The 143134-nt window shown below is 44.1% G+C and overlaps 4 protein-coding genes across 6 annotated transcripts in view; 2 read left to right on the forward strand and 2 right to left on the reverse strand.

The window, feature by feature from the left end:
- Positions 1–2518: 2518 nt before the first annotated feature.
- Positions 2519–37628, reverse strand: TECPR1 (tectonin beta-propeller repeat containing 1). The gene is given in 26 exon segments (XM_087942193.1): positions 2519–4964; positions 5322–5441; positions 5810–5916; positions 7129–7221; positions 8813–8948; positions 10358–10532; positions 11800–11856; positions 13357–13436; positions 14999–15095; positions 15546–15648; positions 16051–16178; positions 17853–17872; positions 17874–18011; positions 18957–19106; positions 22318–22473; positions 24008–24153; positions 25717–26186; positions 26564–26709; positions 27479–27580; positions 28231–28331; positions 28423–28597; positions 30072–30197; positions 31218–31340; positions 34041–34223; positions 34660–34892; positions 37548–37628. Coding segments are annotated over 25 exon segments (3549 nt in total). The 5' UTR covers positions 34891–34892; positions 37548–37628; the 3' UTR covers positions 2519–4778.
- Positions 37629–39845: 2217 nt separating this feature from the next.
- On the forward strand, positions 39846–46826 carry BRI3 (brain protein I3). The gene is made up of 3 exons (XM_087942196.1): positions 39846–40292; positions 43739–43853; positions 46542–46826. Exons 1-3 carry the CDS (start codon positions 40151–40153, stop codon positions 46672–46674), a joined length of 390 nt encoding a protein of 129 aa, XP_087798322.1. The 5' UTR covers positions 39846–40150; the 3' UTR covers positions 46675–46826.
- Positions 46827–48524: 1698 nt separating this feature from the next.
- Positions 48525–95446, reverse strand: BAIAP2L1 (BAR/IMD domain containing adaptor protein 2 like 1). Of its 3 annotated transcripts, none has more exons than XM_026687366.2 (14): positions 94986–95446; positions 79520–79595; positions 72383–72469; positions 61642–61703; positions 61469–61540; positions 60460–60597; positions 58561–58713; positions 57396–57563; positions 56450–56603; positions 55376–55574; positions 53972–54049; positions 53231–53387; positions 50687–50727; positions 48525–49306 (listed from the first exon to the last, which is right to left on the reverse strand). In XM_026687366.2, the coding sequence occupies exons 1-14, from the start codon at positions 95034–95036 to the stop codon at positions 49231–49233; spliced, it is 1512 nt and encodes a 503-aa protein (XP_026543151.1). In that variant the 5' UTR covers positions 95037–95446; the 3' UTR covers positions 48525–49230. The 3 variants fall into 3 exon arrangements, with proteins under 3 accessions (XP_026543151.1, XP_087798320.1, XP_087798321.1); XM_087942194.1 differs by lacking the exon at positions 94986–95446 and adding an exon at positions 81703–81831; XM_087942195.1 differs by lacking the exon at positions 94986–95446 and adding an exon at positions 81174–81683.
- A 37723-nt stretch (positions 95447–133169) lies between these two features.
- Positions 133170–143134, forward strand: part of NPTX2 (neuronal pentraxin 2) — an 18446-nt gene continuing 8481 nt past the window's right edge. Inside the window, exon 1 of the mRNA XM_026689599.2 lies at positions 133170–133813. Within this exon, the coding sequence (XP_026545384.1) occupies positions 133367–133813 (447 nt within the window). The 5' untranslated portion in view covers positions 133170–133366. The remainder of the gene's footprint in view (positions 133814–143134) is intronic.

Genomic DNA, 143134 nt, shown 5'->3' on the forward strand with positions numbered 1-143134 from the left:
CATCTCAGATAGGTTCCTCTTCTCTGTTCCAAAGTTGGAGGTTGGACACAGAACGTAACATGGAGATTCTAATCTCATTTCCTCTACTGCTTCCAACACTGATTCTTATATAGGTTCTCCTGCTTGAGCAGGGGCTGGACTAGAAGACCTCCAAGGTCCCTTCCAGCTCAATTCTAATTCTAAATTCTAATTAATTCTAATTCTAATTAATTCTAATTCTAATAATTCTAATAATTCTTATTCTACTCTACTCTACTCTATACTCTACTCTACTCTACTCTACTCTACTCTACTCTACTCTACTCTATTCTTTTGAATCCTATTCCATTCCATTCTAAAATTGTTCTATTCTTCTGACCCTGGAAAATATCAACTTCAGAATGTGGTCAAGAGGGTTGGTCTGTTTCAAAGGGAAGATCTAATCCAAGGGTCTTCAAACTTGGCGAGTTTAAGACTTGCGGACTTCAACTCCCAGAATTCCCGAGCTGACATGACTGGAGGAGAGATTCTGGGAGTTGAAGTCCACAAGTCTTAAAAGCTGTCAAGTTTGAAGACCCCCTGATCTAAGTTCTACCACATCTCATCAGCCAGCAGCTCTCAGGTAAACCTCGCCTAAGGTTGCTCGAACCGAAGAAGGAAAAGAAACCAGGTTGGTCATTGGGTGAAAGAGGAACAAGGAGACCCACAACTTAGACTGGGAAGTGGGGGGCGATCTCTCAGAAGATGGCGACCAATTGCCTTGCCCAATAACCCTTCAGTCCGTGGAGCCCCCAAACTGAAATGGAAGGTGGTGTGTAACTTTTTAGAAGTTCTACAGTTCCTCTAAGTTAGAGAGAAGGTCCAACATGTTGGAAGGAAGGAACTCAAGAAAACTGCAAAGCACCAGAAGGCAGGACAAGAAGCAACGGGTGGAAACTAACCAAAGAGAGAACCAACTTAGAACGAAGCAGCTATTTCCTGACAGCGAGAACAATTAATCGAGGAAGTTTTCAAGAAGCGATTGGACCGTCATTTGTCTCAATGAGCGACTTCTGACACTTTTGACCTGCAAGCAGTTAAAAAAGAGTCCACTTGTACCAACCCAGGAACAATCGCAAACCCCTTTGCACAAATTAAGCAGGTAAAGATATTACAGGATCCACTTTCCACCTTGGTGCCAACCCAAACATCGCTCTTCTTAATCTCTGTAGAAGACACTTATAGGGCAGAGCAGAAAAACCAGTTTGGGAAAAAGAAGAAAAAACAACAACAATCCACCCCTTTCTCTCGATTCTCTTCGGTGCATCTGCTCACGTCTCTTCCGGCTTGAAAGCATCCGCTGAGATTTGGCAGAGGAACACCTCAACGCTCCAAAACCCTGCTTGTAAAATCAGGTTCATGGTGGTTGGGTTCACCCGCTCATTTGCAAAAACCAGGAATCCCAAAGGGTTGTTGGTTGCGCGTGTGTGTGTGTGTGTGTGTGGGAAAAGGGTGAAAAGGAATCGTGGCTGACACCTTCTCATAGAGAGCAATTTAACTCGAGAGAGAAATACTACCTCCCCATCCCTTCTGTGTAGAAAATATTGCCATATGATTTATATCCAGTTCCTTCTATATATTTTTTTTGTGGGGCGGGGGGGAGGACAAATTTTATCATTATTTTAATTTGCAAGCCGCTTTTATTATTTTTTACAATTCAAGGCAGCCAATATATCTGGACCCAGCTTCCTCCTATTTTGCTCACAACCCTGTGAGGATTGGAACAAGAGTAATTGGTCCAAATCATCCAAGCTGCCTTTCCTGCCTAAGGCAGGATTCGAACTCATGGGTCTCCTGAGGATTGGTTCCAAGTCATCCAGCCGCCTTTCCTGTCTTAAGGCGGGACTAGAACTCACAGTCTCCTGGTAGACTGGGATCAAACTGGCTCTGCCTTGATCACACTGGCTCTGTCTTGTAGTGTGAGTCTATTTGAGGGGGAAAGCAAAGCAGGGAAGAAACAGCACAGGGATAACTTGCTGAAAAGTTGCATGCTGGCAATAGAATTACTAACCCAGATTATTGCGATTAAATAACTCCCCTTTGGTCTTCTTTGGATTCAGCTCAAGTCCCGGTGTCTACATGCACCCATCATTATTCTGGAAACCCAACAGAAAGGATCTTTTATGGTTGCATCCTGCAATCTATTTTTTTTTTTAAATTAAATCCCTAGTCAACTAGTTTAAAAAAAAAAAAAAGAAACCAGTCAAAGATGGCTTAGGGTGACCCTCAACCAGGTTCATATTTTGCATGTGGGATTTATATCCCCCCCCCCCAAAAGCTCAGTGCTTGCAAAAAAAAATCTGGCCATTTGATTAGATAATGCGAACTTTTGGCTTTTCAGATATTTTGGGATGTTGGACTATTTTAAGGGAATAATAGTCTGCTCCTCGCGGCAGCTTTTCCTATTCCGAGAGGGATGCCTCCTTCCCAAAACTGCTGTTTTCCCAATTTCATTTTAAAAGAAATGAAACGTTCAAATGAAGAAATGAAATGTGCGCGGTTCAACATCCGATTTGATTTTATTGTCCATTTCTACATTTCGTTGGGTTTCGATTCTTGGCGTGGGTGAATTTTGATTTAGGTAGACACGTACAATTCTTTACTTCTCGGTCCTCAGGCAGAGAGACAAAAAAAAAAACCCCAACTGTGTCCTTCAGTGTTGGGAAGGGAAAATAGGTCCCGCTTTTGCTTGAATATTGAATAAAATGTGAATATTTCATAAACAAGTGTCCACGTATCAAGAGCCACAATTTTTTTCTCTTCCCCCACCTCACCCCCAACAGCAATAAATACAAAAATATCACTCTGAAAAACCGGACGCCAGTGCAAAAGGAAGCGTCCTGCTTTTAAAACAGAACAGTTATTCCCTCCCCCCCATTTTTTTTTGAGAACATGATGCTTAAAACACATTCATCCCTCCTGTATTTCTTCCCTCCATTTACTTGGCGTCAGAGCTACCCAGGCGCTAAAAGGGAAAGAAATGTAAATATACTGATTTCAAATACAAAACGGCTCACTTTACTGTCTTTCTCTCTCTCTCAAGAAGCAGCACAAGAGAAAATGCACAACTGGAGACCTATCTCCATGTTTTGATTAAGTCAATGGGACCAAACAAGGAGACAGGAGTGTCCTTCACTTAGCTATTTTAGTGTACAAAGAAGAAAGAAAGAAAGAAAGAAAGAAAGAAAGAAAGAAAGAAAGAAAGAAAGAAAGAAAGAAAGAAAGAAGGAAAGAAAGAAAGAAAGAAAGGAAGGAAGGAAGGAAGGAAGGAAGGAAGGAAGGAAGGAAGGAAGGAAGGAAGGAAGAAGGGGAGGGGAAAAAGAAGAAAGAGGGAGGGAGGGAGGAAAAGAAAGAAAAAAGAAAAGAAAAGAAAGAGGGAGGGAGAGAAAGGAAAAAGGAAGAAAGGGGAAGGAAGAAAGCAAGAAAGAGAGAGGGAGGGGAAAAAGAAAATGAAAGAAAGAAGGGGAAGGGGGGAGAGGGAAAGAAAAAAAGCAGGGAAGGAAGAAAAAAGAGGAAGGGCAAAAGAAAGAAAAAAGAAAAGAAAATGAAATGAAAGAAAGAGGGGAAGGAAGAAAGCAAGAGGGAGGGAGGAAGGGGAAAAAGGAAGAAAAAAGACAACAAAAGAAAGAAGGGGAAGGAGGGAGAAAGGGAAAGAAAAAAAGAACAAGGGAGAAAGAAGGGAAGGGAGAAAGAAAGAGGGAGGGAGGAAGGAAGGGGGAAAAGAAAGAAAAAAGGAAAAGGGGAAGGAGGAAGAGAGGAAAAGAAAAAGAAAGACAGAAAGAAAGAAAGGTCAATCTCTCTATCTTTGAGTTGCAGAGATTCAGAAACCTAAATCAACAGGCAATTGACCATTTTCACAGCTGTTTTTCCCCCAGGAGTGGCCAATCTTGGCTTCCAATCACCCCCATCTTCTTCTCTGCTAATTGTCAGCATTGGGTGACAAATGTAAGGACCCCTGGGGCCTTTGGAGAAATTAAAAAAAAAAAATAGAAGTGCTTGCTATAGAATTAACTAAACTGGCTTAGTTTATTTATGTCAACCCTGTCGGGGAGGCTGGCTCAGCCTAGATCAGGTCCGGCCTGTGGAACATCTAAGAAAAGCCAGGGTTGGGGTGGGGGTCAAAGATACTCTTGAGTGGGGGCTTATAATAGAAAGGATTAATCGACCCTGGTCGAGCTACATGTTGGGTCATGTACTGGCCAGCATAAACCATGGCTTAGTGGATGGGAACGAATCCAGAGCTACTGGAGAACATCCTATTCCACCAGGCCTAAGGAACACCACAATAAATTAAGGGGTTAAAACAACAACACAAGCAGAATTCACACACAGCATATACACAAACATCCAGTTCTCCCACTGGGGTGATGGACATGCAGTGTTTCCATTCAACCATCTCCAAACCAGATCTTCTCCCTCTTGCATCTTCTCCTCTCTCTCTCTCTCTCTCTCTCTGTGTGTGTGTTGAATCTTAACTCCCAGAAGGCTCATTGAGAAGTGGGGAATTCTGGGAGATCACAACCGCACAACACCTGGCAGACACCCAGGGTGGAGCATCCCTTGGAGGAGGATGGGGTCAACACTCCCGCTCTCTCACCAAAGGGACACAAGATGGAAGGGTTCAGTAGTACGGCATGCTTGGGAGTTGACTTGGCCTCTTGGCACACTCAGAACGAGCGTTCAAACACCAGCCTAGTCTTCAGGGTAGCTTCCGTGATCCAGAATGAGCGGAAGGTGGAAACTTCAAGAGACCAGACCAGTCAACACTGGACAGCGTTTCGGTCCAAGCCTTGGACGCCGTCTACAAAAATGGTGGTTCGCGGCTCGTAGCTTCCGGGAACTTCTAAGCTACTAAGGTCCCGAGGAGAGCTGCTTGGACCATCCTGAGCTGCCATCTTGGTCCTTTCGGTGGCGTTTCCTCGTACGGTGATGTGTTCCCAGCCTCCCTGCAAAGTCAGGAAGGGGAGGGAATAGGTTAGAAAGGGGCGTTGGGAAAACCTCACTTTTTGGAGTGTCAGCCTTGGAAGCCATTTTATACTTGGAAGCTTCCAGGCTGCCACATTCGGTGCCTGGGAATTTGGGAGGGGGGATTTCATAGCGAGTTAGGAGACTAGACACAACAACATTCCTTTCTCAGAGAGTCAAGGACAAGTGGCCCTGTACCTGGGAGTGACTCAGTGGTGGGATTCAATTTTTTTTTTTTACTACCAGTTCCGTGGACGTGGCTTGGTGGGCGTGGCAGGGAAGGATACTGCAGGGAAGGATGATGGAGAGAAGCCAGGTTTGGTGTTTCTGAGGCTCACCCCAATGCCGTAGTCCCAAGAGGCGCCCTTGGGTTCCAACGGTTGGACGCCGGTCCGACGGCAGACAGTTCCACAGCTCAGGCTGTGACTCCCTTGGACTTTGTCAGCTATCACCCAGATCTAAAAAAACAAAAACAAAATATCACCTGACAGGCATTACAAGCCACCCTTCATTAACACACAATGCCCACGTCAAAGATGGCTGCCCTTTTGGAGCTAATGGGGGAATTTTTTGAACTGGGAGAAGAAGATGGCTGAGGTGTTTTCACAAAATGGCAGCCTGGTGGAGTATTTTTCTAGTCATAACATGGCAGGTATCACCAATCACAAAGTGCCCGTTTCCTAGAATTTCCTCCAGCTTCTAGAGAACTGGAAAAGCTTCTTGGAAATCTGGGAGTTGAAGTCCACTCACCTTAAAGTGGCTAAGGTTAAAAAAAAAAACACTGGCTTAAATTCTTAAAATATATACTTTTCTACTACGGCCACACCTGATCCAAGGGTCCCACAGAAACTTTCCGGACGTTGTTTGAAATATGTTCCCAACTAGATCCTTGAGGGTAACTCGGTGTGATTCCGGCACGAAACCACAGATTACCTATAAAAGACAAGAGGGGATTGAGAAATTTCAGACCAAGCAGAAATAAACTCATATACTTGTTTGTCATCTTATTCCTCGTATGTCTTGTCGACAAGTGTTGATTAATCCAATACAGGTAGTCTCAGCTTATGACCACAATTAATTTTCATAGCCAAGCAAGGCAGTTGTTAAGGGATTCATGTTATGACCTTTTTGTGCCATCATTAAGTGAATCGCAGCAGTTATTAAGTTAATTGTGCGATCATTAAGCGAATCCATTCTTTCTCCATTGACTCTGCTTGTCGGAAGTCAGCTAGGAAGATGACAAGCGGGGATCATGGTGATCCTGGGACATTGCAACCATCGCAAATACGTGCCAATTGCAAAGCGCCAGAATTTCAACCACATGATTGTGAGGATGCGGTGTTGGTCATAAGTATGAGGACTGGTCCATAAGTCATTTTTTTCAGTGCTATTATAACCTACTAACAATCTCTATATATAAAAGCAAAATACCCCTTATGCTTCATTACAAAATCTCCAGAACTGTAAAGCCTACAAACTTGACATTTGGCCCGTCTGTTCCTCTTGGCTTCTAGGTGCTCACTAAGAAAGGATTTTTCGAAATGACCATCAGAGCGTTTAGAATATTTCCTATATTATTATTATTATTATTATTAACATGCTCTGATGCTAAGGAGTTCTACTCCCCTTCCCCACCTGAAATCTGTTCCAAATGGAAAACACAAGCAGAGGAGTTTCAGTTTCACAGCACCAAGCAGCTTTAGTACACAAGTTGAGCTAAGCCACGCCCAGGCTCCTTGCTGTCTCCTTCTTGCTCACACAGCAAATACTCTTTTAGTTTCCAAACAGCCCTCAACTCTCTCACACACTGACAGGAAGCTAGCCAGATGAATACCGATGGATGCTGGTAGGCAGAGGCACAATTCCCACCCTCTTATTTTCCTCCCCCAAAACTAATCCTGACCACATAGTTTGTAGAGAAGCACGGGTATTGAGCTAGTAGCTAATGAATGAATGGTTAACAATTCAATTGCTAACCACAAACTATTATGGACTGTTCAGTGATTTTATAATTGCACTTCCTTTCCAATGGAGCATTTACACAATTGACCAGCAACTCAAAGAAACCAGAATTTTTCCCCCCAAAAAAACCAACATTAAAACAAAAACAAAAACCCAACCAGGAACGCAGGATTCTCTTCTCACCATTTTTATCCACCGCCAGCACAGCCGTTCGTCCCACGGACACTTGCTTTAACTTCTGCTTCAGAGGAGAAGGAACGTGGTACCAGCATTCGCCTGGATATTCCCAGAAAACCAGCAATAAGTAAAATAAACAAGAATCATTTCCTTACTTATTTGAATTCATCGAATTAAGGCAGCCACCGAAATACAAACTTGACTTGTTTTAACAATCGGTAGCTTCTTGGATTAGGTTCAACGATCGCAACGTTGTGTGAAGCCAACGTTTTTGATTTGGTTGGGGGGGATTAACGGGCAAAGGCTGAAAAATCCTGATTTTGGGTTTTAAACCTTTGGGTAAGGGGGGAAAAAAAATCATCCTTTCCCCACGTTTAACTGGTGGGAAACTTAAAAGGCATTTACTTTGTTCCTTTCAAAATATCAGCAACACAACTTCTGCCTTCTAACCTGAATGGGACCGTTTCAAAACACAGCAGGAACTGTGGGTTGTGTCAGTTTGGTGTTGTGGTTTAAGAGGCTGGATTAAAAAAACCAGGAGACCTATGAAAACCGGCTGGGTGACTTTGGGCCTGGCAGAGCATTAGATGTGCAGGAAACCAGAGTTGGCTTTATCTTTTTAGGATAGGATGGGATGGGATGGAATGGAATGGAATAGAATAGGATAGAAGAATAAGAGTAGAGTAGAATAGAATAGAATAGAAGAGTAGAATAAGAGTAGACTAGAATATAGAATAAGAAATTGAATATCTCATGATACACATTCTAACAGCAGCAAGAATAACCTTTGCCCAAAGTTGGAAACCAGATAGTAACCCCACAGACAGTGTGATCATAAACAAAATTATGGAGTGTGCACAAATAGCAAAACTCACGTTGGAATTACAAGAGAGGGAAGAGAAGGAATATTATACAGTCTGGAAAAAAAATGGTATAATTGGTTGGATGATAGGACAGCAAGAATAAAAAATAATATAAACAAATCAATGTATATATAAATATACAGGAACTGGGAAAGTAGATGTCACAACATTGTAAAAATGGTATTTGTGTTGTTGTGCTGTTTTGTATATTGGTGTTGTTTTTAATTGTGTAAAATGTAATAAAAATTTATTTTTAAAAAAAGAGTAGAGTAGAATAGAATAGAATAGTTGAGTAGAATAAGAGTAGAGTAGACTAGAATAGTAGGGTAGAATAAAGTAGAGAATAGAATAAGAATAGTAGACTAGAATAGTATGATAAGGTAGAGTAGAATAATAAACTAGAATAAGAGTAAAGTAGAATAGAATAGTAGAGTAGAATAATAGTAGACTAGAATAGTAGGGTAGAATAAGAGTAGAGTAAAATAGAATAGACTAGAATAAGAGTAAAGTAGAATAGAATACAATAGCAGAGTAGAATAAGAGTAGAGAGTAGAGTAGAATAGAATAACAGAGTTGGAAGGGACCTTGGAGGTCTTCTAGTCCAACCCCTTGCTCAAGCAGGAAACCCTACACCACTTCAGACAAGTGGTTATCCAACATCTTCTTAAAATCTTCCAGTGTTGGAGCATTCACAACTTCTGGAGGCCAGTTGTTCCACTGATTAATTGCTCTAACTGTCAGGAAATTCCTCCTTAGTTCTAGGCTGCTTCTCTCCTTGATTCGTTTCCTTCCCTTCCATCTTCACTCTCGACTGGCTAAAAACTCACCTTCTGGTTTCTTTGATGACACTGAACCGCGACAGAATGCCGAGCCATCTTGGGCGACAGCCCAGACTTGGTAAAACATTCCTATGGTGACTGAAACAAAGGGTTGGTCTGTTCCCACATGCAGCCAAGAGGTGCCCTGTTGGGAGGAGACAGCAAGGATGACAAAACCTTTGTGAGTCTTGGGAGACCTTAAAGAGATGAACTTCTATCTCCATCCCTTCCCATCCCTTCTTTGGGCTGTGCAACCTGTGCCCAAGTAGATCTCCCAAAGTTTGAACCACTCTGAAGTTGAAGACTCTGGTGAGATAGCAAGTTTTGCAGCGTTTAATTCAGTGCCGGAAAAATAAACACAAATGGCTGATGCTTCATTTAACATCTTTATAAACACAATAAGTAAAATTTACACACCAGTTGTAGATTTCTCCAATATGGAGCAAACTCAGACAGAAACATGTTACAAGTTCAAAGCAGAGCTCCAGTCTTCAGCAAGCTTGCATTTGCGCCAAGACAAATTCCTTGTCTGTCCAATCACACTTGGCCAATAAAGAATTCAATTCAATTTAATTCAATTCAATTCTATATTCTCTTCTATCTATTCTATTCTATATTCTATTCTAATTTCTATTTATATTCTATTCTATATTCTATTCTATTCTATATTCTATTCTATTCTATTCTACTCTTCTACTTTCTATTCTATTCTATTCTATATTCTACTCTACTCTACTTTACTCTACTTCTATTCTATTCTATTTTCTATTCTATTCTATATTCTATTCTATTCTATATTCTACTCTATATTCTATTCTATTCATATTCTATTCTATTCTATTCTACTCTACTCTACTCTTCTATTCTATTCTATTCTATTCTATATTCTATACTCTACTTTACTCTACTTTCTCTATTCTATTTTCTATTCTATTCTATATTCTATTCTATTCTATATTCTATTCTATTCTATATTCTATATTCTATTCTATTTTCTATTCATTCTATTTTCTATTCTATTCTATATTCTATTCTATTCTATATTCTATTCTATTCTATTCTATATTCTATTCTATTCTATATTCTATTCTACTCTATTCTATTCTATTCTATATTCTATATTCTACTCTACTCTACTCTACTCTACTCTACCTCTATTCTATTCTATTCTATTCTATTCTATTCTATTCTATTCTATTCTATTCTATTCTATATTCTATTCTATATTCTACTCTACTCTACTTTCTATTCTATTTTCTATATTCTATATTCTATTCTGTTATATTCTATATTCTATTCTATATTCTACTCTACTCTATACAAGAGTGCAGTACTGCAAGCTACTCCTACTGCAATTTGGCAGTTTGAATCCCACCAGGTTCAAGGTTGGCTCAGCCTTCCTTCCTTCCAAAGTGGGTAAAATGAAGAGCCAGATTGTTGGGGGCTGACTCTGCAAACCGCTTAGAGCGGGCTGGAAAGCTCTGTGAAGCGGTATATAAATCTAAGTGCCCTGCCTAGTGCTGAGATCCAAGAGGAGGGAAGGTTTATTTTTACCGCTGGGTTTTGGGGTGTGACTTGCAGCCGGCACAGCACGTCTCCCTTGTCGCTGATGGCCCAAAGGGGAACAAAATCTTCCGTCGACCCAGGAGGCTGCGACATGATAGAAACATCTCGCAGAGCGATGGGAGGTCCTTCCAGCCAGGGCCCACTGGTGACAATCTTACATTTCCTGGAGAGAAAAGAAAAAAGACAAAAAGGAGAGGATGTCAGGCACATTTTCAGCCCTGAGGCTGTTACCTAGTTGGGTCATGAGACGTCTGTCAGAAAATCACCAAGCTCAGAGAGCAACAAGGGCCCCAAAGTTGTTGTTGTTTTCTTCCTCCTCTTCCTCCTCCTCTCCGCAAACCCCACTCCCTTCTGGCACTGACGATGTTACCTAGTTGGGTCATGAGACGTCTGCCAGAAAATCACCAAGCTCAGAGATCAATGAAGATCCTGTAGTCCTCCTCCTTTCTACTTCTGTCCTTTTTCCTTCTCTCTCCTCCTCCTCCTCCTGTCTCTTTCTCTCCTCTTCCTCCTCCTCCTTTCTTTCTTCCCCTCTTCCTTCTTTTTCCTCCTCCTCCATCTTTTCTTCCTCCTTTCTACTTCTTCCCCTCTTCATTCTCTCCTCCTCCTCCTGTCTTCTCCTCTTCCTCCTCCTTTCTTCTTCCCCTCTTCCTTCTTTTTCCTCCTCCTCCTCCTCTCCGCAAGCCCCACTCCCTTCTAGCCCTGATGATGTTACCTAGTTGGGTCATGAAATGTCTGCAAGAAAACAACCCAGCTCAGAGAGCACCAAGGACCCCACAGTCCTCCTCCTCTTCCTCCTTCCCACTCCCTCTCCACTTAACACCTCTCCTCTCCAGCCCTGATGATGTTATCTAGTTGGGTCATGAAACGTCTACAAGGAAAACCACCAAGCCCAGAGAGAGCACCCCGTACCTTTCCCCACGTCACATCTACAAAAATAGTCTCTTCTATCGAAACTTAAGGAATGGCCCTCAGCCAATCGCACCCTGGCTGAAACCATTCACTGGCTTCTTTGAGAAAAACATTCTCATAAATGGCCTTTAGAGAACGAAAGAACAAACGAGCGACGATGTAGGCCTTGCTGTCCCCTTGCCATTTATTCAGCAAGGCCCCTGATCCAAACAAAATACAACTTTGTGCGGAGGCTTTTTAATTCCAGGCCCTTCTTTCCCCGGCGTTCCCTGAGGTAAAATTTTGCTTTCCAATTGAGGCGTAAAAGGCCCAGCGAGGAAAAAGCAGGTTTGGAGATTCCATCGGGCTTATTTTTTTTTTTATCAGAGGCCAACACCTTCCTCCTTGATCGGCCAAAGCAAACGTTGTGTTTGGAATGGCACCCGATGTTTAAAAGAAACAACCACCACCAAGAGGAGAAACAAAGGAGTTCGGGGACATGCTTTAAATGGACTTTTGCAAGAGGTGACAGGGATTACCTGGCCCAGCGTCTCCGGCGCACAAAGTCCCTCATTGTTTTGTAGCTGTGATAAGACCTGTTGGAACAGAGAAGAACACAATAACAAACGTTGGAAGGGACCCTAGAGGTCTTCTAGCCCAACCCCCTTCTCCGGCAGGGAAACCCTACCATGTCCAAGAAATGGCTGCCCATTTCTTAAACACCTCCAGTGTTGGAGCACCCACAATTTCTTCCAGTGATTAATTATCAGAATAACAGAGTTGGAAGGGACCTTAGAGATCATCTAGTCCAACCCCCTGCTTAGGCAGGAAGCCCTATATACCATTTCAGACAAACGGTTGTCCAAACTCTTCTTAAAAACCCCCCAGTGTTGGAGAACCCACCATTTCTGGTGGCAAGCTGTTCCCCTGGTTAATTATCCTGTCAGGAAATGCCTCCCTAGTTCCAGGTTGCTTCTCCATTGCTTCTTGTCCTGCCTTCAGGTGCTTTGAAGAATAGCTTGACTCCCTCTTTCTTTGGGGCAGCCCCTGAGATATTGGAAGGCTGCTATCCTGTCTCCCCTGGTCCTTCTTTTCATCAAACTAGACATGCAACCATTCATTGCAGCACCTGTTTGAAGTTGCAAGGCCCCCCCGAAACATTTGACTTTCAACCCGTCCTCACACTTACGACAGCATCCAGCATCCTCTTGGACGCGTGATCAGAATTTGGGTGTTTGGCAACCAATGTGTATTTACAACGGGTGCAGTATCCCGTGGTCCTGAGATGCCCATGTGCCCAGCCGGCTTCCAACAAGCAAAGTCAGTGTGTGTGTGTGTGTGTGTGTGTGTGAGCTGGATTCACTTTAACGACCGTGAGACTTATCACTTCACTGCAGTGATTCGCTTAACCATCACGGCAAAAAGGCCATAAAATGGGGCGCCACCCTTTTAACACCCGCCTTGCTTAACAGCAAAAATTCTGGCCTCGATTTAAGTCGAGGACTATCTATAGTTTTGCGCACGCTGTCAGGGTTCCGGCAGTTACCCCTCAATTAAATCATGAGTCTCGAGCCAAACTTCCAAAACTTCAAAAGGATTTATTGGGAGTGAACATGCCGGCGCTGCCTGTGTGCAGCTGACTCTGAGACACCTCATTCATTGTCACCTTTGACCCTGGTTTTCCCCCCAACCCTGGGTGTATCATAATTCATATTCTCCAATGGGACACATCCATAGCCAAGAGTCATCAATCATGTTCTCCAGTTAGATATTTGCATGGCAGAAACTTCAGTCACCTAGTTACAATCTCTGAAAAACTATTTATGGAATGCAGTTTCGGTTTGCAAGCTGCCACACTGCTCTTTCAAACCCCTTTCCCCCCTCCCTTTCTGTTGGCAACTCTAAAAAGACCATAAAAATATTTTATGAGTTGACACACACCTGCTTCCAAATGCTTCTTTTGAAAACTACCACACTCCCCCCCAAAAAAAATTGCTATTCCATTTGTACCCTCATCAGCTAAGGCCTTCTAATTCGGTCCCATGATCTAACCCAGTTACTTGGAGGTGGGAGGGGGAGCAGACCAACATCCTTACGCGGGAAAGTCTGCTGCGTACTGCCAACCTTCTCGGTCGGTCCCACCCGAAATACTGAAATCGATGGCCCAGTCAGACACCTGCGTGGCGGAGAGAAAAGGAAAAAAATAACAAAATGAAATTTTGTTCCTCTGCTTCACTCTGGAATCCCTAACAAAATCATCATCATCATCATCTGTTGACATCCCAGAATGCTCCCCCCCAATGATGCTGGTGTTAGGAATATGAGTCACCTAACAGCTATTTGGGTTAGAAATATATAAACCAGGATAAACATTTTAAAACTGTCTCTTTAAGAAAATGCAAAACTGTAGTTGGGTGTGGTTTCTCAAACGGCCATAAGATGGAGCCAGAAACCTGGGTTGTCTTAGTCTTAGTCTCAGAAGAGAGTGTAAGTGTATCTCTGTTTCCTTCTGTTGGAAAGTATTGCCCTTGCTCCATTTCTTCTAATTGACTGATATTACTGGATTTGATGTAAGTCTGATACTGAACTGTTTTTTTGACACTGGAATTTGATATTTGGATTATCCCTGGATTGAAAACTGACTGATTTTACCTGTGAATGATTTTGGACTGCTTATCTTGAACTTTGCTTAAACTGTCTGGGAGTAAAAACCTACATTTACTGTACAGTGTATCTGTGTGCTGCGTGTGTATTATTCAAACACTCCTGTCAAATACGTCTCCCTGTATGCGCTCATTCTCCTAACGGGGAATTACCTCAACAGAGGGGATTGTGGGAATTTGAATAAGACAAGAGTCCTTTCCAGGCTGTGAGGCAACATTGACAGGGCAAGCCACTAGAATATAAACGGAGAGCAAACCCTTCTAACACTGATGATGTTACCTAGTTGGGTCATGAAATGTCTGCTTAAATATAACCAAGCTCAGGGTCCCCACAAGCATCGGGATCTCCTCTCGAGCACTGATGGTGTTACCTAGTTGGATCATGAAACGTCTGCAAGGAAAACCACCAATCCCAGAGAGCACCAAGGACCCCACAGTCCTCTTCTCTTCCTCCCCACTCCCTTCTCCACTAACACCTCTCCTCTCTAGCACTGATGATGTTCCCTAGTTGGGTCATGCAACGTCTGCTTAAATACAACCAAGCTCAGAGAGCATCATGGACCCCACAAGTCCCCTCCCTTCTAACACTGATGATGTTCCCTAGTTGGGTCATGAAACATCTTCCCAAGAGCACCAAGGATTCCACAGTACTCCCCCTCCCCTTTTCTTTCCTCCCCCTCCCCCTCCTCTTCTTCTCCTTCTCCTTCTTTCCTCCTCCTCTTCCTCCTCCTTTCCACAATCCCCACTCCTTTCTAGCACTGATGAGGTTCCCTATTTGGGTCATGAGACGTCGACCCAAATGCAACCAAGCTACCACAGTCATTGTCCTCTCCTCCTCCTCCTCCTCCCTCCACAAGCTCAGAAAGCACCCAGGACCCCACAAGTTCTCTCTCTCTCCTCTCCACAAGTCTCCACAAGTTCCTTCTAGCACTGATGATGTTAGCTAGTTGGGTCACGAAACGTCTGCAAGGAAACAACCAAGCTCAGAGGGCAACCAAGGGCCTCTCATTTCAACCCCGAGTTAACAGACTTTCTTCTTTATCGGTACCAGGGGCCAGAGAGCAAGTTCACTTACCCAAGACCACAGCGGGGATGGGGGCTTGGTGTTAGCTTTGGTACACTCGCATAAACCAGAGGCGTCGCTCCACATATACCGGTCGGTGGGCAGGCCTCTGTTAAGGCAAACAGGAACAAGGTTCAGCAAATCTGCCTTGTTAGGTCAAGGACATTTGCAAGGGGAAAAAAAAATGCGAATTGACAGCTGTTCATTTTGTTTTTAGGACATGAAAATGACCAGGTAGAGTAGCGCACAGTGGCCTAGAGGCGGCGCTCTCGCCTCGCAATCAGGAGGCTGTGAGTTCCATCCTAAGTAGAGGCAGATTTATTTCTCTCTCTGGGCACACTGAGAATATATCTGCCGAACAAAACTCCTCATTGGTGACAGGAAGGGCATCCGGCCAGTAAACACTCAGCTCCATTCAGTTGCTAAGACTCCACCCCGCAAGGTATTATGGAGTCATTAAAAGATGTTGATGATGATGATGATGAAAATGATCAGGTAGCATAATTCTTGTTGCAACAGGCTGGCAAAAACTGAATTTTTACCTGTCCGCTTTGCCTACCTGTTACTGTAGCCCGTGACGGGATTCCACCGTTGATTTTCGTAAATATAGACGCCCTTCACATCAGTCTGGGGGTGAATATTCTCAGGGCTGCCTGCCAAACCTGTTTAAGGCCAAACCATGAAAATTATCCCTCTGTTTCATTTTCCTTCCTTGTTTTTTTTTTTGATTTAGGATTGAATGATCCTCTTCCACCTCAAGACTCAAAATATTAATGTAATGAATATGAATTATAGCAAACGTACAGGAGGGTTGAAGTACAGCACCCTCATAAATTAATCCAGGGTATTAGTCAGCCACGCAAAACTCTAGGAGGACTTCAACTCCCAGAATTTCCCAGCCAACATGAATTCTGGGAGTTGAAGTCCACATATCTTAAAACAACCAAGGTTGAAAAAACACTGTTCCAGATGAGAGAGAGAGAGACAGAAGTTCTTGTAAAATTGGCAGAGACTCATTCCCCAAGTTCAGCTAAATAAGGATGACTGGAAGAGGCATTTCTTACCTGACAAAAAACTTCCTCCATAACCCCCTGTGTAAATCCAGGCGGTGTGGTCATAACCGACTCCCCACACAATGCCATCGCTGTTGCATTCAATCAGGCGCAGATGTCCCCCGACTTGGCGCCAAAACCTGCAAGGAGAATGGTCCACTCAGTCTAATAATCCCTTGTGGTGGCGGAGCTGGTAGCCGATTCGGACAGTGAGGAGGTTGGGGAGGAACATGAGCCTGGAGTCTGGGGAAGGCTCTGCGTCGGAGGCAGAGATGGAGCCAGGGCCGTCTGACAGCTATCAGCTGCCTTCGGAGTCGGAGATCGGTGAGGCAGAAGAACAGCGGGAGCCTGTTCCCAGGGCGTGCATGCACAGAGCTGCCAGGTGAAGGGAATAGCTAAGGAACAAAGGTCGACTCGGGAGTAAGGGCACAAGCGGACGTTGAATGAATGGCCTCTCCTATAGGGAATAAAGAGGAGTGAAAGGGGAGGCGTGTTTGCAGGAGACAGTTAGTTCAATTCATTCGGGTGAAGATCTGACTTCTTGCCATGTATCTGCTACAGCAGGGGTCCCCAACCACCGGTCCGTGGACCGGTACCGGTCCACGGAACAAGTCCTACCGGGCCGCTGGCTTGCTGGGCGCCGCCATCTTTTTTTGATGAAAAAGTGCTTCCGGTGAGCTTTTCCGGGTAGAAAGCTCACCGGAAGCACGTTTTCATCAAAAAAAGATGGCGGCGCCAGCGCTTCCGTGAGCTTTTCCGGTAGAGAGCTCACCGGAAGCACGTTTTCATCAAAAAGATGGCGGCGCTAGCGCTTCGGTGAGCTTTTCGGGTAGAAAGCCATTCACCGGAAGCACGTCATCAAAAGAGATGGTGGCGCCAGCGCTTCCGGTGAGCTTGCTTCCGGTGAGAGGTCACCGGAAGCACTTTTCATCAAAAAGATGGCGGCGCACAGCTGATGCCGTCGGCGCGGCCAGCTGATGCCAGTACGGGCCGGCGTAAAAAGGTTGGGGATCACTGTGCTACAGAGCAGCATTTGGAAGATATCGGCCTGGCAGCTCTCCAAGCCTAATAAAGGTCTGTAATGGAGGAATCTCTTGAAAGACTGTTGGCCGGGACTTTGCTGGAGAGGAACTCACTTTAAATTAAATAAAAGGGGGTTTTATTGGGACGAGGAGTCAGCTTCGTGCTTTTGGGAAGCCTAGGTCGGAACATCCCTTGCTGGATCTCCATCTCTTCATGCTAGAGCTGCGATGGTGAACCTAGGGCAAGCGTGCCACAGGTGGCACATAGAGCCATTGGTGCCGGTATGCGAGCCCCAGGGAAACTTACATTACTGCACGTGTGCGTGGCTCCCAGCTGATTTTGGGGCCTTTTTCGGCCTCCCAGAGGCTCGAGGGAAGCTTCTGTAGCCTTTGGAGGCTGAAAAAACAGGCCTGTTTCATCACTTCCGGTATTTCTGGAAATACCGGAAGTGAAGAAACGGGCCCATTTTTCGGCCTCCAAAGGCTGCAGAAGCTTCCCTTGAGCCTCTGGGAGGCAGAAAAAGGCCCGAAAATCAGCTGGGAGGCACACACAGGCAAGGGGGGTGGGGTGGGGATTGTGAAGGCATGCGCAGGGGGCATGGAGGGGGGGGGCGCACGCATCGCTTTCTGGGTGCTGGCATGGAAGTGAGTGCGCGCAAGCAATTTTCAGCACAGGAGCTCAAAAAGGTTAGCCGCCACTGTGCTAGAGTTCTTCAAAAGAGAGATATTATTCTCGGTTCCAAAATCATTTTATTTGAGCAAGGGAGAGATTTTGAGGTCAAGGTTACTTACATCTGATCACAAGGCATTGGGATGCGTTAGGGCCTCCAGGTCGGGGCTGGGCTCGCTCACAAAGATGTCACCTTTGCAGGTCAGTGACCAGATGGCTTCAGGAGAAGGAGGGCCCTGCAGCTGCCGGCCCTCACAACAAGACATGTTCAGTAGTGCCAGCTGGGAGACCCAAAAGGGATTGGGAAAGAGATACGACAGGGTTCAAACACTTCCTAACCTTAGAAGAGGATATTTGTAGCTCAAGACTGAATTGTGGGGTCCTTGGAGCTCTCTGAGTTTGGTGGCTTTCTTGCAGACGTTTCATTACCCAACTAGGCAACAACATCAGTGCTAGTAGGGGTTTGCTCTGTGTTTACATATAAGTGTCAGTGTTGGTGGGAACGTTCTTGGTGGTTCCTGGACTAGGCTGTTGTTTACTACAAGGGTGTTTGTCTGAGTTGGTGGTTCCTTGATTGGGGCATGGCTTACTTCTTGATTGCTAATCTAGTGTTAATCCTGGTGCTAACCTCTACTCATCTGGATGTTGCGTGCTGGAGAGGAGATGCTTTAGTCTTTTTGTTTCTTTATTTTTTGGCTTTGTGATTGTCTCTTTTGAATGGTGTGTAGATGTTATTTATCTCTGTGTGCCTGTTGATAGCTAATTTATCTGAGTGTCAAGAGCAAATCCCTTCTACCACTGATGATGTTACCTTGTCTGATAAAGAAAGGTCTGTAAGAAAACAACCAAGCTCAGAGACTAACACGTACTCTACACTTCCTACTCTTTCTGGAAAACCAAACCAGTCCCACCAACTTTCCATCTTTCTATCGGATGGTTGTTGACCCAGGGCCCCACTTTTAGAACTGCCTTCCCAAAACGACTGGAGGACGATCCCATTTCAAGTGCAAATTTATCTCCTTCTAAACCATCGTTTGAAAAAATAACCCATCGCCATGTGACTCTACAACTTGAGGTAAGCCACCAATCATGGTTTACCGAGGCCAGGTCTGGGCTCAGCCAACAAATTCAGTCCAAAATCAACAACTTGCATTGTTTTGGGCCAGTACGTCAATCGTACTAGAATTAAGTATTTGGCCAGATTTGGAAAACACCTCTAAACATACCCAGTCGTGCATTTCTTGCTCGGTGCTCGTAGCTAGACGGACGGGCCATCGTTGCTTAGTCCTCTCCGGTGTATAGAGAGCGAAAGAATGTTTGGCCTCGTTCAGAATCTCAACCAGAATGGTGACTTCATTGAGAAACATGTGGATGTACTGGGGAACACAAAAAAATATGTGAACTCAGATGTTCAAGTTAAGGAGTGCAGTTAAAAAAAAAAGGAAGTTGAGGAAAGTATAAGAAGTGTTCCCATAAAGGTATGATAATTAATTGAAATGTGTGAAATGTCTAAAGATATAAATGATTGTTAATACCAATGATTAGGCTATGTTATAATAGTGAAACTATTTGTGAAATGAGGTTTGAAGAAGGAGAGGGGAACATGTAATGTAATAATGATTTATAATATGTGATGTGGGGGATGGAACTAATATGGCAAATAGATGCTCCCATAGAAATATGTGATTTAATTGATAAGAAATGTGCTAGATGTTTAAGATATGAATGAATATTAATATTAATGAATAGATTTGTATTGGTTTTGATGATATTGTATAATGTTAGAATGTACCAGACAGAATCCCAACGTAAGTTATGTACTTTAAATTAAGTATTATAAATATAGGGAAAGAGACATAGGCATCATACTCCAATCAGTGTACAGGAGAAGGTTTTACTTTTTTTCTTTTAAGAAGAAAGATAAAACGGATAGTTGGAAATAGAACAGACAAAGAATAAATATTATGATTTGAATTGAGAGGAGATAAATAAAATAAAATTGAGAAAATTTAAAAGAAAGGAGAAGCTATATAGAAAAATGAAAATGTAATAAGATATGGAATGATATGTAAAATGAATATGAATTTGAATGTGTGTCTGTACCAAGAGTTTTGACCGGATTAAGCAACTTTCAGAAAAGAGATTTTTATGTTTTTATGTCTTGAATTTTTGTATGTTTTGTATGTCTTTAAAAGTTAATAAAAATTTGTTTTTTGTTTTTTTTTTAAAAAGGAAGTTGAGAAGCATTAAGCAACAGTTTAGCTAACATTTCAAACAACGTCCAGAAAGTTTCTGTGGGACCCTTGGATCAGGTGTGGCCATAGCAGAAAAGTATTCTCTTTTAAGAATTTAAGCCAGTGTATCTTAACCTTAGCCACTTTAAGATGGGTGGACTTCAACTCCCAGAATTCCCCAGCCCACTGGCTGGGGAATTCTGGGAGTTAAAGTCCATGCATCTTAAAGCTAACAGATAACAGATAATCAGAGTTGTCCAAACCCTGCCCAAGCAAGAGACCCTACACCATTTCTGACAGATGGCAGTCCAGTCTCTTCTTGAAAGCCTCCAGGGATGAAGCTCCCACAAACTTCTGAAGGCAACTTCTGTTCCATGGGTTGATTGTTCTCACTGTCAGAAAGTTTCTCCTTATTTCCAGGTTGAATCTCTCCTTGATTAGTTTCCATCCATTATTCCTTGTCTGGCCTTCGGATGCTTTAGAAAATAGCTTGAATCACTTCCTCCTCTCTGGGGCAGCCCCTCAAATATTGGAAGGCTGCTATCCTGTCTCCCCTGGTCCTTCCTTTCACTAGACTAGCCAGGCCCAATTCCTGCAACCATTCTTCTTACGTTTTAGCCTCCAGTCCCCTAACCATCTTGGTTAGGTTGCTCTTCTCTGCATTCTTTCTAGAGTCTCAACATCTTTTATTGCCATGGTTGAAAAATGCTACTTTAGGTCTGAAAGCAAAAAAAAAGTTTCACACTTCACCAGGGTTCCCAAATGGTCTTTCTCTAGCGGCTAAGTAGAATTTAACTTGGCTAAAGATTGGATGGGGGAACTATCCAAGCCGTAGGCTAGAAGTGAGAAAGAAAGATACCTGAGAAAATGCAGGGAGAAAAACCCTTTCCTGTGGTTGCCGTAGGAACAACATGGATGTGTTCTTTGGTACCCGATGAAGAATAAACGAAGGGGCTAAAATGGTGTCACATGCCTCATTTTGCAGATTGCAAGGTTTCTGCTTGGTAATATTGCTCTCCAGTGGATTCTTTTTGAAATTACATTTGAGAAGTGATTTATCTTCTGAAATGTGCACGTTTCAAGAGTGCTGGCTGTTTGTTTCTGAGACATTTTTCACACATTTTTATTAGTTTATCAATATATAAACTTACGAAATTTTAAAAAGAAATAGAAAACTAGGAAGGGGGAGGGAAAAAGAGAAAACATGGAGTAAAGAGGGAAAAGGAAAGAAAAAGGCACCGACTTCCAACTCTCTTTAGCACAGTAGAAGGTAACAACATCCCATTCTCAAACTTTTCACTTTTGCACCACCATTTCTATAGCAATAAACTTATCTAATCAGCAAAAACAGAATCAAAGTTTCCTTTTTCTTTTCATTTGCAAAATTTCGGAGACCGTTTTAATTCGCCGTTGACCCCTAGTCCCATTGCTTCGGGATCTTCTTCATTCCATCCCTACTTAATTTTTCAGAACAGAAATAGGAAAATTTACAAGCAGGGGAAACGATAAAAATGTTCTGCTCCTATTAACATGAATTTTCAACCGTTGCAGCATGCCTGGTGTGTGTGTGTGTGTGTGTGTGTGTGTGACAGGATCACCCTCTGCAACCTTGGATGGGGAGGGGGTTGGACTAGATGACCTACACCCATGATGGCGAACCTTTGGCACAAGTGCCACCGGTGGCACGCAGAGCCATTTGTGCGGGCACGTGAGCCCTAGGCAAACTTACCTCACTGCGCATGCGCGCGGTCTCCCAGCTGATTTTCGGGCCTTGAGGGAAGCCTCTGCAGGTTTTGCAGGCCGAAAAATAGGCCCGTTTCGTCACTTCCTGTATTTCCGGAAATACTGGAAGTGACAACGGCCCATTTTTCGGCCTGCAAAGGCTTCCCTCAAACCTCTGGCAGGCTGAAAAAGGCTGGGAGGCGCAGTGCAGGTAAGGTGGTGGTGTGTGCATTGCCTTCTGGGTGCTGGCATGCGAGCGTGCAAGCACACACATAATTTTTGGCACAGGAGCCCAAAAAGGTTAGCCACCACTGACCTTACAAGGTCCCTTCCAAACCCTGTGAATCTCTTAAACCTTCCCAGCTAGCTTCCAACCAGCCAAGTCCATGGAAGAAGCTGAATGACAGCACGATTCATTTAACAACGGAAGCGATTCTCTTAACAACAATGTCCAAACAGCCCATCAAATAAGCGAGCTCATGTGCCAACTCACTCAATGGCCGCTTGGCTTTGCCGTGGCAGTTCTGCTCCCAACTGGGATTGTAAGTCGACGACCACCTGCATTTTTTGTGTCAAATTGGAGTCAGGAACTGGGTGCGAATTCAACCCCCCGCGGCTCGGACACTCCTACCTTCTTTTCCTCATTGTGCGTGTAGTAGACAAAGAGAATGCTGTCCCGCGTCCCGTCGTTCGCAGTGAATTGTTCCAGGGCCACCTGCACGTCCACCCAACGGTAGGGCTTCCAACTCCTCCACCACTGTAAACTTCCGGTTTTCACCCAGACGGACTGGAAGAGGCAAAATTCCATCATTCCATCAGAATCAGCTATGACAAAACAACATATTGATTCAAAACCAGAAATATTTCTATTGGGGAGACTACCCGAAAAATAGAGTAAGGAAAATGCCTATTTAGTTATTCATATTTGAACCGCTGCCAGAATGGTATTTGCACAAAAATTGGAAGAGTGAAGAAATAACCTACACATAAGAATGTGATTAGGAAAATATTAGAATGTGCAGAAAGGAATATATTAACGCTAGCAATTAAGGAGAAAGAGCAAACTGAATACTATATGGTATGGGTTCTATTTTATCAATGGTTAAACAATAAAAATGGAAGTTAGAAACAGGGAAACAAAATAAAGAAGATATGTTAAAAGAAATAAGTGAATATTATGACTGGTATGTTGTATTATTATTATGTCAACATTGGAGAATGAATAGGTGGAACATTACTATGTTAAATATTACAGAAATAATATGAATGATCACTATTCAATCTAGTTTCTTGGATTAATTCTATATAGGAGGAGGAAGCATTTTAAAGATCCAAGACAAAATGATGGGGTGGGGGAGGGGGGAAGGAACACGGGACTCTCGTTTATTGATTTATTTTTATTGGTATCCCACCTTTATTATTTTTACAAATAACTCAAAGTAATGAATGTATTCAAAACATTTTCCTCCTTCTATTTTCTCCACAACAACCCTGCAAGGTGGGTCAGGCTGAGAAACAAGAGGGACTGGCCCAAAGTCACCCCATTGGCCTTCATACTTAAGGTGCAACTAGAACTCTCCGTCTCCTGGCGATTTGCCCAAAATCGCCTAGTTGATTTTTGGGCCTAAGGCAGGACTAGAACTCACAGTCTCCTGGTGATTGGCCCAAAATCACCCAGCTGGCTTTCATGCCTAAAGTAAGACTAGAACTCACAGTCTCCTAGCGATTGGCCCAAAGTCCTCCAGCTGGCTTTCATGCCTAAGGTAAGACTAGAACTCACAGTCTCCTAGTGATTGGCCCAAAGTCCTCCAGCTGGCTTTCATGCCTAAGGTAAGACTAGAACTCACAGTCTCCTAGTGATTGGCCCAAAGTCCTCCAGCTGGCTTTCATGCCTAAGGTAAGACTAGAACTCACAGTCTCCTAGTGATTGGCCCAAAGTCCTCCAGCTGGCTTTCATGCCTAAAGTAAGACTAGAACTCACAGTCTCCTAGTGATTGGCCCAAAGTCCTCCAGCTGGCTTTCATGCCTAAGGTAAGACTAGAACTCACAGTCTCCTAGTGATTGGCCCAAAGTCCTCCAGCTGGCTTTCATGCCTAAGGTAAGACTAGAACTCACAGTCTCCTAGTGATTGGCCCAAAGTCCTCCAGCTGGCTTTCATGCCTAAAGTAAGACTAGAACTCACCATCTCCCAGTTTCTAGCTTGGTGCCTTAACCACTAGCCCAAATCTGATTCTCTCCTTTGAAGACTTTTTGGTTCCAAACTTTTGATGGTAGAATCGCCACAAAACCCCATCACACCCTCTCCCTTTTCCCCACTTTACTTGCTCCACCGCTTGTTCATAATGTCTGAAGTTGTCCAACTCTCGGTGGGTCCTTTCCGACAGCTGGCGGACGATCTGCTTCCTCCATTGGGCAGTATGGCTGGGGCTGAGGGAAAGTGCCAAGGAATGAGCGCAGGAGGTTAAAGCTATAAAAAAAAAAAAAGAGAATTCCCCATCAAGCATTTCCTTTCGATTCTTCCCTTCCACACAGTTTTTAAAGCATTGTTGGCATTTCTATCCTGCTCCACTCCAAACAATTCTTGAGTGGCAGAGGGTAACAAGGATTTAAAAAAAAAACAAGCAAAAAAATAAATAAAAATAAAATAGTTCTCAACTTTCAACCATTTATGAAGGTCCTGGAAAAAACTGATTGACGACGGGTACATTACAATTACATTAGTGGTTAGAATGCAGTATTGCAGGCTGACTCTGCTCGTTGCCAGGAGTTCGATCGTGACCGGCTCAAGGTTGACTCAGCCTTCTGTGCTTCCGAGGTCAGTAAAACGAGAGCGTTGGGGGCAAAAGGCTGACACTCTAAATCTCTTAGAGAAGGCTGTAAAAAAGTGTATATAAGTCTATTGCTCTTCCTTTCCTTCCTTCCTTCCTTTCCTTCCTTCCTTCCTTCCTTCCATCCATCCATCCATCCATCCATGGTGCAGTGGTTAGAATGCAGTAAGTAAAGGTCAAAGTTCCCCTTGCACATCCGTGCTAGTCGTTTCCAGCTCTAGGGGGCGCCAGTGCTCATCTCCATTACAAAACCAAAGAAGAGCCAGCGCTGTCCGAAAACGTCTCCGTGGTCATGTGGCCGGCATGGCTAAACGCCGAAGGCGCCTGGAGGAACGCTGTTCCCTTCCCATCAAAGGGGCCCCTATTTTCCTACTTGCATTTTTTTACATGCTTTCGAACTGCTAGGTTGGCAGAAACTGGAACAAGTAACAGGAGCTCGCTCCGTTCCGTGGCGCTAGGGATTCGAACTGCCGACCTTTCTGATCGACAAGCTCAGCGTCTTGGCCCCTGAGCTACCGCGTCCCTTTTAATGCAGAACTGCAGTACTGCAGGCTAATTCTACCCACTGTCAAAGAGTTCGATCCTGACCAGCTCAAGGTTCACTCAGCCTTCCATCCTTCCGAGGTCAGCGAAACGAGGACCCGGATTATTGGGGGTGTCCATAGGCTGACTCTTTAAACCACTTAGGGCTGTAAAAGCGCTACGAAGTCTAATGGCTAAGGCTACTGTTCTGAGCAAACACAGTAACTCAAACTGTCACAGCTTTAATCTACAAATAAACTTCTTTGTAGATAAAAGGGGGCTTGTAGCCAATTAGTCTAACTAGAAAAACTTTGACAGAATTCTTCAGATAAACCTTCGTCTCTAATCACAAAGCTGAGTCCTTCGAACGTTTTTGTCTTTTGCAAAGGTAAAAAACCTTTTGAAACCAGGCTTATATTCCCTAGAGGGAGGGGCCATTACATTGTATCCTTACTCCCGAGTCGCCTGTGCTGCTCCAGCTATTCTCTTCTACGAATCATCCTGCGCTCACAAGCACTTGGCACAGGCTCCTCGGGAACCTCCTCATCGCTGCTGCCAGCCCCCACAATCCCTGAAGGCAACAATCCACTCCCTGATGGTCCCGGCCCCTCATCTGAGTCCTCGCTCTCCTCCACCATCCTCACCTGCTGCCGGCTAACCACAACAGCTACACCACCCACCTGACTGAGCCGTGAACCATTTCAGCGGGCTCTGGGAATCCACAAGGCAGCCTCTGCTGGAGACCCAAATCCAGAGTGGGAGATCGTCGGTCACAAAATGATCTTCGACCGCAGCCGGTAAGAAGGAAGACAAACTGGGGGTCTTGGCTTGGAGCACAGTCGCTTTGGACATCCTGCTGGCTTCTTTCAGGTCGATGTTGGTCCACTGAGGCTTGGGAGGAAGCGAGTCCAGATTGGAAGGAGGCTTATCTGGACCAGCTTGGTGGTCTCTATCTGACCCGGCAGCGGCTTCCTCCAGAACGGTGGCTAATGGGTCCATATCCAGCTCCGGGACCGGATGGGGACTGTCAGGGGCCTCTGGATCCAGTCCAGGAAGAGGAGCATCGTTCAGATGGGATTCTGACTCTCCATCACTCTGAAAGACGGAGGCGTTTTGTTCTTTGATGTCGTCCGTAAAGAAGCATCCAGCACTGGAGATGCAAGAGGGAAAAACAGATCTTACTCTCCCCATTATGAGCCTCGGTGGTGCAGTGGTGAGAGTGCGGTACTGCAGGCTCCTTCTGCTGACTGCCAGCTGCCTGCAATTTGGCAGTTCGAATCTCACCAGGCTCAAGGTTGACTCAGCCTTCCATCCTTTCCAGGGTGGGTAAAATGAGGAGCCAGATTGTTGGGGGCAAGAGGCTGACTCTGTAAACCGCTTAGAGAGGGCTGGAAAGTACTGGGAAGCGGTATATAAATCTAAGGGCTATTGCCCTTCCTTCCTTCCTTCCTTCCCCTTCCTTCTTTCCTTCCTTTCCTTCCTTCCTTCCTTCCTTCCTTCCTTCCGCTTTGGATAACGGTTACTTACCTAAGGAGGCTGGTAGAGCTGCCGGTTTGAGATCGGTCGCTCTCTCGGTTGCAGGCAATGGCTTTCCACATTTTCCCGCTCAGCTCGCTTGGTGTGACGCCTTGACGGAAGTAGATTGCTCGGTCCTCACAGCTGATCCCCCAAACCTGTGTCGGAAGGGAAGGGGAGGCATGGATATGAAAGGAAGGGGAGGGAAGATAAAAGGGGGAGAAAGGAGAGGGAGATAAAAGGAGGGGAGGAGAAGGAAATATAAAACAAGAAGGAAGGAGGAGAGGAGAAAGAGATATAAAACAAGAAGGAAGGAGGAGAGGAGAGAGAAAGAGATATAAAACAAGGAGGAGAGAAGGAAATATAAAATGAGGAGGGGAGGAGAGAAGGAAATATAAAACAAGAAGGAGGAGAGGAGAGAAGGAAATATAAAACAAGAAGGAGGAGAGGAGAGAAGGAAATATAAAATAAGGAGGAGAGGAGAGAAGGAAATATAAAACAAGAAGGAGGAGAGGAGAGAAGGAAATATAAAACAAGAAGGAGGAGAGGAGAGAGAAGGAAATATAAAATAGGAAGGAGAAGAGAGAGAAGGAAATATAAAATAGGAAGCAGGGGAGGAGAGGGACGAGATAAACAGGAAGAATCACATCTGCCCTCTAGAAGGAGCTGGGATATCCAACCATGACATTGTCCACCCTTTGCTTTCTCCTGGAAGATGCTGTTGGGATGCAGACATGACCAGAGTGTGGAAACTGCAAAAATGCTTAGCTTAACTACCAGTATGTACAAATGAAGCAACACGCAGTTGAGTTTTCAGTTACTTCTTTGCCAAATTTCTCTCTCCCCATCCCTTGACTTGTAATCTCTTCCGTTCTTTTCTCTCTTTCCACCCAATGGCCTCAACCAAGTTTTTCCCAAGAGACTCACCTGGTCATTTAAGCCCACGTCCACCATCTGCATTTCACCAATCATCTCGATCCAGCTGGTGCCACAAGGATTGTAGGAGTTCACGCCACGCCTGAACCAGACCTAGATGAGAAAAAGCCTCAGGCAATTACTTGCCTTATATTTGATATATTTTGCACCAAAAAGCGTCAGGGACAGAGGTTTGGGGTTACTCTCCACCTGCCACCCAAATGAGCTCCTTAAAATCCTGATATCGGGATAATGTTATAAGGAACAGCAATAGTCTCATTTTTCTTCTTCTTTCTTCTTCTTCTTCTTCTTCTTCTTCTTCTTCTTCTTCTTCTTCTTCTTCTTCTTCTTCTTCTTCTTCTTCTTCTTCTTCTTCTTCTTCTTCTTCTTCCTTCCTCCTCCTTCCTTCTTCTTCCCTTCTCCTTCTTCCTCCTCTTCTTCTCCCTTCCTCCTCCTCCTTTCTTCTTCCCCTCCTCCACCTCCTCTTCTTCTTCCTCCTCCTTCCTCTTCTTTTTCTTCTTCATCATTTAACGACCCCATAATCCCTTACGGGGTGGTCCGGGCAACTGAATAGAGCTAAGCAGAGTGTTTGGATGGCCAGATGCCCTTCCTGTCACCAATGTGGAGTTTTGTTCAGCAGATAACGGGCCGTCTTTATTCAGGTAAACCTTTGTAGCTGATAAAACATCGGCCTTTTAAAATTCTCCTACAATCAACAGGACGAGCAACTTAAGTCAACCCATACAGCTCCAAAGGCCACTCACTTTTCTGTCTTTCGTGACCGCCCAGACCACATTCACCCCGACAGACACGTGGGAGATCCCATTCTCGGCAACCGGTGGATCCACAATTGTCCATGACGTTCCTGCCCAGAGAGAAGAGACAGAAATCAGTAGAAGGAATGGCCCAAACTCCACAGCGGAGAAGCAACTTCCTTGGGCCACCAATGAACCTACCCTGGGGGTTGTTTCGGTCGATCCCTTCTCTCACGATCGCCTGCCCTTCCCAGCAGGTGGCCCAGAGGAGATCGTACGGTCCACAGCTGATCTGTATGGCTTCGCCCGGAGCAGGGATTAAGGTCCAGGAAGATCCTTCAGGATTGTGATGAGTGACATCGCTCCGATACCAGATCTAGGAAGACAAAAGCCGTTTTTCAGGCACGGTTGCTCAGAAGGAAGCAAACATTTATGTACACTTAAGAGAGAGAGAGAGAGAGAGGATTTAAGTGACTTCTTATCTTGCACCAGGGATCAAAAACTGCAGGCCCTTCTTGATATTACTGTCCTAAAGTTCATTTAGTAAATTTCATTACGTTGATGGTTCTCAGATGGCCTTCATTTCCTCCGTGTGATGACCCAGGGCGTGGCACAAAGGCAACCCAGTCAGATAAGCAATTACCGTATTTATCGGCGTATAACACGCACAGGCGTATAACACGCATCTTCATTTTAAGAGGGAAATTTCAGGAAAAAAAATTAAATTTCTAAATAAAAACTTTGAAGCAAAATAAGGGTAGCTCAGAACTTTTTTTTTATTAATATTATTACCACTTATAAGGTAAATCAGTGGTCCCCAACCTTTTTTGTACCAGGGACCGGTTTCAAGCAGAAAATTTTTGCAAGGACGGGGAAAGAGAAGAGAAGGAGAGTTCGCTCTCTCGCTGCTCCACCATCCAAGGAAGAAACTGCTTCAAAGAAGGGGGGCTTTTCCTGTCGCCGCAGCTATTCCAGCGCCCGTTTCACCCCCACTCCCACCCGCGCGCTTCAATCCACAGTGTCCCATTCTGCCTGCCTGCCTGCCTGCCTTAGTTTCTGGTTGTTTGGGAGCAGCTTCGGCTGAGAATAATAACTATTTGCCTCTTTTACTCAGCCGAAGCTGTTCCGATTCAACCATTAACGAAGGCAGGCAGGCAGGCAGAACGGAGCACTGCGGGCGGGCGGGCGGACGGGGTGGGGTGGGGAGAAACGGACGCTTCAGGGAAGCTGCGGCGACAGGAAAAGCCCCCCGCTTCTTTGAAGCAGTTTCTTCCTGTGCTGGTGGAGGAGCGAGAGAGCGACTGAGAGAGCTGACCCAGAGAGAAGGACAGGCTTCGGTTGCTTCCTCCCTCCCCTTCTTTCATTTGTGTCCTTGATCCCCGATCCCAGCAGCATTCACCGAAGGCTTCTTAACATTATATCGGCGTATAACACGCATACATCATTTGCCCCCTATTTTCAGGGGGAAAAAAGTGCGTGTTATACGCCGATAAATACGGTAATAGTCCCTTTATTATCTCCAACTTTGCCCCCAATGTCCAGGTTACCTTCTGGCTGGAGCAAAATCTAGAAGTTTAGAGCTCCTTCTGAACTCCCTTTGCCTGCCTTTCATTCTTATTTATTTATTTTATTTATTTATTTTATTTATCTTGCCGCCTAATTCCCCCGTGGCGACTCGAGGTGGCTTACACAAGGTAAAACCATATTTAAAACAAAAAATAAAAACAATAAAAAAATAAGAGAAAAATAAATAAGAGAAAATAAATAGTTATATAAGAGGAAAGGGGGGGGAGGGGAGGAATTTCCACATAGCGCGTAGACATAATTAAGGAGCGATGAGGGGACATTACTTTGCCTTGCAGAGTGACCGTCCAGACTGAGAGTCGGCCCGGAGGTTCATCGGTGATCTCCCAGCCTCCCACGGAGATGTCATTAAAAGGATCGGGTAACTGCTTTAGGTCTTGATGGGGCGGAATCTACCTCAAAAAAGAAAGAAAGGAAAGAGACTTGGGAGTTACTCTGCTACTTCTGAAGGCCAGAAGTAACAACACATTCAGGCTTCACATCCTTGCTCTCAACTCCACCTGATGGGACAGCCTCTACTCTGGAAACCTCACAGTCAGGGGTGCGCTACCACAGCTTCGGGCGATCTTTTAGCTAGGAGGCTGCGCAGTTTGGCGAACCAGGAAATCCCACCCGCTGGCTGGCCCCGCCCACCCCACCCGCTGGCCCCGCCCACCCCACCCGCTGGCCCCGCCCACCCCACCCCGCCCCTCCCAGGAGTCCCCACACGGCCAGGTAGGTACAGGGCCTGCGCAGAGTCTCAGGGAGGGTGAAAACGAGCCGCCCAGAAACTCCCGAAGGCCTCCAAAGGGTCTCCGGAACCCAGGGGAGGACATCTTGGCCCTCCCGGAGGCTCGAGAAAAACCTCCGGAGCCCGGGGAGGGAGAAAACACCCCCCCCCCCCAGTGCCATGGTGCAGGAGGCCGACTAGGCCACGCCCACCATGGCCACGCCCACCCAGCAACCAGGCACAGAACCCTTTGCTAAAATTTTTGAAGCCCACAGTACCTTCTAAAATGAGAGGGGGGGAGAGAGAGAGAGAGAGGGAGAGAGAGAGAGAGAGAGAGAGAGAGGAGAGAGAGAGAGAGAGAGAGAGAAAGAGAGAGGAGAGAGAGGAGAGAGAGGAGAGAGGAGAGAGAGAGAGAGAGAGAGGAGAGAGAGAGAGGGAGAGAGAGAGAGAGAGAGGGAGAGAGAGAGGAGAGAGAGAAGAGAGGGAGAGAGAGAGAGAGAGGAGAGAGAGAGAGAGGAGAGGAGAGAAGAGGAGAGAGAGGAGAGAGAGGAGAGGGAGAGAGAGGAGAGGGAGAGAGAGGGAGAGAGGAGAGGGAGAGGGGAGGAAGAGAGAGAGAGAGAGAGAGAGAGAGAGAAGAAAGAGGAAGAGGAGAGAGAGGAGAGAGAGGAGAGGAGAGGAGAGAGAGAGAGAGAGAAGCACACACCTTTGCCCAGGTGTCCCGTGCTTTGTACCTTCTGTACCGAATCCACCTTCTTCGTCGGACACAGGAATTCCATCGCTTGTCCTTGGTGTACGTAGCCGGGAAGTCAATGGCGTAAGTCCAGCCCTTCAAAAGAAGAACAAAGTGACCGAGGTAGAACATGATGAACCTGTGTGTGTATGTGTCAAGGCTGCAAAGAGCTCAAAGTACAGGCAGTCCTTGGCTTACAACCACAATCGAGCTCAAATTCCCAGAATTCCTCCTCCAGTCATGTTAGCTCAGGAATTCGGGGAGTTGAAGTTCACAAGTCTTAAATTTGCCCAGTGTGAAGACCCTTGATGTAGACAATAAGGACTTCCTTTCCTTCCCCCAAGGATTAGAAAAACTGAACCAGAGAGAGTTGTGCGTCTTCTGCCAAAAATGAGAAATCTTGGTACGCAGCTGGACTTCGGGGGTGGGGGGCTGGGTGGCAACTTGAAGACAGATTCTCAAAAAACAAACCAACCAACCAACCAACCAACAAACAAACAAACCCAGAGCAAAAAGGAAAGGAAGAACCAATGAGTAGTCTGGTTCTTTATAATTCCTCTCCGGACAAGTAGAGGACATGAGATTGCCCACAACTGCTCCAGACAGCGGCTCCTTGTCAGGAGACAATCAGACAGCAGCCTGCAGCAATTTTTTGAGCTCTGAAAGAGGAGCGAAAAGCCTCTTTGATCAAACCATAGTCAGCAAAAAAAAGGATGTCTTAAAAGGGATATACAAATAACAAATTAAGACAATAACCCATGTCATTTTTCTAAATTGGATTTACAAAATAGGCTTGTTAAAGCTTTGGATAATTTTGTGAGAAGGGACAAGGGCACTTTCCCAGAAATTTATTATTAAATGTCTTATTAGTACAGGGAACAAAAAGAAACACCTGCATTTCCCAGCAATTGACATGATCAGTGAGATGAGCATAGAAAATAGCATTTCCCCCCAGCAATTCTTGATTAATATATGTAGTTCTTGACTTACAACCACAACTGAGCCCAAAATTTTGAGCCCAACGTTTCTGTTGATAAGTGAGACAGTTGTTAAGCGAATTTTGCTCCATTTTACAACCTTTCTTGCCACAGTTGTTAAGGGAATCCTTGCAGTTGTTAAAAGTTAGTGACCCGGTTGTTAAGTGACTCTGGCTCCCCCATTGACTTCGCTTGTGGGTAGGTCGCAAAAGGGGATCAACACATGACCCTGGGATGTTGCAACCATCACAAATACAAGTCAGCTGCCAAGCACCTGAATTTTGATTATGGGACCATGGGAATGCTCCAAAGGTGGTAAATATGAAAAAAACGGTCCTAAGTTAGCTTTTTTCAGTTCGAATGGTCACTAAATGAACAGTTGGCTGTAAGTCGAGGACTACCTGTGTACTGGGAAATGAAAAAGGAGTCACATTTTCCCCACAATTCACATTATCAGCGGTATTTAGACCCTGATCTAATTTTCAATCAATCAGAATAGAGCTGGAAGGGGTCTTGAAGGTCTTCTAGTCCAACCCCCAGCTTAAGCAGGAGACCCTAAGACCTGTGATGGCGAACCTATGGCACGCGTGCCACAGGTAGCACGCAGTGCCATTTGTGCCGGCACGCGAGCTGCAGGCAAACTTACCTTACTGGGCATGCGCTTGCTTCACAGCGGATTTTCGGCCGGTTTGAAGCCTTTGTCGGCCCTCTCAAAGACTTGAGGAAGGCTTCTGCAGGCCGAAAACTAGGCCCGTTTCATCACTTCCTGTTTTTCTGAAAATACCGGAAGTGACAAAACGGGCCTAGTTTTCGGCCTGCAAAGCCCACAGAAGCCTTCCTCAAGCCTTTGGGAGGCCAAAAGGCCTCAAACCGGCTGAAAATCAGCTGTGAGGTGCAGTGCAGGTAAGGGAGTGGTGGGGTGGGGATTATGTGTGCATGCATAGGGGGTGGGGGGGCACGCATTGCTTTCTGGGTGCTGGCACGTGAGCCCAAAAAAGGTTAGCCACCACTGCCCTAGACCATTTCAGACAAGGGACTTCTTCTTAAAAACCTCCAGTGACGGAGCATCCCCAATTTCTGGAGGCAAGTTGATTTACTTTTCTAACTGTCATGAATTTTTTTCCCCTTTATTTCTAGGTTGCTTCTCTCCTTGGTTAGTTCCCATCCATTGTTTCTTGTCCTGCCCACAGGTGCTTTGGAAAATAGGTTAACCCCCCCACCCACCTTTGGAAAATTGGAAGTATAATTTAACAGTAATGTTATGTTATAATTGACTATTACAGAATGACTTTTAATATAAATTAAAATTGGTTAAGAACTGAGATTTGCTCTAAAGGATAATGTGGATTTGAAACTAAGATCTAATGATGGTGTAATAATTATGTAAGATGATATGGACAGTTGATTAATGGGTTTTATATATATATAAAATTTTATATAAATATAAATAATTTACATTATTTATAATGTAAATTTAAATTGAAGGAAAGACTATATTGCGCACAAGAATTATGTACCAACTGACACACTGTACAATTGAAAGGTGGTTTTGTTTTGTTGTTTTATGTTTGTATTTGTCTATGTTTGTTGTTAAAACAGTCTTCCAGTATTTGAGGGGCTGCCCCAAAGAAGTGGGAGTCAAGCTATTCTCCAAAGCACCTGAAGGCAGGAACAAGAAGCAGTGGGTGGAAGCAACCTGGAACTAAGGAGAAGTTAGTGTGGACAATCAACCAGTGGAACAGATCTAACTTTCTCAGGCCCACATTCCCTTTTAACGCGGCTTTCCCCCGAGACGGCGGATCCCATACGGTTCACCTACCCCTTTCTCTGTGGCTTCCCCTCCAAAATTTTCATCCACGTACCAGTCAGACTCCCACTCCCAGTGAGGAGAGGGCAGCGCAAAGCTTTCCAGCTGCTGGTGCTTCAGCCCACTCACGTCACTCCATGGCCAGCGGTCGCTGGGCAGCAGACTGTTGCAAAAGCCCACCACCGGGTTCCAGCGCTGGCAGGGAAGGGGAGGGGGGCAAAAGAAGAAACAGTCACGCATCCCAAATGACCTCATCCTTTTCCCCCCACGCCCCCACCCTCACCCCGGATGTACTCAGGACGCTATTCCCAGGCTGGGGGCGATGGGCTCTGCTGGGTGTTGGCAACCCACGGCTCTAGAGCCACGTGCGGCTGGAGAATTCTGGGAGTTGAAGTCCACAAGTCTTAAAAGTTGTCAAGTTTGGGGGACCTCCGATTTAGAGGCTACTTTCTGACTCTACGAGCCATCAACCAGGGGAACAGGCTGCCACTTGAAGTGGAAATTCTCCTAAACAGAGGAGATCTTCCAGCCGGAGGCTCGAAAATCCTTTAGCAGAGTCTGCACTGAGCACAAAAAAGGGTTGGGTTGGATGACCCCTGAGAACCCTTCTGGGTCTCTGTGCTCTCCGTACCTGATTCTCATAGGTTTCCTCTTTGAATCGGATGGGGACGTCGCTGGAGTGGACGTAAACGTAGATCTGATGATCGCAAGCGAGCCCCCAACAGCATTGTTTGACGGCCGAAACTCGCTTCACTTCCAGTTCTCCATCCTTGCACAGCTCCCAGTACTGGCCGGTGGTGGATAAGGTGTACACTCTTCCAAAAATATCCACAGCCCACAGGAGCGACTGGGAGCCGCTCATGGCTGCAAAATACAAGGGGCAGAGGTGGGTAAGGGGGATTTACCCTTTAATTGCATGACACGTAGAAAGACTTCACTCTCATTTCAGCCAAGAAACTGTGAACATTGCAGACGAAGTCAAGTCCAAAAAAAAAGCTAGCAGATTCTTGGAAACCTCAGACAAATCAGCCATCAACAGGTACAGAGAGTTAAATGATGTTTACACACTGTTAAAAAAAGCAAAAAAGCAAATAAAAAAGGCCAAAAGGCCTCCTTTCCAGCACTCAGCACCCACATAAACAGAGATTAACATCAAGGTTAATACCTGACCAACAATCAAGACTCCAACCAGGGAACCACGGACTCAGATAAATACTACACAACATTAAAATGGATGCTACCTAGTATGGGTAGTGAAACATCTGCAAGAAAACCCTAGACCCTCTTTCAACCCCGAGTTACAAATATTCTCCTTTATTGAAATAATAAACAATAATATAATCAAGCAACCAGCACGAACACGCGTGCAGATACTGACAAGGCAAGCTTTGTATATAAACAGAGAATAACCTCACTTCCTTGAAGCACTGATGATGTTACTTAATTGGGTCATGAAACGTCTGCAAGAAAACCACCAAGCCCAGAGAGCACCAAGGACCTCATAGTCTTCCTCCTCCTCCTCCTCCTCCTCCTCCTCGCACTCCTTTCTAGTACTGATGATGTTATCTAGTTGGGTCGCGAAAGGTCTGCAAGAAAACCACCAAGCTCAGAGAGCACCAAGGACCTCATGGTTCAACCTTATGCTACTGTAGGAAGTTAGCACCCACCCCTCTCCTAGAAAATTGAAATATCCTAGGAAATATTAAAAAGGCAGAATATTTCCCCTAAAAAGAGTAGAAACTCAAGAGCAGAAACTCACCCCCACCTTTGTTAATGGGTGGGCCATTAAGGCCTGGGCCAGAATACTTTACATAACAAAGATCTCCATGGGAGTTAAATAGCAGGGCTTTCCACCAAGTCAGCTTGTACAGGTCAACAGAATGGAACACAATGAAAGCCCTCCGCGATTTCTTAAGTAACACTCATTTATTATCTGTTAAAACATTGTTTTATCACCTTGGCAACCCTCTCTCTCTCTCTATTCAGGATCCAAGCTGCACTCTGGATTAGATTCTTTTTTTTTTTTAATCGCATTTACAGGAAAGCCGGATCTAGGGCCCCGCCCATCCCTTCCTTCCCCTTGAATGCAACTGGACTGACTCCAGAATAAACCAAAGCCAGGATGGCACTCCCAGAGAAGCAGCTGGAGCCTTTTCAACGAAAGCCAGTCATTGTAAAGGGGTTTTGGGGGTTCAGATGAGGGTGGGTGGGAGGCAAGGAGGGAGAGGCATATTTTTCTTTTATGGACAGGGAGAGCATTTGCACCGAAGACAAATTCCTTGTGTGTCCAATCACACTTGGCCAATAAAAGAATTCTATCCTCTTCCATTCCATTCCCTATTTTATTCCCTATTCTATTCTACTCCATTCCATTCCCTATTTTATTCCCTTATTCCCTATTCTCTTCCATTCCATTCCCTATTTTATTCCCTTATTCTATTCTATTCCATTCCCTATTTTATTCCCTAATCTCTTCTATTCCATTCCTTATTTTATTCCCTATTCTATTCTATTCCATTCCACTCCATTCCCTATTTTATTCCATTCCACTCCATTCCCTATTTTATTCCCTATTCTCTTCTATTCCATTCCTTATTTTATTCCCTATTCCATCCCATTCCATTCCATAACTGATTCTCAGACCATTATCAATTCTGTTAATATTTTAAGAGAAGAGGTCCTGTCCAAAAATATAACCTAATAAACCATTTATAAAAAATTTCTACCATATGATTTGCATTTTATTTTCTTCTGAGCTGATCTTTTTTACAACTACTTATTCGTTATTAACCCAACCGATATTCAATGATCACAAAAACCCACCTTTTGAAGAACTTCCTTTAAATGGAATAGAGTTATAGGAAGCCAAAGCAAATGGCATGGCCTATGTCCTAGATAGAAGTAAATACGTTCACTTATATGATTTGATTTAACGGTTACTCATTTCACATCTGCGATTGTACCATTGTCAGAAAAGGGTCGGGAAATGAAGAGGGAAAGTGGTGGGAGGAGAGCAAAATGACAAAGGCGGAATAAAATACAATGAAATACAAAATAATCTTAAGGTCAACCACCTGTCCCTACTCTTTTATAACACGCCCTGCAAAAACCGAGGCAGCCTTGGGGAGGGGAAGGCAACGTCCATTGCAAAGCGGCCCAAAGAGACCCTGATTTTTGAAAAAAATAATAATAATTTAGATTTAGTTTAGATTTACTTTATTGTCATTGCACCTCGTACAAACACCATCTTCAGCGCACATCATGACCATGAAAATACACGCAACGCACATCCTTCACACTCCACTTCAAAAAAACCCCACACCGCACCAACACTGCACTATACAGTAATTTAATTTAATTTAATTGCCTATCTGAGCCAAGGAGGGGTTTTTTTGGGGGGGGGGGAAGGAGGGAATCTTTTCAAGGATCAAAGGCTGCATTTCCGTCCCTCTTTTTTTTTTTTCCTTCTAGAGCCCGGCCGTCTCTCTTTCTCTCTCTCTCTCTTTTTTTGGGGTCTACCTGAGCCTCCGATTTGCTTTAGCTTCGCCTCTTCCGCAACCGGCACTGCAACGGCGCCCGGAGGAGAAGCGCGCAGCAAAAGCAACAACACATAAGGAAATATAACTCCTCCTCTTCCCACCCCCCCCGCCCCGCGCTTGAAGTGGCGGCCTGCCCTATTGGCTGGCAGCACGGAGGCCTCGGCTCCGATTGGCCGGCGGGAGAATCAGATGGTTACACGGCGTTCTATTCGCCCCGCCCTCTTCTTTGCGGGCGGATGGAAGCGAGTTGCTCGCTTGGCCGTGACGTCACGCCTCGCGGAAGAGCCCTGGCAAGACGCGGGTCGGCTGGTCGTGGGGAAGGAGGGTCCGTGGCAGGTTCTTCTGCAATTTGGGTTTTTTGTGGTTTTTTTGGTGGGGGGTCCCCTCCCCTTCTTTGGAACAGGAAGATTCAAGCCTTAATGAAACAGCATTCTTCTTCTGTTTGCTCCTGGGATAAATACAGAGTTTATGGCTTCACCAGGGATACCAAACCCCGGTTTGTTCAAGGGTGGTCTACTTCCATAAGTTAAAACTGGCTGGGGTTGCGCCAACGTGCTAAATCACAGGCCGCGGATTACCCATAATTTTTTATTTATTTATTTTTCCAGATTTTGTTCTATTGTACTTGATTCATTTATTTGATTCTTTTTGTTAGTTTTTATTGTTTTTTTATTTTATTTTAAATATGGCTTTACATTCTGTAAGCCGCCTCCAGTCGCCATGGCTGAATAGGCGGCAATATAAATTCAATAAAATAAATAAATAAACTAATTAATTAATTAATTAATTAATAAGCTCAGCATAAGTGCACAATCGTGCCTACCATCCCTGTCTTATTGTCCCCAATTATTCGTACCCATTTCCTGTATTTATCCTTATGTTTATTATCTTGTAAGCTATTGACAAATAAATAAAATAAATAAATAAACTGCATTCACACATTGCCCTGAAACCAGAGGTCTTCAAACTTGACAGCTTTAAAAAAAGACTTGTGGACTTCCAACTCCCAGAACTCCTCCTCCAGTCATGTGAGCTCGGGGAGTTGAAGTCCACAAAGTCTTTTTTTTTTTTTAAACAAAGTTTTTATTTTTTACAACAAACATACAAACAAAACATAAAAACATAAAACCCTCTTTCAATTATATACACACAGTGTGTCAGTTGGTTACAATCTTTTGTGCAATCCTTTTTTTACCATTACTCACAAGTTATATAAATTCTCACCTTATCAATCTAGCTTGTGCTTATGCAATATCAATGATTAAACATTCATTTGACTATTTTTCCATCATTTTATATGAGATATTCTAATTTTCATTATGATTTCATCTTATACATTCATCCAATATTTTATATTGTATTCTATATCAATCTATTAACTTTTATTGTAAAGCTTACTAATCTATTTCTTTACCATGTCTTTTTATCTAACCATTGATAAAATAAATCCCATATCCTATAAAATTGAAGTCCACAAAGTCTTAAACTTGCCAAGTATGAAGATCCCTTGCACTAAACTGGGGTGTCGGCAACCCCGCGGCTCTGGAGCCGCATGCGGCTCTTTGGGCCCCTCTGCTGTGGCTCCCTGTTGGGTGATCCTACTGGGGTGGGATTCAAATTTTTTAACAGCTGGTTCTGTGGGCGTGGCCACATGAATGGGTGGGCTTGGCTTTTTTTTTTGCAGCAAACCCCCCCCCCCATTTTTGGGCCTTTTGGGCCTTAGGGAAGCCTCCCTGGGGGGGCATTTTTGACTGGGCAGGGAAGAACACAGTCATAATAATATAATATAATAATATAATAATAAAATAAAATAAAATAAAATAAAATAAAATAAAATAAAATAAAATAAAATAAAATAAAATAAAATAAAATAATAATAAAAATAAAATAAAATAAAATAAAATAATAAAATAAATAAAATAAAATAAAATAAAATAAAATAAAATAAAATAATAAAATAAAATAAAATAAAATAAAAAATAAATAATAAAATAAAATAAAATAAATAATAAAATAAAATAAAATAAAATAAAATAAAATAAAAAAAAAAAAAAAAAAATAAAAATAAAATAAAAATAAAATAAAATAAAATAAAAATAAAAAATCAAATAAATCAAATCAAATCAAATCGTATTTCATGTCGCGTCCCCTTTAAGAGAGGGTTTCCCCCCCCTCCGTCCCTCCCCTCTCCTTCACCGGCGGGGCGGGGCGGGGCAAGAGGAGGAGGAGAGAGAGAAACGGGGGGGGGAGACGGAGTGTTGCAATCAGGCCGAAGTCACGTGACCCGCCAGTCTTGTGACCGGGCTGAGTCGCCGCCGCCGCCCTCAGGCACGAAGCGTTTGCGTTGCTGCTGCTCCTGCTGCGGGGACTCTCCGCGCGGAGCTTCCTCCGGGGCGACCCCGGGTTGCCCCCCACGTCTTCTCCCCCCTCCCTCCGCCCCATATGCCCCGCCGGCTCTGGGCGCAATTGCTGCTGCCTTCTCCTTGAAGGAGCCGAGCGAGCCTCCTTCCCCCGCCCCCCCAGCACCCCCAAAAAGGAATCCCCGCTCCAGGCTTCTCTCCGGTCCGACGACCCCCCACCGCCATGGACGGCAAGCCGCTGCTGCAGGACCGGCCGCCGCCTTACAGCCCTTACGGGCCGGTGCCGGGCAACTATGCACCCCATACCTACGGGACCATCCCGCCGGCGCCGCCCTACCCGTTCCCCCCGGGGACCACCGGGCCAGGTGAGGCTATAGGGGGGCGAAGGTGGGAGGGGAGGTGGGTTTTCCCGGGCGGGATCCCCCTCCCCCTTGGAAGAAGAGAAGGGGCTGCCTGGGGAAAAGAGTGCCTCTGAGCGCGGGCAGAGCGCCTCCCCGGGCGTGGGGAGGGGAGGCTTACCTGGGGTTTCTCACCTTTGGGGGACGGGGGGGAGAGAGAGTGGCTTTCCGGGCTTGCCAGCTGGAGGAGGGGAAGCCCAACTGGGGTGAAGGCCACCGCCCTCCTCCTCCTCCTCTTCTCCAAGCCTGGACTTGCCTTGGCCGGCTTCAGCGGCCCGCCCGATGGGGTTGGGGATTAGGGTCAGGATATATACCTGGGGAGGGGGCGCCCTGTTGGTGAAGAGGGGTGGAGAAGGGGGGCGAAGGAAGGAAGGAGTTGGTTAGGAGGGAGGGAGGGAGGAGTTAGAAAGGGGGAAGGAAGGGAAGGAAGGAAAAATGGGAAGGAAGGAAAAATGGGAAGGAAGGAATTGGTTAGGAAGGAAGGAAAGAAGGAAGGAGGGAGGGAGGTGGAAGGGAAGGAAGGAGGGAATTAGGAATGTTAGGAAGGAAGGAAGGAAGGAAGGAGGGAAGGAGGGAGGTGGAAGGGAAGGAAGGAAGGAGGGAGGTGGAAGGAAGGAATTAGGAAGGAAGGAAGGAGTTTGTTAGGAAGGAAAGAAGGAGGGAGGGAGGGAGGGAGGAAGGAATTAGGAACAAAGGAAGGAGTTTGTTAGGGAGGGAGGGAGGAAAAATTGGAAGGAAGGAATTTGTTACGAAGTTGGGAGGGAGGTGGGAAGGAATGAAGGAAAGAAGGAGCTAGGGAGGGAGGAGGAAGGAAAGAAGGAAGGAAGGAATTTGTTAGGAAGGAAGGAATGAGTTGGGAGGGAGGAAGGTGGGAAGGAAAGAAGGAAGGAAGGAAGGAGTTTGTTAGGGAGGGAGGGACGGAAGGAAGGAATTTGTTAGGAAGGAAGGAGTTTGTTAGGGAGGGAGGGACGGAAGGAAGGAGTTTGTTAGGGGAGGAAGGAAGGAAGGAAGGAGTTGGGAGGGAGGGAGGTGGAAGGGAAGGAAGGACAGAGTTTGTTGGGAAGGAAGGAAGGAAGGAAGGAAGGAAGGAAGGAAGGAAGGACTCAGATGGAAAGCAGCTGGCTGGTTTGGGAGGAGGAATTTTTTTTTCTCCAAAAACTTCTACCAAAGTTTTTTTTGGTTTTCTTCCTTCCTCACCAAGGAACCCATTGTTATTGTTTTGTTTCGTCTAAGAATTGGGGAACCTGAGTTCTGCTGACCAGGCAGAAGTGATTTCAGAGGCCTTTTGGATTTGCACATTTGAAAAGAAAAGAAAAAACCTTGGGTGACATGGTTGAATCTGTGATGATTCATTTGAAACTTTCAAGGGCCTCTCTTTTTTTTTGTTTTGTAATCACTTCCTTCGGTAAAAACCAGCCTTTGAATTCAGTTTTCGCTTTTGAAAATGAGAACAAAAATTACTTTTTTTTTTCATTAGGAGCCATAATGGTGATGCAGGAAGAGGAAGGTTTAGAATATCTTGCAATTTGCTCCTGGTTTAGTGTAAGGTTTGAATTCGGCCAGTGTAGCGTGCAAAGACTGGTGATCATCTGTATTTTTTACATCGCCTGGCTGGCAAAGATACATGGAGCCTTAAAAGGAAAAATCCTGGCCTCTCCATAAGGCAGAAATTATTAATAAATCATCATTATTACCAGAGAACCAATATGTAATCAGGGTTATGGTTTGAAAACTTGTGCAAGCCAGCCAGTAGTGACTGATGGAGTGTTTCTCAACCTTGGCAATTTTTAAGATGGGTGGACTTCAACTCCCAGAATCCCCCAGCCAGGCATAATTACTATTATTACTACTACTAATAATATTAAGGCATAATAATAAATATGAAAAGGATTTACCAGACTTCTGATTGTGGGGCTATTTGTTAACTTCTCTATCCGGCGCAGAAATGTTTGGTCCGTCAACCACACTGGCTTTGCTTTATTATGGTTTGTGGATTAAACCCCCAACAAACTGGGTTTGTGCCTCCCTTTAGAGTGGAAACCATGATTTGCACATTTGAGGGCTGGTCTGTTGCATTTAAAGCCCTACCAAGAAAATTGCATCGGAGCTTATAAGGATAGATGGATGTAATGAACGGGAGAACACTTAACTTGAGTGCATCTGAAAAGATGTGGCTTTTTCCTTGGTTGAAAGCTTTGTCTGGTTTTGAAAAATACCAATAAAGGAGAATATATGTAGCTCAGGGTTGAAATGAGGGGCCCTTGGTGCTCTTTGATCTGGCTTGGGACAAGTGACCAGCATGTTACCTAGTTTGTGTAATGAAATATCTGCCAGAAACAAAGCTCAGAGAGCCCCAAGGTTTTGGAAAAGGCTGGTCTATTTTTCCCCCCTGCTCTGGTTCTGCCAAGGATCTGTTTGGAGAAGTTAATCATTAACCCCAGAAGGCTGTCATTAGGCCTTGACTCATAGAAGAGCAGAAGGACCGGGTTACTAGGGTGAGTAACAATGATTTATGGGGCATTGAGAAGAATTTCTCTGAGCTCCATTTGAGTGGATACCGTTGACACGTGGAGATGGAGCCAACCGAGAACATCTCAGAGGGCCTTCAGCTTTAAAAGGGTTGGAGATTCTTTGAGGATTCTTTTTGTGGTGTTGAGTGGAGTTGTGGTCTTGGTTAAGGGGGCTCGCTTAAGCTCCAAAAGGACTCTGGTGGTCAATTATTTTACGTTTGGTGGGAGATCTTTCACACCAGTGGTGACGTTCTCCCAAGCTTTGGACCTCAGCTCTTCTCGGTGGCTTCTTCTGGCCATCAGGTGTTCCTGATCCTCTTTGGACCAAGTCCACCTGTGAAATGAAGACTTGACCGTTGACTGACCAGAGGAGGAGATGTCCCTACTTCTAACAGGAGAATGAGCTCGCTAGTTACCTAGTACAGATAGTCCTTGACTTACGATCACAGACCCAAAATTTATGTTGCTAAGCGAGACATTGGTTAAGTGAGTTTGGCCCCATTTTACGGCTTTTCTTGCCACAGTCGTTAAGTAGATCACTGCAGTTGTTCAGTTAGTAACAGGGTTGTTACACAAGTCTAACTCAATTTCCCCATTGAGTTTGTTTATCAGAAGGTCGCCAAATGTGATCCCGGCCGGGACGGTGGCCGAATTTGGATCCCATAACCATGAGGATGCTGCAGTGGTCCTAAAAATCGGTCATAAGTCATTTTTCCCAGTGCCGTTGTAACTTGGAACGGTTGCGAGTTGAGGATTACCTGTAGTGCCGTTGGTGTACATGGGCAAACTTTACACCAGGGGTGAAATAGGCAGTGGAGGCTCACTGGAGATTTTCCATGGTCCTGTTAATTGGAAGCCACAAACATTGTTTTATTTATCTCTCCGTTTTGTTTCTCTGTCCAGGATATACCGCTCCGGCTAGTTCACAGCCGCACAACTATCCCAATACTACGTATACAATAATCCAGCAGCCCCCTACCACATCTGTCATAGTTGTGGGTGGCTGCCCGGCTTGCAGGTAATTTTCCTTTTTGGGTGGGTGGGAGGAAACGAGACGGTTGGGACCAAAATTTCCGATGCTAAGGGTGATGACCCAAAGGGGCGTGGCACAAAGGCAACACAGTCAGATAATCAGTAGGCATCCCTTTATTAGCTCCAACTTTGCTCCCAATGTCCTGGTTACCTTCTGGGCTGGAGAAAAACTCTCCTAGGAACAGCCTTTAGCTGCAGAGAATCAAGTCCAAAACGTGGTCAACACAAACTGTAACTATAAGTCCAATCAAGGCAAAATGAGATAATTAGTCCGGCAGGCCAGGAGTAAGAATTCCAGACGTGAAGGCATGGCAGTGATTTAACACGGTTGGGAAGACACCAGGAATGCACATAACCAAAGTCAACTCAAGATAAACTCACATTTGTTCCCAGCAGCTGTCGCACTCAGCTTGCATCTCTTTTAAACTATCATTCCCAGCTGTGGCTAATGAAGGGAATCAGGGCCCTTTCCTCCCCTGTAAGCCACACAACCCATGTTGCTCCTTTCTCCGTTCCTCCTTGCGTGCCCTAGGATGAAGAGGGGGGGGGGGCTGGGTCTTCCTCCGAACTCCCTCTCCCTTGTTCTACCTCCCCCTGCTCTGCCCAGCTGGACTTTGCCCTTCCCCAGTTTTCTCCACAGCCAGTGGAGCCACACTCTGTCAGCTGTTCATTTTCCTCCTCGGATTCAAACTATGACGGAGCATGACACTAAGCTTCCCTTCCCTTGTGAAGCAAATGGAGTCCAATTTTACGGGCCTTTATTATTTTTTTGGCCAGGGTGATGAAGTGAATAGCTGCAGTTAAGTGGGAAACCCACAGTCGTTAAATGAATCCAGCTCTCGCCCCCATTGGCTTTGCTTTCCAGAAGCCAGCTGGGAAGGCCACAAATGACCACCACGTGACCACAGGATGTTGCAACCATCGTGAATACATGATGGTTTGCAGAGAGCCAAATTTTTGTCACGTGTCTGGGGGGAGGGAATGCAGCGGTCATGTGTGTAGGCCATAGGTCACTATTTTTGGTGCAAATAAATACAAGGTAGTCCTGGACTTACAACTTCTCATTTAGTTGCTAAATGAGAAGTTGTAAGTCCAGGACTACCTTGTATTTATTTGCTAAATGGAGCAACTTATCTGGATAGTGTCACAAAATGGCTGGATTTGGTTTGACTTCCAAACCTCACAAATTCACCTTGTCCCTAAAGACTTAAACTCTCCCCCCCTACAAAAACAAACAAACCCTGGAGTTTTAATTGCTTTCTGGAATCCTAGCAAGGGAATTCCGGAAAACAATTCAATTTTAAATTAAATGAATGTTTAGGGAGGTCCAGAGAAGGCATATGAAGGAGGTCCAGAGAAGGCAAAATCATTAAATCGTGGTGCACGAGGGACGAACTCAACCCCAAAGAAGGGATTTCCTTGCAGATTTGCAATGTCTGTGACTCTGAGCAGGGAGGTCAAGCCTAGCTTCAAACCTGAATGTAAACATTCATTCTCTATTTTTAGATGGCCTCGGGAGCAGCAACTGTAAACCACGGGGAAAGTCATTTGGGTTATCCCCTCCCTCCCTGGCTAATTCTTACTGTATTAGCTAAGATTAGCCTTTCTCTCATTGGAAAGTTTTATGGTGCTCCCCGTTAGCCGACCGACGGAAGAAGCTGTGATCTTTTGTCAAGAAAATGTCTGCAAGACGAAATGGGTAGATTGACATTAACAATTAGAGAGCAGGAAGAAAAAGAATGTTATAAAATATGGGATTTATTTTATCAATAGCTAGACAGGAAAATAGAGAAATGAAACCTATCACAATGTAAATATAATAGTAAAGATAATACAATGAAATGATATGTTATAACTGATTACTATGGAAAGAATTATAATTTGCTGGAAAAGGATGAAGTAAATTTGTAATTAAAGTTTAATGATGATTTAACAATGAGATAGCATGATATGGATAGGTTTTTTACAATATGAATTTTAATCTAAACTTTAGAGGGAAAGACTGTTGATATTATGCACAAAAGATATGTACCAACCGACACACTGTACAATGGAAAGAAGGTTTTATTTATTATTTTATGTTTGTGTTGTTTGTTGTAAAAAAAAAAATTCTGCAAGACTTAAAATGCAGAGAGATTATGGCTAGTTGTCCAGTTACGACTGGAACCTCTGGGCCGTTGTTAAGTCGGTTGCCCCAATTTTGAGATCTTTTGCCGTGGTCGCTAAGCAAATCACACAGTCTTTAAGTGAACCCAGCTTTGCCCACTGACTTTGATTATGGGAACTTCCCCTTCAGTTCTGCCCCCATTTTATGACCTTTAGCGTCCCAGTTGTTAAGTGTAAGAATCACCGCAGTTGATTAAATTAACCCGGTCGTTAAGTGAATCTGGCTTCCGCTTGGACTTTGTCAGAAGGTCCCGTGATGATCTGGGACACCGTGATGGTCGTAAGTATGAGTCCATTGTCAAGGATCTGAGCATAAATCAGTGGTAGGTGTGAAAAACTATCTTAAATCCCAGTTTTTGGTGCCGTTCTAACTTTGAACCTAAATGGAACTGTTGTAAGTCGAGGACTGCCTGTTAAATGTGCGCCACTCCTGGGTTTCATTCGCCTTTGGTTTAACCACAGTGTGCAGTAACTTACTTACTTCCTGTTGTGTGATTTCCTTTCGCAGGGTTGGCGTGCTGGAAGACACCTTCACTTGCCTTGGCATCCTGTGCGCCATCGTTTTTTTCCCTGTGGGGATCATCTTTTGCCTCGCCTTGAGACAACGGACGTGTCCTAACTGCGGGGCGACGTTTGGTTAAGAGATCGGAGCGCCTACAACCCCACAACCCGACCACAACCCAGAGGCTTTGAGCAGCTGTACCCCCCTTTTTTTTTCTAATGTAAATGTCATGTACAATCACGTTTATGCATCGGAGCTGATTTTGTAAAGAAATACAATTATTATCAAGCACTGGCGGTCTCTTCTCTCTTTCACGTGCGAAATTGATATTCATCTGTTAACGAAGCCCCCAGTTTTGGTTTTCGTGTTTTAAAATGCACCTTTTTTCTTTTGGTGGGGAGGAAATTTCAATAAAAGCACTTTTGCAAACTTCGCCCAGCCTTTCCACCCACCCTCCGAATGAAGAGAAAAATCTCTTGCTGTAGAAGCCATATTGATGTTCATAGATGCTGGGTCAGCCTTGAAACCCAGAGAGTGTGAAATTAAGAAAGAAAGAAAAAAGGGCTGATCTGAATTGTGTACCAAATGTTAATGCTTCTTTTGACAATGTATGGACTAAATGTCAATCATTCTTCTCCAACCAGGCTATGATTCAAATGCTGTTTCCAATAGTTTCAAGAAAAATATGGGGTGAATATGGCAAGTTCATGCAATAATAAAAGAACCAGGCAAGGTTGGTGTCCAGCTAAGGCATCAGGCTAGACCAGAGGCTGCCAACCTTTTGGACCTCAGGGACCACCAAACTCATAATTTTAAATCCTGCGGACCAGACACCCTGGGAAAATCCCCCAAAAAGTCTGCAGGAAAATTGCCCATTCTGTTTTCCTACTGATCGATCATTCTTTATTTGGGGTTGCAGGATACCGTCTCCAGCTCCATTCTCAGGGGGGGAGAGAGAGACTTTTGGCTTCATGCAAGGAAAGCAGCAGAAGCAGCAGAAGTCTCTTTCTCTCCCCCAAACTCTGCCAGAAATGAGTCTTTGTGAGACTTGTTGTGCTGGCGCAGCCTCTTGGAGCAAGAGGCCTTGCAAGGTCCCAAAGACTCATTTCTGGCGGAGTTTGGGGGAGAGAAAGACTTTGGCTGCTTTTCTTGCGTGCAGCCCAAAAGCAGAAGAAAGAAGCAGCCCAGTGGTCAGGCTGGGCGCGTGGGTTAAGTTCCCCTCCTCCGCCCTTTCCCTCCTCCCCTCACTACCTTGTGTTCGCGATGCAAGCCTTGTGCTCCCGCAGGCCATATGGGCGGCGCAGCCTTGTGTTCCCGCGCAGCCTGGGTTAATTGCTTTGGGGGTGACATTTCTCTGCAGACCGCCAGAATTTTCTCACGTACCACCAGTGGTCCCCGGCCCGCTGGTTGGCGACCACTGGGCTAGAAATTGGGAGATGGTGAGTTCTAGTCCCACCTTAAGTATGAAAGTCAGCTGGATGACTTTGGGCCAACCACCAAGAGGCGGTGAGTTCTAGCCCCATCTTATCTACAAAGCCAGCTGGGTAAACTTGGGCCAATTACTTTCTCTCAGCCCCTAGAAATCACTTCTGAAAAACCTTGCCAAGTAAAGTGAAGGGACTTTTCCAGGCAGTGTCTGAAAATGAGACCCAAGTGAACAGAAAAAAAAAAAAATCCCATTTAATGTTTCCTTTCCAATGATCCATGATAAAAAAAACTGCTTTCAGACAATCCTGTTAAACAGGATCCAATAAAGGAAAATATTTGTAGCTCAGGGTTGAAATAAAGATCCTTGGTGCTCTTTGAGCATGGTGGTTTTCTTTTGTTTACCCATCAGGGTTAGCACGGATGATGTTACTAGTTTGGGTCATGAAACGTCTGCAAGAGAATAACCAAGCTCAGAGAGTACCAGGAACCCCTCAAAATAAAATCCTACTTGAAGAGAAGATTCAGCTTTTACGTACTGCAAACCAATGAAAGAATGTCCCGTTGTTCTGATCAGAGCATTTTATTATTACTGTATCCCTAAGACATTTTATCTTAGCTTATGTAATGAAAATATTATTTGGCATGATATTCTGTTAGGTCATCCTTAAGTGTTTAAAAAGCAGCGACTCTCGTATCCATCTAAGTAAATTGTACAAGCAAAACTAAACGGAACTGATCCCTAGGATTAAACCACACCATTGGCACAGAAGTCTAAGCAGCAATGCTGGTAATAGAAGACTAAAGAGGATCAGTTCTGCTGGTTTCCCTATTTGGTTTATTTCTGCTTTCCTAAATATAGTTGTCTTCCTAAACAAGGCACGCTTCTAAACTCAAAGCAAATCTGCAGGCGTCTCAGCCATCGATAATTAGCAGAAACGAGAAGCCAGCAAAAACAAAAAACAAAAATCATGTTTAAAAAGTCAGAAACTTTGGCAATTTGCAGCTGCTGTACACATTAATTAACATTTAAATAAAAGTTTAAAAACAACTTCAGACAGTATTTGGAAATCATATCGCCGAAGACAGTTATGGCCACCGCCAACCAGGGGAGCCTCCAGTTGCCGCGTAGTCAGCCAATTTGGAAACCATCCCAAGGCAACACCTGAAGGGACCTGCAGGCTGGGGCAGGCTGTGCAATGTTGACAAGGTAGTAGGATTAAACAACAACAACAACAAAAAATAGATCAGGTTTTTTTTCCAATGCCACTCATCGAAGGATTGGCGCCGATCTGTCGTTTGTGACGGTCGGTCGGAGTTTGACGGTTGCAAAGGGATTCTCGCCACTGTAATAAAGCAGACATGCAAATTGAAGCACAGCGAGATGGGACGATAAGCTACGTTTTAATTTTTACGAAGGTGGTTTCAACCCATTTCCAGGAATGTGATTAAGGCTTTGTGTACCTATTCTTGGCATCACCTGGCGTAACAAAAGTTCCAAGTGTTGTGGTTCGTCGGCAGCCTGTGCAGACGGCAGTGGAATTGGACCGTGGGGAAGAACAGGGACCAGTCCGGGAGTCTGGGGAGGACTCAGATGAGGGTCCTGCATCCGATGCAGAGATGGGGCCAGGACCATCTGGGAGTGGGGTGCTGACTCTGGAGTCTGGCAGCAGTGAGGCAGAGGAACAAGGGGAGCCTGTTCCTAGTGTGCGTGTGTGCAGGGCTGCTAGAAGGCAAGAGCAGTTGAAACAAAAGGGGCGACTCGGGCTGGGAGGTGATTGCCCTTCCCATAAAGTATAAAGGACAGGCCAAGGTGACGAAACCTTTGCAGGAAGCAAAGTCGTTCATTCTGTTCAGATTAATCCTTGAAGCTGTGGGTGGACTTTGTACGTCAGTGGCATTTTTATAGTTCATTTGGCACTTTTGTTGTTGGCAGCAATTCAAAGGAAAGAAAGGTGAGTGCTTATCTCGAGGGACTGTTTGGGACTCATTACTGCCTGGGAATGAACTTAATTCCCAGCATTGAAATAAAACAGGAATTGATTTAACTGAGCGTGTGCTTAATTACGGTCTCGGAAGCTTTGGTCAGAACACCAAATAGCGCAGTCTTGGAGCGTGCTGGAATTCCTAGCGTGTATATACTATGGAAACAGTGACATCTATGCTGGCTTGGGCATGTCGTGAGGATGGCCGATGGGTGGGTTCCAAAAGACCTCCGGTATGGAGAATTAGTGCATGGAAAGCGCCCGAGAGGGAGACCAGGATATCTGCAAGAGGGATCTAAAGGCCTTGGGAATGGACATCAACAGCTGGGAAACCTTGACCTCTGATCATTCAGCTTGGAGGCTAAAGACGCAGCATGGCCTTCTCCAATTCGAAGAAGGGACACTCATTCGGCAGGCTGAGGCAAAGAGGAACCAGAGAAATCCGGGGGCTGGATGGGACAGACTGTATCTGTCCTCAGCGTGGAAATCCTTGCCCCTCTCAAATTGGCCTTTTTAGCCACACTAGATGCTGTTTTAGGACCTCTTTTCAGATCACGATACCATAGTCTCTTGAGACCGAAGGTGTGATGGGCATGACAGAAGGACGCCAAGACAGGATTAAGGCCACCTGAATGGTTCTCCAAGATGACCTCATAGAAAGATAAACCAAGGCTGGATTTTTTTTTTGTTTTTTTTGAGTTTGTTGCATGTTGTCAATGATATTGCATGATTCCAACTTACCTTAGGAAAGGTGGCTTCATAATGCCGTTCATGTTAGGTTTCTGAGGAAGGAAAGAAAAGTCATCATCGCTGAGTACGGAAGAAAAGGAAGGCCGTTCGAAGGAAAGGAATAAGCAGGAAAGGGACTTTAAACGTCTGATTAAGCACGTTGGGGAATCGGGAAATGTATGGACTTCAACTCCCAGAATTCCCCAGCCGGCATGTCGGGGAGCCTCAAGCAGAGGTGGTATTCAGCCGGTTCTGACCGGTGGAAATTTTGAGTAGTTCAGAGAACCGGCAAATGCCGCCTCTGACTGGCCCCGCTGACCCCATCTCTTCTCTGCCTCCCATTGAGTCCCAGCTGATTGGCTGGCTCTTCTTTGGTTGCCCTGCGCAGGAGAACAGAGCTGGAAAGCAGGTTAGTGGGGTGGGGAGGGAAGGGGGATTTTGCAGTATATCCTTCCCTGCCACGCCCACCAAGCCACACCAACAGAACCGGTAGTAAAAAAAAATTTGAATCCCACCACTGTGTCAGTTTTCCAGCATACTTTAAGTAGTATGGACTTCAACTCCCAGAATTCCCCAGCCAGCATGTTGGGGAGCTGAAAGAAGTGTAGATTTCAACTCCCAGAATTCATGGCTGGTTGGGGAATTCTGGGAGTTGGAAGTCCACACATTATGAAGTTGCCAAGGTTGGAAAACCTTGACTTAAAACAGCCACACTCTCAACCACAGTTTTCTAGGCCTCTCCTGGTTGTAATCCCTTCACTTGGTCATTCTACGCTAAAAACTTCGTAGTTTTACTTTATTTTGGTCTATCAATGCAGTATTTTTTTTTTAACTTCTAGTTTAGACTGATCGTTTTAGGAGCAAAGAAAGCAATAACTGGAACAAACTTTGCAGGATGATCTCTTGTAATCATTTCTGACGCCTCCTGCATAAGTAATCCCTGTTTTGAATAACGAGGGTGTGATTCAGGGAAATTGACTCATCACAATGGCTTATGAATTCAAAGAGAGTCAATTTCCTCTTGCTAATTTCATATATTCCACTTTCACTGACGCCTGAACTGCAATGGCTCCTCGAGACCAGAAGGTGGCACTCCAGCTTCCCTGTAAGACCTAAGCATTGTTGCTGGAGTTTTCCTTTGGATTCCTATTTTTCAGACCGAAGTGATAATGAATTAACTCTATGAATCAAGGCCTAAAATGCTTTCAGTACCTTTCAACTGCAAAACAACCTCATTGTTTGAAAAGGGGCAAAACTGCTGAAAGAATCCAGATGTTTACAAGTGCCGTTATTTAGTGCCTGCTTTCCAGTCTGACTTACAGCGGCTTCCCTGGCTGGTTAACATCACGTAACTCTTGAGCAAGCAGGAATTACAATATCTGAACTTACAAGCCTTTCCTCGGACACTGATAGGTCTCCTGTGTTCAAAACCCTGAAATATCATTTGAAATGTTTAAAACTGAATCTGAGCCAAATGCCTGCGCTTTGCTGTGTGCAACACAAAAGTTTAAAGCAACTTTTTAGCTCTCCACGGTGAGGTCTGATTATACCAACACTGGACCAGTATAATTGACACAGCGATGGTGAGCTTGTGAAATGCCACTGAAACGAGGAATGGATTCCCCTCCCGCCAATTACAAGTAGTCCTTGGCTTACAACCACAAATGAGCCCAGAATTTATGTTGCTAAGTGAGAAATGTGTTAAGTGAGTTGTGCTCCATTTTACGACTATTCTTGCTGCATTCGTTAAAACTGAATTTCATCATCATCATTTAACGATCCCGTAATTCCTTGTCTGGGCAACTGAATGGAGCTAGCAGAGAGTTTTCATGGCTGGATGCCTTTCCTGTCACCAATGCTGAGTTTTGTTCAGCAGATTATATTCTCATTTTGCCCCGAGAGAGAAATATCTGCCTTAAACTGAATTGCAGTTGTTAAATTAGGAATTTAATTGTGAAGTGAATCTGGCTTCCCCATGGACTTTGCTTGTCAGAAGGTCGCAAAAGATGATCACATGACCCCACAGGACATTGTAACTGTCATAAATGTGAGTCAGTTGCCAAGCATCTGAATGTAAATCATGTGACCATGGAGTTGCTGCAACGGTCATAAGTGCGAAAAATGGTCCTAAGTCACCTTTTTTCAGTCCTGTTTTAACTTGAAACGATCACTAAAGAACTGTTCTAAGTCAAGGATTACTTGTAATTGCTGAAATTTAAAAGAATGATGTAACTAGCAAGTTCAAAAAGTTTTAAGTTCAGCCTGGCATTACTCAGATAGCTGGATAAAACCAGTGGTGGGATTCAATTTTTTTTACTACCAGTTCTGAGGGCGTGGCTTGGTGGGCGTGGCAGGGGAAGACACTGTAAAATCTCTAGTCAGAGGTGGGATTTTCCGGTTTTCTGAGCTACTAAAAATTTCACAGCTACTGGTTCTCCAGAACTGGTCAGAACCTGCTGAATACCACCTCTGGATTAAACCCGTCAGCAAAAGTATTTTCAAAAGCTGAGGTTTTTGTTTTTTTATATATATAACAAAACTGGTCGGTCTACTCACAAGAGATATGCTTTGAGCTGCTGTAGTTTTAGAAGTTTCAAGTTTTGGTTCTGAAGCTGGTTTGGTCGGCCCAGATATGACATAATCTGGTGGGGGGAGGATGGGGCTTTCTCTGTTGGTCAAGTTGACTGAGCTGACACTACGGATGGGCGCAGGGCTAAAGAAAAGAAAACCACTGTTAATAACAATAGCACTTAAGACTGATATACCACTTCATAGTGCTTGATAGCCCTCTCTAAGCGGTTTACAAAGTCAGCCTATTTCCCCCCAACAATCTGCCTCATTTTACCCACCTCGGAAGGATGGAAGGCTGAGTCACCCGTGATCGAACTCCTGCCAGTGGGCAGAGTTAGCTTGAAACACTGCATTCTAACCACTCTGCCACTATGCCTGCCTCCTCCTTCCTTCCTCCTCTTCCTTCCTTCCTTCCTTCCTTCCTTCCTTCCTTCCTTCCAAGCAATAGCATATACCGCTTCACAGTGCTTTGCAGCCCTCTCTAAACTGTTTACAGAGTCAGCCTATTTTCCCCCAACAATCTGGCTCCTCATTTTACCGACCTGGAAGGCTGGAAGGCTGAGTCAACCTTGAGCCGGTCAGGATCGAACTGCTGGCGGTTGGTAGAGTCAGCCTGCAATACTGTCCACCTTTAACCACTGCGCCCCAGGACAACCACTGCGCCACCAGAAGCAACAGATTCTTCAGCTCGGTTCTCAAAGAGCTTCTACGCCAACCCACCATTACCTTGGCACCGGAATGCGCACGGTCTCTTCTGATGGGCCTTCGAAGGGCGTTGTGTAAGAGGATGGGAACCAGCCTTTCCTAGAAGATAACGTTGTAATAAATTACTGCTTTGTACAAACCTGGCTGTATACCACAAGAGAAGACATTTGTGGGGGTCCTTGGTGCTCTCTGAGCTTGGTTCTCCTGCTCCTCCTCCCAATCCCCACCCCATTGTTTTCATGATATGAGTAGTCCTCAAGTTACTACTGGTCGTTCAGTGATCGTTCGAAGTTACAATGGCGCTGAAGGAACAGACATATGAGCAGTGGTGGGGGGTGTGTGATTCATCCGGTTTGTACCGGTTCACACGAGCCGGTTGTTAAGTTACCCAAGCCCCCATGATCAAAGGGGATGCTGGTTGCCGCGCTGCAATGCAGAAACGGGCAACAGAACGGCTGGTGCGAGGGAAGGAGAAGGCCGCTTTCCCTCTCTCTTCTTCCTGCTCCTCCTTCCCTCTGTTTCCCGTTTCTCCATTGAGGCATAACGCCCAGGATCCACTTTGATAGTGTGTGTGTGGGGAGGGTGTAATTTAACAACCGGTTTGCCCATGTTCAGGTTGGCCATCGCGAGAGGCTTGTCCCACCTGTGTTGTGGTTCACCGGCAGCCTGTGCAGACGACAGTGGAGTTGGACAGTGGGGAAGAACGAAGACCAGTCCGGAAGTCTGGAGAGGACTCGGATGAGGATCCTGCATCCGATGTAGAGATGGGGCCAGGGCCATCTGGGAGTGGGGTGCTGACTCCGGAGCCTCCAGAGTCTGGCAGCAGCGAGGCAGAGGAACAAAGGGAGCCTGTTCCCAGTGCGCGTGTTTGCAGAGCTGCCAGAAGGCAAGAGCAGCTGAGACAAAAGGGGCGATTCGGGAGTAAGGCAGGGAGGTGATTGCCCCTCCCATAAGGTATAAAAGACAAGCCAAGATGATGAAACCTTTGCAGGAAGCAAAGTCGTTCATACTGTTCGGATTAATCCTTGAAGCTGTGTGTGGAATTTGTACTTCAGTTGGCTTTTTACAGTTAATTTGGCACTTTAATTGTCAGCAATTCAAAGGAGAGAAAGGTGGGTGCTTATCTCGAGGAACTGTTTGGGACTCATTACTGCCTGGGAATGAACATAATTCCCAGCGTTGAAATAAAACAAGAGTTGTTTTAACTAAGCATGTGCTTAATTATGGCCTCAGGACGCTTTGGTCAGAACAATGTGTGGCGGAACTGGTAGTGGGGACAGGCCACGTCTCCCATGATAGCCAACCTGACCCTGGGAGAACCGGTTGTTAAATTATTTGAATCCCACCACTGCTTATGAGCAGATAAGACGTTCTGAAAAGTGGTTTGGGGTAATTAATGCAAAATTTTGGGAAGCCCTGACATACACTTTGGTGACATCATGTTCTCCGTACAGCCAGCCGTCTCTTTCTTCTGATACGAACAGCGTGATAAGGTCGCCCTGGGCGAAACTAAGGAGAGTCTCGTTATTTCCAGCGGTGTGCGGGAAGATAGTCTTCACTTTCTGACGCTTCATTATGTTCAGTCCAGTGGCCACAGAGGTAGATCGCAATAAACTGGAATCGTCTGCATAATATCACCAAAAAAAAAAGGAAAAGCAGACAGAAAGAGGCAGGGGAAATAAAGCATCATTAATCATGGAATTGTCCAGCAGAGAGCATCAAGCTAACAATGTGCTCCTCCGAGCTTAGTGGCCACAAAACAGAGCTCAAGATGGTTGGCCTAGCTTGTGTCTGGATTCTGGCCCCTGCAGACAGGGCTCACTCCGATGTGTTGCTTGTCAATGCAGTCCATGCTCTTCTGGGTGAAAGTCTAGTTCCATGATGGCAAACCTATGGCAATGAGTGCCACAGGTGGCACACAGAGCCATTTGTGCTGGCATGCGAGCTGCAGGCAAACTTACCTCACTGCACATGTGCGTGCCTCACAGCTAATTTTTGGCCTTTTTGAGGCCTTTTTTGGCCTCCCAAAGGCTTGAGGAAGGCTTCTGCAGGCTTTGCAGGCGAAAACTAGCCCTTTCATCACTTCCGGTATTTTCAGAAAACCAGGAAGTGACGAAACGGGGCTAGTTTTTGGCCTGCAGAAGCCTTCCTCAAGCCTTTGGGAGGCTGAAAAAGGCCTCAAACCGGCTGAAAATCAGCTGTGAGGCACAGTTCAGGTAAGGGGGCGGCGGGGGATGAGGGGGACTGTGCGCGCATGCGTAGGGGGCGTGATGGGGTGGATTGCCTTCTGGTGCTGGCACGCGAGCACGAGTGTGCAAGCGCATGCACAATTTTTGGCACAGGAGCCCAAAAGGTTAGCCACTACTAGTCTAGTTTAAATTCCGCACTTCTTCCCCAAATCTAATTTATCTACCTACCTACCTACCTACCATCCACCCATCATCTCTTGCTCTCCCTCCCTCCCTCCCTCCCTCCCTCTCTTTCTCTGTCTCCCCTTACCTGTTGCATTGCTTAATTTCTCGGAAGAGGTCTTTGGTATGACAGGTGTTGGGTTGTTGAACATATCAACTAAAGGGCTGGTGTAAGCTCTCCCCGGAGGGGCTGGGGGCACCTTAGGAGAATGCCTTCGGAGGGAATCATAATTATTTCCAACCTGCCGACCAAAAGGCAAAGCGTCAATATTGTGAAACAGCGCACAAAGGCATGAATAAATACTAGCGATTTTATTGGCTTATCCAAACTGAATTCTTTCCTTTGAAAAGTTTTTTCCTTAATTAGATTCACTTGCCGGTTTTCCAGGTTGATTCTATCCCAGAATATATGGAAGCTCAGCTCGGGAACGAATGCAAACTAGATTATATTTGTAGGGTAAAAATTAGGGGCGCCGGTGCAATTTGAGACATTCATAAAGTAACAGGTGTGTTTCTGTGGGGAATTTAAGGTGCCTGACTAGAGACCAGGAGACGGTGAGTTCTAGTCCTGCCTCAGGCATGAAGGCCGGCTCAATGACTTTGGGCCAATCACCAGGAGACGGTGAGTTCTAGTCCTGCCTCAGGCATGGAAGCTGGCTCAATGACTTTGGGCCAATCACCAGGAGATGGTGAGTTCTAGTCCCGCTTTAGGCCTTCTGGGTGAGTTTGGGTCAATTGCCAGGAGAGTGGGAGTTCTAGTCCCACCTTAGGCATGAAAGCCAGCAGGGTGACCTTGGACAGCCCCTCTCTCTCAGCCCAACCCACCTCACCAAGTTGCTGTGGGGAAAATAGGAGGAGGAAGGACTATTGTGTCTATTATGTTTACTGATCATAAAAGTAATAAAGTTGGGATAAGCATCTAATGAATAAATATGGGTGGCGTTTGAATTGTACACCTGTGTCCACCATGTTGGACTGCCTGTCTCTCTCTCTCTCTTCTCTACTCAGCTCCCAAGGTGAAATGGGAATCTCACCAGGTTGTTCCTCTCTATCATTGGGGAAGGCAAGGGAGTCCCTGATATCGAAACGGATCCGGTTGACTTGATCTCATCGATCATATTCATGACGGTCGCTGGAACCTTGGTGGCATCGCTGCAGGTTTCCAACCACGCTGGCAACTTGGCGGTAAGTATCTCTGAGCACTACAGGGAATCCGAGGAAAATATAAATTTAAGAACAGAATAACAGAGTTGGAAGGGACCTTGGAGGTCTTCTAGTCCAACCCCCTGCCTAGGCAGGAAACCCTACACCACTTCAGACAAATAGTTATCCAATCTCTTTATTAAAACTTCCAATGTTGGAGCATTCACAGCGTCTGAAGGCTGTTCCATTGATTAATTGTTCTCACTATCAGGCAATTTCTCCTTAATTCCAGGTTGCTTCTCTCCTTGATTATCCACCCGTCGCTTCTTGTCCTGCCTTCAGGTGCTTTGGAGAATAGCTTGACTTCCTCTTCTTTGGGGCAGCCCCTGAGATATTGGAAGACTGCTATCCTATCTCCCCTAATTTCATAGAGAACCAGAAAAAGAAGATGCTTCTCTCAAGCAAATCTAGGAATTGGCTACAGTTTGGATTACCATTTTGTTTCGTGGCGGCAAATGTTTAGAGATGCCTGTTTTGGGTGTACTTGGGATACAGCATTCACATGACCAAAAAAAAAAAAAAGATGTTGAGACTTTGGGAAAAAAGGCAGAGAAGATGATTAAATGCCTGGAGACTAAAACCTATGAAGAATGGTTGTTGGATTTGGGTATGGATACTGTAGAGAAAAGAAGGACCAGGGAGCACATGAGAGCAGTCTTCCAGTATTTGAGGGGATGCCACAAAGAAAAGGGGGTCAATTTATTCTCCAAAGCACCAGAAGGCAAGATGAGAAGCAAAGGATGGAAACTAAGCAAGGAGAAAAACAACCTGGGACTAAGGAGAAATTTCTTGACAGTGAAAACAATGAAACGGTGGAACAACTTGCCTCCAGAAGTTGTGAGTGCTTCATCCCTTGTGGTTTTTAAGAAGAGACTGGACAGCTACTTGTCTGAAAAAGGGTCTCCTGTTTGAGAAAGGGGTTGGACTAGAAGACCTCCAAGGTCCCTTCCAGCTCTATTTTGATTGATGGATACAGGTCCTTCTTCCACAGCTCACCTCCACATGGTAATGGAACAGGCGTTGAGCAAAATTGCAGTGCTTGTCAACCAGGAAGCAAAACCTTTTCTTCTCTTCAAGCAAGGCCTCTCTGCAACCCTCCGCAATAAATCTTTGGATATCGCTCTGTCGGGAGCTTACGGTTTCCAAATACTAGATAAAGCATGAAAATACCAGATTCAGACAATCACACACACCAATCTTGTGCTATTTAAAATATTTCCAGCCCATTTTCTAGGAAGTCCCATCTCAAGTCAACAGTCCAATAATGAAACTCTCATTCTCATTCTCTCTCTTTCTCGTCTGTCTGTCTGTCTGTCTGTCTGTCTGTCTGTCTCTTCATTATTTCATTTTATTTCATTTCATTTATATGCCATCCCTCTCGTCCAGCTGTAGAAAGTGTGGAAACAATTAAAATCACAATTGTGCAACGCTAAATAAAAACTAGAACCAATGAAACGGACGGCATGTTACATGTATTAAAATAGTAAGGAGTAGCAAAATAAAAACTCAGTATTCTTCCAATATTCAGGCCTGGGAAAGAGGGATTCTTGTACAACTTAAGTTTAATGGCAGCTTCAAACTTTAATTTTTTTCTCAAATAGAACTGCGCAGTCTAGTCACATTCTGCCACTCTGTATCAACACGCAAAAATATCATTTATCTTCCAACGTATATATTCCCTTGATAAGGCTGCCAACCTACACAATAGCCAATTAATTTTTCCAGGACAGGAAGATTATCTGTTGACATGAAGAAAGGCGATAAATATACTTGCTACATCATGTCAAGAGACTAACTTTATTCCCCAACAAGTTTTTTAAAAAAATCTTTCTTAAGGCACTTTGGGATACTCCAAGGAGAAGAAAACAGGTTTGAATCCAGGTTATATGTGAATGGATGTCAAGAATTCACTTCTCGTTCCCACTTTGGTTGAGCTTAGTATAACGGAAGGTGAAGGTGAAGGTGAATGTTAATTGTTGGTCATCTGTGTAAATGAAGAGCAGAAGTCAAAATACTTGTGCTGTGCATGTTCAAAGAATCCTTTGCTTTCCTGAAAATAATCTCAATATCAATTCATAGTGTTACAGGTAATCCTCAATTTACGACAGTTCGTTCAAAGTTACAGCGGCACTGGAAAAAGTGACTTATGACCATTTTTCACACTTACGACTGTTGCGGTGTCCCCATGGTCACGTGATCAAAATTCAGAGGCTTGGCAACTGACTCATATTTATGATGATTGCCGTATCCCTGGGTCACGTCTCTTTTGTGACCTCCTGACAAGCAAAGTCAATGGGGCAGCCAGATTTATTTCACCATCGAGTTATTCACTTCACAAAGGTGGCAAGAAAAGTCGTAAAATGGGGCAAAGCTCACTTATCAAATGTGTCACTTAGCAACATATATTCTGGGCTCAATTGTGGCCGTAAGTCAAGGACTACCTGTATTAACACTGAAGAGGAACATTAATACTTCTAATACCTAGTGGTAGAGGGAGGAGACCAGAAAGGTTCTTGACGTAAGTAACAGCATAAATAACACTCAATTGTGGTGTGGTGGCCTAGAGGTGGAGCTCCCGGCTCACAATCAGGAGGCTGTGAGTTCGATCCCAGGTAGAGGCAGATATGTCTCTCTCTCTGGGCGCACTGAGAATATATCAACAAAACTCCGCATCGGTGACAGGAAGGGCATCCGGCCAAGTAAACACTCAGCGCCCTTCAGACTTCATCTCGTAAGGGATTATGGGGTCATTAAAAGGAGATGATGATGATGATGACTACATTACAAAAGGCTCGGCCTCTTTAAAAGTTAAAGGGTTTGAATTTTAACCAACATGAAGTAAGCTTGACTTAACTTTCAAACTAAGGAAACTTGAGTCAAGGTGAAGGTACCAACCTCGGATTCTCTGTGTTCATATTTAATGGCGTTCCGTCCTCCTTGGCTTTTCCGCCTGATTTTTTTCAGTTCGGCCTGAGATTTTTCCAAAGAATCTAATTTGCTTCGGTGTTCGTTTTGGTACCTCTTCAGAGTAGCCTGTAAGGAGAAAGTTCACAGAGGTATTTTTGGAAAGAAGTCCGTCGGGAGGTTGGGAGACTGGTATCCACGGGTTCCTACTTAGGGGAGGAAAGCTGACAACGTCATGCTAAAAAAAAATATAGGAGCTTGTTCCCTACTGTTCTGCAACTGTAGGGAATAACAGTATTATTATAGTTATTATCGTTTATTAGGACATGCTTCAACCCGTTGAAAAATTACGAGAGGAACATGCATGAGAAAACAGAAAAATAGAAGTCAAGAAATTATTCACAGAAAACTGGAGGTTCTTCATATCTCTTGCTGCCTTCCTTCATTTTATTTTATTTTATTTTTATGCATGGTGATATTCTCTCACCTTTTAGATCGAGGGTCTTCAAACTTGGCAAGTTTAAGACTTGTGGACTTCAACTCCCAGAATTCCTGAGCTAACAGGACTGGAGGAGGAATATTGGGAGTTGAAGCCCACAAGTCTTAAAGCTGTCAAGTTTGAAGACCCCTGTTTTAGATGATTTCTAACTGGAAAAAAGGGTTTGGTTGACATCAAAGCAGGAGAAGGTTTGGCAGAAGGAACCAGCGAATGAATCCACAGCTTCTCCCAAGTTAAAACTATATTAGGGGGGTCCTTGGAGCTCTCTGAATTGGGTTGTTTTCTTGCAGAGGTTTCATGACTCAACAAGGTGACATCATCAGTGCTAGCATAAAACTATGTTACTCACGACAGACTAAATTCCTAGATTTTACAGAGGTTGAGGAAGGAAGGTTGATGGTCATCTCAGAGACATGACTGATTTGTGGCTGCTACCAAGAAACTAGCAAATTCTTACATTTAATCTTCTCCGGCACTAAAATAAATAAATAATACACTTACATTCATATATTTTACATCTAATTCGGTTTTCTTCTCCAGCTCCGATATAATTTCTTTATGGAATTTCTTGAACTGTAGTCATGAAAAATTGACAGAAGGGTGAGAAGGTTAGCATATCTTCATAGGAAAATATGCGTATAATATTTTAAAGCACTGCGGGCAGATTTACTTACGTTTTCTTCTAGCTTGTCGTTGAGTTTCTTTTGAGCGATAGAAATCTCGATGAGAACGTGGCCTGTTGATAAACAAGATTAAATTTTATTTCTGGCTCCTTGGGCCCTTCAAACAAAGGGAGAAAGGGCAGCACAAGTCAAATATCTTGATTTCTTTTTCAAATTCCTTGCCAAAAGCAATGGAAGAAACTTTGTAGGAATCCGGCTTTGGTTATAAGGAACTGGTTTTTTTTGTTTTGTTTTGGACAATACATTTTTATAGAGATAATCGTTCTTTATATACATTTAAAATATACACCAAAACTTCCAACTTAAAAAGACCCTATATATCTGCTTTCTTACAGCTCTTTATTTTATTTAAAAAAAGCTAAAATGCAAAATCCCTCCAATTTTTTTTAAAGCAAAGAAAAACCATGAGATATTAAAAAGTGCATTAAAAAACTACCACATATACACATATTATCTCCCCTAGTTGAATACTAATATATTACAACAATATTAGATTCCACCTCTTGTGAAACAGCCCCCCCCCCCAATTTTTAAACTTTTAAATCATTTGCAAATTACTAACCTTTCTATATCTCTATATAATATTAATGATGAAATAGTTAACAAGCAGAACAATCATAGTAGAAAAAGGCAAGATTGTTTTCTCAAAACCCTCTGTTAACCAACTGTTACTGTAATCCACACATAGAAAATTTACCACGGCATCTTATCTATCTCAAATCATCACAATAATTAACGATTCGTAGTGGATCGAATATCCATGGACTTTTTCATGAGTTTGTAGAATTATAGAATAGAGCTGAAAGGGACCATGGAGGTCTTTTAGTCCAGCCCCCTGATCAAACAGGAGAATCTAATCAATTTCAGATAAGTGACAGTCCAGTCTCTTCTTGAAAACCTCCAGTGATGGCGCATCCACAACTTCTAGAGGCCAGCTGTTCCACTGGTTAATTGTCCTCTCTGTTAGGAAGTTCCTGCTAAATTCCAAGTTGCTTCTCTCCTTGATGAGTTTCCATTCTTTGTTTCTTGTCTTGCTTTCTGGAAAATAAGTTGACCCCCCTCTTCTTTGGGGCAGCCCCTCAAGTATTCAAAGACTGCTATCATGTCTCCCCTGGTCCTTCTTTTCATCAGACTAGACATAACCCAGTTCCTGCAACCGTTCTTCATATGTTTTAGCCTCCAGTCCCCGAATCCTCTTTGTTCCTCTTCTCTGCACCCTTTCCAGAGTCTCAACATCTTTTTGTACATCTTGGCGACCCAAACTGGATGCAGCATTCCAAGGGTGGCTTTACCAGGGCCTTTTATAAAATGCTATCAACACTTTGCCTGATCTTGGCCCAGTGCCTCTGCCTCTTCCAATTTGGGTCTAACTGGGGCACAAAGCCACCTGGCCAATGTTTTTCACTCCGTGAGGCTGCCTTCAACTCAACCCATGAATCAGGACAGTTAAGCTACCCTTAGCTCGACCACTATTAAAGTTGTCCTGATTTGACACCCTCTGACGCCAACTCAGAGAGAAAGGACGTTCTTGGCATGCTGAAGACCTTTGGCTTCGATCCCCGACAGTCGTGGGAAAGGTCAGGAGCTGCCTAACCTCTGGGAAAAGGGTGGCCACCCAGGGTAGACCATCCAGAGCTTAAGGAGGCCATGCCCCATCTGATTTGTTAATATACAGGCATTTTTCTCATCAATCAATCTTCCTGTGCTTTGGTAGTATTTCAAGGGACAGTAATGAGAGAGTTTCGGTCTGTTAGCATTTCAGATGACACCAGAGCCTACAAAAATACAATGCTCTCAAAACTTGGTTGTTTCTTGCAAATGTTTCATTTCCCAGCTAGGTAATGTCTGGAAGAAAACCACCAAGCTCAGAAAGCATCAAGGACCCCACAGTCCTCCTCCTCCTCCTCCTCCTCGCACTGATGATATTACCTAGTTTGGTAATGAAACATGCAAGAAAACCACCAAGCTCAGAGAGCATCAAGGACTCCATAGTCGTCGTTCTCCTCCTCCTCCTCCTCCTCCTCCTCCTCCTCCTCCTCCTCTTCGCACTGATATTACTTAGCTGGATAATGAAACGTATGCAAGAAAACCACCAAACTCAGAGAGCATCAAGGACTCTACAGTCCTCCTCCTCCTCCTCCTCCTCCTCCTCCTCCTCCTCCTCGCACTGATGATATTACTTAGCTGGGTAATGAAACGTATGCAAGAAAACCACCAAAGAGAGTACCAAAGGATCCCACAGTTCAGCCCTGAGCTGCAGATATTGTCTTCTATTGATAGTCACAGATCTGCCGCCTTTTCCCCTCCCCCTTCCTGGAGAATTCAACACAAGACCTAACAAGTACGATTTTGTCTTTCTTCTGCTGATAACAATTCAAGAATGAGGTGAGAATGGAGATGGCATTACTTAGGTAGCTGCGGGGAAAAAAGAAAAACCTTCAGCAAAAGTATTTTCAAAAGCAATGTTGTTTTTTTTTAATGACCCAACCTGGTAGCTCTAACTCACAAGAGATACGCTAATCGAACTGTCGTAACTCAAGGACTACCTGAGCTCTTCAACTCTCTTAAAACAGGACTAGCTCAACCCCTCAAGCTGCAAATGGAAACAGGAAAACAGGAGTGGCCCTGGCTTACGGTTATGCATGGAGAGGCCCCACCTATTTAAATGGGGCTTACACATCGGTTAACTACTACGGGAAGGATTGGACGTGCGGTCGTCACCCCTTTCACCATCCCTTTCACACCTATCTGTAGACAGAACAACGCAACGGGGACACCCTTCCCCTTTGCCGTGGAGGAGCTTAACTGAAGCCCCAGTTCCCACGGAGAGCAAAGTTTGTGGAAAGTGCGTGGGTTTTAAGAGCTTGTTTTTAACCTTTCCGATTACCGGTCGGGCAGTAAATGCTTTGCAGAATGTGCTGCTACAGCAACGCAACCAGCCTGGCGGTTCCCTGTTTGCAAAGATTAACGTGTCAGAATCGGGGATTTAAGCAACGTTCTGGTGGTTTTTAAAAGGGCTTTGCTGTCCTCACCGCTTGTGGACGGATATGGATACGTTCGGGAAATGAACAATTAATTTACCTGGCAGATCAAGGTGCGGGGAAAATCCTGTCTATATACTGTTGTTTTGCTTCTCGGTAACATAGCAATAGCACTTAGACTTACGGTATATACCACTTCACAGAACTTCCCAGCCCTCTCTAAGTGGTTTACAGAGTCAGCCTCTTGCCCCCCAATAATCTGGGTCCTCATTTTACCCACCTCAGGAGGAGGGAAGGCTGAGTCAACCTTGATACAAACTGATTATTGCTTTCAGAACGGCCAGTCCTCCTGAAAAATATTTTTTTTTAGAAAAACACACTCGTAACACAATAACAGGCGGCGGGGACCTTGGAGGTCGTCTAGTCCAACCCATTGCCCAAGCAGGAGATCCTACACAGGTAGTCCTCAGCTTACGGCCACAATTGAGCCCCACATTTCTGTTGGCTAAGCGAGAGGTTTGTTAAGTGAATTTTGCCCCATTGTATGACCTTTCTTTGCCACAGCTGTTAAGTGAACCACTGGAGTTGTTAAGTTAGTCTCACAGTTTTTAAGTGAATTTGTCTTTGATTGTTAGAAGGTTGCAAAAGATGACCCCATGACCCCTAGACACTGCAACCGTCATAAATATGAACCAGTTGCCAAGCATTTGAATTTTGATCACGTGACCACGGGGGACGCTGCAATGGTCCCTAAGCGGACTGTTGCAAGTCGAGGATTAGGATATAACATTTCGTAAAGTCCACATCCTTCCACGTGAATGCATGAATTTATTAAAATTATACCAAAGGCCCCCGGGGGGAAACCTTCTAGACTTTCTATGTAACATGCAAAGCAGGATTAAACCAATCCTGCTCAACGTGTGAAATGAAACTTGACGTATTAGCGATTATTAGACTATTAGAGAGCGTTCGATTTTTAAGCCAGTGTTTTGACTAACAAATGAATTCGAGGAGTTTTGAGTGTAGGGGGATGCCTTTTCTTCCCCGCTGTGATTCAGGCCTTTATCCTTTTTTTTTTTCTGTGTTGCAAGCCAAGAGGTTCAGATATTGCTCAAGGCTGCCTCGGATGAGCTGGCCCTGCGTTGAGAAACTGCTGAGCAGGTTAGAGCTGTCTTCTCCTACCATGCATCCAAGAGGTAAGCTCTTAAGCACCATGGCTTAGAGTCTATTGCCCTTGAAAAAAACAAACTCAGTCCAAAAAAACCGATTTCCTGACTTACTGGCAATGCCTATAAATGGACCAGAAATGGATCAAGCCCCTTGATTGATCAAAGGAACGGACTCAACAGCTGGCTTGTTATCTCAACTTTGTTTTAATATTCCTATGAAAATGTGAGATTTTACTCTCAATGGAAAAAATAGTCTATTTTGTATTGGAACAATGCTCCTGTGCTCTCTCTCTCTCTCTCTCTCCCCGCTTGTCCCCTCTCTTTCGCCTTCTGTCTCTTTTTCTCTCCTCTTTCTCTCTCCTTCTCTTTCTCTCCTTCTCTCTTTCCCCTTCTGTCTCTCTCCTTCTCCTTCTCTTTCTCCATTTTTGCCTTCTTTCCCCCCCTACATTGGGAATGTAAAGCTCTCTGCAGCTGACCAACTTCATCTCTTCCACACCACTATTAGGGAAAGAATCTCAGCAAATATGTGGAGGTTAAAAAGACACATTGAAGAACGTGGAATCCCAGTTGTAGGAGGAGAAAGATTTGGGAGCGCTGGGAAAAGGACAGCACAAATGTGATAGATATAGACAGATAGATAGGCAGATAGATTGGTATATGATAAATAGATAGATAGAAAATAGAGATAAAAGATAAATATATAGAAAAGCAGATTTATATATGTGAAATGAGATAGATAGATAGATAGATAGATAGATAGATAGATAAATAGATAGACAGGATAAAAGATAGATGATAGATAATAGATGGATGGAGATTTTTGTTGTTAGTTGTGAAGTCATGTCTAACCCATCGCAACCCCATGGACAACGTTCCTCCAGGCCTTCCTGTCCTCTACCATCTTCTGGAGTTAGATAATATATAAATGATGGATGATATAAATAATAAATGATAGATATACAGATGATAGATAAATGATAGTCTATAGATAGAGAGTCACTCTCCAAACAACCATGACCACCTTCCTAAAACAAAGGCTCACTCAACACAACTTCAACACAACGCAACACCTACAGGGCAAAAAGGCACCCACTGAGTTGATAATAAGCCAAATCATGTCTGCAGGTGCTGAACAGGTTTTTTTCCCCCCTTCCTTCTTGCCAGAGGGTGTGCCATTTTGCACAACACTGCCGATGCATTCTAAGGTGGTGAGTGTGCATCCTTGAGCAAAATTATCAAACCCATCGCCGTGGCTTTTTGTGGGGCGTGGCGGTTTGAAAAATGAAGCGGAAGGCCGAAATATTCACCGGGGCCGTTCCCGTAATTCTTATCCCGAACATCGTTTTGCACTGTTTCTTCGAACAAAAAATAAATAAAACCTTGACTGGGCTGTTCTTAACCACATTAGGGCCCTCCAGAGTCATCAACCATGTTCATGGCCACCTTTGAACCCTGGTTCTCTCTCGCAGTTCTCCCTTATTCCTCCTCGGTTGAGTGTGGAGGTTCTCAAAAGGAAGAAAAGTGACCTTTGATTAGCTGATAATTAGAAACAGGATGTGGTTAAAATCCTGGAATTCCTGGCTGATGAATCTTCAGGGGAAACCAACCGAAGATAAGCCCTCAATCTCCAGGGTGTCACAACAGACAGACTAATTCCTGCTGGCTGGAGGAGGTGGTGGGGATGCAGGATGGAGTCATATCTCTTGGGTTTTTTTGTCCTGTCATGTTGCTTCTCTGTCTAGGAGAAGGCACGGAAGTTCAGCAGCCTTAAAACATTAGAATAGAATAAAAGAATTGGAAGGGACCTTGGAGGTCTTCTAGTCCAACCCCCTGCCTAGGCGGGAAACCCTACACCACTTCAGACAAATGATTGTCCAACATCTTTTTAAAAACTTCAAAACTCACTTAACAATAACAGAACATGTTAACAACTGTGGCAAGAAAGGGTCAAAATCTCATTTAACAACTGTCTTGCTTACCAACATAAATGGTGGGCTTAACTGTGATCAAGGATTACCTATATGAGCCACGGTGGCGCAGTGGTTAGAGTGCAGTACTGCAAGCTACTTCTGCTGCCGGCTGGCTGCCTGCAAATTTGGCAGTTCAAATCCCACCAGGCTCAAGGCTGACTCAGCCTTCTGTCCTTCCGAGGTGGGTAAAATGAGGACCCAGATGGTTGGGGGGCAAGAGGCTGACTCTGTCAAGCGCTTAGAGAGGCCTATAAAGTCTGCTATTGCTTGGGAAGGAGAAGTAGGCTGCAGTACTGCATTCTAACCACTGTGCACCATGGAAGGAACGAAGGAAGGAAGCTATTGTGGTGCAGTGGTTAGAATACATTATTGCAGGCTAACTCTGCCTACTGTCAGGAGTTCGATCCTGACCAGTTCAAGGTGGACTCAGCCTTCCATCCTTCCGAGGTGGGTAAAATGAGGACCTGGATTGTTGGGGAGCAAGAGGCTGACTCTGTAAACCGCTTAGAGAGGGTTGCAAAGCACTGTGAAGTGGTATATAAGTCTACGTGCTAGTGCTGTATAAGGGAAAGGGTCTCTTGGAGAAATTCCTCTAGGACATTTCTGAGTGAAGGTCTCCTCTTAGCCCCCTTGCACAGGTTGTTCGATCTGGAGTTGCCACATAGGGAACCCTACTTCAATGGGGAACACCAAGGGTTAATGGAGAAAGATCCAGGATTCTCCTCTGACCAGGAATGAATGACTAAGGCACACTAAAATTCATGTCAGGCCTTCGGATCATTCAGTCCGTAATGTTGGCTACACTTCATGCCTATCCAACACAGAACCAAAATAAAACTTGTCCTTTATGCTCAGGTGGCCATAAGAAAAGAAAACTAATCACAATTTCAAGAACAGGCTCAGAAATGGAACAAAGGGAGGGAGGTTTTTCCACTGACCGAATCCTTGGCACAGCAAAGACGTCGCTGATAAAAGTGATTCCGTGGCACAATTAGGATTTGATTACATGGAGTACTTTTGGGGGGGATGGAAATAATGGCATTTTTTCTATTTAAAACACCCGCCTCACGAGCAGCAAAAAAAATATCACGTAAACGTTACCGGCTGCTTTGCCTTTTGAGCATGACAGTGCAAATATTGGCATAATTTTGAAAGGCAAAATCAATTAGGCCTCTTTCATTTAAAAAAAAAATGTATTTGTCCAATAGAGAATTCAGAAGTTTTACCTTTAACCACCTGGAACAAAGAATACATTTGTGGAAAATTGTAGAGTGACTTTATGCACGTCTGTATTATTATCATCCCTAAAGCCTGTGAAATTCTTCTTTTTCGTTGTGGGCAAATTATTAGTAGATTAATCTGACCCGCGTAACTTTCATTACAATTAGTTTTGACCCAAAGAAGAACAATTACAGCATAAAGAGCTTCTTTTTATAGAAAAATAATTCTATTTGTTTTTTTGAAAGGGGAGAAGAACTCAGATTTCCACTGACTTGCATTAATCGTATTAAAAAGAGTTTAAAAAACACATTTTGGTTCATAAAGCACAACAATCTGGATGTCCAAAAGGTTAAAATCCTACGAGGAACCTGCATTCTAAATATAAATGTAAGCAATTGTGTAACTTTATAGTAAGGTAAATAACAATCTTCGCTTTCTCACAGTTCTCTGAGGATATGCTACCAGGAAGTTTTTATCTTATTTCATATCTAGGTAGAAAAATAGCTCAGTTTTTTTTTTCAAATATTGATTTAGAAAAAGCATTAATGTAAATATATTTTAAGGAACTTGTTATTCTTGCTTGATTTATACAGCCACAAAAGTAGCAACACATCATACATCTATCTATTCTCTCTGTCTGTCTGTCTCTCACTCTATCTTTATCTATCTAAAATCTCTCTCTATATATAATTTTCTTTATGTGTCTCTCCTTCTCTTTCTCTTTCTCTTTATTTCTATCTATCTATCTATCTATCTATCTATCTATCTATCTATCTATCTATCTATCTATCTATCTATCTATCTATCTATCATCTCTGTCTGTCTTTGTCTTCCTATATTGATATCTTTCTCTCTCTCTCTCCCCCAAACTTCTATTCTTTATTAAAAAGCTTAAATCTTTGAACTGGTTCAACAAGAAACATAAGCCACTGGAAGGAACGAAAACTCTTGTATTTTATGAGGGAACAAAAACTCTTTTATTCTACCTGTATTTAGCTACCTAGTTCAGCACATATAAAGGCACATCAAAGATTAACCCTGCAAGATTTAAGGCAGAGATCTTAAGATTCCTTGGGAAAACACCTAGACACAACCTAAACCTAACCATGGTTAACCTTCCATGATTAAAAGAACTTGGACACAAGCCTTCCTAATTTAAGGATGACTTGCTTTGAGTCTTGAAAGTTGTTTGAAGGGTCCATTTGCAAACGACTAAAAATATGACAGTGCTTTGTTCAAAGATCTCTGACCTTTTGTATTTTTTACATCAAGGACTTTATATCCAAAATTAACTTGGACAAAATCCAAAGGCTGTCTTTTCAATGAACATTAAAAAAAAATAGTCCTACGGAACTTTTAGGATCTATTTTAAGTCTCTATTACAAAACCATTGCGGTGACGGTCTTCCAATAATTTGTACATTTCAGCACAGCCGAGGACAAAAGCCAGTGTTATGTATTACATGGCATTATTCACCGATTTTGCTTCTGGGGTTGATTTATTTTCTTCAATAAAGCCTTTGCTCAAGAATGGAGAGTTGCCTGTCATGATATTAGCAGAAGTAGAAAAGAATGGCTCGAAAGGATCCCACAGGAACAAATGCAATCTCTCCGCTCCACAGCACGGGGACATCAGCAGAATAATACGTTTATATAAAAATAAATGAGAACATAGACTCTCTTCGGGTGGCAACGACTAGGGACGTGCCAAAAATGATTTTTCCAAAAGGCAACTGGATTTTCTTGGGGTCTTTTCCCCCTTTGAAAACGTTTTGAATTTGGAACTTTGATGTTATTCTAGGAACAAAAATGGAAATACACTTTAATTTCTATAATGGACGGATGGCTGCCAAAGTTGATGGAATTAGCAGAGAGGGCTAAACTGACTACATTGATTAGATGAACAAAAATAACACAATTACTTTTATTTGCTACCTGGAAACCACTTCTGGACTTTGTGCTTGAGGTGGGGAAAAAACCCTGAATCTTTGATTTGGGGTTATACCGACTGGATAGGTTTATTGCTATAAAAACGACTAGTTTATATTATTGTGTCAAAGTAAAAAAGTTGAGGTTTGATGCTATTACCTTATTCTACTGCAAAGGCAATTGGAAGTCAACCTCTTTTCTTTCTTTTTTCCCTTTGCCCTACATTTTCCCCTCCCCCTTTCCCACAATTTTCTTCGGTATTTTTTGCATTATGTATCATAAACTAGTAAAAAGAAAAGAAAATGCTTCACTTCTCATTCAAGAAACTTCTTGGGTTATTTTCTTCTTCTTTAGTTTTTTTTCCCCAAAGGACACCCCCCCCCCACCAAAAAAAGTCCAACTGCTTTTTGGAAAAACACCTTTGGGACCAACCATCACCTGGATGACTGAGAATCTCCGTAGACAATGGGGCTAGGAGATAAAATTCTCTATAGCTGCCTGCAGCTCTGTTTCAGGTTCTTATCCTGCCTGTTTATCGAAGGAACTGTTTTGTCCAGACTGTATAAAGACAAAACATCTGATCTAGCTCTGGGATTCACTCCCATTCAGAAATTTTCATAGATATGGCATGCCTTCCCTTACAAAAATTAGATCTGTGTGGAGATGACGTCCTTTGTAGGGATACAATGGAAGGCAATCTGCCTATCAAAAAAAAAAAAGGAAATGAGAATATATTAACCTTCTGAAGGCATGTGTTGTATTCTCTATCTTGGGATGAAGCGAGTGGTGGGGGAGAGATGATGCCAGAGGATTCATGCATCGTGATGAGCTGGATAAAATTCTGCTAGAAGATGCATTATCTCCTATGAAGGAGAATAAAAGAGGAGAGGAGTTTGATTTAATATTGTTAGGTGCCAGGCCAGAAACTGGGAGACGGTGAGTTCTAATTCTACAGTCTCTTTTTTTTTTTTTTTTGAAAACCTCCAGGGATGGAGCACCCACAACTTCTGGTGGCAAGTTGTTCCACTGATTAATCGTTCTCACTGTCAGAAAGTTTCTCCTCAATTCCAGGTTGCTTCTCTCCTTGATTAGTTTCCATCCGTTGCTTCTTGTCCTGCCTGCAGGGGCTTTGGAGAATAGCTTGACCCCCCTCTTCTTCTTTGGGGCAGCCTCTCAAACACTGGAAGACTGCTCTCATGTCACCCCTAGTGTTTCTCTTTGTTAGACTAGACCAGGGGTGTCCAACCTTGGCAACTTTAAGACTTGTGGACTTCAACTCCCAGAATTCCTCAGCCAGCTTTGCTGGCTGAGGAATTCTGGGAGTTGAAGTCCACAAGTCTTAAAGTTGCCAAGGTTGGACACCCCTGGACTAGACGTTGCCAGTTCCAGTCAAGCGTTAAAACGGCAAGATTAGTTCAGTGTCAAGGATCCTGCGATGTATCTGATTTATTTGGTGTACTTACCCAACTCTTTAGACACGGGCGATGCAACAGCAATATCGCCTATTTTTGCAATGCCATCATAGTAAGCTCTTCCAGCAAGGACCATACCTAATTAAAAAAAAAAGAGGAGGCAAAAAGAGAGAAAGCTGATAATTATTCTTGAAGGCAATGTATTTAACCATCCATTAAATATCTGATGAGAGCCACTTTGTCGTCGTGCCTAAGTCATCAGGCTAAAAAACTAGGAGATGGTGAGTTCTACTTTTGCCTTAGGCATGAAACCAGTTGGGAGGCCTTGGGTCAATCACCAGGAGGTTGTGAGTTCTAGTCCCACCTCAGGCAAAAAAGACAGCTGGATGATTTTGGGCCAGTCACCAGGAGGTTGTGAGTTCCAGTACTCCCTTAGGCATGAAAGCTGATTGGGTGGCTTTGGGCCAGCTACTCTCAGTCAGCCCTAGGAGGGAGGCACTGGCAAACCACTTCTGAAAAAACCTTGCCAAGAAAACTGCAGAGACATAATTGAAAGGGAGAAAATAACATAATATAGATGAGCCAGCCTTCCCCAGATAGGGACAGAGTGGTCATCTATTCTCTTGAATATCAAATTGAAGCTGCCTTCTGAAGTTACATCCCACTTGGTCTACAACTAGTTCCCCCAAACTTGGGAACTTGAAAATGGGTGGACTGTAATTCCCAGAATTCCCTTAGCCAGCCTGACATACAATAAAATCAAGGGCTGCCTGCAGAATATTTGACCCAGAATTAAATGGTGGGTTATTCAGCCCTTGAAATGGGCTTCCTTCCCTCATTTAAGTCACTCGAAATCAAAGCTTCAAGTTGGTTAAGATGGAAGGAATTTAACCCAGTTTACAATCCTAGCACTCCCTTTGCCCTCGTTCTGGAATGGAGAACAAACCAATTGGACGCTGTCGTGTTTGCTAAGCAACGGGTATTTTTTAAACATTTACGAGAAACGGCTCCCACGGAGTAGGAAGTCTATAATTTTCTTATTCAGCCAGAGTGGAGATTTTAATCTTTCTGGACGAAGGGTCTAGTTCTGCTTCACATTGAAGCTGAAACCAGTTCAATGTTTGAATGAAGCCAGAGTACAACTTGGTTTTCCTCTGTTCATTATTTCCATATCACGACTGCACATGATGTTAATTTATTAGAATCATATCTTGCCTTGTTAGTTCCTCTTATTGGGTCTGCCATCAATAACCCTGAGAGATAAGCTGGACAGAGGGAAGGTTCTATAGGTCAGGGGTCACCAACCTTTTGGACCTCAGGGACCACCAAACTCATAATTTTAAATCCCACTTGGACCACTGATATGAAATTTGACTGACCACTGATATGAATTTTGACTGACGGTGGCTTGCTGACGTCGCTGGGAAAGTCGGTGCCATATTCCAGAGCTGCACTAGTCACAGGACTGGCTATTTGGTCATCCTGGAGCAGCTGCTCCTCCACCTGGGTGCACCGGCCTGCCATGGATTGGAGGAGCTGCTCTGGGATGACCAAAGGGCCAGTCCTGTGACTGCTGCAGCTCTGGAATATGGCACCGACTTTCCCACCAACAGGCCACCCCGGGGCGGATTTCCCTTCCCTGGTCTCACCTTCCAGTTCCAGCTTGTGTGACTACTCAAGGTAAGGTTTCTGCTCGGCTGAAGGGTGGGGGCCAGTAGGTGGGCAGGCCATGTGGGCGGTGCAGCCTGGATTAATTGCTTTGGGGGGGACATTTCTCTGTGGACGACCAAAATTTTCTTGTGGACCACCAGTGGTCCCCGGCCCATTGGTTGGCAACCACTGCTATAGGTAGTCCCTGACTTACAGCCCCTCGTTTGGTGGCCATTCAAAGTTACAACGGCACCGAAAAAACCCTGACTTACAACTGAACCTCACATTACCAATTGAGCATCCCGCACAGCCACGTGATCAAAAGCAGATTCATACACATTTCATACACCATCCCAAAGTTACTCTCGCTGCGAGAGAAATGCAGATGGACATCGAATTACAGCCGTTCACTGAAGGACGGTTTCGAAGTCATGACGGCCTTGGGGGAAAAATGATTTATGACCTGACAACCAGCAGATCAACTTGGTGGTTCACGTGATTGCAATTTGTGGGTTTGGGCACCTGGCTCACATTTGTAACTGCTTCCTGCGTCCTGCAGTTATCCAGTTGCCATTTCTATGGCAAGAATAATTCTGCAACAATAATTACAAGGATAATTCTGCTCTTCTAGCCTTAACCTTCCGAGCCAGATGCTGACAAAACAAGTAAGTTGGGGAAGTTAGGCTCGCTTAAGTGTCACGTGATTGGCTTAGCAACTGTAGAGATTAAAAACCCAGTGGTGGGATTCAGCCAGTTTGCACCAGTTCGGGGAAAACTGGTTGTTAACTTTCTGAGCAGTTTGGTGAACTGGTTGTTGGAAGAAATCATTAGGGCAGAGAACCGGTGGTTAAATTATTTGAATCCCACCACTGTAAAAACCGGTGTTAAAATGGCCATAAAATTTGGCCCAGGCATGTGACAATTCGCTTTATGACCATTCCAATTGCGGTCACAAGTTGAGGACTCTAGTCGAGACCGTTCAGACTGCTATGGATGTCTTACCAAATAGCCGAAGGCATACAGATAATTTATTTGCATAGGATGCATAAATACCCTGCATTACAGTTAAATAATGCAATTGGCAGGGCTTTCTTTCAACAAAGCACATTGTTAAATTAATGGATGTAAATGGAGATTTCCAAGGCTTCTTTCATCCGCCTCCATCAGGTTTTAATTTGCTACTTTCCAAAAAAAGCTACTTGAATGGAAAAATATGTCTCGCAGGCCGACTGGAGGAGAGCCCACGTATGTAACATCTGACAAGTTGCCTTTAAAGTCCTGAATTGCAAAAAAAGGATAATCTAAAATTACGCGTGTCCCAAACAAGACCATCGTCTTTAGGAATAGTCCGTCTTTTGATACGATGCCAAAGTGGGCTAACTTCAGTGATCAGCCAGGAAGTGGGATTTCCCCCACCTACCCACCCCTTCCTCCTTTTTCCTGCAGCCCCTTGTGGAGCAAATGGATTCCAAATAAAAAGAGAAATTGGAATCTAACTGTTGGATCTAATTCTTGGTCTCATGAGCAGAGCAGAAATAAGCTTCAAAACAAGTCAAACCAGCAAAAGTTTAGGGATCTACTAGAGTGGTTAAGATGCTGGCCTAGAAACCAGGAGATTGTGAGTTCTAGTCCCGCCTTAGACATGAAGGCCAGCTGGGTGACTCTGTGGCAATCACCAGGAGATGCTGAGTTATAGTCCCGCCTTAGACATGAAAGTTGTCTGGGTGACTTTGGGCCAATCCCCAGGAGATGGTGAGTTCTATTTCTACCTTAGGTATGAAAGTCATCTGGGTGACTTCGGGCCATTGATTCTCTCAGCCCAACCCACTTCGCAGGCTTGTTGTGGGAAAAATAGGAAGAAGGCGTATTATATATGTTCACTGCCTTCAATTATATATAAAACCAGCTCGATACCCAGGCTTCGCTACGAAACGATGTGACCGGGCTTAGTTTTGAGGGAGGAAAATAAGGGGGAAAAAATTCTGCCTCTGCCTACCAGCATCCATCGGTATTCATCTGGCTAGCGTCCTGGCAGTGTGTGAGAGAGCTGAGGGCTGTTTGGAAACTGAAACGGTATTTGCTGTGTGAGCAAGGAGGAGACAGCAAGGAACCTGGGCGTGGCTTAGCTCAACTGTTCTGTACTAAAGCTGGTTGCTTGCTGTGAAAATAAAACTGAAATTCCTCTCCTCTGCTTGTGTTTTGCATTTGGAACTGATTTCTTTTCAGGTGGGGAGGGGAGTAGAACTCCTTAGCATCAGAGTGTGTTAATAATAATAATAATAATAATAATAATAATAATTAATAATAATTAATAATAATATATGAAATACTGATGCTCTGATGGTCATTTCGAAAAACCCTTTCTTAGTGAGCACTTAGAAGCCAAGAGGAACATACGGGCCCAATTTCAACATCAATAAAAGCCCCCTCCCACTGCTGCAGTGGGCCTGGTTTGCACGAGAAGGGTACCTGTTGGGCTTTCTCAGACATCTCCAACATGTGTCTGACTACTGTTTTGATTTTTGGGGAAACGGGTGGCCCTGGTTTGCTTTTGTTTATTTAAAAGTGACTGCAGAACGACTTTGGATCCCTGACAATAAAAAAATAAGATTCCAATAAGATCAGCAATGACTCATCTTGAGGTCAGCAAGCTGACCCTTTGCAACAAGGCTCATCCAGCTAAAATTTCTTCAGCTGCTGATGCGTCAAGGTTTTCCGATCCTACAGGGTGGTGGTGGTGGGGAAAGGCTTTCGCTAACATTTCATAGCTGGTCACCTAGATGCTTTTCTCAGATGACCAGTTGATTTTTTTTTTTTTAACAAGCCTCATAAAAACTCTACTGGATGATGGTAGAGAGTAGTAGAGCAAATATTTATGGATGGAACGAGGAAGTCCGCCAAGATGGTTGAGCTTTCAATCTCAAAATATGACCATTCGTGTGTTCCTCGTTTAGAAAAACATTTTTTTTAAAAACTTTTTTTTCCTCATTTTTTTTTTTTTAAATATACATCCATATTGTGTTTGAAAAGAGTTGGTTCTGGGCATCATTATTATTAATCCAATTCATCACAACTATATTAGTAATCTCTATCATATTGGTCAAATTTAAGTAATCCTCATTATATTGTTTAAACATATATGAGCAAAAAGCGCCTAACTCCTCAACTTTATTTCTATCTTCATCCATGTCTTTCTTGTTCAATCTAAACATTTCTCTACTATACACAAACAAAATTGATTCTAGGTATCATTCGTATTGATCCAATTCACGCTAACAATATTGGTAATCTCTATCACAATTTATCCAATTTAAGTAATTCTCATTATATTATTAAAAAATGCCTAACATCTGTAAACTTCTAGTCTTTCTATCTATTATTTTTATTCATTCTATACAGTGGTGGGATTCAAAAAATTTTACAACCGGTTCCGTGGGCATGGCTTGGTGGGCATGGCAGGGGAAGGATACTGAAAAATCTCCAGTCAGAGGTGGGATTTGCTGGTTCTCTGAACTACTCAAAATTTCCACTACCGGTTCTCCAGAACTGGTCAGAACCGGCTGAATACCCACCTCTGATTCTATAAAAAATTATGTTCTAATATTTCCCCTATCTAAGAAAAGCATTCTTAAGTGTTTATCCCAAATGACTGATTTCTGCAGGCGTTTACTCACAGATAGTCCTCGATTTACAGTGATTTTGTTTAGTGACTATTCACAGTTACAACAGCACTGAAAGTGACTTATGACCAGTTTTCACACATAGGACCGGTGAAACATCCCCAGGGTCATGTCATCAAAATTCGGGCGCTTGGCAACTAGTATTTATTTATGACCCGAGTCATTTTTAACCTTCCCAGTTGGCTTCCATCAATGAGGGGGGGGGGGGCGCAGCTGGATTGATTTAACGATGGTGTGTTTCACTTACCAACTGCAATGATTCGCTTAACAACCATGGGGAAAAAAAGTTAAAACGCAAAGCAATGGAAATTTGGGGGCTCAAATTGTGTTGGTAATTCAAGGACTGCTTCTCTGTCGTGAATAAAAATGTATAAAAATGAGATCTTTCTGACTTGGAATGGGTAGTGGACAGATCCCTGGCCAAAAACCTAATTCAGTCTAATTTGCCCCGTTCTTTTCTTCCCCAGCAGCCTTGGGGAGCTTGTCCAAATCGTTTGATCCAAAGAAACCCCTGGATTATAAATTCAGGGAAGAGAAGATTCCGAAAAGTAAAATCAGGTTGTACTGAGAAAAGAGGGAGAACGTAAGATAAACGCTTAAAAGTATCTGGATCTTTAGCCTGGTTCCTAGGAGTAGCAGTTAATTATATCAGTAGTTAGTAGGTATTTTGGGGAAGGGGGGGATACAGGTAATCCTGCAACAGTTCTTTTAGCGCCCGAAGTTACAACGGCACCGAACAGAGGGGACTTTTTTTTCCAGTGCCGTGGTGACTTTGAACAGTCACTAAGCCACGAACAAAGGGGACTTATGACCGTGTTTCACACTTACGACCGTTGCAGCATCTTGATGGTTACATGATCAAAATTCAGATAATTGGCAACCGATTCATATTTATGACAGTTGCAGTGTGTCATGTCCGTCAGAATCTGGTTTGGAGGGGGAGGCAGAACAGCTGACAGGGAGTGGGAGTGTGGCTCTGTTGGCTGTGGAAGAAACGGGGGAAGGGCAAAGTCTGGCTGGGCAGAGCAGGGAAGAGGTAAAACAAGGGAGAGGAAGACCCAGGCCCACCCCCTCTTCATCCTAGGGTACGCAGGGAGGAATGGGGAAGAACGTAGGTTGCATGGCTTACGGGGGAGGAAAGGGCCCTGATTCCTTTCATTAGCCACAGCTGGGAAGACAGTTGATAAGGCAGGCTGCATGCGCCAGGCTGCTGGGAGCAAATGTGACTTTACTTTGTATCATCGTGGCTTATTTGTGTTCCTGGCATCTTCCCAACAGTGTGAGTTTTACTGTGCTTTCAAGTCTAAAATTCCTTCTCCTGCCCTGTCAAGCTAATTACTTTCAGCTTGGTTTGTTTGGATTTTAAGTTACAGTTTGTGTGTACCTTGTTTTGGACTTAATTTTCTGCACCCAAAGGCTATTCCTGGGAGAGTTTTTTCTCCAGCCGAAGGTAACCTGGACATTGGGGGCAAAATTAGAGCTAATAAAGGGATTCTTCTTGCTTATGTGACTGTGTTGCCTTTGTGCCACACCCCTTTGGGTCATCACATAGTGTCCTGGGGTCACGTGATCTCCTTTTGAGGCTTTCTGATGAGCCAAGTCAATGGGGGAAGCCAGATTCACTTAACTGTATGACTTTTTGAACAACTGCAGGGAATCCCTTAACGACTGCAAGAAAGGTCGTAAAATGGGACAAAACTCACTTAACAGCTGTCTCACTTTGCAACAGAAATCTTGGGCTCAATTGTGGTCATAAGTCAAGGAGTACCTGTATTTCACTGCAAGGCAGCTATTGGATTTTCAAACGGCAAAATTAAAAAGTTTGACTAGACAACTTAAACGTGTAATGGAGACTTACCGTTAACGGCTTTTTCATAGTTTTTCCCCAGGTTTATTAAATTCCGCAGCCCCGGATTGAATTGTTCCATAACATTCTGCGGAGCAACAACAACAACAAAAATAAAACGAGAGACAGAGTTAAAGTCTTTCCTTAAATTAACACAAAATTCTAGCTATTCATCCCTCTGTCATTTAACCTTTAAAAACACTTGTAGACTTTTGACCCAAGGGCCTTTCAAGCTTGCTAAAAAATGGTTTCAGACTCAGGAAAAAAAACAACATTGCTTCGTGTTTTGACATTTATGTATTTATAAATTGGGTGGCCTGCTTTTCATTACAATCACCCCAAAATGTGATATCCAGCCCTACAAGATGGCATGAGGCAAAAACCTTTGATCAAGACAGAAAGAATATAAATATGTTTTATATATATATGTGTGTGTGTGTGTGTGTGTGTGTGTGTGTGTGTGTGTATATATATATATATATATATATATATATATATATAATTCAGCTTTGTTGGTATTTTCCCACGTCATTGTAGTTGTGCTTTAAAAGCACAACTACAATGGCGTGAAAATACTTAAGAAAACAAATCCATACATGTAAGTACCTGAAAACTTAAGAAAACAAATTATATATATATATATATATATATATATATATATATATATATATATATATATATATATATATGGTATTTGCATATATATCCATTTGCGACAGGCACGTGATTACTAAACAACAGATCAGTGCATATAAATTAAAATAAACTCATTTTCAGGAATTAAGTCCGTTGTTTTCCCATGACCTATTCCCACAAAAGTTTGCCCCAAGTGTTGGCTTTGGTTAAGACAGTCTGTGTTTCTCCTAACTAATTAATCTTAAGCTTAAGTGCAATAATAAACAGACAATGCTGACTCCGCAGAGGAAGGATATTTTCTGAATCTGGTTTGTCAACTTGCTCACGTACTTAGCAAGAAGCCAGGATGAACCTCAATCCGAGTGTGATTAAAATCTTTCCAACAGTAGGAAGTTGCAAGGGACTTCAGATTAATTTTTTACCAGCCTATTTCAGAATACGTATTTCCTGATTGTTTTTTTTTAAAATAAAAATTAAAAACTTGCAAAGTATGCTTTTGAAGCAAAGAACTATCGTGTTACTTTAAACGTAATTCTTTACAGGGTGAAAAAAAACCACACACATGGAAATATCCACACAGATACATCTGTGACCTGATATGTTTTTAAAAGAAAATTAACAGCTTTAAAATGAAAACAGTTTACGTAAATTAAGGAAGAATACAAAGGTTGCAATAGGTATAAACACAAACAGAGTTAGCAAAACGGATTTAATGTAATCTGATTCCTCCCAGCTTCAGGTAAGATAGCACTGCAGTTCCTAGAGTTTATAGCTACAAAGCTGATCTTGCAAACCCTTATAATTTTAGGAAATATAGTTCCAAATCTGGGAACAAGCATTTAATATTACAATTCCTCTTAAAATAGCAAGCCTGAAAGGAGCTGGGGATTTCCATCAACTCTTCCTACTCTTTGTGCGGCCATAAAGTTGTTCTTAAACCACTCACTCCTACGCAGCGGGCATGAAAAGTGCAACAGGGTGAAAGTATTTTTTTACAGAAACCCTTCCTTGTTGCACTCAACTCACACACCTTCTGGCATGAAGCATCTGGAGGAGTCAAATGTTTCGTCAACCATGCTCTTCAACCTTGGCGATATGAAGATGTATGGACTTCAACTCCTAGAATTCCCCAGCCAGCCGTGGGGAATTCTGGGACTTAAAGTCCACACATCTCCACGTTGCCAAGGCTGAGGGAAACAAGATAGAATAACAGAGTGGGAAGGGACCTTGGAGGTCTTCTAGTCCAACCCCACCCCACCAAGCAGGAGACCCTACACCATTTCTGACAGACGGCAGTCCAGTCTCTTCTTGAAAGCTTCCAGGGATGTAGCTCCCACAACCTGTGAAGGCTTTCCACTGGTGAATTGTTCTGACTGTCAGAAAATTTCTCCTTAGTTCTAGGTTGCTTCTCTCCTTGATGAGTTTCTACCCATTGCTTCTTGTCCTGCCTTCAAGTGCTTTGAAGAATAGCTTGACTCCCTCTTCTTTGGGGCAGCCCCTGAGATCTTGGAAGACTGCTAACACTGCTCTACACCATTTCTCTGTTGCATCATGCATACCTGAACAGGATGTCTTCTCTTAGCCAACCCTATTTCACAGCGACTGTTCTGAGTTTTGCTGGGTAAACACAGATCTTGGCTCGGCCTTGAGCCCAGGGACGAAAAAACTGGCATAAATCCCTCTGGGTAAATACCATAGAAGACGGCAAAATAACCTTTTGAATGGTCTTGAGGACTTTGGCCTCTCGTTCAAGTTGGATCAAGCCGCTGTTGTGAAGAGGCCAACTTGACAGAAGTCCACTCTGCACCTTCATTTGTGAAAGTGTAAACAAAGAGCAGAGGTGGCAATTTGATTTTATTTTTCACACGCTCGCCTGGATGAAATAATAACGCACACAAGGGGAGACATGATAGCAGTCTTCCAATATCTCAGAGGCTGCCACAAAGAAATGGGAGTCAACCTATTCCCAAAAGCACCTGAAGGCAAGACAAGAAGCAGTGGATGGAAACTACTCAAGGAGAGAAGCAACCTAGAAATAAGGAGATATTTCCTGACAGTTAGAACAATGAATCAGTGGCACAACTTGCCTCCAGAAGTTGTGAATGCTCCAACACTGGAAGTTTTTAAAAAATATGTTGGATAAGCATTTGTCTGAAGTGGTGTAAGGTTTCCTGCCTAAGCAGGGGGTTGGACTAGAAGACCTCCAAGGTCCCTTCCAACTCTGCTGTTCTACTCTGCTCTGCTCTGCTCTGCTCTGCTCTGCTCTACTCTACTCTACTCTATTCTTTATTCCATTCCATTCCATTCCATTCCATTCCAGGCATTGGAAAAATAATGCCAGGGCTTGCCTTTCTGGTCACCTTTACAATACGGAGTCTGGCCCATAAGATTTAAAAATAATACATGGAATTTTACTTTATAGGTAGTGCTCAACTTACAGCAGTGTAAGTGACCGTTTGAAGTTACAGCGGCACTGAAAAAAAGCGACTGATGACCATGTTTCATACTTATGACCGTTGCGGCGTCCCTGTGCTCCCATGATCAAAATTCAGATGCTTGGCAACTGAGTCACAGTTATGACGGTTGCAATGTCCCAGGGTTATGTCATCCCCTGTTGCAACCTTCTGACAAGTCCATGGGGAAGCCAGATTCACTTAACAATCGGGTTATTAACTTAACAACTGCAGTGATTCCCATAACAACAGAGGCAAGAAAGGTTGTAAAATGGGGCAAAATTCACTTAACAACCGTCTCGTTTAGCAACATAAATTTTGGGCCCAGTTGTGGTCGTAAATCGAGGAGTGTCTTTCTTCTAATAACAATATGGACAACTGATTTTGCTGCGAAGCATTTGCCTCAAATATTATATTTAGTTATGATTATATGTAACGCCTGGTCTTAATGTAGAGCCCTGGAGGCCTTCTTATAAAACGAAAAGGATCAGGATGAGCTTAATTTTTAGATGGTGAGGTAAACCTGATATATACAAGCTCAGTTTATAAATTAAAGGGTTCTTCTGCTCTTTTGAGTACTGTATTAGAGAGGGTTTTGCTGTTCAAACAGAAATCCCTCTCTGAAAACTTCACCTTTGTTCCTTAAGACGTGACACACACCCCTGAAATGAGAGTTGCTAGCTACCTCTTGACAACAATCCGGGAGGCCTGAGGTTGCTAGTTTTAAATTCAGTTCGGAAACCTTACAATAGCCTTAACTAAATAGATTCATTCATTCAATTCATTCATTTTTTTAAAAAAAAAAAAGTTTGCAACAAGGCAATACTGAATTAAATACTGAATTAAATTAAGACCCCTGATCTAATGATACCGTGTCTTTAAGGTTTTTTTTCCCCCTCTCCTTCTGTTCCATATTGGGCCCAGTTCTTGGACCCTCCCTGGACTGGTCAATTTTCTTGGCAAAAATTTTTTTGGGAAACGGTTTGCCGTTGCCTCCTTCTTAGGGCTGAGAGAAGGTGGCTGGCCCGAGGTCACCCAGCTGGCTTTGTGTCCTAGGCAGAACTATAACTCTTGGTCCCCCAGTTTCCAGCCTGATGCCTTCACCCCTGCACAAGGGGTGCCCAACCTTGGCCACTTTAAGATCAGTGGAAATATTCTGTGTTTACTCTTCGCTTGGCGACTCCTCTCTCCTTAGAGGCCAAGTGCCAGTTGATTTAACACGTGGTCCCTTTTATTGGCTTCATATCAGAAGATATTTATTCCTGTTGCACAACATTCTTCACACATACTTTGAAAAGAATGAAAATATGTATAGAGGGGAATTTGAAACTTGTTGCGTTGAGTTTCCTGAGAACTATTGGGGGGCCTGTTTTGTTTATCCTAGTTCACCACAATGCAGTGTTTCTCAACCTTGGTAATTTTAAGATTTGTGGACTTTGACTCCCAGAATTCCCTAGCCAGGCTGGGGAATTCTGGGAGTCGAAGTCCACAAATGGCTGGCTGGGGAATTCTGGGAGTCGAAGTCCACAAATGGCTGGCTGGCAAATTCTGGGAGTTGAAATCCACTGATCTTAAAGTGGCCAAGGTTGGGGCACCCCTTGTGCAGGGGTTAAGGCATCAGGCTGGAAACTGGGGGACCAAGAGTTATAGGTTAGGTTTTTAAGTTCTTGGCGCCTCCAGTCGAACCGCCCCCCCCTCCCAAAAAAATAGAGATCCTGACATCTGACAGGTCTCCGACGCACCCTTCAAAATGACCTCGACTATGTGTCAGAATGGTCAAACAAATGGCAACTTCAAATCTCAACAAACAAATGCTCTGTCTTACATGTTGGCAAAAAAATAACAATCAGAAAATAAAATACAAGCTGAATAGTCAAGACCTTGTTGATGACCCCAAATATGTCAAGGACCTTGGAGTTCTCATCTCTAATGATCTAAGTGCTAGAGCCCACTGTAACTACATAGCTAAAAAGGCATTAAGAGTTGTTAACTTAATCCTACGTAGCTTCTTCTCTGGTAATATCACACTACTAACTAAAGCACACAAAACATTTGCTAGACCTATACTTGAATGCAGCTCATCAGTCTGGAACCCGCATTACATATCTGATATTCATACAGTTGAGAAAGTCCAGAAATATTTCACGAGAAGAGTTCTCCACTCCTCTACTCGTTGCAGAATACCTTATGCCACCAGACTTGAAATTTTAGACCTAGACAACCTAGAACTACGCCACTTCAGTCCGACCTAAGCATAGTACATAAAATTATCTACTGCAACCTGTCAATGAATACTTCAGCTTCAACCATAACAATACAAGAGTGCACAATAGATACAAACTCACGGTAAACCGCACCAGACTCGATTGCAGGAAACACGACTTCAGCCACAGAGTGGTCAATGCCTGGAATACTCTACCCGACTCTGTGGTTTCTTCCCCAAACCTCAAAAACTTTAACCTTAGACTGTCTACTATTGACCTCACCCCTTTCCTAAGAGGTCTGTAGGGGGCGTGCATACCGTCCCTGTCCTGTTGATTCTTTTTATTTTTCTTATATGTATCCATTTCATGTATTCATAACTATGTTTATACTTATACCTGTTATCTAATACTTGTTTGACAAATACATAAATAATAAAAAATAAATTTACTCTCCAGAATCTGCAGAGTTCCTTTTGACTTTTTTATTTTATTTTTTTGGTGCATCTTATCGTAGTTTGGCCTGCAGAATTAGCAGAGGTTGAAATGAATGTTGGCTTGTGTCAACAAGGCAATGTACTGTAAATCCAGAAATAAACAAGGGCCCGATACCCTAAGAAGGTTTGCCTGAGCAAGTGGTCATAAGCAGAAGAGGCTATTCAAAGGTGAAGAGGAAAAATACTTGGATTTTTCTGGAGAGGTTGCCACTTAAAAGCAGCCCTACAGCTCTTGGGGGAGGTGGGACGTAGAATAGGGTTTCTCAACAGTGGGAATTTCCAGGAGTCTGGACTTCTTGTTGTTAGTTGTTAAAAATAATAATAAAGGTGGAATAAAACTAAACAGATAATTTTTTTTTTTTTATAATACAGGTGGTGCTTGAGTTATGGCCATTCGTTCTGCAATTGTTTCACGTTACGACGGTGCTGAAGGAAGGGAGCTACGACCGGTGCTTAAAGACTTTCTGATATGTAGTTTGGAGTATAGATAGCTCTCAACTTACGACCATAATTGAGCCAAAAGGCCCATTGCTAAATGAGACAGTGGTTGTGTGACATCTCGAGTTAAACTTCACCTTATAGATTCTATAATACAGAAGTTTTCTTTTAAGTTATAATTTAATGTACATTTCTTTTTTCCCCTTTTCTTTCCTCCCCTTTTCCCTTCCCCTTTTTTCTCCTTCCCTATTTTTCCTATTATTTACTGTTGTATTTTCTTTGCATGCTCCATTATAAACTAATAAAATTGTTATACAAAAAAAAAGTTGAGTTGCATCCTGTTTTGCCTCTGTTGTTATGCAAAGCGCTGCAGTTTTAAAGTGAATCAGGTGGTCATTAAGTGAATCCCCATTGACTTTGCATGTCGGAAGCCGGCAGGCAAGATTGTGAATGGTGATCACATGACCTCAGGACAGGGCAACCACCATCAATACCTGCGTCCAAATTTTGATCCTGTGACCATGGGGATGGTGCAATGGTCCGAAGTGTGAAAAACAATCGTAAGTCACTTTTTTTCAGGGCCTTCATAACTTCGGTCACTAAACAAACGAATGTAAAGTTAAGGACTACCTGTAATCATCATCATCTTCTTTTAATGACCCCATAATCCCTTGCAGGGTGGAATCTGGGCAACTGAATGGAGCTAGCAGAGTGTTTTAATGGCCGGATGCCTTTCCTGTCGCCAGGGCGGCATTTTGTTCAACAGATACATTCTCCTTGTGCCCAGAGAGAGAATATCTGCTCCTATCTAGGATCGAACTCACAGCCTCCTGACTGTGAGGCGAGAGCTCCACCTCTAGGCCACCGCACCCTTTGTGTTCCCGGGGTCACCTGATCCTCTTTTGCGACCTTCTGACGAGCAAAGCCAATGGGGAAGCCAGGCCCACTCAACAACCCGTGTGACTAATTTCACAAGTGGCAGTGATTTCACTTGTGGCAAGACAGGTCGTAAAACGGAGCAGAAACGACCTGGACAACGGTCTCCCTTAGCAACGTGAATTTTGGGGCTCCATTGTGAACGTCGTAAGTCAATGACTGCCTGTAAACATGCCACCGATGGGAAGGGCAGGGCAGATTCCAAGATCCTGAAATTGTGGGGGGTAGTTTCTGTCCTTTATCGCCTAGGAATATGCGCCTCATTATCTTGCTGGGGCTTAGAGCCAAAGCAAACGAAAGGAATCCCTTATCTTAAGGGCCCTGCCCAACAAGTTGACTTCTTTCATACCCTCTTTGTTAGGAGTAGCACTAATGGATCAAATCTCACACATCTCAAGGGCGATAAGGAACCTGTTCCTTCAGGCCTTGGTGCACTCCGAGTTTGATCCTCGACTTGGAGACGTTTCATTACCCGGCTGGGTAACATCACCAGTGCTAGGATGGCGTTGATGGTGCTTTGACAGTGATGGTGAGCGTCAGGTATTGAGGATGTTACCGAGTTGGGTAATCAAATGTCTCAAAAAGAAAAAGAAAAATAGAACCAAGCTCAGACAGCACCAATCCTCCTCCTCCTCCTCCTCCACACTGTAAACCCCACTTTCTTCTAGCTCTGATGGTGTTACCTAGTTGGGTAATGAAACGTCTGCAAAAAAACCACGGAGCTCAGAGGGCACCGAGGACCCCATAGTTCAACCCCGAGCTGCAGATAGTCTCTTCAGCTGGATGGAATTGCCTTTAACGGAGGGCTATTAAAAAGGAGGTACGTGGTGGCTCAGGGGATAAGACGCTGAGCTTGTTGATCAAAAAAGTCAGCAGTTTGGCGGTTCGAATCCCTAGCGCCGTGTAACGGAAGGAGCTCCTGTTACTGGTCCCAGCTTCGGCCAACCTAGCAGTTCGAAAGCAGGTAGAAAAACAGGGACCCCTTTGGTGGAAAGGGAACAGCGCTCCATGCGCCTTCGGCGTTTAGTCCTGCCGGCCACATGACCACGGAGACGTCTTCGGACAGCGCTGGCTCTTCTTTGGCTTTGTAACGGAGACGAGCACCGCCCCCTAGAGCCGGAAACGACTAGCACGGATGTGCGAGGGGAACTTTTACCTTTACCTTTATTAAAAAAGGATCTGGGTTGCCACTAGATGGCAGCAGAGTGGAGTCTTCCTGTAGCCCTCTCTGGCCGTCTAATGGCTCTCTGCAAAAGAGCAGGCAGAGTTAAGTGCGCCATCGGCTTGCACTGGCTGGGGAATTCTGGGAGTTGAAGTCCACCCAATCTTAAGAGTTGCCCAGGACAGGTTGAAGAACACGAAGCCCTTTGATGGTCTAATCTCCCAAACTTCCCTTTGTAGAACAAGCGCCTTCCTTGTCTCAGCAGCACCACTGGTTGGTTTAGGGAGGTGCTCAGAAACACTTGCCATTATAAGTGCTCTTCCCACGCTATCCAAGTCCTTATTTCTGGCCTGGTGCCTAAGAGATACTTAGATAGTGTGCCAGTAACTGGAGATTTCCATGTGCAGATATGGATCGCAAGGGTTTACTTTCTTTATTTGTGTTGAGAAGGTTGAAGAGGCTTCCCTTCTTCCTTTGATCAGATCAACCCCTATTTTGGGTCCCATTCAAGGAGTTATCACTTTTAAAGCAGTTTATTGGCATGGAAACAGGATAACCAAGAAACCGTCTCATCCCAAATGTTGTGACCTGTCCCAAGCTGAATACAGAAAAACAAGAGTTGGAAGGGGCCTCTTAGGTCAGGGGCAGGGGGTGGGATTCAAAGATTTTTAACACCGGTTCGGCGGGTGTGGCTTGGTGGGCGTGCTTTGCACGCATGCACACACATTTTGCATGCGTGCGCAGGCGCGGAGGCCTTCCAAGTCGCCTCCTGCAAGCCTGCACTCTCCCGGTCGCTTCAGCAGCTGCCGCGCACTCAGGGGTGGGATTCAAATTTTTTAACAACCGGTTCTGTGGCCATGGCTTAGGTGGTGGGCGTGGCTTGGTGGTCACGTGACTGGGTGGACATGGCTTGGTGGTCATGTTATTGGCTGGGCGTGGCCAACTCAACATCACTCACATCGAGGCACACATCTCCTCGCCTGGCCTCTCATGACTGTGGGGATGCTGCAACAGTCGTAAGTGTGATAAATGGTCATAAGTCACTTTTTTTGGTGCCATTGTAACTTTGGATGGTCACTCCACACAAGCAAAGTATCAGCAAAGGAGGGGGAAAAAACTCCAGAGACGTTCCAGAGACAGGAAGTCTAGTCCTGCCAAGAACATAATAAGGGTTTACGGAGAGGCAGTTTCTGTAAGCAACACCAGAATGTTTCCTTCCTGCCTTCCTTACAGGATTAGCCCAGTAATTCCTTCTAACAACCGGTTCTCCGAACTGCTTAGAATGTTAACAACCGGTTCTAGTGAATAGGTGGGAACTGGTAGAACCTCACCCCTGCGCGTGCTTCAAAAGCAGGGAATAAAGGTCTCTGCTGCTCATTGGCGCTACCAGCTCGGCAGAACCAGGCCGAACCGGTAGAATACCACCACTGGTCAGGGGTCAGCAACCCTTGGCTCTGGAGCCACATGTGGCTCTTTCATCCCTCTGCTGTGGCTCCCTGTCGCTGGTCGGTTAGGACAGGTAGAGGAAAAAGGATGCTGTGCTAGGAGGAGACTCTATGGTGGGGGAACCGGACTTCCAATCGGCTCCAGAATTGAATTGGGGGAGGGGAGGCTTCCGGTTAGGATCTTTGTGGCTCTTTGAGTGTTTAAGGTTGCCGATCCCTGTCTTAGGTCCTCTAGCTGAACCTCCTGCACAAGCAGGAGATCTTATCTCCTTCTGGACAAATGGCCGCCCAGTCTCTTCTTGAAAACCTCCAGTGATGGAGCAGCCACAACTTCTGGAGGCAAGTTGTTCCCTGAAGAATTATTCCCATGGCCAGGAAGTTTCTTAATTCCAGGGGGGATTTTTCTTTGTTAAGCTTCCATCCATCCATTACTTCTTGTCTTGCCCTCAGCTGCTTTAGAGGATAGGTCAACCCAAGGAAGCCATGTTGCGTATCTCCTTGGTCAACTGGCAGGATCTAGGAGGACAAGCTTGGCTGCTGCCCCAGCCCTATGGGACATCTTAGCTCCAGAGGTGAAGCAAGCCTCCGTTCTTCTGGTTTTCTGGAAGGGTGTTAAGACCTGGTTTTGCCACTTAGCACGGAGGTCTAAAAATATGCAGCCGTAGGGGTGTCTGGTGGCCTGAGGGCACCCCTGTTCCTTCTTAACCTCCTAGCGTTGACTTTTTAACCTGATTTATTTTTACTTGTCAGTTTCAACTTGTTTTTAAGCTATGCTTTAATGTATTTACTAGTTCGTTACCCCTGCTTCGCTATGAAACTATGTGGTCAGGCTTAGTTTTTGGGGAGGAAAATAAGGGGGAAAAAATCCTGCCTCTGCCTACCAGCATCCATCAGTATTTATCTGGCTAGAGTTGAGGGCTGTTTGGAAACTGAAACATTATTTGCTGTGTGAGCAAGGAGACAGCAAGGAGGCTGGGCGTGGCTTAGCTCAACTGTTCTGGACTAAAGCTGGTTGCTGCTCTGAAACTAAAACTGAAATTCCTCTGCTTGTGTTTTGCATTTGGAAGAGATTTCTTTTCAGGTGGGGAGGGGGAGTAGAACTCCTTAGCATCAGAGCATGTTAATAATAGTAATATACAAAATACTAATGCTCTGATGGTCATTTGGAAAAACCCTTTCTTAGTGAGCCCCTAAGCCAAGAGGAACATAGGTGTCAAATTTCAAATTTGTAGGCTTTACATTTCTGGAGATTTTGTGATGATGCCTGAGTGTATTTCGCTTTTATATATATAGAATAAATATGATTTTTATAAAGCTGTTGCAAACCACCTAGAGCCCCTTACATGAAAAGGTTGGCCTAGAAATTTCATAAATAAAAAATACTTTAGAAGATTTCCAAACCCAGGTGAGACATTCTGTTAATGCTAAAAGTTGCCCCCCCCTCCTTTTTTTTTTTAAACTTTTCATATAACAAAAGAGCTTCAAGGTCTTTCATTCGTTGCCCTGGAGAACATACCAGCTCTTATAAAAAGTGGGGTAACTCAGGTGGCTATTCATTAAGCAGGACTACAGTGGCCACACCTCATTTGATAGGTTATAAAAGTACAGTATATTAGCACTGCTTCCCTTTCGGAGTAAACATACAGCCTCCTTTGACTCATGAAGAGGAAACATCCATATTTTCTTATGCTCATATCTCCAACTAATTATATTGTTGAGATGTAAGCTGTTTTATCCAGACCGTTTTAATCCAGAATAATTTCTATGTTCCATTCTGCACATAGTTCCTTTCCGTAAATCAGAATTTCCTCTTTAAATCCCATCAATGTTAGGTGGAAGTCATCTTCCCCCACGCCACCCCAGCTGGATGGTGAGTGTTTTGTGATCTGAACACAGGTAACTTTCCTTAACCCCACCCAAAGTGAAAACCACATGCCTCTCTTCTGCCAAATAAACACACCCGGCAGTGTGAATCAGACTTGGTTTCCACCCCCCTTCCCAAGGAAGCCAACGAGGCATGGGAAAAGGGGCTGACTCACAAGTCACAGGATGGGCCCGGATCCTGTTCCTGGTTTTTCAGGCAGAAAGGGCTGGGAGGCAGCAAAAAGTGTGGTTTGGGGTAAGAACTTCTAGCCAAAGGCCAAACCTAGGTTTGTTGGCCATGTTTTCAGGCATGGGTGGTTTGCAGAGAGAGCAGTCTTGGGTCTAATAAGCTCCAGTTAAAAAAAACAAAACAAAACGAGCATCACAACCAATGCAGGCCGTATACAACATACTACAATCAGGGCCAGAATTTTCACTGCTAAAGCAAGAGGGTTGATAAGTGAGCCATGGTTTTATGACCTTTATGGCCGCCTTTAAATGAATTGCTGCAGTTGTTTAGTAAATTACATGGTTAGTAAGGGAGTCTTGGCTTTCCCAGTTGACTTTGTGCTTGTTGGAAGCTGGGTGGGAAAGTCCTAAATTGGGATTGTGTGACCAGGGCACACTGCAGCCATCAGAAATACATGCCTGTTGCCAAGCATCTGAATTTTGATTGATGCTGCAATGGAAAAAAGTGCACTGTCATTTTTTTCAGACCCATCGTAACTATGAACAGTTTTTGATAGAACGGTTGTATGTTGAGAACTATCTATATACAGTACTCAGAAATGGCTTTTTATCCTGGAGAACCACTATCAGCCAAGGTGACAAGACTTTAACTTAGACCCACAGTCTGTTTATGTTCACATGTGCATTTGCACCTAATGGGACATGAAGAGAGCACTCTTGTGCAGGGTAATGGAAACGACCTCACAGGACATCTACCTGGCATCTGCAAAGACGGTGAAAGCATCTCTCCTCTAGTTACAGACCCCTCACATCCCAGACATAAACTGTTTCAACTCCTACCCTCAAAACAACACTATAGAGCACTGCACACCAGAACAACTAGACACAAGGACAGTTTTTTCCCTAACGCCATCACTCTGCTAAACAAATAATTCCCTCAACACTGTCCAACTATTTACAAAGTCTGCATTACTATTATTACTAATATCCTCATCACTCCTTATCTCTCATCCCCTCCCACTTGTGACTGTATGACTGTAACTTTATCGCTTGTATCCTTACGATTTATATTGACTGTTTCCTAGTATGGTTTGATTGCTTATTGTACCCTATGACTATTATTGAGTGTTGTACCTGATGATTCTTGACTCTTGACGAATGTATCTTTTCTTTTAGGTACCCTGAGAGCATTTGCACCAAAGACAAATTCCTTGTGTGTCCAACCACACTTGGCCAATAAAAGAATTCTATTCCCCAAGACTGCTCACTGGTAGCCATCCCTGATAAGTGTCCTTGACAGCTACTGAGAACAGATAGCGAAACAGGAGGATTTATTTGCCAGTGCAAAATGATGGTAAGATTTTTGTGGTCACTTTGTTCATAAATAATAAGGCAGGCCTGGAAGACAATACTGCATGCGTGTTTGCTTGGCTTTATCCAAGTTCCTTCTTCTGACCTTGGGGCCTATCAGGAGAAAATGCTCCTCTTGTTTTCCCCCCCCAGAATTTGACCTTTGTAAGGTCACTGAGAGTTTACTTCTAGGTACAGCAAAAAGAACTGGCAGCACATGCTGATAAAAATAAGGGAAGGTAGCTTGGTACAATGGCTTGGTTGAAACACAAGGCTAAAGGCAATGTTTTCCAACCTCGGTAACTTTAAGATGTATGGACTTCAAGTCCCAGGATTCCGCAGCCAGCATTGACTCTGTCTAGATGAATGGAAAACAACTTGCAGCGCTGATAGGATAGAAAGAAAAATGAAAAAGAAAAATGGAAAGAAAAAGAAAAATAGAAAGAAAAAGAAAAGATAGAAAGAAAAAAAAGAAAAAGAAAGAAAAAGGAAAAGATAGAAAGAAAAAATAAAAATAGAAATAAACATAGGGTTGGAAGGGACATTAGAGGTCTTCTAGTCCAAACCCCCTGCTTGAGTAGATCTTATATCATGCCCGATAGGAGATGGACAAATATTTGCCTGAACTTTTCTTGAAAACCTCCAGCAATGGAGCATCCTGAATATATCTTGATTTTTCCCCCCTCCACCAGGAGCAATTCTTTTAAAAACAGAACATGGGCTTCTGAGCATGTGCACAGTTTTTTTTTTCTTTTTAGGAGGAAACTCCTTCTGGATGGTGCATCTTCCCCTGATCCCTTCCAATCTTTGCATACTTGCTGTGAACAGATAAGTTAACAGATAATCAGAGTTGGAAGGGACCTTATAGGTCATCTAGTCTAACCCCCGCCCAAGTGGGAGACCCTACACCATTTCTGACAAATGGCAGTCCAATCTCTTCTTGAAAGTCTCAAGTGATGAAGAAGAAACGATTTAGATCTCTTGGGCTAGTTTAGTTCACTGAATAAATCTGGATCCCCCTCCCAGTTGGTGATTTTCCTGACTGGCTTGCTGATAATTCCTTTCAACTGTAAATCAGCTCAGGTGTGTCAGGCTACAACTCCCAAATTCCTGTCATCCTCAGTCAATGGCGTGTCCTTCTAGGGAACTACAACTCCCATCTCCTCCAGCTAAAAGCCAACGGGAACTGTAGTCCAATCTGCATCTAATTGGGAAAGTTGTCTAGCTTTGTACTCAGTTTCTAAATATTGTGAGAAAGGGGAAAAGGAACTCACAAAAGAAACACACACAAGCACACCCTATAGCACATCTATTTTTACCAGCACAATCTCGAAGTAGCTATAAAAATATAGTCATCCTTAGAAAACCAATAAGCAATCCATAAGAAACAAGATCAGCAGATCCAAAATGACAGCAGGAAATTAAAAAAAAAATATCATTGCATAACCCCCAACATTAAACAATTAAAAGCAGTCTACCCTCATCCCCCCACCCACCAAATAGCCAACAAAGAGCAATAAAGCAATAACAGCTAAACATAAATAGCCAGTGACTTTTTTTTTTTTAAAAAAAAGATACATTAAAAATGTGCTTTCCTGTGACTTCTTCTATTTAAATCGTTTCTGGAACTGCTCCCTTAAAAAATAAATAAAGTCTATCTCTTAACTGCTTTAAAAAGGAGCGAAGCAAGAAAGGACTTTGAAAAAGGCCACAAAAGTGGGGAGAAAAAAAATATATCAGGAAAACAGCCTGGGAAATGTTTATTTTAAAGTAGCAATTCAACACATGCCTTTTTTTTTATAAAGGAAAAAAAAAATCACATGAAAGCAGTTACAGACAGAATTTTTTTTTTTTTTTTGTAAGTAGCACCGCAAGAAAAGACTTTTTCCAAAAATAGGAAAGGACAGCAACCCCGGATATAATTTATTTATTTATTTTAAAAAAGGAGCAATCCAAGAAGTGATCTGTTTTTTGGTTTTTTTGTTTTTAAATCCCACGAAAGCAGCCAGGGACAGATTTTTCCTTTTTATTATTTTTTTTTTAAAGGAGCAATGCAAGAAATGACTTTTTTTTAAAAAAAAAAAAAAGTCGAAACTCCCACGAAAGCAGCCAAGGGCAGAAAGTTTTGCTTTGCAACTTCCCAGCCCATAAAAGAGCAAAAAAATTAAGTTTGCATTGAGTCAGGCTGGGAGGGGAAAGCCCTCGCCTGGTTCCATTCGGGGGTCCCTGTTTCGCCTCAAGGGGGGACAAGCCCAGCTTTTTTGGGGGGCTGGGGTCCCCCTCCCTTCCCTTCCGCCTCCCCCCTCACCTTATAGGTGCTTTCAGTCAGTTTGTTGACCTCTTCGGGACCCCGAGACATGACGGCGGCGGTTAAAGGAGGCGAAGCCGGCGGGCTAGGTGGCCCCGGGCGGGCAGACGGGCGGCTGGGATCCCCTCGGGACGTGTGAGGCGAACAACTCGGCTCCCTCGGCGGCGTGAGGCGGGGGAGAGAGAGAAAAGAGAGAGGCGAATCGCGCAGCGGCGTACAGACCCTCCTTCCTCGACGGCGCCCTCCGCGCCAACTGTCAAACTTGCGGAACCGGCCACCTCAGCGGAGGGAGGGGAGGCAGGGGGCGGGCTGTTCCCTCGGCGCGCGCTACCCCGCCCACCCCTGAGGTGAGGCGAGGCGGGGTGGGCGGAGCCGGGCGAGGCCGCTCGCGGAGGGAGGGTCGTCCCCCCAGAGGGAAGAGCCGGGCCGCCTGGCCTCCCTGAGGAGAAATATTAGACTCCGTCGCTTTTTTTTCCTCCCCCTCCTCTTTTTTTCCCGCCCTTTCTTCTCGTCCTCCCCCTCCACCGAGGAGGTCAAGCCCCCCCTCCTCTTCCTCCACCCGCACCGGGCGCAGACAGGGGCCCAAGCTGGTGCTCAAAGCCGGGCAAAGGGTGTGTATTGGGGGCCCCCCCCGGAAAGGAGACCACCAGGAGATGCCTGCCTTTGGTTGCGGTGCATCTTTTCGAGAGGGGCCGCACTTTCAGGAGAGGTGCTGCCCTCTAGTGGAGTTTTAATGCTAAAGATACCTTAGGAAGCAACCTAAGTTAGGGAATGGGTGGCTTTGTGTGTGTGTGTGTGTTTGTGCACAAGACAATTTGTGAAAATAATTGTGTGTGTGTGTGAGCGAGGGGTGCGTTTTGGGCAGTGCCCAAAGAAAAGGGTTAAAAAGCCCTCCCCCCCTTCTTCAGCCTTAATGAATAAAGACATTCCTTTTCCTCTCTTCTTTTGGACCTTCCCTCGTTTGCAATTTGGGGTTCTTCATTGCATTATTTAATTGCATTAAACTATTGTGTTAACTGCACTCTTCCCCTCCCTCCAGTCTTTTCAGTTTGTTTATGCTCAGAATATATTTATTTATTTATCCAAGGACCTGGAAGAGCTCCAGCCCTTGCAACAACCGAATACAATGTGTCGAAAGGCAGGTTTGTATATGTCTTTGTTTCTCTAAAGATATTTTTTTTTTCTTCCCCTCTTGCGTTTTCTTACCCCTGAAGGCAGAGAGGCAAGCCAGGACCAAGCCAAACTAGCATGGTGTGCAAAAAGGCATTGTGGGAGGAGATGGTTGAAGATCTGCCCGGCTTGCAAGGATGACGTTTACCCCGGCCTATGAACCAGGTATGCAGCTTGTGACGTTTGCAAACCGGGTTGAGACAATCAAGATCAAATTCCAGAGGCCTCCTTGTGTTAACTTTTCTCAGAAACCACCTGAAACGCAAACAGGTTTGTGATGGTGGCAGGGGCAACTCTCTGCTACTGGAGCTTGCTTTGTCAGTCTGCAGAGGGCAAAACCTTGTTTGTGACAAGCCCCAAATCCCTGAATTCAGTGGCCGAGTTAGTTCTCACAACTCCTTTACCCCTTGCGTGATAGAACCTCGGTTGACGTACGTTGGTTCAGGTGTAAATTGAGCTATGTAGATGCAACAAACTATGATGCATCTTTTAGGCTATCTGTGGTCTGTTCTGCAACCAACCGGGCATTATTTAAATAAACAAATTACAGACCAACCCTGGCTTGGTGTAACATGTGAATTCAAGAAGCTTTCAAGAAGAGGCTGGACTGCCATCGGTCGGAAATGGTGTAGGGTCTCCTGCTTGGATTCTGGGGTTGGACTAGATCAGGGGTCGCACACCTTTTGGACCTCAGGACCACCAAACTCATAATTTCAAACCCCGTGGACCAAAGACCCTGGGAAAATCCCAAAAAAAGTCTGCAGGAAAATTCCCCACCTTGTTTTCCTACCGATCGATCGTTCTTTATTTGGGATCGCAGGATACTGTCTCCAGCTCCGTTCTCAGGAGGAGAGAGAGAGAGAGACTTTTGGCTTCATGCAAGGAAAGCAGCAGAAGCAGCAGAAGTCTTTCTTTCTCTCCCCCAAACTCCTCCAGGAATGAGTCTTTGCCGGCGCAGCCTCTTGGAGCAGGAGGCCTTGCAGGGTCCCAAAGACTCATTTCTGGTGGAGTTTGGGGGAGAGAAAGAAAGACTTTTGCTGCTTTTCCTTGCATGCAGCCAAAAGCAGAAGAAAGAAGAAGTGGAGAGAGGCAGCCCGGTGGCCAGGCCAGGCGCGTGGGGCGAGTGGGACAAGTTCCCCCCCCTTCCCCCTTCCCCTCACTACCTCGTGGTGTTCGCAAAGCAAGCAACACAAGCCTTGTGTTCCTGCAGGCCCTGTGGGCAGTGCAGCCTTGTGTTCCCACACAGCCTGGATTAATTGGGGGTGACATTTCTCTGCGGACCACCAACATTTTCTTGCAGACCACCAGTGGTGCCCAGCTCACTAATTGGTGACCCCTGGACTAGATCAGGGGTCGCCAACCTTTTGGACCTCAGGGACAACCAAACTCATAATTTTAGATCCCAGGGACCACTAAATTGGTGTTGCTGTTTAGGAATCCATGCCGAACTTGACTTGGAAAGTTAGGTGTGAAGCTGCAGAGAGAGGCCTAGCTTATTCTCTTCACTCGTGTCTGCGGGGCTGTGTGTGCTTCTAAAGTGTGTTTGTGTGTGTGTGTGAGAGAGAGAGAGAGAGAGAGAAAGAGAGAGAACGAGAACTATACGTTCTCCCGGTGCAGGACTATGCCATCGATCTATGAGTGAGTCATGCGTGTGAGCGGGCTGCCTCCCCGTGTTTTTCAGGAGGGACATCGTGCGTTCAGAGGTGAGCAGCTTGTACAGTCCTGAGCAGTCAAGTGTTAGCTCCACATTGTGAACCAAGCGAGTGTGAAGGACAGTGCACGCTGCACCCGCAGAGGGGCCAACAGCCTGAATGATCAATCACACAGAATCCACAATTAGATTCTAACCTCTGCATTCACCATTTTATCCTAAAAGATAACAACTCTGAAAATCTCAAAGGTGCTTTTTTTTTGGACTTTTTTCTCTTGTTTTTCTTTGAAGACGTTTCGCTTCTCATCTAAGGAGCTTCTTCAGTTCTGACTTGAATGGTGGGGAACGGAAGGATCGATACTCCTTGCAGACAGCTGGTCATTTGCATCCTTTTAGGGAGTCGTTGAGGCCTCTTGGAGGTTTGTCTGCAGCAGTCCCAAGAAGGCTCCACACCCATTTGCAGTGACCCTCAGGACACAGATAAATCTCCAAGTTAGGAGGCAGAAGGGTTATATATTTAATATATTTTCCCCATGCCCTTCTTCCTTGAACGATTTCTGACTCCAGGTTCTCAGGTGCTTTCCAATCCTGGCCGTTTATCAAGTGGTTCCCGTTGAGCAGTTATACTGGTTTTTTGTCGTGTCTGTTCAGCTTCTCATGTGGTCTCATTGGCACTTCTCTGTTTGACCTCTCTTGGATGTTCCAGTGAAATCCTTTGAGGATAAAAGACAATTTCCCTATTTAACTTGTTCCCCTAAATTAGGACAGTGAAATGTTTTAGGTTGATTTCTCAAGTATTGGATTTTTTTAAAAAAGTTGTTCTTTTCACCCCATGTGAAGAAATGTGGCATGTTCTTATAAAAAAGGACTTAACCAGTATCACCATTATCCTCTCTCCCTCCCTCCCTCCCTCTCCTCTTCCTCCTCCTCTCCTCCTCTTCTCCTTTTCCTCCTCTTCCTTCCTCCCCTTTCCTCCTCCTCCTCTCCTCCTCCTCCTCCTCCTCCTCTTTTCCTCCTCTTCCTTCCTCCTCCTCCTACCTCCTCCCTCCTCCTCCTCCTCCTCCTCCTCCTCCTTTCTCCCTCCTCCTCTCTTCCTCCTCTACCACCTCCTCCTCCTCCTCCTCCTTCTCCTCCTCCTCCTCTTCCTCCTCCTCCTCCTCCTCCTCCTCCTCCTCCTCCTTTCTCCTCCTCCTCTCCCCCCTCCCAAATTCAACAGAACAGACTACACTTCATTTGCTTTTTGTACAGCTCAAGGCTGTTGGGGGAAGAAGAATTGAAATAGCTTTCTTAATTCAGTAGCCCAAAGATGAGTGAAAACTCAGAGGTTTAAACTTAAACGTTAAAAGTTTACTCTATATTGTGATGATTGAAGCATCCCTGCTGCTTCCCCACGCTTAAAATACATTTCTATCAACAAGGACCAGGCTATCAGAACAAAAGAAAAAAAAAAACATGCCTGCTAGAATGAGTGCCAATTTTTCCTTAGCTGATCTAGCCTTGGTGGTCCAGGTGACACAGGTAGAAAAACAGATGTAAATCTGCAAATCCCTCCCAGCCTTGGGTTTTTTTTTAACCTTCCCTAGATTGGCTTTGCCCATAGCAATAAGGCATGGGGTGCTTACCCAGTGGATAGGTGTGTGTGTGTGTGTGTGATCTGGCTGCAGCATCTGCCGCCCCATCGATTAGCTGGGTTGATGCGACTTATCTCACTGTCTGTGTGGGTATCTCGTTCTTCTATTTTGCTTCTCATCAGACTGAAGAAGCTTCTTGGATGAGAAGCGAAATGTCTTCAAAGAAAATCCAGTTGCCTCTTGAAAAAAAGCTCAGAGGGTTGATGTGATGTTGGCTTTTTCTGAATTGCTTGGTGTCGCTTTTTCAGATTGTAGGTTTTGACAGTTGCTTATATTTATTTATAAATTTTATTGCTGATCAGAGTCCCTGGGATGAGAAAGGAAGAGAGAGAGAGAGCGAGAGAGAGAGAGAGAGAGATGGATATAGATATAAATAGATTTATACACACAGAGAAAGTATTTAAACTGTATATACACATGCATGTCATGTGACCAAAGAAACACCCCCCCTGCTGACGATGTGGAAATTGGATTCACTGCCCGAAAACCCCCCAATTTTAACAGTGAGGAAAAAAGTAAAAACTCCCCCCAACCCCAATTTGCAATGAATAGAATAGAATTAAGAATAGATTACAGTAAGAGTAGAGTAGAATAGAATCTATTAAGAATAGAATAGAATAGAATAGAATAGAATAGAATAGAATAGAATAGAATAGAATAGAATAGAATAGAATAGAATAGAATAGAATAGAATAGAATAGAATAGAATAACAAGAGTTGGAAGGGACTTTGGAGGTCTTTTAGCCCAACCCCTGATCAGGCTGGAAACTATACCATTTCAGGCAAATAGTTGTCCAATCTCTTCTTAAGTTGTGGTAGTACCGTAGTTGTGATAGAAAACTTCCTGATGTTGCTGGGCGGTACCTGAAGTTGAGAAAATGTTTTAGCAAAAAAGAGAGAGAGAGAGAGAAGTGGAGATAGAAATAGCCCAGCAAGAGAGTAAACTAACTTCATACAAATCCAGTGTGATGAGTAAAGAAACTTTTTTTTTTTTTAAAAAAAGATCCACAACTGAGAAAATGCTGTGCTAAAAATACGTTTTCCTTTCAAGTGGGTTTAGTTCAGAAATGAAAACACGGAGGAATGTTTACTCTCCCGTCTTGGAAACGTTGCTTAAAGCTCAGTAAGGCTTTACTAAAACAATCTGCTGCCTTTTTTGAGTTTTATGGCCAGCTTTTGTGTTTTGAAATGCAGCGTGGACGTGATAAAAAGCTATTTATTTCACAATTTCAGATGTGAGCACAGTTTTGATGATTAAGTGAAACTCAGGAAGATATTTTATGCAGAATGTTTGGGAATAACTTATATCATGTTTGTATATTTAAAATGCACCCTTGAATAATAATTTATCTTAGCGCTCTGTTTTTTAAGAGTCTCTGGAGTAATAGCCTAATTTTTTTAAAAAATATTTCAAACATCTAACTCCTTGCGGCACATAAAGTAAATCTTTAATTTAAATGGCAAATGTGCATGAAATTGTTGGATTAAGTGCTTGTGGTATATCTATGGTGAAATCAGCCAGCAATGGATAAATTTGTAGTCTAGTGAGTTAAAGCTGCTGTTTTGCCCTGAGCCCAAGTCCATTGTTCACATCTATATTAATAGTAATAATTTAAATTTACTGATACATGTATTGATACCATTCATAATTTAAATCTGATAAAGTCTTGGTACATAACACACTAGAAGATTTAACTGTGGCTGAAAAGAAAAAAGTGTGGGTTAATTAATGTGGCAGTATCAGAGGATAGGAGAGTGTAAGGCAAAGAATTGGAGAAGGTAACCAAGAATCAAGATCTGAAAATCAAAGTTGAAAAATTATGGTATAAACTGGCTGTAGTTCCTCCTCCTCCTCCTCTTCCTCCTCCTCCTCCTCCTCCTCCTCCTCCTCCTCCTCCTCCTCCCCCCCTTTGTACACCTACTCCCTTCTAGCACTGATGATGTTACCTAGTTGAGTCATGAAAGGTTTGCAAGAAAACAATCAAATTTAGAGCACCAAGCACCCCACAGTTGTTGTCGTCGTCCTCTTCCTCCTCCTCCTCCCTTCTAGCACTGATGAAGTTACCTAATTTGGTAATGAAACGTCTGCAAGAAAACCACCAAGCTCAGAGAGCACCAAGGATCCTACAATCCTCCTCCTCCTCCTCCCTTCTGACACTGATGATGTTCCCTAGTTGGGTAATGAAACGTCTGCAAGAAAACACCAAACTCAGAGGGCACCAAGGACCCCACAGTTCAATCCGATCTACAAATATTATCTTCCATGTGTAAATATGTTCCCCATAAACCTAACAGCTGTTGAGGTCTTGTCCTTGCAAATACTGTGGAAGCACCAACGATTATCAATATGCTCCTTCTGACAGCGTGAGCTACAGGCTGATGCACCAGGAAAACAACAACAACACAGTTCTTTGGATCAAAAATTGGCAGGTCAGGAAAGAGTTGCTGCTTTGTTTGAGAAAATATGGACCTGAAGATGCTTAATTCATTTTGGCTGATTGTTTTCTCTTGTTCTCACTCATGACAAACCTAGGAAAGAAATATCACGGTAATTACAGTAGATGTAACTGCAGTAACTGCAGAAGAAATAATTGCTACCAACCTGCCTTCCATGGAGGACCTGTATACTGCATGAGTCAAAAAGAGGGCTGTGAAAATACAGTATTTACAGACCCCCTCACATCCTGGACATAAACTTTTTCAACTCCTACCCTCAAAACAACACTATAGACAGCACTGCACACCAGAACAACTAGACACAAGGACAGTTTTTCACTGAAAGCCATCACTCTGCTAAACAAATAATTCCCTCAACACTGTCCAACTATTTACAAAGTCCGCACCACTATTAGTATTAATCTTCTCATCACTCCTTATTGCCCATCCCCTCCCACTTGTGACTGACTGTAACTTTGTCGCTTGTATCCTCATGATTTATATTGACTGTTTCCTGGCATGATTTGATTGCTTATTTGTACCCTATGACTATTATTGAGGTACCTGATGATTCTTGACTCTTGACGAATGTATCTTTTCTTTTATGTACCCTGAGAGCATTTGCACCAAGACAAATTCCTTGTGTGTCCAATCACGCTTGGCCAATAAAGAATTCTCTTCTCTTCTCTTCTCTTCTCTTCTCTTCTCTTCTCTTCTCTTCTCTTCTCTTCTCTTCTCTCTTCTCTCTTCTCTCTTCTCTCTTCTGTATTCTCTTCTATGTTAATGTTTTTCATTTCAGAATCAGAAAACAATGACTTGTTCTGCTGGTGTAGAATTTAAGGCAGCAGGGGACATGTTTTGAGTATTTGCTTTCTTCACAGCAGATCAAAGCCCTTCTCATCTTTGGATAACATCAACCATTCTTGAGTTCCTATTGTCAAAAAAAGGTACCTGTACAGAGGATTTGCAAAACTTTGGAACCTTTATTACCTTCATAGGCCACTAGATGGTGAGCAAGCTTTGCAAATGAGGCCCAGGTGTGAGGACTGTCAATTTTTCTTGAAATTTATAGACGTTGGCTTGCTTGCTTTTGCCTCTCAAGCTCTGGCAGAACTTGAGTTGCAGTGGACCACTACTTTGTGAAGGGAGTTGTAACTCCATCTCACAAGGTGAACCCCTTCAGGTCTTTAAGCAACAGGCATTACCTTAGAGTGCTTGGACACCCCCAAATAACTGATGGAAGAGAAGATTTGTAGCTCAGAGTTGAACTGTGGGGTCCTTGGTGCTCTCTGAGCTTGGTTTTTTTCTTGCAGACCCAACTAGGGAACATCATCAGTGCTGGAAAAGATGATGATGATGATGATACTTTATTGTCATTGTATGAATATTGTCATGCCCCTGTCGGAATCTGATTCTGAGGGGGAGGCCGAGCTGCTGACAGGGAGTAGGAGTGTGGCTCTGTTGGCTGTGGAAGAAACTGGGGAAGGGCAAAGTTCGGCTGGGCAGAGCAGGGGGAGAGGTAGAGCAAGGGAGAGGGAGTTCAGAGGAAGACCGAGGCCCACCCCCTCTTCATCCTAGGGCACACAGGGAGGAACGGAGAAGGGAGCAACGTGAGTTGCGTGGCTTACGGGTGAAGAAAGGGCCCTGATTCCCTTCATTAGCTGCAGCTGGGAACACAGTGTTTAAAAAGGAAAGCTGCGCGCAGCAAAGTTGTTGGAAGCAAATTGTGAGTTATCTGGTATCATGGAGGCTTATCTGGGTTCCTGGCCCCTTCCCAATTGTATGTGTTTTGTTGGCCTTTCAAGTCTGCAATTCCTTATCCTGCCCTGTCAAGATAATTGCTGCAGCCTGATTTGTGTGAATTTTTATTTACAGTTTATATATACTTTGTTTTCGGACTGGATTTCCCCCACTTAAAGGCTGTTCTTGGGAGAGTTTTTTCTCCAGCCAAAGGTAACCTGGATATTAGGGGCAAAGTTGAAGGTATTAAAGGGATTCTTCTTACTTATGTGACTGTGTTGCCTTTGTGCCACGCCCCTTTGGGTCATCACAAATATACACAATATACACATAGAATGAATTTCACATAACACCCAGAGACCAGACCCAACAAGCACCCACACACATGACAATCCCCAAACATCCCCCCACCCGCCAAAATTCCCCGCCCCCTAAAAACACACAAGCATCCACACAACAGACCAAGTAATACTGTCCAACAGCTCACTGATGATGGTCCTTAAGTGCAATTATAGATCTGGGATAAAAAACTGTTCAGAAAATGTATGGTCTGAGTTTTAGTTGTTCTGTATCTTCTGCCAGAAGGCAACAGTCCAAAAAGATTGTGAGCAGGATGGGAAGAGTCTCTGAGAAAATTGTGTGACTTCCTCAAACAGCGAGATGCGAAGATGTTGTCCAGGGCTGGTAGCTGGAGCCCAATGATATTCTGGGCAGTTTTAATAATTCTCTGTAGGGCTTTTTTGTCCGCTACAGAGCTGCTCCCAGGCCATGCAAGAACGCCATATGTCAGGACCCTCTCAATGGTGCTGAGGTAGCAGGACAGTAGATGCTGAGATAGATTTATCTTCCTGAGCATCCCCAGGAAGTACAGCCTCTTCTGTGCCTTCTTTACAATCACGTTACCATTCATAGTCCATGAGAGGAGGTCCTCTGAGATAGAAGCGCCCAGATATTTAAAACTACCCATCCTCTCCACCTCCTCACCATTTATGTACAATGGTAAGTATACATCTCTCTTCCTCCTGAAGTCAGTTATAAGTTCTTTAGTTCTTTTTGGTGTTAAGTGTGAGATTATTTTTTTTACAAGAGAGCAGGGTTTGCAGACAGGAGGAGGAGGAGGAGGAGGAGGAGGAGGAGGAGGAGGAGGAGGAGGAGGAGGTGGAGGAGGAGGAGGAGGAGATGGAAGGGGACTGTGTGGGGCCCCTGGTGCTTTCTGAGCTTGGTTTCTTTCTTGCAGACATTTCACAACCAAACTAGGTAACGTCATCAGTGCGTATGATGATCAGTGTATCATTTTCCCTCCCCCTTCCCACCGCTCACTTTCCTGGGCTATTTTAGCATCAATGATGTTACCCACGTTGGTTTGAATCGTCTGTTCAGGTCCACATTTTTTTTAATCAAAAAAGTCAGACCGCCTTAAAAAGAGGTGCTTTGAAAACCAACGAAGAACGGTTCTTCTAAAGGGGCTCCCCGCTGTTAGTAATCCTTACTCCTGCCCACTCTTTAATTAAAGATGGGAGCCTCGTCTTCCGAGGTTGAACGCAAAAGCCAGTAAAGTTTGAAATGTCAAAATGCGGCCAACCTCGGACTGATGATTCCAAAGCGGCCGATGCTCCAAAAGAATAATGATGACGGATCATTTGCATTATGTTAGAAGTTAGAGATGCCAGTCAGAGCTGAGATCCCCACCGTGGCGAGCAAACTGTGCCCATACATAATGGAAAGGGTTTTGTTTTGTTTTTTTTCTCCAGAGGGAACCACTACCTCTTCCGGCTCTTTAATTACATCTAGATTCAATCACAGTTTTATTTCATATAGTAGCATGTGTTTTAGTAGTTGCCATTAAAAAAAAGGAGGAAATCTGGAAAAGCAGGTTAAAAGCCAAAGTACATTCCAACTCTTATCTTGTGACTAAAATACCCAGAGCTTTTACCCACCGAATAGATTTAATTGGAGAACGCGAATGAGGACGCCCAGCCTGTTGAACGTGCTCATTGGAAGAACCTGGTTTATGAGACACCCAGGGATCTCATAAACCATCTCGAAATCCATCTCGAAATCTGTTTCATGTCCCAAATCTTATTTTTGTTCCCCTCTCCCCCCCCCAGTAACAAACAACGAATGAAGGGAAATAACAGGGACGGAGTTGAACGTGTGGCAGTTGTAACCCAGAATTCGGAGTCAAAGAAAGGGCTGAGAGCAGAGAGAGAGAGAGAGAGAGGGAGAGAGAGAGAGAGGGAGAGAGAGAGGGAGAGAGAGAGAGAGGGAGAGAGAGAGGGAGAGAGAGGGAGGGAGAGAAGGAGAGAGAGAGAAAGAGAGATAGAAAGAGGGAGAGAGAGAGAGAGAGGGAGAGAGAGAGAATGATTGATGAAAAGAGCAGAGAAAACAGCCAGCGCCATTTCTTTTTCTTTTTTATATTTCTGAACTAACTTGCACTGCAGGGAAATCATCCGGCTTGATGTTAGTCGCCCCAGGCTATTACCAAGAAGAGAACGAATGAGAAATGTTGTCAACAGAACAGAACCATAAAGCTTTCCTAGACTGGGAGTTGAGATCACACAACAGTCGCATTGGAAGTTTGCTTTTAAAGAAAGTCCCCTTCCTCCTCCAGTCTCTCTGTATCTCCTGAAGTTTAACAAACCTCCAGCAAGTTAACCATATCCTAGAAAACAATTAAACCAACCTGGATTTGCCAGAGATATGTCTACAGGGTTTCCCCAGGGAGAGTCTTAGCAATCAAATTGCTTCTTTGTTGAATTTGCTGTCTCTGGCTGCACAAATATCCCTTCAGTTTGGAAATGTTGGCTTGTCGTGCTAAGTGTGGGTTATCTTCTTTTTCCTGACAGTGAGGACAGTGGAACGACTTGCCACCAGAAGCTCTGGGGGCTCCAATGTTGGGAAGTTTTTTAAAAAGCGATCAGATAAGCTATTGGTCTGAAATGGTATTGGGCAGTAGTGGGATTCAATTTTTTTTTACTACCGGTTCTGTGGGCGTGGCTTGATGGGTGTGACTGGGTGGGCGTGGCTTCTTCTTCTTTTTTTTTTTTTGCTTTTTTGCAGCCAACCTCCCCTCCACCTGTTTTTCGGGCCTTCTGGGCCTCAGAGAAGCCTCTGGGGGGCATTTTTGCTCCCAGAAGTCTCCTCGGGCTCAGGAAGGCAAAAAATGGAGGGGGGGGGACTGAGCCCCTCTCTCCATTTTTTGCCTTCCTGGGCCTCAGCAAGGGGACAGCTGATTGTATGAACAGCTGATTGTCAGGAGGGTAAAAAAGAAGAAAGAAATACCTTAAGGGGCCAGCATCAGGTGGGCAGAGAGAGCGAGCTTTGGGCGGGTGGCGCAAGCGAGCCAGTGGCGACTGGGCAACCAGGTCAGCGACGTGGCCAGCCAGAACTTACTACCGGTTTGGCGACTCACGCCAAATCCGTGCTACCGGTTCGCAGGATCCGGTGCGAACCGGCTGAATACCACTTATACAGGGTCTCCTGCCTGAGCAAAGGGTTGGACTAGAAGACCTCCAAGGTCCCTTCCAACTCTGTTCATTCTGTTAATTAATATCTTTTTAAACAATGGCGCTTTTCGTCATACGCCGTAAAGGGAAGGAGTAAGGGCTTGTTGGAGTCAGAGAGAGAAAGAATAAGCACAAGTGAGAACCTCTGACACGTCCCGATGATGGTAGAAACAAGATATTTGATGAAGTTTCTAGCAGATGCAGTTGTCACCTTGAGATGTGATTCATCCCCGCTTTCGTCTTGGGACTGCAGTGACTTGACACGGAATTAATGGGACTTCAACAGCCCAAGTTGCATTTTGAACCACAACACCGATGTGAGAATAGATTTGACACCCTTTAAAACAAGAACACATCATTACCCAGCTGGGTTTTTTTTTTCCCCCTTTCCCTTTTCTCTTTTTCATCGCATAGGATGAAAGCAAGTTGCCCCAATGATGATTTAAGAGTTCAAGAGAAATAGACATATGGAATATATGGACATATAGATTCTGGTCGGCACTATATCAGGCAGACGAAAGTTGAGAAACTATGTGTGATGACCTGGGGCGTAGCACAAAGGCAACACAGTCAAATAAGCAAGAAGAATCCCTTTATTATCTCCAACTTTGCCCAGGTTACCTTCGGCTGGAGAAAAACTCTCCCAGGAAGAGTCTTTTTGTGGAGGAAATTCAGTCCGAAAACAAAGTATATATAAACTGTAAATAAAAATTCACACAAATCACTGTGCAGTAATTAACTTGACAGGGCAGGAGAAAGAATTGCAGACTTGAAAGGCCAGCAAAACACACACAGTTGAGAAGACGCCAGGAACCCAGAAAAGCCTCCACGATACCAGATAATTTACGATTTGCTTCCAACAACTTTGCTGTGCGTGGCTTCCCTTTTTTAAACACTGCGTTCCCAGCTGCAGCTAATGAAGGGAATCAGGGCCCTTTCCTCCCCCGTAAGCCACGCAACTCACGTTGCTCCCTTCTCCGTTCCTCCCTGTGTGCCCTTGGATGAAGAGGGGGTGGGCCTGAGTCTTCTTCTGAATTCCCTCTGCCTTGCTCTACCTCTCCCCCTGCTCTGCCCAGCCGGACTTTGTCCTAGTTTCTTCCCCATCCAATGGAGCTGCACCCCCCACTCCCTGTCAGCTGCTCGGCCTCCCCCTCCGAATCAGATTCCCACAGGGGCATGACACTATGGTTTGTTTGATTCTTGGGGATACCCCAGGAGTCAGACAGCTGGAAAAATCACGACTGTATAACAGCCCGGATGTAACTCCTTGGGATGTGAGCAGGGCCCCAGAGTTGACGGAGCTAAAATAATATTTATACTCCTTCGCACGAGCTGGAATTTTATACCTCAATTCACAAAGGGGAATGATAAATAGATTAAGCCACAGCAGATGGTTGATTCACACTTTTCTCCTGCAGCACACCTCTACCTAATAGAGTTTTTTTTTTTTAAAGATTCTCCCCTCGCTCGGTTTCACAGCTAGAATCAATTTAGCAGATCGGGACAATGTGTGAGAAACTAATAAGCTTTGTTCCTCCATAAAGCCTCCCTTGCGTCATTCTGTCCATTTCCCATTCCCCGAATTTCTCACCTTGACCCAGCTGGTGGTTTCTGGGAGTGGAGAATATTATTTTTTTTAAACGTTAATTAGCATCTCTGAAACCCAGCGAGAGAAGCGGGAACGCAACCTGCTTATTGAAATAAATGAGCATGAAAGGGTTCTAAAGGAAGGCAGTAAAGCCCTATTTGAAAAATGCTGTATCGTGTATATCTACACACAGACACACACACACGCAGACACACACACACACACACACACACACACACACACACACACACACACTGTTCATTGGTTCATTCATTCTTCAGGCAAAAGAAATCCCCTGGTGGTGTAAGGACAAAATGCACCATTCAAAAAGGCAACTTAGATGTTTAAGGCAAAAAAACAAAACAAAAAACCCCCCAAACTATTCAGAAGAGATAACCAAGAGAGATCTCGCACCTTTGTTAAGATGGCAGACACAACAAGATCTCCTTTGAGTTCCACTCAACAAGATTCCACACCAGAGTGGGGTGTCCGGTGAGCAAACAGATCCAGGAGTTTAGGATTTCAAGCAGAAGAGATTATTTATAGCTCAAGAGTTGAACCCCGGGGTCCTTGGTGCTCTTTGAGCTGGGCTGTTTGCCTGCAGACGTTTCATGACCCAACTAGGTAACATCATCAGTGTAGAAGAGAGTGGGGTTTGTGGAGTAGAGGAGAAGGAAAAGGGGAGGTGGAGGAAGAAGAGGAGGAGGAGGAAGAGGACTCTAGGGTCCTTAGTGCTCTCTGAACTTAGTTGTTTCCGTGCAAACGTTTCATGACCCAACTAGGTAGCATCATCTTTGCTAGAAGGCTCAGCTGCTTCGTACCTGACTAACCTACCACATATAAACAGGCAGCAAAACCTGCAGTCCCTTACCCTGACAACATTACCTAGTTGGATAATGAAACGTCTACAAGCACACCATCAAAATCCACAGTTCAGGATTTCATTAGTTTACATCCTAATTCCTTAGCCTGCAATCAAAGTTCAAGGAACCGATAGACTGATGGATTAATCCATGTATACGGCCTCCCGTCTCGCAGATGTGACTCTGGACAGCTAACCGCCCATTCAAAGCAAGCACTGTCAACAAAGCATTAAAAACGTAACAAGGGTGGCCAAAAGCAAACCCAGTAAACACTCGCCGGAACAATAGTTTGCTGCCAGACTCCCTTGGGTTATGCAAACACTGTGTACCAACGAAATGATGCATCGTTTTCATGCCTAATTACGACTGGCCTTTAATTTTTACAGCCTGCTGTTATTTAGCTAGGAATTAAGTTGGTTTCTCCTTCAGCTATCCATTTTGTCAGGTTTTCAAGCTCGCATAACTCAGGGTTTGCCCGTAAAAATTCCTTTGACTGGTGTTCTGCCAAAGCGGAGTAATTTTAATACTAGCTAACCCTCCACTTGGTTGTAATCTCTTTATGTCCCCCACGGATGGTTCTTTTCCACTTGCAACAGTTCCTCCAGTTTTTTGAGCCTCGGTGGCGCAGTGGTTAGAGTGCAGTACTGCAGGCTACTTCTGCTGACAGCCGGCTGCTTGCAATTTGGCAGCTCCAAGTTCACAAAGGCTCGAGGTAAATCAGAACAGAACAGAAAAACAGAGTTGGAAGGGACCTTGGTAGGTCATCCAGTCCAACCCCCAGCCCTAGCAGGTTGACTCGGCCTTCCATCCTTCTGAGGTGAGTTCAATGAGGACCCAGATTTTTTTTTGGGGGGGGGGGGCGGGGTGATAGGCTGACTCTGTAAACCGCTTAGAGAGGGCTGTAAAAGCACTGCGAAGCAGTATATAAGTCTAAGTTTGATTGCTATTGCTATTTTCCAAGTTGGAATGTTTGACAACAATCTTCGTAGCCATACCGTGGATGGTCAGACTATCTAACTATCCATTTGTTACTTCTTGTCCTGCCCTCTGGTGCTTTGGGAAATAGCATCAAGGATCAAGGAGAGATCCAACCTAGACCTAAGGAGAAATTTCTCCACAGTGAGAACGATCAATCAGAAGTTGTAGGTGGAAGTTGGTAGCCATTTGTCCAGAATGGTATAGCAACTAAGATGATTAAAGGGCCTGGAGACAAAAACATATGAAGAGCGGTTGCAGGAATTTTGGGTATGGCCAGTCTAGAGAAAAGAAGGGCTAGGGGTGACGTGATAGCAGTCTTCCAGTATTTGAGGGGCTGCCCCAAAGAAGAGGGAGTCAAGCTATTCTCTAAAACTCTAGAAGGCAGGACAAGCAACAATGGGAGGAGACTAATCAAGGAGAGGAGCAACCTGGAACTAAGCAGAAACTTCCTAAAAGTGAGGACAATTAACCCAGTGGAACAGCTTGTCTTCAGAGGTTGTAGGTACTTCATCACTGGAGGTTTTTAAGAAAAGACTTGACAGGCACTTGTCTAAAATGGTATAAGGTCTCCTGTTTGAGCAGAGGGCTGGACTAGAAGGCCTCCAAGGGTCCTTCCAGCTCTATTCGGATTGATTCGGACTGATATATTTCTGTTACCAGAAATTTACATTTAGGGTTTCTTGCTTGAGCAGGAGGTTGGATTAGACCAGGGGTCTCCAACCTTGGCAACTTTAAGACTTGTGGACTTCAACTCCCAGAGTTCCTCAGCCAGCTATGCTGGCTGAGGAACTCTGGGAGTTGAAGTCCACAAGTCTTAAAGTTGCCAAGGTTGGAGACCCCTGGATTAGACGATTTCCAGGGGCTCTTCCAACTCTGTTATTCTATAATCCGAAACTTGAAGTAGGACTAGAAAGCCAAGGATGTCACATGTCTCTCTAACTCTCTCCGTGTCCTGGTTAAACTTAGGTTGGGCTGAACTGAGAGGTGGAAACGTTGAGCCTAGATCCTGCGCCTCCGAAAAACATTATTAGTCACGCAGAGGCGTGAATCCGAAGACCAAAAAGGCCTTTGTTAGCCCTGAGAGTTATGAAAAAAGGAATTGTCATTGACATGTTCGGATTTGTACAGGAAGCGCTCTTTCGTCCTCTGCTCATTATGGAAGTGGCGGAGAAAGTCATCACAGGTGCTTCTGAAGGCTTCTGTAAAGGCAACGCAGGAACAAAGCCAGCATCGCTTCATTTCTCTCCCTAACCTTCAAGCTTTGTTTTGAGGCTTAATCGGATGCGAAAGAAAAAAGAGAACTAGAGGATACCTTTTGAATTTTCAATAGAGTCCGCTCAACAAAGAGCTTTCTCGGCCAATGGGATTTGGTTGTTCCCTCGGCACGAGGCAGGGGAGTTTAGGGGGGAACGTAGCTGCTCACAGTTGCTTGATCCTCATTAGTTAAGCATTAAATTATGTAACCTGCTTTTCTCTTCAGGCCTGGGAGCCGTTTTGAAAGAGGGCAAAAGAAGAGCAAGGTAGAAATATTGCAAGGGACTCTGGAAAGAGTGCAGAGAAGAGCAACAGAAATGATTAGGGGACTGGAGGCTAAAACATATGGAGAACCCTTGCAGGAACTGGGTATGTCTGGTGAAAAGAAGGAGCCATAACTTAGCCATTATTAATAATATTCTTCTTATCAAACTTAACAATGCAACAACAATCACATTCCCATGTATATAGTATAAATGAGATCCAATATATTTATTACATCAGTTTCGCTTATTAGTCTATAATTACATCTAATCCCTTTTAATGTGTTCTATTTTCTATCCATTGATAAAACAAATCCCATACCATATAATATTCAGATTCTTCTTTTTCTTTAGTTTCTAGTATCAATCTATTCATTTCTGCACATTCAAATATTTTTTTCAATTATTTCCCCCTCTATCGGTATCTTATCATTCTTCCAGTTTTGGGCAAATACAATTCTAGCCACATCCTCTTGTGTACAAGCAGTCCTCAATTTACGACCACAATTGAACCCAAAATTCACGTTGCTAAGTGAGGCATTTGTTAAGTGGGTTTTGCCCCCATTTTACGACCACTCTTGCCAAGTTTAATTAAGTGAATCCCTGCAGGTGGTCCTCGACTTACAACAGTTCCATTTAGTGATCATTCAAAGTTACTATGGTGCTGAAAAAAGTGACTGAGGACCATTTTTCACACTTACGACCGTTGCCGCCTCCCCTACAGTCATGCAATCAAAATTTGGACGCTTGGCAACTGACTCAAATTTATGACGGTTGCAGTGTTCCCGGGATCAAAAGATCAGACCTCCAGCCCTTGCTTATCAAGGGAGACGGAGTGGAGCAAGTGGCCAGTTTTAAGTTTCTGGGTGTTACCCTAAAAGAGGACCTGACCTGGGATGCCCACATTGCAGACCTGGTCAAAAGAGCCCAGCAGAGATTATACTACCTGAGGCTTCTCAGGAAACAACAGCTGAATGGAAAACTGCTGGTGACCTTCTACCGCTGCACCATGGAGAGTATCTTAACTTACTGCACCTCTGTATGGTTTGCCAGTTGCACAGGGGCAGATAGGACAGCACTCCAGAGGGTTAACGTCATTGCCCAGAAGATCATGGGTTGCCCTCTCCCCTCTTTGGAAGAGCTTTACAGCTCCTGCTGCCTTAAGAAAGTTCAAAACATCCTCAAAGATCCATCTCATCCTGGGCTCCCTTTTTTTGAACTATTACCATATGGCAGACGGTACAGAATAATAAAAACAAGAACAAATAGGCTGAAAAACAGCTTCTGTCCCAGGGCAGTAGCTCTTTTGAATTCTGCTGTATAGTGCAATATTTATGCAATACCAGGGGGTTTTCAATTCAATGTATAGAATGTGAAGGATGTGTGTTTGTGTTTTATTATCATAGTCATGATGTGCACTGAAGATGGTATTTAATTTCGTTGTACGAGGTGCAATGACAATAAAGTAAACTAAAAACTAAAAAAAACCCCTCACTTTTGCAACCTTCTGACAAGCAACGTTCATGAGGAGTCGTCCAGATTCACTTAACAGCCGTGGCAAGAAAAGTGGGACGAGCTCACTTGGCAACTGTCTCACTTAGCCGCATAAATTTTGGGTTCAATTGTTGTCGTAGCCCAAGGACTACGGGTCCTCCAGTGTAGAGAGGCCGCGTTTTGTTCTTGATATGCCGCTAATGACGTCTTATTTGTGTCTTGTTTTCCCTGTAATATTTCCCGTGTGCTTAGGGGGCCGATAAACATGACTGATGACCCTGAATAATGAAGTTTTGCCCAGGTGGATGAAATAAATAAATAAAAATAGCAGGCAGCTCTTTTACCATTCCCTTCGGTTCTCATTTGCTTCCGAGAACAACCTCTTTTCTTTTTGCTTTTTCCTTTTCTTTGCCAATCATTAATTTACTCGCAAGCCGCTGATAGAAACACGTAAAATGGCGCAAAATTCCCACCTCTTCTTCTTCTTCTTCTTTTTTTACATTTCCGTAAAATGCAGCTAATTTGAAATACAGGCAGGCTTACGCCCGATTGTGTTTGTAAGTCGAGGACTCCTGTACAGCAGGGGTCCCCAACCACTGGTCCACGGACCGGTACCGGTCCGTGGAACAAGTCCTACCGGGCCGCTGGCTTGCTGGGCGCCGCCATCTTTTTGATGAAAAGTGCTTCCGGTGAGCTTTTCCGGTAGAAAGCTCACCGGAAGCACTTTTCCATCAAAAAAGATAGCGGCGCTTAGCGCTCGGTGAGCTTTTCTGGGCAGAAAGCCATTTCTACCCGGAAAAGCTCACCGAAGCGCTGAGTGCCGCTCACCGGAAGCACTTTTTCATCAAAACAAGATGGCGGCGCCCAGCTGATGTCGGAACCGGGCCGCGCATTTATAAAAAAGGTTGGGGATACCGGGCCGCGGCGTAAAAAAGGTTGGGGATCACTGCTGTACAGCAGTCATCGTTTAATAAACAGAAGCTTCCGAGCTAAACTTGGCAGCAACCTTTTAATGCAAGGCTAATAACGAAGAAAACCAGATGATTGGTGGGAGGTTGGCGATACAGCAGCTCTTAGCACTCTTCAGCGACAAAGCTGACACAATCAATCAATTTTAAAAAAAAAAAAATTAAGAGGACGAAGTTATCCTGGCACAACTTTTAAAAAGTTGCCTTCTTAGATTGCCGATTCCCCCCTCCAAAACAAAAATTAATCCCTGTTTTCCCTCAAGCCTTTCCTTTGTGTTAACCTCCTCGTTGTGATCTACATTTTGTCTTTTCATGGGAGGTTCTCTTTTTAAAAATAAAAGAGTAAGGGACTGGCTAAGGTAGAGATCAAAAGAAGTGTCACAAATCCAAATAGATATTTCAAGAAAAAAAAAGTACATGAAAAGTTTTAACATTTGAGTAACGAACGTCCCCAGCTTGGTTTTGTGTGGACTGCATAATTCTATTCTGTTCCTTCTCTTTTTACCATAAAATTGTGTGTGTGTGCGTGTGTGTGTGTGTGTGTGTGTGTGTGTGTGAGAGAGAGAGAGAGAGAGAGAGAGAGAGAGAGAGAGAGAATAGGATGCTGTCAGAGCCATGTACTGTTTTCAGGGAGCAGAGAAGGAAATTGCTGAAAATTTTTGAAAAATAGATGCGTGAGCATTTTTTAAAAACCTTCTGGCAAAATCCTTGCAGATTTGAATAGAAATAACCTGGAGGAAAAAAATGAAGTCCTCATCCTTCTTTCATTTTCTTAATGCTTTAATTCAGATTCAAGACATGCAGCAAATGAAAGGAGAATGGAAGGAGAATTTTGATTGTGGCTGAAAGCTTCTCCCTCTCTCTCCCTCCCCCCCTCCTTATCTTTCTGTCTCTTTTGCTTCCTCTCTTTCTTCCTCTCTCTTTCTATCTGCCTCTCTCTCTCTCTCTCTCTGTCTTCCTTCCTTCCTTCCTTTTTTCTTTCTTTCTCTGTCCCTCTGTTTCTTTCTCTCTTCTCTCTCTCTCTGTCTTCCTCTCTCCCTTCCTCTCTCGCTCTGTTTCTCTTTCTCTTTCTCTTTCTCTTTCTCTCTTTCTTCCTCTCTCTTTCTATCTGCCTCTCTCTCTCTGTCTTCCTTCCTTCCTTCCTTTTTTCTTTCTTTCTCTGTCCCTCTGTTTCTTTCTCTCTCTTCTCTCTCTCTCTGTCTTCCTCTCTCCCTTCCTCTCTCGCTCTGTTTCTCTTTCTCTTTCTCTTTCTCTTTCTCTTTCTCTCTTTCTTCCTCTCTCTTTCTATCTGCCTCTCTCTCTCTGTCTTCCTTCCTTCCTTCCTTTTTTCTTTCTTTCTCTGTCCCTCTGTTTCTCTCTCTCTCTCTGTGTGTGTCTTCCTCTCTCCCTTCCTCTCTCACTCTGTCTCTCTCTTATCTTTCTCTCTTTCCTCCTCTCTCTTTCTATCTGCCTTTTTGTCTCTCTCTGTCTTCCTTCCTTCCTTCCTTCCTTCCTTCCTTCCTTCCTTCCTTCCTTCCTTCCTTCCTTCCTTCCTTCCTTCTTTCTTTCTTTCTTTCTTTCTTTCTTTCTTTCTTTCTTTCTTTCTTTCTTTCTTTCTTTCTTTCTCTCTCTCTCTCTCTCTCTCTCTCTGTGTCTTCCTCTCTTTCTGTCTCTTTCTGTTTCTCTCCCTCTGTTTCTCCCCCCCCCCCTCTCTCATTCTCTCTCTCTCTCTCCTTTGACAAACGAAATAGCCGTTCTTGGGTGAATTAACAGATCAGCCCTTGTTGGAATATTTTTCCCTCCCCCTCTTTGCTCTGCTTTACAGAACTCAAGAGATACTCCCGGCCTTGGGAATGAGATAACCAAAAGGTTGCGTTTCCATTTTGAGCCTTCTGATCTGGAGCGGATGCGTTCTCATCAGCTTGAGAGGCAGAAGGCTACCAACCCAAGTGCAAAGATTGTTGTAGCCTCTGAGGAATGGTTTCTCCTTCTGATTAAAACCCGGGCTGGGCTAGGAGCTAGGATGAAGGCCCCTCCCAATCCTTCCATTTCCCTTCTTGACTTTAACTGGGCTTCTGCACTGCACCCAATTTAATTTTGCTGCAGGCCGCTGACAATGGCTCAGCTCTTCCTTTGTTACTAGAAGATTCTTGTGTTATTAATTGAGCAGCCTGGCATTATTTCAGCTCGATCCACAATTCATGATTCCCCCCCACCCTCCCCCTTTAATTCCTTCTAGTGATGTCGCCTGCCCACTCGGAGGTGGCTCTAAACATTCCTACCACCCACATCCCAAATCAAAATTTATTGAATCACAGTCAAGGAAATCCAGCAAAGGAAAAACAGGAATAAAAAGCTAAAATCAAACTGTTTGGAAAGGATGGCCAAACCCAAGGCCATCCAATCGAGTTGAACTCTGTTATTACGATCATAGATCAGAAAGCAATACAACGAGTCAAATCAAATCTCAAAGAATTAAGATTTAAAAACCCAAGAGAGAGAGAATTGCATAAAATAAAGAAACCATATAAAACACAAGATGACATAGAAACCGAGTATTAAATAAATACAATAAAATAAGTGGGGAGGAGAAATTTTTGCAGCGTCATCGTTTCACGGTTAGGCTATTTTATGCCTTCAGCTAGAAGTTTAATACAGATAGTCCTTGACTTATGGCCACAATTTCCCATTGCTGGTGTTAAGAGGATTTTCTTTCAACCTTTCCTGCCAGAGTTGTTGTGAATCACTGCAGTTGTTAAATTACTAGCCCAGTTCTGAAGTGCATCTGGTTTCCCCATTGACTTTGCACAACTCCAGGAACATTGCAACCATCATAAATGCACCTCAGTTGCCAAACATCTAAATTTTGATCCCGTGATCTTGGCGATGCTGGAATGGTCGTAAGTGTGAAAAACAGCCATAAGTCCCTTTTTTCAGTGCCGTGGTAAATTTGAACGGTCTTTACAGAATAGAATAGAATAGAGTAGAGTAGTAGTAGAGTAGAGTAGAGTAGAGTAGAGTAGAGTAGAATAGAATAGAATAGAATAGAATAGAATAGAATAGAATAGAATAGAATAGAATAGAATAAAATAGAATAGAATATATTGGAATAGAGTAGAGTAACATAGAGTAGAACAGAATAGAAAAGAAAAGAATCTATTAAGAATAGAATAGAATATAGAGTAGAATAGAATAGATTGGGAATAGAATAGAGTAGAATAGAATCTATTAAGAATAGAATATAGAGTAGAATAGAATAGAATAGAATAGATTGGAATAGAGTAGAGTAGAGTAGAGTAGAATAAACAGAGTTGGAAGGGATCTTGGAGGTCTTCTAGTCTTCTAACCCCTCTGCTTAGGCAGGAAACCTTACACCACTTCAGACCAATGGTTATCCAACATCTTTTTAAAAAACTTCCAGTGTTGGAGCATTCACAACTTCTGGTGGCAAGTTGTTCCACTGATTCATTGTTCTCCCTGTCAGGATATCTCTCCTTGGTTCTAGGTTGCTTCTCTCCTTGGTGAGTTTCCATCTGTTGCTTCTTGTCCTGCCTTCTGGTGCTTTGGAGAATAGCTTGACTCCCTCTTCTTTGGGGCAGCCCCTCAAATATTGGAACACTGCTATCCTGTCCCCCCTACACAATCTGTTATAAGTTGAGGACTACTTGTAGTATTCCTTTTGCCTGGACTAGGCTGACAGTTATCAACACTGATGCATTTCATGACTGACTTTATCAGATGCATGCAGGCTGGTGATGGAATAACATCACCAGAAGGGTGGTAAGCCATTCTTTCCTCCCCTTTTAAAGAAAGATTGGCGAAGGCTTGGACGTATTTCTCCTTCCAAAAATAAATGAAATACATCCAATATCTTGGGAAGGCTGCTGCCCCTTTTGTTACTGAACTTGCCCTGCAGGAATTTTGAATTTGCAAAAACAGAGACCCGGAGGGGAATCTGAACAGCAAAATCCCTAAGCAGCAAACATGGAAAGTAAGTGACAAGCTTCATGCAAATTAAATGCAGCTTCTCTGGGAATTTCTCTCAGAACACTGTTTAATGCCAGAGCACTTTTGATTTGAAAGAGTGATTCAGTGATTCCTCGCAGTTTCTGGACATATTCCATTACGCCGTATTTTTAACTGATGGGTTATCGTGAGGGATCAAAGCAGAATGCAGCAACCTTCTTCCCTCATAGTCACGCTTACACACACACACACACACACACACACAGAGAGAGAGAGAGAGAGAGAAATAAAGGAAAGGAAAGGAAAAAAGAATAATGATAGTTCCCTGTTTGGGCAAAAAAGAAAAAAGCAGCAGTGTTAATTTCGGGAACAGATATTAAGTTATAGCTTTTATTATCCTGTTTTAGATTTATACTAGCATAACCTCCCTCCCACATCTGTAGCAGAATCGTGGCAACATAATTCTCCCCCCCCTCCTCTCTGTCTCACTCACACACACACTGTCTTCCCTGCAGGGTTTTTCCCACAATCCTGCTTTCTTAAGAATTTTTGCTCTCCTGTTTAATAGAGTTGTTTTCTTACTGCCAGAAAGCAGGTTCCTTCCGTTTTAATGATTGATGTGTTGGCTGGGTGTGCATGATAGCAAAATCTAACCCCGTTTTAAAACTTTGCATTCAAGAAAGATGGTTAAATTTCTTCTTCTTCTTCTTCTTCTTCTTCTTCTTCTTCTTCTTCTTCTTCTTCTTCTTCTTCTTCTTCTTCTTCTTCTTCTTCTTCTTCTTCTTCTTCTTCTTCTTCTTCTTCTTCTTCTTCTTCCTCCTCCTCCTCCTCCTCCTCCTCCTCCTCCTCCTCCTCCTCCTTCCTCCTCCTCCTTCCTCCTCCTCCTCCTCCTCCTCCTCCTCCTCCTCCTCCTCCTCCTCCTCCCTCCTCCTCTTCCTCCTCCTTCCTTGTTTCCCTTCCTCTTCCTCCTCTAATATGAGAAAGAAGAATGGCACTTTACTTTATTACTGAAGGGGTTGATGGGATTTGGAACCTTTGGGATATAAGCTTAGGTAAATCACTCGAGCCTAAAGCAAAATAATTCCTATATTTTCATAGCACATAACACAATAATTCTTTCCCTGAACAATAATAACTTTCTCGTTGACTTGCTTTGGCAGTCAAAAATAAGGGCATTTAGCCTAGTGCCGCGGAACGTACTTTCTATGTTTGCAGCCACCTCTAAACATTAACTAATTATTCATGAAGCACTTAATGAATCACATTATTCTCCACTCTTTGACTCGTACTGGCATCTCTCATTACAATAATTAAAACAGCTTTTCTTAGCATGCTCGCAAGAAGCCATCTGGGCTGCAACCAGCCGAAATTGTTTACTTGCAGAACTTGATCTGGAAGTTCATTGCAACGCCCTTCCCTGTTTAATGGGATGCACAGAACAAAAATTAACTTACTTCCAAGGAGGGTAAAGATTTTTAACAGTGCTCAATGAACTGTTACCAGTCGCTGGATGGGATGCAAATCAATGCATCCACACGTATATTCAGCAACCCCTGACCAAATCAAGCTTTAGCAAGAAGCTCTTTCAAAGGTTCAATGTTCTATTTTGGGGTGCAGTTCCTTAGGGGAGCAGATACAATGCCTTGTCATTAGAAGAAGGGGAGTTTGACCTCGTGCTAAAGCGAGACAAGCAATAGGTATCAATGTGGCTTTGCAAAATAAATCTGCCTATTTGCCCCTCTCTTTAGCATCCTGTTACCCTGTAAGGATTCTGTTCAGCTGATGTTCTCCATCCAGAAGAGAAGCTTTGGGTCCAATTCTCATCAAACATGCCTGAAGGAACCGGAGAATTGAAGTGTAGCATATTGTATAATGTTAATATGATGATGCATATTATCAGGCTAGAAAGCAGAAGACTGTGAGTTCTAGTCTTGCCTTGGGCATGAAAGCCAGCTGGGTGACTTTGGGCCAATCACCAGGAGATTGTGAGTTCTAGTCTTGCTTTAAGCACAAACGCTGGCTGGGTGACTTTGGACCACTCCTTCTGTCTAAGCCTGTTGTTCTCCTATCCTCATTTCTAACCCAATCTTGCAACTGGGTCAATAGTCGATCTCAGTTCACAGCCTCATCTGGCAATAAACACCCACCACATAGTAACTCAGATTGAACTCTGGAGTCCTTGGTGTTCTCTGAGCTTGGTGGTTTTCTTGCAGATGTTTCATGACCAAACTAGGTAACATGGTCAGTCCTGCAATGGAATGGCATTTGTGGAGAGAAGGAATAAGGGGTCCTTGGCGCTCTCTAAGTTCCGTGGTTTTCTTGCAGACCTTTCATGGCCAAACTAGGTAATAGAATTCTTTATTGGCCAAATGTGACTGGACACACAAGGAATTTGTCTTTGGTGCAAATGCTCTCAGTGTACATAAAAGAAAAGATACATTCACCAAGAGTCAAGAATCATAAGACACAACACTTAATGATAGTCATAGGATACAATAAGCAATCAAATCATACGAGGAAACAGTCAATATAAATCGTAAAGACACAAGCGACAAAGTTACAGTCATACAGTCCCAAGTGGGAGGGGATGGGCGATAAGGAGTGATGAGAAGATTAATAGTAATAGTAGTGCAGACTTTGTAAATAGTTGGACAGTGTTGAGGGAATTATTTGTTTAGCAGAGTGATGGCGTTTGGGGGAAAAACATCCTTGTGTCTGGTTGTTCTGGTGTGCAGTGCTCTATAGCGTCGTTTTGAGGGTAGGAGTTGAAACAGTTTATGTCCAGGATGTGAGGGGTCTGTAGATATTTTCACAGCCCCCTTTTTGACTCGTGCAGTATACAGTTCCTCCATGGAAGGCAGGTTGGTAGCCATTGTTTTTTCTGCAGTCCTAATTATCCTCTGAAGTCTGTGTCTGTCTCGTTGGGTTGCAGAACCAAACCAGACAGTTATAGAGGTGCAGATGACAGACTCAGTCATTCCTCTGTAGAACTGGATCAGCAGCTCCTCCTTGGGTTATATCATCCGTAACATCAACACCCATCCCAGATGCCACCGACTTACATCAACAGAAGAAATGGGGGCCACTTCACTGCTGGCTTTCTCTGCCCCGTTGTTTGGGGTTTCCCTGCCTTCCTCTTCCCCATCTGAATAACAACGTCACACCTTTCCCCAGCAAGCCACGTCCCTTCGGTTCCATCACCTCCCATCATCCAAGGTCACAGGAGACGATCCGTGCTCTTCAAAGTTCTGCCCAGAAACTTTCCTCAGCCTTTGGAAGCCCCACAAAAGGAATTTAATGCTTGTTTGTAATCTCATTTGCATTTCGGTATTTTACCGCTGGTTGGGAAAGCACACCCCCTGCAGCTTCGCTGAGTTACAGTCAAAGGAACGGTATTAATATAATTTACCAGCCTTTTACAAAAACCACCTTAATGAGGGCAGTTTCTCTTGCCGTGCCATCATGGAGGCGAGCTTTGCTCTTACTCAAAGAATTTGCTCCACAGATAGCTCCAAACCCTGGAAAACAGAGAAGGTCCTGCCAATTTCCCCATTCATCCGTCTTCCAGAAGGACAACCTTGATTTGTGAATGAAAAGCGCTGGACTCCTTGCTAATTCTCCCTGCTTGCTAAAGAAACCCTTCCAGCTGTTTGGCCATGAGTCAGCCTTTTGTCCGCTGAAGCCTCCGCCGTCACAACGCCTGCCAAAATCCACAATGGGTGAAGACATTCGTCACTGCAGTTTTGAATAAACGGCGGACCAAATCCATCTAGAAGTCTTCCAATTTAAAAAAAAAAAAAATGCAGCCGGTGAAGTCTATATCTGGCAGAATTGTTATCTACTTAATGTCTTTGCTGGCCTGTGTCCAAAATAAAATTAATTAACAGAATGACACGGACCATCATATTTTTCACTGGGAAAGGGAGAAGTTCAAAAGCATGGAGTTTGAAGTTCAAAAGCTTGGTGGGCGTGGCAGGGGAAGGATACTGCAAAATCTCCGTTCCCTCCCCACCCCACTAACCTACTTTCCAGCTCCATTCTCCTGTGCAGGGCAACCAAAGGAGACCCAGCCAATCAGCTGGGACTCAATGGGCGGCGGAGAAGAGACGGGATTGGTGGGGCCAGTCAGAGGCAATATTTTCTGGTTCTCCAAACGATTCAAAGTTTCTGCTACCAGTTCTCCAGAACTGGTCAGAACTGGCTGAATACCATCTCTGTTCTGGAGCCAAGCCTTTCCACTGATTCATTGTTCCCACTGGTCAGGAATACCGTAATCGTTTCTTTTATAAACATGGTCCAACTCAAGTGCATATCTAAATAGACCTACTCTTCATGAAGGGATTTCAACCTGTACTCAGACCACGTTCGCAAAACAGCAAACCCCAAATCTCATCTTCAGAACTGCGAAATGCACCAGAGGCCGATAAGTTTGAACACTTCTTCTTTAAGAAAATGTCCTTTCAGCCAGAAAATTACCTTCATTCATGCAATTCGCTCGGGGAAATATTAACCCTGGTCTGAAAGGCAGAGTTGTAGATTGGAGGCTTATTTGAGAGTGTGACTTGGCACCACAGTACCATGATAGACATGAATTACTTTGCCTTGATGAAATAATAATCAGTTTATGAACTGCTCAGATCGATTATCTGCCAGGAATCTGTCTAGACTGCAGACATTTTACAGCACGGCGTGTTTTGCCAATCCCTCCAGGATCAAATACACTTTGCAATCTCGTTCAACAAGTCAGATGTGCAGGTATTTGTCCCGGACACCAAGGGTGATGCCTGGCCGACGACACCTCACTAACCCCGGTGCAAAAACAGATTCTCAGGGGTGGGATTCTACTGGTTCGGACTGGTTCAGGCGAACCGGATGTTAAAGTTACACCTGGGTCACTGAACCGGTATTTCAACTGACCGGCTGGCCCCGCTCACCCTGCCTCTCCCCTCCCAGGAGTCTCCACGTGGCCCATTTTCGATGGAGATGATGTGCAGGGTCCACGCGGAGGCTCTGGGAGGGGGAACATGGGCCTCCCAGAAGTACTGGAAGTCCGAAAGTCTGGGCCCGTTTCCAGCTTCCGGAGGGCCTTCAAAGCCCGGGGGAGGCTGTTTTCACCCTTTGAGGGGCCCGGACCCTTGGGGAAGTGAAAACGGCCTCCCCCGTGATCTGGAGGCCTACCGGAAGCTGGAAACAGGAAGTTCTGGTAAGCCACGCCCACCATGGCCACGCCCACCCAGCAACCGGACAGCTGGCTTTCATGGCTAAGGCAGGTCTAGAACTAACAGTCTCCCACTTTCTAGTCTGGCGCCTAGATAAGCGCGTCATCCTTATCAATATTTCCTGGTGTCACCGATGAATTCACGACTAGAACCTGAGCGATACCAGATGTGACTGTCATGTACCCGCGAATCTCTTCCACGATAACACATATTGTGGCAATCCAATAATTGTTTTCACCGTGCCACAAACGTATTAGTTTTGGTGCCATTTCAGCAGGTGTGTCCTTTCCTGACCACACAGTCTTGAAATGAGAGTGGGGAGGATTGCATTCTTCTTGAAAAGCTCTTGTCTCTCGCCTCAGAGAAGGTGTCAGAGAAACAAGGCTAGGTCACCGCAACTGCAGTGTGAAAGGACACAGCCGGGCAACCTGGACTGCATAGGGACCTTTGGCAGAAGGCTGTTGTTGTTATGTTGTTATATTTCAGAGAAAGGCTATATCAAGCATTATTCAATCACTATTTTTCTCCCCTTCCCTTCAATTCTCCCTGCTTGAACAACCAGGACGATTAGGGGACTGGAGTCTAAAACCGTATGAAGAATGGCTGCAGAAACTGGGCCTGGCTAGTCTAGTGAAGAGAAGGACAAGGGGAGACAGGATGGCATCTCCCAATATTTGAGGGGCTGCCACAGAGAGGAGGAAGGGGGTCAAGCTATTTTCCAAGGCACCCGAAGGCCAGACAAGGAATAATGAATGGAAACTGATCAAGGAGAGATTTAACCTGGAAATAAGGAGAAATTTTCTGACAGGGAGAACAATCAACCAATGGAACAGAAGTTGTCTTTGGAAGTTGTGGGAGCTTCATCCCTGGATGCTTTCAAGAAGAAACTGGACTGCCATCTGTCAGAAATGGTTGTAGGGTCTCCTGCTTGGGCAGGGGGTTGGACTAGATGACCTACAAGGTCCCTTCCAACTCTATTCTGTTGGTCTTCCAAGCCACAAAGGAAGGGTTTAATGTAACTTAGCTCAGGGTGGTAAGGATTGCGTTGATTTGTTGGGCTCTATTGGCAAGGGATGGGACAGGTAGTCCTTGACTTAAAAACAGTTTGTTTAGTGACCATTTGAAATTACAATGGCACAAAAAAAATGATATGACCATTTTTCACAAAGAATTCTGGGAATTGAAGTCCACAAGTCTTAAAGTTGCTGAACTTGGACTTCCCTGATCTAGAGAAAAATGACTGTTTTGGGGGCCAGTTGCATTTGACCATTTAAAAGCATTTTTTAAAAAGAATATTCCAACTGCAACGTTGGAGTTTGATCATGATGAAATCATTTTTTGGGTGGGGGGATTTTGGTTTTTAAAGTCCAGATCTTAGATATAAGAAACCGAGCCCACATTTTCTTCTTGAGGGACATTTTTTTCCCTCTCCTTCCCCTCTTTTCTGTTTTTCTAACAAAATGCACACTTAACATATGAAGTAGTGATTTCTCTGGATTTAATGGCTTTCTGGACCCATCAAGTATCCTTGGAGATCTATTAAGGTTTGTTTTCTCTGCCGTGTTACTCAGAGCTCGAGAGGAAATTGAATATCCTGATCAGGCTCCTTAATGGTTTGGCCTTCTGATCCATCACATGCGTGAAGTTATAATACGCTCTTCAATTACCCATCCCTGAGATGGAATGGGAGAAGAACAGCTGAAGGCAGGGTTCAAGGTGATGGATACGCCCCTCAGAAAGCAAGAAACATGTACAAAAATATTGATTAGCTGCAACATTATGTGTCATTAGAAGAACTCAAAGCTTTTCCATTATCCTGGCAAGTTTGGTGTTTTGTATAGCGACATCATTACAATAACACATTATTTGGAATGTACTCATCATAGAAGTACTGAACACTGATTTATATACTGTATATATTTATCAACAAGAATAAAATGCAAAAAGGGAAACAGGAAAACATATATCCAACAGTAACAGAAACCAAAAAAATGTGTTCAAAAAGAAATAACCCAAACATCACAAGCAAGCCACTTCCATATGTTCCCAAGAAAATGTCATGGATGATAATGGATTATTTGGATTGTACTCATCATGGAATACTGAACACTGACTTTATATATAAGTATAAATCTAAATCTAAATAATGTGTTATCAACAAGGATAAAATGCAAAACAAAAGAAATTGGAAAACACATATCCAACTGTAACAGAAACAAAACAAAAAAAAAATCGTGTCCAAAAAGAAATAACCCAAACTCCAAACAAATCTAACATTGAACTTGCCAAAAATCCACCTCAGTTGGATGTTGGAAAGAATCTGGACTGCACACATCATGGACATACCAAACACCGACTTTTAGAAGATCTGTTCTGGAAGTTGACGAAAAACCAAGCACCACTTCCATATTCGTTCCCAAAAATGTGTCATGGATATGGATATGATGTTACTAGAAATGAAACTTTGGAGGCATTACATGAAATCCTTGAAATACGACCCCAGTTGGAACAAGAATTTCTGTTGCTAAGCAAGGGGGTTGTTAAGTCATGCCAGATTTTAGTTGTTAGGGAATCACTGCATTGTTAAGCGAATCATCATCAGGACCACAGACAGCTCTGCCAGGGAGTTACACTTTGAAATCAACATTTCTCAACCATAATCCTCTCCCTCTCCTTCTTCTCCCTCTCCCTCTCTTCCTCTCTCTTCCTCTTCCTCTTCTCTCTTCTTCTCCTTCTCCCTCTCCTTCTTTTCCCTCTCCTCTCTCTCCGTCTCCTTCACTTGTTCCCTCTTGTTCTCTCTCTCTCCTTCTCCCTCTCTCTCTCCCTCTCCTTTTCCCTCTCGTTCTCTGTCTCCCTCTCCCCCCTCTGTATGTATGTATGTATGTATGTATGTATGTATGTATGTATGTGTATATGTATATGTACATGTATATTGCCAAAGGAAATACATCACCAACTTGCACAAATCAACTACAAGGAACTATCTTCTTCTTTCTCTATTGAAGCAGCTGTTTGATTAATTAGTGACGGGCTGATTAGTGATTTCTGTTTGTTTTTAGGATCCCCTCCCCTCCCACATCAATAAATAGCTGATATATTAAGCTGTAAATCTGCTCTTAAAGACTATTGTAGCTCAATAGTCATGGTATTTAATAGCAATCTTGAACTAAAGATGGTCAACCATTAAATCTTTTTTCTCTTTTGAGTGGTGTCAGATTGAAACATGCATCATACAGCAGGGTGTGAAGGGGAATAGCAGACCGCCAACTCAATTTGTCTTGTGCTTGGTGTCTCAAAATGAGTGTGGCATTACATAACATTGCCTACATTAGAAGCCTCTGCAATTGTATTGACTTTACTGTGTCAAGGCAAAAGACACACTGTTTTAATACTTAACAACTCTTTGTTCTCATAATCCTCTTCTGCACGTACTGTACGCGAGTATTCAATAGCCGGTGGAACTGAATTTGATCTGTGGTGTGGTGTTTAGTTCTCTCCATTCCTCGTAAAACATCTGATATTCCCACCTGACTTTAATTTAAATCATAATTCAGGGAAGTTCCTGTTGTAAATGGGAATATTATGTATTGTAATTGCTATTGAATAGGTCACTGCTGCAGGCATCAATACAGACTGACACAAAATAAGGATAATTCAAATTATTGGCCTTAGGAGCATTTTTTTATGAGCCCCTGGAAAGAGACACACCCACCCACCCAAAAAGAATATGTTGAATGGATGGAGAAAAAGTGAGAAAAGAAAGAAAGAAAAAGGGAGGGAGGGGAATAAATGAAGGAAGGAAGGAAGCGAGGGAGGAAGGAAGGAAAAAGGGGGAAATGAAAGGAGAGGAGAGAGAAAAGGAATTAAAGAGAAAAAGAGGTTCATAGAGAAAGAAAAAAAGAAAAGAAAGAGAAAAGAAGGAAAATAAAGAAGGAAAGAAAAGGAAAGAGAGAAAAAGAAATGGAAGGAAGAAAGAGAGAGAGAAAGGAAAGTAAGAAAGACTGCATCCTGGAATACAGTTCTGATTAATTGGGATGCTGTGACATCATAACTTCTTTAGTTTTCTCTCTGGAATGGATGTATAAGATTTTTTTTAAAAAATGTATACAATGATTGAACAGCAATATCCAAGCAATGAAACACACCAGTCCAAAAATTACTAGCAAAACTCTTACGTTGTCATCCCAGCATCACCATCCATGCACATGAAGGAGGTGTTGGAGCAGGGGGGGGGATGACAGCATTTATTTATTTGATTTGATTTGTCAATCAAATAAAATAAATAACTGCTGTCATCCTGTCCTGCCCCTGGTGGAGACTGACTCTGAGGGAGAGGAGGAACAGCCAACAGGGAGTGGAGGTGTGGCTCCGGAGGTTGTGGAGGAGGCTGGGGAAGGGCTGAGCAGTCAGAGGAGGACCCAGGCTCATCCCCTCCCCATCCTAGGGCACGCAGGGAGGAGAGGATAAGGGAAAGACGTGGTCTACTGGGGAGGAGAGGGCCTTGATCCTCTTCATGGGCTGCAGCTGTAACAACTGAATAAGAGTTTGGACCTGCGTACTGGAAAACACTGGAAACAAAGCGTGTTTTATTTTGGTCTGAAGTTATCTTGGTTGGCGTCCTTCCAACAGACCGTGCCTTGTTATCTCCTTGAATTTGGTAAATACTTCTCCTGTTCCGTTGTGGAAATTTAATCATTGTAGTTTGTTTTGGTTTTTTATTTCACCTCTATCTGCTCATTAAGTTCGGTCTGTATTGCTTTCTTTTGAAGACTATTTTTGAATACGTTTTATCTCCAACTGAGTATTATTGAACAGTGGGGTCAAGTTGGAGGCATTAAAGGACATTTATTTACGTTTTGGATTTTGTTACATCTTTGTTATACTCTGGGTCATCACACTTGTCCTCCCCCCACTCTGACAGCATGAGGGAAGCCCTCCGAGTTTGCAGAAAGAAAAGACAAAGAGCCTCAGGGCTAGAGGGGACCCAGAAGACCCTGTTGAGGGATAGACTAGACGGGAAGAAAGCCACAACAACCCATTTCTACACCCTTGCTGAAAAACAGCCCCAAGGAGACCGATGAGACGACCAGAACTTTCCCTTTCCTCTTGACCATGAATGTAACACGGGAAAGGAGTGCGAGTCTGTCTTTTTAGCCACCAGAGGGCAGGACCAAATCTCAGTCCCATGATTGCAGCATCTCCCTCCCTCCCTCTCTCTCCCCCTCTCTCCTTCCCCTCTCTCTCCTCCCCTCTCCTCCCCTCTCTCTCTCCCTCTCCCTCTCTCCCCTCTCTCTCCTCCCCTCTCCCTCCCTCCCTCCCCTCCCTCTCCTTCCTCTGTCTCTCTTTCCACCTCTCCCTTCCCCCTCTCCCCTCCCTCCCTCCCTCCCTCTCTCTCTCTCTCCCTCTCCTCTCTCTCTCTCCCCCCCATCTCTCCCTCCCCTCTCTGTTTCTATGTCTCTCCATCTCTCTCTCCCCTCTCCCTCTCTCTCACACACCCCTTAGATAGAGTTGTGCAAATTAGAATATACCTGGTGGTTGGAGTGAGGTCAGGCAGGTGATTAGGGTGGAACTATAAGATCAGAACTGCAAAGAGAATGGCACATTTAGAGAGAATGAAAAGGCAGCATTTCATTTTCAACCCTGGCTTCTTTCTAAGGAGTTCCTTTGATGGACTTTTTTTAGATTGGCGTGTCTTTTCAAAGATGGTGTGCATCCCCTTGGCTTTCTTCCAGCTTTAGCAATGTTCTAAAATGACTTCTAAGCAGTTTATGATTGGACAGGGATGGACTATTGTTCCCGTAATAGTTCCCTGAGAAAGAGGATGTTTTTTTATTTATTTTACTTATCGTTACTAGCATCTATCTATCTATCTATCTATCTATCTATCTATCTATCTATCTATCTATCTATCTATCTATCTATCTATCTATCTATCTATCTATCTTCTATGCCTGCCTGCCTGCCTGCCTGCCTGCCTGCCTGCCTGCCTATTTATCTATCTATCTATCTATCTATCATCTATCTATCTATCTATCTATCTATCTATCTATCTATCTATCTATCATCTATCTATCTATCTATCTATCTATCTATCTATCTATCTATCTATCTATCTATCTATCTGCCGGTATCTATCTATCTATCTTTCATCTCTATCCTGTCTGTCTGTCTGTCTGTCTGCCTGCCTGCCCTCCTATCTATTATCTATATCTATCTATCTATCTATCTATCTATCTATCTATCTATCTATCTATCTTTCATCTCTATCCTGCCTGCCTGCCTGCCTATCTATCTTTATCTATCTATCTATCTATCTATCTATCTATCTATCTATCTATCTATCATCTATCTATCTATCTATCTACCTACCTACCTACCTACCTACCTACCTACCTACCTACCTATCATTTATCCTCCTCAATTTACAACCTGTCACTTAATTCTTCAGAGTTACCATGGAACCCCCTCCCAAGAGCTACTTACAATCTGTTATCAAAGTTAGAACATCTCCTCCACTCCGTGGTCACATGATAGCATTTTGGGCACTTGTTAACTGGCTGATTTTATGGCTATTTGTGACCCTTTTAGCTGGTTTCCAGTGCTTACTTCTGGATGGCATAGGATTTAGGTTTTGTTTACAGCCATCCTACATACTTTCTTTGGGTGGATTTGCTGTCAAGTCCAAAATAGAAGGCATTATTGTTAAGCAACTGCGTCATTATCATTACAAAAAGAGGGCAGAGGAAGGCTGGTTGATTTGTGACATGGTGTTGGAATAATAAGTGTTTACTTTTAAACATTTGAGGTGTAGGAAGTGTTGACACAATTCAATCATTTGGTTTAAAGCCCCGTTCACTATTGAATTATTAGCATTATAGTGCTAAGCTGTGATACGTGTTCTTTATGCTTTTAATGCAATTTACAGTTATTTTCCCCACCACAAAATGTCATTTTTTTTAGCCATTATTCTGGTTTTGGAAAATGAAAAAAAGAAGAAGAGATTCCCGAGGATCAAAGCTCTTGTCTCATTTAGAGCCGAATCTGGTTTATTTCCATTTTATTTGCCATGTTGGGGAAGCCCAACCCGTGCGATTTATTTCATGCATCTTGGTTAAATAATGGCTTGTGGTGTGTGTGAATCCAGCTTTACAGGACATCTCATTAGCCACGCAACTGTCTGGTACTTGACAAGCCAGGGAGCGTGCGATGGAATAAATTTCAGAGCAGACAGCTGGGCATCTTTGATCAAAAACCTCAGAAACATTTGAAGTTAGAAAATATGTGCGCAAAATATTTGTGGAAACATATTTTTTTTTCCCCCTGGAAACACCTGGAAGGGCTTTCCACTTAAACTGGGACCATAATTCCCAGCATCCTGACTGATTCATGGGTACTAGAGTCCTAGTAGACCGCAGAACACCAGGCCAATCTGGAGTCTTTTGATATCCCCACTAAATATTGAAAGACTAGCTCAATATCCGTATTTCACTACGAAACTATGTGATTAAGGCTTAGTTTTTTTGGGAGGAAAATAAGGGGACAAAAATTCTGCCTCTGCCTACCAGCATCCATTGGTATTCATCTGGCTAGCGTCCTGTCAGTGTGAGAGAGAGTTGAGGGCTGTTTGGAAACTGAAATGGTATTTGCTGTGTGAGCAAGAAGGAGACAGCAAGGAGCCTGGGCGTGGCTTAGCTCAACTGTTCGTACTAAAGTTGGTTGCTGCTCTGAAACTGAAACTCCTCTCCTCTGCTTGTGTTTTTCATTGGAAAGAGATTTCTTTTCAGGTGGGGAGGGGGAGTAGAACTCCTTAGCATCAGAGCATGTTAATAATAATAATAATAATAATAATAATAATAATAATAATAATAATAATAATAATAATAATAATAATAATAATAATAATAATAATAATAATAATAATAATATAGGAAATATTAAGGCTCCAATGGTCATTTCACAAAATCTTTTCTTAGTGAGCACCTAGAAGCCAAGAGGAACATAGGTGCCAAATTTCAAGTTTGTAGGCTTTACGGTTCTGGAGATTTTGTGATGATGCATGCGTGGTCTTTCACTTTTATATATAGATATAGATATATAAGATTTGAGACTCATTCGTTTTGTAGTCTCAGATAATTTGGGAAGAAGCAAAACCGTACCAAAGCCAATCGATATTCTTTGTATCTTTCTTCAAGGCGATATTCACTTTTTCCTATCCGGGCACAAACAACTTATCAGATAGGAAAGAGAGGAGGACTGGGGAGAGACCAACTTCTCCACAACCTGGAGCACTTAACTGGGAGGAAAAGCTGTCAGAATCTCCCTACAGCTCACTCTTCGCATTCACACAACCTCTGTCACTGGGCTACAACATAACGCCACCTCTGGGCTCACCCAATTCATCCCACCCTAACCTAACCAAAGGGGTTGGCTTTGGCCATGGTTCCAACTGCCCCCACCCCCACCCCCAAACCAAGAAATCAGGTTAAAACTATATGAGCCAGCAGTGTGCAGCAGCAACCAGAAAAGCTAATGCAACCCCAAGTTGCATTAACAGAGGGATACAATCAAGATCAAGTGGACACTATAAAAAGGATGGTGAGACTCTAGAAAGAGTGCAGAGATGAGGGGACTGGAAGCTAAAACATACGATGAACGGTTGCAGGAACTTGGCTTGGCTTGGCTAGTCTAGGGAAGAGAAGGACCAGGGGAGACATGATAGGAGTCTTCCAATATTTGAGGGGCTGACCCAGAGAGGAGGAAGGGGTCAAGCTATTTTCTAAAGCACCTGAAGGCCAGACAAGGAATAAAGGATGGAAACTGGACAAGGAGAGATTCAACCTGGAAATAAGGAGAAACTTTCTGACAGGGAGAACCATCAACCCATGGAACAGAAGTTGCCCTCGGAAGTTGGGGGAGCTTCATCATCCCTGGAGGCTTTCAAGAAGAGACTGGACTACCATCTGTTAGAAACAGTGTAGGGTCTCCTGCTTGGGCAGGGGGTTGGACTAGATGACCTACAAGGTGCCTTCCAACTCTGATTATCTGTTATTTGTTATTTCTCTAGTCTGCAACGCCAGAGAGTATTAAATGCAGGGCTAGATTCAATCTACGCTGCAAAAAAACCAACAACAACTCGGACGACCAACAGATGGCAGGCTAAAGACTCCCCAAAGTATCCCGCCCCTGCCCCTTAGCGGCCGTCCGGATCTTTGCACCGACCTACCAATAAATGAATGAATGAATCAATGCGAACTCTTTCCCCCCCACCCCACAGACTCGGAGCCGCGCCTCCCTCCGGGTTCCGGCCAATCAGAAGCCTTCCCGCCGTCACCGCCTCTCACGCTTTCATAGTCCCGGGCCGGGGGTGGGGGTGGGGGGGCGTGGCTTGCGGTGGGCGCTCAGCCAACCAGCTGCCTCACCCTCTTCCCTCGCGCCCCCTGCCCGCCCGAGGCGGCTGGGCATTTTTAAGGGTGCGCGGAGCGCGGAGTTGGCTCGGATGCTTTACGCGAGGAGGGCGGGTCGGTCCCGTAGCTGTTGCGCATCGGGGCCAACTCCGGACTCCTCCTCGGGCTTTCTCGGCGGAAGAAGCGAGCCGAAAACGGGACTCTCCTCTGGCTGGAGCCCGTTCCCACGTTCCCATGCAAGAATAGTTCGGTGCCCGCGTCTCCGGCCGCTATGCTGCTTCCCGTCCTGGCCGGCTTCTTCTTCTTCTTCTCGGCTTGCGGGGCGCCGTCGGGCGTGCAGGACACCCCGGCGGGCAGTCGCTTCGTCTGCACCTCGCTGCCGCTGGACGCCGCCAACCCGGGTTGCCCGCCGCCCTCTGCGCCCGTGGCCGGGGGAGGGCTGGTGCCCCCCGAGGAAGAGCTGAAGGCCACCCTTCTGCAGCTGCGGGAAACCATCCTGCAGCAGAAAGAGACCATCGGGAACCAGCGGGAGGCCATCCGGGAGCTGAGCGGCAAGCTGGGCCGGTGCGAGAGTTCCGACGGCAGAGGCGGCCCGTGGAGGAAAGAGTTGGCCAAGGGCAAGGACACCATGGGGGATCCGCCCCGGGACCCGGCCAAGATCGTCGACCAGCTCACCCGCACCATGCAAGCCCTCAAGGACCGATTGGAGAACTTGGAGGTGAGACAGAGAGAGAGAGAGAGAGAGATACACTGTAGATAGAGAGATAGAGAGAGAGAGAGAGAGAGAGAGAGAGAGAGAGAGAGAGAGAGAGAGAGATACTGTAGATAGAGAGATACTGTAGATAGAAAGAGAGAGAGAGAGATACTGTAGATAGAGAGATACTGTAGATAGAGAGAGAGAGAGATACTGTAGATAGAGAGATACTGTAGATAGAAAGAGAGAGAGAGAGATACTGTAGATAGAGAGATACTGTAGATAGAAAGAGAGAGAGAGAGAGAGATACTGTACAGACAAACAGAATTCTTTATTGGCCAAGTGTGATTGGACACACAAGGAATTTGTGAGGACAAGAAGAATTCTTGTGATCAAGAAGGTTGGGGAAAGAGAGAGGTCCGTTGGACAGGGGAGGTGGGGGGGAGAAAGAACCACGGGGGAAGAGACCCCAAAGCGAGTCGGGGGCAGGTTGGGGGTTGTTAGGATTCTCTTTCCAAACTCGGGTCTGAAGTTGGCGACGAGCCCCTCGGATGCGGTGGAGGCGGTGGAGAACGCGCGGGAGGAGAGGGGCGCCGCAGCTGTCCGTGGTGCTGAAAGGCAGCTCGGTAGAATGGGAGGGGACGGAGAGCTTTGGGGAATGGACCTGGGGGCGAGGCGGGGGTCGGGCGGGTCGGGGAAGGTCTTGAAAACAAGGGCTTTGATCTCTGCCCTGGCAACTTTGCTCTTAAGGGCGACTTCGGGGGGGCGATTGGGGAGAGGGGTTTGTTTAACTCCAGGACTGCAGAAAACAAATTGCAGGAGTCAAAGTCAAAAGATGCCAGAAGGACAGGAAAGAGTTTCAAGGACAGACTGAACCCTTCCAGAGATTGTGTGATGGGGGTGGGGAGATGCACACCGAGCTGGACTTCTGTTTGAGAAAAGTTGCACCGTTCAGGTTTCCTTCCTGTCTCTTTTTCCTTGCTCTGGCATCTTCTGTTCAAGGTTCTCACAGCCGCCCTGCCTGCAGACCTGGGGACTTGGATCTCAAGCCCCCTGGAAATCAGGAGTGGGGCTGAAATCTGACCCCAGGCTTCCTCGATCTAAATCCAGTATCCTGACTCATAACTCCCAGCGAGCAAGGGGGCCAGATCCAGCTTCCCACCCCCCCATCTGCTGCCCTCTCCCTGAATCTCTTGAGAGCAGTAGCCGTATAAATCTGATGAATAAACAGAATAAATAAACTAACTACATGCAGGGTTCTCAGGTAGAGGTCAGCTTCAGGAGACCTTGGTGTTTGTTTATGAATGGTATTCTCTGGGTAGGGTGATGAGAGAGAGAGAGAGAGAGAGAGAGAGAGAGAGAGAGAGAGAGAGAGAGAGACAGACAGACAGACAGACAGAGAGAGAGAGAGAGAGAGAGAGAGAGAGAGAGAGAGAGAGAGAGAGAGAGAGAGAGAGAGAGAGAGAGAGAGAGAGAGAGAGAGAGAGCAGAGAGAGAGAGAGACAGACAGAGAGAGAGAGACAGAGAGAGAGGAGAGAGAGACAGACAGAAAGACAGAGAGAGACAGAGACACACACACAGAGAGAAAGACAGAGAGAGAGAGAAAGAAGAGAGAGAGACAGACAGAGAGAGGAGAGAGAGAGAGACAGAGAGGAGAGAGAGAGAGAAAGACAGAGAGAGAGAGAGAGAGAGAGAGAGAGAGAAGAGAGAGAAAGACAGAGAGAGAGAGAGACAGAGAGGAGAGAGAGAGAGACAGAGAACTGAAGTTTATGTAAGATTTTGCTCATTGGATACTCTTTCTGTAGGGTGATGACTGATGGTTTCTTGTTGCTAGTCCCTCTGATTTATTTAATGCAATCACTTTGCAGTGATGTGTAGTCACAGAGACTTGCCTATCTTTCCTTTCCTGCAGTTCAATGCGTATTGTTTACTTCTCTCCTCACCCGGTTGTATCTGCATACTAATCTTGTGAACAGGGACATTAAATTAAGAGGTAGTGATGGATAGTGGCACCCCATTTTTTTCATGGTCAAAAGGAGAAGGGAACCTCAACATCCTAGTCTGACCTCTAAATATTATAAATCTGCTCTATATTAGAGATAGCTCTCTCTATTACAGTTATATACTGTGTTATGGTGTATAATATGTGCATATACTGTTTATTACTTTAATAAACAATTCACAACCGTGAACAGATCTACTACTGCTTCCTGCTCCTGTTTTCCCCGCAACAACAACCCTGTGAGGTGGGCTGGGCTGAGAGAGAGTTATCTACAGCTACCCATAAGGAAATGGGATGAATGAACTGTTTGATTTTAGGATTGTTTAGAAGCAGGATTAATTGATTGATTGATTGCTATTAAGCTACTGAAAAGGGCTTGAAAATTCTCTTTGTATGAAGCTCCCAACCTACTTGTTGCAACAAAGCTAAAGCATGTTTTTAAATTTCTACTCCATATTTCTGGATTAACTTGTGAATTCATTCAACTGTCACTTGCTTTTGGAGACCTTTTCACACATACTTCCATCTCTCCTCTTTGCACAGTCATTCATCATTTCAAATTTGTGGGCTGGAATTTCTGTTGTCGCCTAAGAGGAGATGCACACTGGAATATGGTCGTGAGCTAAATATACACGTAGGTTATTATCAGGAGGGTAATTAGTGAATGTCCAGTGGGATATTTCCACAAACAAGCTTCATTTCTCAGAAACTCTTATTGTCAGGGTTGCATTATTTACTAAGAAAACAAAGGCTTTAAATAAGCCATGGTCTTAAAATTCTCTGCAATGAAGCATTTTTTAACAATTACACCAGGGAGAGAAACCAGATAAAACAGTGGATTGGAGAAAGTGAGGATTGATCAACCACAAAGCAAAGAAATAAACTGATTGTACACCTGATTAAATGGGTAGTTTGTGAAAATAGATTGCAATGAATGCAATCTATAATATTTGATGTCTATCTCATTAATGAAGGCATTTTTTAAAATGAAATTTAGGAGGAATTATGTTTTCATTTCAATGGATTGAGATTTATTCATCTTCCTGTCCATTGCCTGCCTTCCTTCCTTCCTTCCTTCCTTCCTTCCTTCCTTCCTTCCTTCCTTCCTTCCTTCCTTCCTTCCTTCCTTCCTTCCGTCCTTCCTTCCTTTTTCCTTTCCTTTCTTTCCCCTTCCTCTCTCCCTCCCTCCCTCTCTCCTTCCTTCCTTCCTTTTGATTTAAATTTAATAGACTGCCTTTTTGTTCTCTTTTTTCATTTACGTGCAAACAGCATTTCTAATTTATTTTACTAAAAGCTCAACAGAGCTTAACTATCAAAAATATGACGGACAAATTAACCCTGGGGTAGGGCAGAATGTTTATTAGCCCCCTTCTCCTTTCACCTCTCCCCCCCGCCCCCGCAATTGCTTTTTGTCAATAAAGTCAGTGGTCTTGAAGCAGCAAGTCATATGTCTGAGACAGGACTCAAGACCACGGAAAAGGTGGAGGATATCAGGTTTATTGCGCAACACGTTCAGAGCATTAGAGCATGACAGATTCTGAACCCCCAGCTGCATCTGGGGTGGTTTTTTTATACCCAGAATGACCTCAGCATAGGTCTGGGCGTTTACCTTTAACACTTTCACAAATTACGGTCAACTGATTATACACGCATCTTAGGACAGATAAATGCAATATCCTGTGTTACGGCAGGAACACAAAAAGAGGATATGTTTTTCTTGCTTATTCTGTTATCTTACACCAACAGTAATTTTCCATTCCCATCCTTAGTTGCAAGAGAAGCAGAGCTTTACTTCCTTAAAATATAAGTTCCTTATTTTCGCAACAAACAAAATACAGAAGTAAATGTGACCCTGAGTTGGTTCTAACCTATGACCTAGATTTCTATAATGTCCATATTTTATATGCCTTAATTGGTCCTGCTTCATTCCCCCCTTTGAAACTACACCCACATCAAGAGATTTAGTGTGCAGTTTCACATTCATCCAAATTTTGAGTAGTGGGATAAAGAGGACGAAGTTCTTCATATGTTCCTGAGGGGTCATGGGCCCATATTTTGCAATCCAGTCCTGGGGGTTAGGAATGGTGATATTAACCCAATTACAGTTATACAGGGAGCAGTCTTTAGACTCCAAAGCACGTGAGATTTGCAAGTTAATCCCCCTTTCCGAGGAGATGTACGTGGCCCACAGAGCACAGCTCCAATATGGGCAGTACCTCTCAGCCACATTACCACTGCAATCCCACCTCCCCCTCACAGCAGGATTCTAGTAGGGGCATATATATATATCGGCGTGAGAATATGTCCTATGCCAGGACAAGGATGTTCCACATGAGGTGGGCCATTGGGACACCTTGCATACAGCAAACAAAAAGTTGCTGGGCTAGTAGGTGTCAGAATCCGAGTTTGAGCAATAATTGGACCGTGGCTATCCCCCTGACTCCTAACCACCAACCATGTTTGGGCAGGTTGTACCTTGGGATCAAAGCATTCATTCCTTTGTGGGCAAATCGAGTACCAGGTCCCATTGAAACAACAGGGGGTGGGAGCCAACGTGCAGGTGTAGTGGGTATGGTATATCAAGGTAGTGCGAATCTCCCTTCCCCTTAATACCGTTTTGAGGCATGCAGTGCAATTGTTGGGACATAAGGGGTCCCGATCTAATGTAGGAGGGATCTTGTTAGCCTCGCTTTCACCCTGGGGTTTAGGAAATTTGGGCTTTGGTGTGGGGGCGTGGTATCTAGGATTTCTCCAAGAAGGAGTGGGTACGATTCCACTATCCCTATAACACACAAGTCCCTGGTTTCCCATACATCGTTTGAAAGAGGCTTCCACTCGGAAGATGCCGGTGCATTTGTTCCCGATACAACCTGTAGGGGAGCTCCAGGTATCATAGATGCATTGGGGTAGACTAAAGTCTGTACAGGTTGCCGGTGTTCCTTTAGTATATCTGAGGCCACCCCTTCCATTCTTACACTCAGGGTGCATCTCACATTTCTGTCCCTCAGAGAGAGCGGTGGAGCTATCCCTAGGGGCTGCTGTGTAGCACTTCTCCCCAAAATTTCCAGCGCACCTTAACACTAATGTGTTCTGCATCTGGCCGTTTTCCATGGGTAACATATAAAAACAATTGGAGGTAATATTGAAAATTGTGCAAGTAGGCGGAGTCCCAACATACGCTGTCAATATCCCCTGTTTATCAACACAGCCATCACACGCTGGGTCATGTTTGTACGATGCTAACTGATGAGCAGAATTACGGGGTAGTCGGGTATGTTTCACCGAAACCCTTATCGTGTTATTTTTCATACATTGCCAATACTTAGTCCCTTGATATTCGCACTGGGGAAGATTTGTAATACGACAGTCTATATTCAGTATAAGTGAAATGTTTACCTGTAGGTCTTAGCAAATAGCAATCCAGACATGTTTTAACATAACCTCCAAGGGAGTGACAGGAGTGCTTTCCTTACCACCCATAAGCCACCCTCTTAACCAGACAAGACAGTTTGAGGGAAAGGGTTGAAGAGAGGAGAGTAGGGGGTCTCTCCTTCTCCGGACACACCAAGGAGTCACATCCACACACCCGACCCAAGGAGCCGGATGCACACGGTCTCCAATGGGAACTGCGGGCACCACTCGCTTTCTACTGACCCACGGTGCTGGACACTCACAGTCACCAATGGGAACTGCAGTAGTCTTTCTTCACAATCAGGCCCTGACAATTCCACCCACCTTACCTTCTAAGAGAGGGTGATCAGTCCTCTCCTCCGTCCCTGCTTATAGGGAGGGATTATTTTCCCAGTGCAATACTTGCCTGCAGGCGTCTTCCTTCTTCACAGCTGGCCAGCCCCCAGTCCTGTTCCTCTCACCCTTCAGTAGTGGTTCTTGGAGGTGCTGATCGCCGATGCCAGGGAACAGAGGTCTAAGGAAGTCCCTCGGATTCAAATGTCCGATGGCGCCTGGGATGTTCCCCACAACTCACCGATACTCTGGCAGTCGGGATGGACCCCTCCAGAGGGCCTCAAGGCCCCTAGAGTCCCATCTGGGGTGCCATTAAATGAAGCAGCAAGTCATATGTCTGAGACAGGACTCAAGACCACGGAAAAGGTGCAGGAAATCAGGTTTATTGCGCAACACGTTCAGAGTATTAGCATGACAGATTCTGAGCACCCAGCTGCATCTGGGGTGGTTTCTTTATACCCAGAATGACCTCATCATAGGTCTGGGCGTTTACCTTTAACACTTTCACAAATTACGGTCAACTGATTATACACGCATCTTAGGACAGATAAATGCAATATCCTGTGTTACGGCAGGAACACAAAAAGAGGATATGTTTTTCTTGCTTATTCTGTTATCTTACACCAACAGTAATTTTCCATTCCCATCCTTAGTTGCAAGAGAAGCAGAGCTTTACTTCCTTAAAATATAAGTTCCTTATTTTCACAACAAACAAAATACAGAAGTAAATGTGACCCTGAGTTGGTTCTAACCTATGACCTAGATTTCTATAATGTCCATATTTTATATGCCTTAATTGGTCCTGCTTCAGTCTAATAATTTGCCATCTTTGGAGAACCTCAAGCATTAGAAGAACTTCTGGAATTATTTCTTGGACAGTTTAGTTTTACTGTCTCAGACAGAAAATTCTTTAGTTCTTGGATCATTTCAAATATTGAACCATACTTTAGAATTCAACCTCCTCCCTTACTTTCCTCTTAAACTTTGAGTAAAACCTACATTGGAAATTCCAACACCCATTAATGGATAGGTTAAGGTTGCTTTCCTAGCCAGTGTTTCCGAAGAAGAGTTGAAAGCTCTTTGTAATCAATGGGACATTCAGTCAATTAAGTTGGCTCTTACACGTCTTTGAAGCACCATCTTTATGGCGTGGGGAAATCCCATTGTGATAAAACACCAAAAGCACTCACTGTTAATGGACAGGTCTATAAAAATTGCAATTTTGTCTCCTCAAAGCTAATATCTTGGTCCTGTGCATCGTGGCTTGGAAATTGTCTTGCCTTACCGAATTTTTTTGAGGTATCTTAATCTCTTGGACAGCTAGATAAAGAATGGGATGTTTGACAGATAAATGAGTGGTCAACACTGCAGGAGAAGAAAATGGGTTTATTTATTAATATTTCAGATTGTTCAATTTAAGAGGACTGTAGCCGGAGAAATAATATGAGAATTTATAAAACGCTATGGGAATATAAAGCTATACTAACTCTAACAAATATTTGCTGAAGCTCTGCTTGGGTTTATTGGGATTAAGATCGTTGCAGTCCAATGTCTGGCTGGGGAATTCTGGGAGTTGAAGTCCATACATCTTCAAGCTGCCATTGTTGAGAGAAAACATTGCTTTAGAGCAACTCTGGTCCCTTTACGAGCTGTGGACTTCAACTCCCAGAATGCCTGAGCCAGCATAGGTTAGGGTTAGGGTTAGAGCTAGGGCTGGCTCAGGCATTCTGGGAGTTGAAGTCCACAGGTCTTGGAGGGCCCAGAGTTGCCCACCTTTGCTTTAGAGGATTTCCTACCTACTGATTTTTTTAAAAAAAGCTTCGGCTATTCCATTCCAATTTTGCAACTACTTGAAATCCAAGACTAGAGAGTCCTTAAGACCAGGATGATTTAGAAACTATTATGTCTGGATTATTTTAAATCTAGTAGTTTATTGTGGTTGCATGATCTACGTCCATTTGTCTAAGTGTCAATATATCCTGTATTTAGATGGGGTTAGTGGGGACATTTGCCCTCCCACAAAAATATATTCATTAATGAAATTTATACACTGCCTATCTCACCCAAGTGACTCCGAGCAGTTTACAAACAAGAACCCAAAAATCCATAGAAAAATAGACAAAGCTGTTTCAAAGATAGAGGGAATATCTAAATAACTGATGTACTAGTCTTCTGAAGACTAATAGTAGAGTAGAGTAGTAGTAGAAGAGATTGGACAGCCATTTATCTGAAATGGCATAGGGTCTCCTTCTTGAGAAGGGGCTGGACTAGAAGACCTCCAAGGTCCCTCCCAACTCTGTTATTCTGGGTTCAGCTACTGTTCTTCGATTCAGTGTCCACTTAACCCATAATACCAATTAAAATCAAGTTAAGTTCCTTGGCCTTCATTCAAGCAATTGGATATTATTTGAATCCCTTCACAGAAATCTACCAAGCTTTTCCACACTCTTTTCTAGATCTCTCTTGGCTTCTTCAGTCAAATCTTATTATTTATTTTTTACTGGCATTGTTAGAGATGATCTGATTTGATTTTGAAAGAATGGTATGGCACGCATTCTCCTTATAAATAAGTAACAGCGGACGGATGCTTGGCTTCATGAATACGTTGGACGATGCGGCTACAGCTAGCATCTGCGGATGGCTTTCCCTGTTGATTCTCTTCTCCCTGTTTGTGTCCTTGCAGTCGCTGTAGGCTTCGATCCAACACAACAGAGAGACACACACAGAGAGAGGCTGTGTGTGTTTGTGTGTTGGGGGGAACTATTAGCTGAGTCTAATAAAAGATGGAGAATCCCTCCAGCCAGCTGTTGCGAGAGAACAGGTGCCCTCAATCTGTTCCTCCCTCCCAACTCCGGAGGAACCTACCCACAGCAATGCAGATTTTGTGACGTGTGTTTCTGCTGGTTGAAATAACAGAAGCAAAATATGAGGGGAGCTTTGGACTCTTGCACAAAATAACCCCAAAAGAGGAATCCTGCTCTCTTCTAGATGCATTGAGGCTTCACAATTCTCGGCGTTTCCCTTTGAAAATCTGAAGAGCCTCATATGGAATTCTAGCTGAGAGATCAGAGCCTGGGTGGCGGGGATGTGTGCGTCTTAAAACATGTATAAAACATGTGTTTTTTCTTTGGGCATTTCAGACAAATGGTTGTCCAATCTTTTCTTCAAAACCTCCAGTGTTGGAGCACCCACAACTTCTGGAGACAAGCAATTCCACTGATTAATAGTTCTAATTGTCAGGAAATTCCTCCTTAGTCCTAGGTTGCTTCTCTCCTTGATTAATTTCCACCCATTGCTTCTTGTCCATTGCTTCTGGTGGCTTTGGAGAATAGCTTGACCCCCTCTTCTTTGGGGGCAGCCCTTCAAATATTGGCACACTGCTGTCCTGTCACCCCTGGTCTTTCTTTTCATTAAACACTTAAACACATGAAGTACTTTTTAATTAAACAGGTGCACTACAATATATTGAAAATCCTCCCAAAGAATTATATTAAGATGAAAATCAATGAAGTTATCCATGGCAATTTGTTGAAATTATGTAAAGATCATTCAGGGAGACTGTTTTTTTTAAAATAATACAGGTAGTCCTCGTGTTATGA

The sequence above is a fragment of the Notechis scutatus genome, chromosome 12, assembly GCF_049901735.1.
Source record: "Notechis scutatus isolate UNSWTSFEM ecotype Mainland chromosome 12, rNotScu1.2, whole genome shotgun sequence".
Classification (NCBI taxonomy): Eukaryota; Metazoa; Chordata; class Lepidosauria; order Squamata; family Elapidae; genus Notechis; species Notechis scutatus.

Coding starts and splice junctions, on each gene's coding strand:
- BRI3 (XM_087942196.1), top strand. CDS start 40,151: ATGGACGGCAAGCCGCTGCTGCAGGACCGGCCGCCGCCTTACAGCCCT. Junction 40,293..43,738: donor CCCGGGGACCACCGGGCCAG/GTGAGGCTATAG, acceptor TTCTCTGTCCAG/GATATACCGCTCCGGCTAGT. Junction 43,854..46,541: donor GGTGGCTGCCCGGCTTGCAG/GTAATTTTCCTT, acceptor TTCCTTTCGCAG/GGTTGGCGTGCTGGAAGACA.
- BAIAP2L1 (XM_087942194.1), bottom strand. CDS start 81,816: ATGCCAGTTTTTTCGTCCCTGGGCTCAAGGCCGAGCCAAGATCTGTGT. Junction 72,470..79,519: donor CTATGAAAAAGCCGTTAACG/GTAAGTCTCCAT, acceptor TTTTTTAATTAG/GTATGGTCCTTGCTGGAAGA. Junction 58,714..60,459: donor ATGAACACAGAGAATCCGAG/GTTGGTACCTTC, acceptor TGCTTTATCTAG/TATTTGGAAACCGTAAGCTC.